Source organism: Abramis brama, assembly GCF_963993115.1.
Source record: "Abramis brama genome assembly, chromosome: 3".
NCBI lineage: Eukaryota > Metazoa > Chordata > Actinopteri > Cypriniformes > Leuciscidae > Abramis > Abramis brama.
Window position 1 is genome coordinate 5,609,362 of NC_139965.1, and position 117,714 is coordinate 5,727,075.

A 117,714-nucleotide genomic window follows, 5' to 3' on the forward strand; every position below is an offset into this window, starting at 1 on the left:
TATAAATCCTAAATGAAAACTCAGAACTTCACAAAAATTGGTGAGCATATGTGACATAACATCATTAACAAGCATGCCAAATTTTATGGAGATCGGACTATAGGTGGCGCTATAACTGTTAAAAAGCTTTAAAACCATATATTTCCTATGGTACATTGCCTGTATTGGCTGTAAATGGTCTTTTCCATCTATTATGTCAGTGGTTACATGCTTGCTAAATAAAACCTGATAACTTTTGATGTTTTTGTGCTTAAAAACCCTTAAAGGCCTTAATAGCTTGAACCCCGATAAATGCTGCTTGCAGCTTTAATTATTATTATTATTATTATTATTATTATTATTTTCCCCTAAAACGCATCGTGCAGACCAAACCGTAAGAGCTGGAACCTTGAAACTTGGCCAAATGGTAGTCCTCAATTTGGGGAGAACCTATCAAAGTATGACCCCGATTGGCCCATAGGTGGCGCTATAGCAACCAAAAGCGCGAAACTGCTCATAACTAGTAGACCGTATGACGTAGACTCAAGTGTCTTATATCATTGGAAAGCTGGACGCCTGACGAACAAAACGTATATCTTCGATTTCATTTCCGCCATGATAGATTTTCCGCCATTTTGAATTTTGTCAAAAACATACTTTTGCGAACTAGTCCTAGGTTTTTCGCCCGATCGGAACCAAACCAGTGCAGAAATGTTCTCTAGTGTCTGATTATCAAAAACTATCGAAAAAAAGTTGAAATTTCGACTCACGGACGGTAAGGGGCGCCAAAACGTACGTTGTGGGAGGGGCCTATTTTACTAAAATGGCTATAACTCCAGAAGTAAATGAGGTATCTTCACCAAACTTGGTACACATGTGTAAGAGGTCAATCTGAGGTCACAGTAAAAAAACCGCGGCAATTGGCCACATGGTGGCGCTATAACAAGAAAAAAACATAAAACAGGCTATAACCACCTGACCATTAGTCCGATTGACTTGAAAATTGGCATGCAGTGTCTTGGTCCAAGGTGCCATGTATGTGTATGAGGACATTGGCGTATCTCGAAAAAGATGGCCGCCATCGGCCAATGAAGTTTGAGCACCTATTAGACAAGGTTAACGGAGGCCGATCGGAACGAAACTCGATGGGCATGTTCGACTCAAGGCCATAGAGGTCTGTAACAATTTTGAAAGAAATCGGCCACTAGTTGGCGCTAACGAGTTTTACAGCTCTGTAATCACGTGGTGTTACAAATATCCACACAATATGCATATCATTTGATAGATCTCCTCATCCTGAACAACTTTGCCTCAAGGACCATTGCTGTCAATCAAACCGTTCATTAAATATTTGCAAACATGTTAAAAACCTACTTTTGCGAACTAGTCCTAGGTTTTTCGCACGATTGGAACCAGACCAGTCTAGGACAATTCTCTGGACGCTCTAGATCAAAAACTATCAAAAAAAAGTTGAACTTTTGCATTTGGATGGCTGTAATAGGGTCATTTATAAAATGGGCGTAGCAAAATACACTAAAAAGCCTATAAATCCTAAATGAAAACTCAGAACTTCACAAAAATTGGTGAGCATATGTGACATAACATCATTAACAAGCATGCCAAATTTTATGGAGATCGGACTATAGGTGGCGCTATAACTGTTAAAAAGCTTTAAAACCATATATTTCCTATGGTACATTGCCTGTATTGGCTGTAAATGGTCTTTTCCATCTATTATGTCAGTGGTTACATGCTTGCTAAATAAAACCTGATAACTTTTGATGTTTTTGTGCTTAAAAACCCTTAAAGGCCTTAATAGCTTGAACCCCGATAAATGCTGCTTGCAGCTTTAATTACTTATTGTAATGTTATTAATTTGTTTATTTCAGACCACACATATACACACTAATAAAAAGTAAAGATGAGAAGATTGTGAATCCTGTAATGTGTTTGATTGACAGCCTGAGATGAGCACAATCACCTAATCAGCACATTAGTCAAAACTCCTTTACAGTACCGCTTGGCAATTGATCATTCGGTGAAGGTCTAATTACATGTGCATCCCACAGACATGCGATTTCATCCAATTTGTCCTGCAATAAAAAAATATATAATTTAGCCAAGGCGTAGTCGACAGGCCGAGGTGGAGTGATGAGCTCTGATACTGGAGACCAGAAGACCAGAGGCAGATCCACACAACTGAGTGAGTTAGAGAAGTCAAGGGCTGAAGGGAACCAGTAGAGTCAAATAGCACGACGAAGGAGATTATACTCAAATAAGCTTTATTTAATAATACAAGATCACTCAAAACACAGAAATACATATAAGAGACGACATCCAGACTTAACACTGAAGTTAACGAGAACCGAAACACTGAAACACAGGGATATTAATCCAAGGAACAAACAAAGGGAACTAGAAGAACACATTCAGAATCTGATAATCAATGATTAACCATAGCAACAAACTAGAGAGTGAATGAGTAACCAAATGAACTAATATATGAACAAGAGCAAACAGAGTGAAAACCAAACCAAACCAGAACATGAGAGAATATACATGTTACACACAAAAAGCTTTATATATATATACACACACACACACACACATATATATATATATTATACTGTGCTTATTATTTATTAAACCTTCATTTTACATTTAAGGTCATAGCCAGTGAAATATAGCAAAAAATAAGTGACAAATGATTGGTAAAACAAAATTAGAGTGCCATAATTAACGCAAAAACAATTAAGAATACAGTCGAGTCTTACGGAAATTATTATCTTATTATCTACAGTATGTGTAGTAAGTGTATAAATAAGACATTAATATGAAGTATGAAGAATTCAAGATTACCATTGGAATCCTTTAGATACAGGTTTGACTTTAATTGATTTACCCACAAATCTCTAAAAACAAATATAAAACACACACTGTTAAATTCTTATTTAACTAATAGTAATCAATAAAAGCTAAACATTATAAATACTGTGTATATATATATATATATATATATATATATATATATATATATATACATATATATATATATATCAGCTGTGATTCGTAGGCAATCACACCCATGCTGATATAGAGCCATATCGCACCGCTACTCATGTGATATTGCGTTTATACAACAGTCAATGCATTTTTGCGTTTACAACCTTGTTTCAGTCCCTTTCAACATAAAAGTCTTTGCTTCTGACTCAAACATCTAATGGTGTAATAATGTAACTTTCACTTAAGTCTAAATCACAATCAATACCAAATACGGCATGTTATTAATATTATTTATTGAAAAATAATAGGTAAATAAAAAATAATAGCCATTATAAAAGTTTAAGTAGTTTGTACAATAGTAAATAAACAAGCAAACATTTCAGTCAAAAGTACAAAAGCAGCGCTAGTTATAGTACAGGATTACAGTTAAAAATATAAAGCTATAAATCTTAACTTTTCCCTTTGCCAAATCAATTTGCTCTGGAACAAGTAATGGATTAATTCGACCAAAGATTGTCCACTTGATATATGCAAAATACCTCATGTTTAAACACTTATCTACATAAAAGCCAGAGGCAAATTCCCGAAGGACTGGCGGAGATTAAGCTGTTCTTGCGGGTACATGAGCGCTGAACTACATCACCTGATCATCCGTGTTGTGTTTTTTGGCTTTCTTTGCTGACGGTCAGGAGCTCACATCTCCGAAAACGTCTAAACAAATTGTCTATATTTGCTGTTTATATTTGTGAAATATACGGTGAAATGGTTCCAGTGCTGATACTGGTAGAATATTGCATGGCTGGAAAAGGCTTTCAGCCAATCAGAATCGATTGGATTCTTGAATTACACTCTTGAATTCTGGTTGATTATGAGCAACATATTACATATAAAAAAAAAAAATAAAAAAAAAATTATATATATATATATATATATATATATATATATATATATATATATATATATATATATATGAGTGAGTGATTCCTTCACTCATGCTTATGGATAAATCAGTAAGATGTTGCATGAGTCTCTAACTGGAATCATATCTATATCTTTAAACTATTTAAATCATTGTCTATTTCTCTGTCTTTTGCCAATTTATATTTTTTTAATTCCTCTCTTGTTTTTTTTATTTCCTTCTGGACATCGCAAAGCTCATTGTGTGTTTTCCTCATGTGAGCGATGGATTTGAGGGCATTGGAATAGACCTTTTCTGGATCATCTACTTTTCCCTTTCTCATCTGGTGAATGTCTACAGAATCCATCACTATGAAGGCGACGTCAGCTATGACTAATAGTCCACCCAACACACCTGAGACTGCTTCTGCTGCCACTCGTCCAACTCTTGCAGTCCGAGTAACAATTCTGCTAACATTTGCCAACAGACCTAAATTCATGAGTTGTGCGCCACCCAAAATGTTTCTTTTGTCTACATTGCATGCCATTCGTACATTATCAACAGCCGGGTTGCCGAAAAAAACCTTGAACTTTGTAATTTTTCTCAGTATCTTTCTCAGTGTATTCAGTGGTGTGAAAATGGGTTCGCTTACAGATTCATACTTCTGCTGAATTTGTTCAAGGCTCTCTCTGAATGATTTTTGTTGTACTGTATCAGTAATGCTGGCGGCAGCACCTGTTACACCACCTGCAACTCCGACTCCAACACCAACACCAGTTACAATCAGAGAAGCTCCAAATGTGAACGGTGCCAAAATTAAACCAGCCAATGCAGTGATTCCTCCAGCTGCCCCGATCACTGAACCTGCCAGACTCCCCGCTGTGGCACTGTAATGTGCAGAATCCATCGAATCTGTTATGTTGCCCCACTCACTAACTAAACCCTCAAAGTCTTTATAGTGCTTGTCGTAGGCCTCGTCAAAGGCATTGATGGACTTCATGAAGCTTTGCTCAAGTGCTTCTGGAATTCTCTTATTTCTGTTTACTGCATCTTTCAGGAATGTTTTTGCTAGAATCTCATCAGCTGAAGGTCTCTTATGAGGGTCACAGCTGAGCATTTGTCTGATCAACTCCCTCAGTTTCTTTGAGTATCTCTTTGAGATGGGAGGGAGGGTTCCTGTCATGCTGACAGCATGTAGTGTGTGACGCTGCATGTGATTTGTCTGTGGAGCAAAAAAATCAAATAAAAATATAAGTATCTGGTTAGTGTCAGCAGGGGTTGAAGAAAAAACTGAAATAAACTCTGGTTGCTGTTACTGTGTTTGTTATGGCAAGAACAGAAAGAGAAAATGTGATCAGATGCTGTAGGCTGATTGATGACGAGAACATAATCATCATATAGAGTCTTAATTGACTGATATTATGTCTGAGTTTTATATGGGTGATATGTTATTAGTTTTGTTTTATTGGTGTGTTGGTGTTCTACAGCATGAGTCCAGCACAGTTTAATCAGAACATCTGAATACGTTTTAAAACACAAGTTACACATTTTGAATTCCTGGGAGATTTTCTCACACACAGACATCAAGATTCAGCGTATGAGTCTCAACAATGATGACATGTTTCATGGCGCAATGCATTCTGGGAGCCATGGGTGAGTTTTAAATGATTCTCGCAGAATGCTTGCGGCATTAATTCTCATGAGATCAGTAAACAAGGCTGCTTTGTGAGGAGTACAATTGTTAGTCAATAAAAAGCCAACATTATTTGATCACATTTTGTCTTGCTGTTCTCATCATAAACAGATACAACAGCCAGACAAATACTCTAATGTTAAAGAGTCAAACTGCCCAACTATAGCAAACACTGATCACCATAATGGAGGAATCAAACCAACTATTATTTTAAATAAAACATCAACATATAAACCTCTCTTAATTCTCAATACAAACTTCTGTAGATGTATGACAGAAATAAAGTCAGTCTGGTTAGTAATAAGTGAAGCAGGTAATGCTGTTCTTCCTCTCCCAAGATCTTCGGGCTGTTTACACGACTCATTTTTAAACTAAAAATGTAAAACTATTTATGCGTTTTGGCCGTTTGTTTATACGACAGCTGTGTTTCGGGAGCCTGAAAATGCAAACTTTTTGGAAGTTTTGAAAGTGGAAGTTTTTGAAAACGATCTCTGTGTAAACAGCAAAAACCCATATCTCTGAACATGATGACGTCACGCACATGCGTATTATGTGTACAGTCTATAGTGTTTCATCGCCATCTAATGGCCTGGCAGCAGAACATTTCAATTTAAATTAGCCCATGATTTACTCACCCTGAAGCCATCCTAGGTGTACACGAATATAGTCGGAGTAATATTAAAAAATTTCCTGACTTTTCCAAGCATTATAATGGGAGTGAATGGTTGTCTGTCTTTGGAAGTCCATCAAAGCGCATCTATTCATGTTTAAAGTGCTCGACACAGTTCTGCGGGTGTTAATAATGGACTATCTCCTTCTAAAGTAAAGCGATGCATTCGTGTAAGAAAAATATCCATATTTAAAACTTTATCTGCTAAAATAACTAGCTTCCAGCAGATGGCCGTACACATCGATTTACACCAAAAGAGTCACACTTGAACTTGACGCACAACGTAATAACCAAGGGGGTAATCCATCAGCCGGAAACCGAAGCTCCCCCGGGAGCCGCCATTGATTAGCGGACCATCACCTGCTGTTAGCATTCCATTGACTCCCATTCATTTTGGCGTCACTTTGACAGCGAATAACTTTACATCTGAGGCGTTTAAAGACTCCATTTGTCCATTATTTATTTCTAAACAAACACGAAAATGTATAGAAGGCTCCATTACCTTGTATCTTACGTTATGGCCCCGTAGAAGCAGTTTTTGTAAAAAATAGGCTAACGGTTGGGGGATGATTCAGATTTCTCTCGGCACAGCTACTAGAAGACAGACGGGTTGCTCACGTCACATCTACATCGTCAAGCTCAGTTTGAGTCTGCGCAGTCGCTCAGCCATCAGGAAGTGAGTGCTTCTAATTGACTTCACTTGTCTCCGTTGAATCCAATGGGGTCGCTGTGTCCATTTCTTTTACTGTATATGGTAATAACAGCAATTGACACCTCTCGTGATTCAAACAAACAGGACTGGGCAACCGCGTTCATCATTACAATAGCCACGTTTCAGCTAGTGCGTCCCAGGGCCAGTCACTTCCGGGGCTTGATCGGGCCTCGTCGGGGCTTACTCGGGGGTTTTCTGGCCTGTCGAATACCTTGGTCCAAAGCGGGCCAGCTCGGGCTAGAGGAGTGTTTACGAACAGATGCAGAGTTTACCTGAGTCTGGAGACGCCAGCGCCGGATGATTCTGTCAGCATTAAAGACTTTTAAAATAATTTACCTCAAAATTCACTTTCATGTTTGAATCCCATCTGTTTGTGATCCGATATGGATTCTGTTCACCGTATAAGGTAGAAATATTTATATGTGATGCAAAAGTCTATGCACGCTAACCATTACCATAGTAAACAAAGTCAATATGAACGCTTGAAGAAATCAGGCGTTTCAGTTTCTCTGACTGAAAATATAACTAGCCTACTGGGTGAGAGTGCTAAAGTTCCTCAGGTCGTATTTTGGGTGGCATATTTGTAGAAATTATCATTCTTTCTAAATGTGATGTAAATATACAGAAGTCCTGAACCGCAACGTTAAAAAGAAAAAAAATCCATAAAAAAAAAATTCTAGCATTTCGAGATTGAAGTCAAAATATTTAGAGAAAAAAGTATTCCGTAGAAGTTGCGTGTGTGCTTGTTTCACATTACCACACAGGCATTCATTCATGTGTGGGCGTGTGTGTGTGTGTGTGTGTGTGTAAACTGGATCTACACAAAATAATAGCTTTTTACTTTTATCTGGCCTTTCAACAAAAGGAAATTCTACAGGTCTACCAACATGGCAATAGGACGTTATAAAATATACTGCGCCGGAATAGACTTTAGCCTACAGGCGAAAACACTTTTCAGACTGGATCAAGATATCCTGCTTTATGAATGAATGAATGAATGAAGGAATAAATGAATGAGGCATTTATATAGCGTTTTCATATATCTACTGTAGGTCTACACTCAAAGCGCTTTACAATCATATCAGGGAGTCTGTCCTCAACCACCATCATTATATATATATATATATATATATATATATATATATATATATATATATATATATATATATATATATATATATAATATCTGAGGAAATCACAGGATTTGGCCAAATGATTGGATACAGAATGATGCACTTAAAATGTATCCAGAACGTATTTATGGTGAAGAGGGAGACAGTGCGGTTACTGTTAAGTGTTCTCAACCCAGATGGTGTTGCCTATAGACGGGCACGAAAACACGTCAAAAACACTGCCACATAAAGTTTGGATTGTGGTGCCGACTCTGTCGGTGCTCGTCTATAGGCAACGCCATTGTAATGCATGTTAGTAGATTAGCACCTGTAGAATTTCCTTTTGTTGAAAGTCCAGATAAAAGTAAAAGGCTACTATTTTGTCTAGATCCATGTCCGAGGCAGTTCGACTTCACAAGCGCATTTCTTTACACAGACACGACTGGATGCGCACCGTTAAGAATGCACACACACGCAACTTCTACGGAAGACTGTATTCTCATGTTTCGACTTTATTCTCAAAATGTTTCGTCTTTATTCTCTATATGTTTTGACTTTAATCTCGACATGTTTCGACTTTATTCTCGAAATATTTAGACTTTATTCCCGGTTATCATCAGCTATCTTCAATAATGCTCAATCATCACTCAATTAATCACTTAATTATCTCATTAACTCCAACACCGATTCAGTGTTACATTTATCACCCTGTAGTGCACACTGAGCAGTGTTCATTTAATCTGGGATAACCCATGTGGGACCTACATGAAAACTGATGACAAAACTGACTCTGTCCCAGTTAGATAGTCCAGGTCAAGTTCATGTGGGCTCCTCATGAGTTTGCTGGCTGGGAATCTTATTTTTAGCAAAGATAGCTTTTTTCTTTTTTTTTTTGATCACCACATAATATCATTCATATTGTTATATAAGATGTTGGTAATATCATCCAGTCCTATCATTGTTGAGAGTTTTAAATATTTATTAAATATTTATTTTTTATATTAATGTTTAATTGCAATATATTTGAAAATCAAGGAAGCCGTTTATTCAGTTACCATGAAAAAGCACTGTGCTCTGTGTTTGTAGATTATAAAGGTAATTGAAACAGACCCATCAAGTTATATTTTTGTAATTTGCATCTGTATGATTTAATACAGGACTTTTTGAAAGAGAAAAAGAAAATTACTCACCCACACATCAAGCATGCAGAGATCATGGAGCAACCATCCCAATGACCATATGCCACTAAAACAGACAATGAAAATGAAGAAGTGTACTGTACTCAGTTGATAATTGTGTGTTTTTTTTTTTTCGGTTTTTTTTTTCAACCTTCATGTAAAGACCTTAATGAAATTGCAACTTTTAACATTTTAACAACATTTTATAATGCTGAACAGACTGATATTTTATATACATTCAATTATACAAAAGCATACCTCTTGAAATTATATTTCCCCTGATAAACTTCTGGGCTGATGTAGAGATTGGCACCCACAACTGTTTTAGCATATTCATCAGCTCTGCAGAGGGAAAACAATGTAAACTCAAACCTATAAAAGTTCAAGGCTTTTGGTTTTGGCCAAGAATTTTCATTTTTATCCATCACTAGATCATATTTTTGTTATTAGTTTACCTGTCCAATGCCTTTGAGCATCCAAAATCTCCTAGATTTATGTAACCATCTTCAGTCATAAAGACATTCTACAATGACAACAGAAATCTCATAAGTCTTACAGATTTGACTTGATATGAGATTATGATTAATTAAGCTTTATCTGTGCATATACCTGAGGTTTAATATCTCTATGAATAATGTTCTTATCATAGAGATGCTGGAGAGCCAGACAAATCTGAACCAGCCAGTCAAGGATCTGCACACATGGAGAAATCCCAATGTGTGAGTGAGTGTTTTTTTTTTTTTTTTTTTTTTTTTAATAAAGTAAATATTGTTAATTGTAAAAATATAAACATTTTCTGTGATTGGTGTTAGATTATAATAATTATAAATTATATTAAAACAATAGAAGTATGTGCAATGTCCCCATTTAGACAGCTAGTGTGTGTCCACAAGGATTGTGTTTTTTTATGGGTCATATCATACTAAATCATGTTTTTAAATCAAAAAGTTTGGAATGTTTTATGTGAGGGTTGTTTAAAGGACAGATAATGGAATATACAGAATGTCTGCATAAGAAACTCACCTGTTGTTCTTCAAAAGGTTTCTGTTTTTGCATCACTTTTGAAAGATCACCTCCTTCACAATACTCCATCACAATATAAATTCGTCCGGCATCTTTATCTAAATAAATCCACATCCAGTCAGACAAAAATGTAACTCAGTGTATTAAAGAAAGCTTAATTTTCCAACATCTATACAGATGCTTTTGTAAAGCTTATTGTGTTATTCTTCATCAGTCTCTATACAGTATATGTCTGTGGTAAGTAGTTATATTATTCTTTTTTATAAACACAACAAAATGCCACATTTTTTATTTGGAATAAAAGGAAAATTAATGTGCAAAGAAAAAAAAAAAAACCTTCAAATAAATCCTTATAAGTAGCAATATATCCGAAGTTCAGAGTTTTCAAGATCTCAACTTCATTTTTGACAGTATTCAGCTCCTCCCCCTAAGAAAAAAATAAATAATAATAATTTCCATTAAAAAGTGACACTCATCTTTATTGTAAAGGAAAAGCTTTTACTTCTATGATCAATACTTGAGTAAGATTTAGTAAATGCTTACAGCTCTGCAATTCATCTGTTTGACCACATAAAGATCTCCCTCTGAGTCTTTCACAAGAAACGCTATTCCTGGAGCCCCTTGTCCAAGCTCTTCCTTTATGGTGTATCCATGTTCTGTTAGTACGTCTATAATCAAGATTTAGAATAATATCTACAAAATACTGTAAGCACTAGAGATGAAAAAAACAAAGCTTTTCCAAACGTTGAGTCTACTTTTTTTTAACCAATTTCTTCGCAGTTCTGTTGAAACACTCGAAACTGGTCAAAACTGTGTAAATGCAATGAAAACTCAGTCCAAATATGCATAAAAACGTACTCGGTTACTAACGTAACCTCGGTTCTCTCTAGAAGAGGGAACGAGTACTGCGTTTTTGTAAAAATGCTGCGGGAAAAACTCTTTTTTCACGAATACTGAAGCAAAAAATTATCCTTAATTTTCCATATATGTAAAGCGCGTTGCAGCAGTACACAGCTATGGCAAGACAGCTTGCTCGCTCATTGGCTGTTCTGCGGCAACTGCATAAGCCTATCGAGCGAGGCCTGAAGTGACGTCAGGCCAATGAGGACGCTTCGCGCCCTCCTTGTCACTTCCCGCCAAGACGGGTGTGGCTAACCTCTATAAAAGGAGCTCGAAAAGGCTGATTCACTTGATTTTCATCGCCGAAGCGAACCAGAGTGAACCGTACGCACGGCAGAGAACGCAGTACTCGTTCCCTCTTCTAGAGAGAACCGAGGTTACGTTAGTAACCGAGTACGTTCTCTTACGAGAGTTCTCTCGTACTGCGTTTTTGTAAAAACGCTGCGGGAACCCCTTGTAAAACGCCGTGCGTGCTGGGATAAAACACCGATCACTGGAAGCTAATCCAGGTATACAGTGCATAATCACCAGATAGACTCACAGAGAGTCTGGGAATAAGGGGGGGGGGGACCTTAATTCCCTATTTTGTAGCGTACGCAGACGCAAAACATGACCTCACAGAGAGAGTCTAGAGACAAAAGGGGAATCCCTCCGTCCTTATATGGCCGCGTCCGCAGACGCGAATATGACATCACACAGACAGGGTGGGGAACCTGAACTAATGTGGGAAATGTGGGTCTTACACAATTCTGCCCATAAGACAGTCGGTAGCGCGCTGCGCATGCGATTTCAGTGTTCTAGTTAGACAGCTGATTCGACTACACCGATAGTAGCTTAGCCTGCAAGGCGGGAACCTCTAGGTTGTAAAACCTAATAAATGTAGACGGCGAGGCCCAGCCTGCCGCCATACATATGTCCTGTAAGGAAATCCCGCTAGACCAAGCCCACGAAGAGGCGACGCCTCTTGTGGAGTGCGCTCTAACGCCCAACGGGCACTGGAGGCCCTTGACAGTGTAAGCCAGCGCTATGGCGTCAACTATCCATCTGGATAGGCTCTGTTTCGAAACAGCCATTCCCTTGGAACGTCCACTGAACGAGACAAAGAGCTGCTCAGTCTGTCTGAAGACAGCAGAGCGGGACACGTAAGCTCTTAAAGCCCTAATGGGGCAAAGAAAACTTGAGTCCCCTTCCTCACTTGATCCCGGCAGGGCAGACAGGGAGATAACCTGAGCCCGAAACGGCGTGTTGAGGGATTTTGGCACATAACCATGCCTAGGTTTGAGTATGACTTTAGAGTCATTAGGTCCAAACTCTAAGCACGCTGGGCTCACGGAGAGCGCGTGCAGGTCGCCTATGCGCTTCACCGAAGCGAGAGCCATCAAAAACACTGTTTTAAAAGACAAATGTTTGAGGCTAATAGATTGGATAGGCTCGAAAGGGGCACCTTTCATGGCCGCCAAAACCGTAGAAAGGTCCCACATAGGGACTGAAGGAGGTCTGGGAGGATTCAGCCTCCTAGCTCCCCTGAGGAAGCGGATGACTAAATCGTTCCTTCCTAGTGACTGACCTAGCGTTGTTCCAGAGAACGCTGCAATAGCCGCCACATAAACTTTGAGCGTGGAAGGGGATCTGCCCTTATCCAACAGCTCCAGTAGGAAGGAGAGAACCTCCGTCACCTCACAATCGAGGGGTGATAGGCCCCGAGCTGTACACCAGCCGGAGAAAACCGACCACTTCGAGGCATAAAGCCGCCTAGTCGACGGTGCTCTAGCCTGAGTGATGGTATTCATCACTCCCTCTGCGAGATCAACGGATATCCGTTGAGCGCCCACACATGAAGGGACCACAACTCCGGGTGTGGGTGCCAAATCGAGCCCCTGGCCTGCGAGAGGAGATCTTTCCTCAATGGCACTGGCCATGGAGCGATGTCTGCTAACTGCATCAGGACTGGAAACCATGCTTGGTTCTTCCAGAACGGTGCTACAAGCAGTACTGAGCATTTTGTTTCCCTGACCCGCTCTGAGAAAAAAGCCAGGCGAGTCCTCAGAGTCACCATCGGCAGAAGCTCGCAGTGAGGGCAGCCTCCGTCAGCGAGCGCTGCATGATCCTCACCCAAACAGGAGACACAGATGACATGACGGTCTCCCTCGGTGAGTGGGGCTCGGCACGAGCCGCAGGAAGGCATCTTTAGAAAGACGCAGCTCTTTTAGGGGGTGAGTGTTGCAAGGCGAACACACACACACACACACAAGAACAATAAGTAAAGGATATGGCGTCGGAAAGCGCAGCAGGTACGGCGGTAGAAGGCGGCGTTGGCCAGCGGCTTCAAGGGCTCGTCCCGCTGAAATGCTTGCCTCAGACGACGCGTGCTTCCTCGTGATCCAGCGATGCGTGAGCTTCGCTGAAGAGATGAAAATCAAGTGAATCAGCCTTTTCGAGCTCCTTTTATAGAGGTTAGCCACACCCGTCTTGGCGGGAAGTGACAAGGAGGGCGCGAAGCGCCCTCATTGGCGTGACGTCACTTCAGGCCTCGCTCGATAGGCTTATGCAGTTGCCGCAGAACAGCCAATGAGCGAGCAAGCTGTCTCGCCATAGCTGTGTACTGCTGCAACGCGCTTTACATATATGGAAAATTAAGGATAATTTTTTGCTTCAGTATTCGTGAAAAAAGAGTTTTTCCCGCAGCGTTTTTACAAAAACGCAGTACGAGAGAACTCTCGTAAGAGAACACATTTTACAAAATAATTGCACATACATATTTTCTTGAATGTGTAATCTATTAAATGCAATCTGCATAAAATACTATTAAATATTAAATTCATGATATTTTAAGGTTTAATTTGTATGAATATGATGGGCCTCTTACTAGGCTAATAGGAGACAATTAACTACTATACTTATTTATTATTTTACAAATATGTCATTAAAATGTCTTAAAACGTATACATCTGATTCAAGATCAGGTAGTAACGGTCACACTGTCACTCCAAATCAGATTTTTTGTGAACAGCGACATTGATAAAGGGCTTGCAATTAAGATTCTGTATTACAACAGAAATGGGTGGGAGAAGCCTGGGAGGACCCAGGAGGGGACCCAGACCAGAGCCAGGATGAAGGCCCATGGTGGAGTCAATGGAGGGAAGAGCCACGGTGGAGACTTGGCAGGTTTAACTTGGGGGACAATGGATCAGTAGATGTATTGACATATATTGCAATGTTCAACTTATTGCTTAATAATAATAATAATAATAGAAACAACATGAAGTGGATTAGATGCAATATTTCAGTCCCCCTTTGCTGCAGTCTACTCTCGTCTACCATTGCCATCAGATTGTGCTTTCTGATGGAGATTTGATGCTTTATGCTGCTAACATAAAACTGATGTTGCTTAAAATTATACTCACTGTTCACACTAGGAGATATGCCCAGGCCGTGGTCTGAGGCACTGCTGCAAAGTTTGTGACACTGATCCATCTTTAAGGGAAAGAAAATTATCCATCATATTTACATTTCAAATAATATTTATCAAAGCCTTTTAGTATTCAACATATAATTCAACTGAATACTAATTGGTTCTTGCAGAAGATGAAATGTGCTGCGTAACACGAGAATAAATCTCATTGGTTCTTGCTGAAGCTCAAACGTGCTGCGTAACATAAGAATGAACCTCATTGGTTCTTGCTGAAGTTCAACGTGTTGCGTAACACGAGAATGAACCTCATTGGTTCTTGCTGAAGTTCAACGTGTTGCGTAACATGAGAATGAACCTCATTGGTTCTTGCGGAAGTTCAACGTGCTGCGTAACACGAGAATGAACCTCATTGGTTCTTGCCGAAGTTCAACGTGCTGCGTAACATAAGAATGAACCTCATTGATTCTTGCCGAAGTTCAACGTGCTGCGTAACACGAGAATGAACCTCATTGGTTCTTGCGGAAGTTCAATGTGCTGCGTAACATGAGAATGAACCTCATTGATTCTTGCGGAAGTTCAATGTGCTGCGTAACATGAGAATGAACCTCATTGATTCTTGCGGAAGTTCAACGTGCTGCGTAACATAAGAATGAACCTCATTGATTCTTGCCGAAGTTCAACGTGTTGCGTAACATGAGAATGAACCTCATTGATTCTTGCGGAAGTTCAACGTGCTGCGTAACACGAGAATTAACCTCAATGATTCTTGCCGAAGTTCAACGTGCTGCGTAACACGAGAATGAACCTCATTGATTCTTGCGGAAGTTCAACGTGCTGCGTAACACGAGAATGAACCTCATTGGTTCTTGCGGAAGTTCAACGTGCTGCGTAACACGAGAATGAACCTCATTGGTTCTTGCCGAAGTTCATCGTGCTGCGTAACACGAGAATGAACCTCAATGATTCTTGCCGAAGTTCAACGTGCTGCTTAACACGAGAATGAACCTCATTGGTTCTTGCCGAAGTTCAACGTGCTACGTAACACAAGAATGAACCTCATTGGTTCTTGCGGAAGTTCAACGTGCTGCGTAACACGAGAATGAACCTCAATGATTCTTGCCGAAGTTCAACGTGCTGCTTAACACGAGAATGAACCTCATTGGTTCTTGCCGAAGTTCAACGTTCTACGTAACACAAGAATGAACCTCATTGGTTCTTGCGGAAGTTCAATGTGCTGCGTAACACGAGAATGAACCTCATTGATTCTTGCCGAAGTTCAACGTGCTACGTAACACAAGAATGAACCTCATTGGTTCTTGCGGAAGTTCAACGTGCTGCGTAACATGAGAATGAACCACATTGGTTCTTGCTGAAGCTCAAACGTGATGCGTAACACGAGAATGAACCTCATTGGTTCTTGCTGAAGCTCAAACGTGATGTGTAACACGAGAATGAACCTCATTGGTTCTTGCAGAAGTTCAACGTGCTACGTAACACGAGAGTGAACCTCATTGGTTCTTGTGGAAGCTCAAACGTGATGCGAAACACGAGAATGAACCTCATTGATTCTTGCGGAAGTTCAACGTGCTACGTAACACGAGAGTGAACCTCATTGGTTCTTGCTGAAGCTCAAACGTGATGCAAAACACGAGAATGAACCTCATTGGTTCTTGCGGAAGTTCAACGTGCTGCGTAACATGAGAATGAACCTCATTGATTCTTGCCGAAGTTCAACGTGCTGCGTAACATGAGAATGAACCTCATTGGTTCTTGCGGAAGTTCAACGTGCTGCGTAACACGAGAATGAACCTCATTGGTTCTTGCCGAAGTTCAACGTGTTGCGTAACACGAGAATGAACCTCATTGGTTCTTGCCGAAGTTCAACGTGTTGCGTAACACGAGAATGAACCTCATTGGTTCTTGCGGAAGTTCAACGTGCTGCGTAACACGAGAATGAACCTCAATGAATCTTGCGGAACTTCAACGTGCTGCGTAACACGAGAATGAACCTCATTGATTCTTGCGGAAGTTCAACGTGCTGCGTAACACGAGAATGAACCTCATTGGTTCTTGCGGAAGTTCAACGTGCTGCGTAAGTGTGTGTATTCTGTGAATTTTAAAATGCAATTTTAACCAGAAAAATCTAAAATTTATTCCCAAAATCGTGCAGGCCTTTCTCTTGATATCAGTATGTTCACTTTTTTTTTTTTTTTTCAGGGCCCAGGTGCCACTGAGGACTTCAGTGTACATGAACATGGTAAAGTGAAAATCAAACACCTTGGAAATGAAAGGTATGTACAATGTTTTTAGGAATGGCACAAAGGTCTCTGTCTTTGGATCATTGTTTTCAATAAGTGCTTTTTTGGCATTTGTTGTGTATCTTTGGACTATGTTGTGTTGTAAATAAATCCAAACAATTTAAAAGCCATTCTTTTTTAAATCTCCTCATTTACAGTATTGTGCAAGGTTGCTCAGAATGACAGGGCCTGATAGCTCCTAATAGGGCCGTTAGGGGAGGGTCTTTGTCTTTCTCAGGTGTGAAAAGCTTACATATTAAGGACCTCCGCATAAAGCTTTTTCACACAAAACACGTCATAAAATTTTCAAATCAATATATTGTCTTATCTGAATGAGCAGGGTCAGGGTGATTTTCACATAGTTTTAGAGCAAAAATTCTAGGCTACGTCATACAATTTTCAAAAGTCTTGTGAAGAAATAATCAGTATGGGTTTCATGGCCTTATTTCAGTGAGAATTTTTTTTTTGTATTTTCACAAACCACGCATAAATGTCATTATCTCAAAACTACAAACTTTTACATACATGCTGCTGATATATTATTGTAGCAGAGTTTGTGCTGAATACAGTGTAATTAGACTTTAGCCATGAAAATGTCACAAGTAACAGAAATAACCAGAAATGTCAGAGCATGTCAGAACACCTCCAGGGCCCAGAAAACAGCTCAGACCTCAGAGGGTTAAAGCCTTGCCAGTTAAACATGTCATTCGCTGCTGATGCGCCGTTCTAACATGCGCTTTTCTGAGCGCAAACACCCGACGTGCACATGCTCTAAAAGCCTGTCGAACAGCACCTGGTTACTGGACTAAGATATCTTTCGAGTCTTATATTGCGCTAATACTGTCAAATGCACACAAGGTTTACATAAACAAAGTTGGTTATGTCTAAAGCAAACAGAGAAAATTAAGAGAAAATCTGACTGCTTGTCAAATGCGTGTATATTAGACGCGTCGCGTGCAGGTCTTAAAGAGACAGTAGCCTAAGGCCGGCGACACACTGGCTGCGTGGCGTGAGCGTGGCGTTTCTGTTGCGTGTCAGCTGCGTGGCATTGGTGGTCTTTGCACACCAGAAACGTGTCTGACGCGGTGCTGCTGCTGCTAGGTGACATTATGATAAGCCTCTTTGCTGATATATTGCTAAATACAAAATAAAAGTAAAAAAAAAAACTGTCAATTTCAAAATAAACACCCTGTGCAGACTCCCAAATGTATTGCACATATATTGGCAATATATCCTTGGTAGGAGAAACCCCAAAATCAGAAAAACACGTCAGACAGGCAAATCACGTGGTCTCACGCATCCAGTCGCTCCGCTTCTGATATGCTCCCGGTGTGAGTTGGCACCGCGTGGAGGATGGAATAAAACCTTGTCGCAGCCGTAATGCGCCGCAGTCGCGTGCAGTGTAAATGAGGGGTAATAGTAAAAATGCTGCCGCATATCCTTAAAGTACGGTGGCCGAGAGAGCTCAACGCGCTGCAACTGAAGAAAACACATGCAAATAGAAAAACACCAGCAAATTAAGAAAACATCTTCATCAGTTTCACAACACATGTGTGCTCCAAATACTCACAACACAAACAAATACAGAAACGCGCTGCAAAAGTTCACAACACAACCAAATACAGAAACGCGCTGCAAAAGTACACAACACAAACAAATACAGAAACGCGCTGCAAATAGGACAGAACACAACGGAAATGTTTCCGGGGAACCCAATAAGTGACGGACCCGGCTGGGACGTGCTTACAGCGGTCTACTTTTATTATTATTTTTTTTTTTTGCAAACTATACAGAGATGACACGTTTATGACATACAACTTTGTATACAATATACAAAATGTATTTACAATATGTTCAACGTCATAATACTAAAAAGAGCAATGAGCTGAAGACTAAAATAAATAAATAAATAAAAAAAGAGAGAGAAAAAGAACACGAGGGAAAGACATGATTAATCTATACATCAGTTACATTGTACACATTTTGTCATGTTATGTTAAAATAAGTTTCATAAGAAATGTTAGAATGCAGCTAGGGTCCAAATATGAGACGGCAAGTTTTAAAGTTGAGACACTCACACACAGATATAACGCATATTTTAAAAACTTTGTTGTATAAAATGTATATTTATTTGCAACAGTTATGTTAACAGCAATAATACTATATTTCTGGTAAGAACAGCTATTCAGCTGATGGACACGCGCTGCGTTGTCATGGGAACATCCCAGGTGAAAATAATGAGGAAATTACGTTGTCTTTCGTTGCTCCCTTCATCAACATGGCACACAAGTGCCCCGCTCCCTCCAAAGTGCCCAATTCAAGGGCTCTGCCGTCTGCCCTTTTAAGAGAGTAGGGCATAGGTAAAGCCATAGACAGTATAAGGGTAAAGCTCACGAGCAATAAGCACGTCCCAGCCGTCCGTCCGTCACTTATTGGGTTCCCCGGAAACATTTTCGTTGTGTTCTGTCCTATTTGCAGCGCGTTTTTGTATTTGTTTGTGTTGTGAACTTTTGCAGCGCGTTTCTGTATTTGTTTGTGTTGTGAACTTTTGCAGCGCGTTTCTGTATTTGTTTGTGTTGTGAGTATTTGGAGCACACATGTGTTGTGAAACTGATGAAGATGTTTTCTTAATTTGCTGGTGTTTTTCTATTTGCATGTGTTTTCTTCAGTTGCAGCGCGTTGAGCTCTCTCGGCCACCGTATTAAAGAGATAGTTCACTCAAAACCAAACAGTTGCTGGTCCCCATTGACTTCCATAGTAGGAAAAAAATATACTATGGAAGTCACCGGGGTACATCAACTGTTTGGTTACCTACATTCTTCCAAATAACTTTTATTTTCAACAAAATAAAGAAACATATTCGTGTTTAAAACAACTTAGAGTAAAATGATTAAATTATCTCTTTAATGTTAATAAAACAACACAACATAAAAAAGGAAATCAATCACTGCTCTTGACTGAGAACTTTAAGTTGGTTGTGTTTTATTTTCATATTTGTTCATTTAATTACTTTCTTCAATGCTACTGTTGAATACACCTATAGCTGAAAAAATAAAATACTGTTCATTTCATTAGTATATTAAAGGGATAGTTCACTTTGAAATTAAATTTTGGTATGTTTTAGCTTACCTGAAGGGCATCCAAGATGTAGGTGTCTTTTTTTCCGCAGTAGTTTCAATTTTGATATTTTTAGGTCAAACCGTTCTTGTCTGACAGTCATATAATGCAGGTCGATGGTCCCTGTCTCAAAACACAAGCACAGAGTCCAAATTAAAACAATTCTCCATCGTCCAAATTAAACAATTCCCCATCGTAAGTACACACTGATGGCCTAAGACACGAAACGAGCGGTTTGTGTGAGAAACCGAATAGTATTTATATCGTTTTTACCTCTTATAACACAACCACGTCGAAGTGATTTGAAGTCGCGGGCGCTTCCTGCTGTGTGACGTGTGCGCAGACTGGTGCATAGATGTATATACACTAGATGTCGCATTAAAGACATTCGTTCCAATGAACTGCCGTAGCCAAGGCGAAATCTAGTATATATATCTATGCGCCAGTCTGCGCACACATCACACAGCAGGAAGCGCCCGCGACTTCAGATCACTTCGACGTGGTTGTGTTATAAGAGGTAAAAACGATAAAAATACTGTTCGGTTTCTCACACAAACCGCTCGTTTCGTGTCTTAGGCCATCAGTGTGTACTTACGATGGGGAATTGTTTAATTTGGACGATGGGGAATTGTTTTAATTTGGACTCTGTGCTTGTGTTTTGAGACAGGGACCATCGACCTGCATTATATGACTGACAGACAAGAACGGTTTGACCTAAAAATATCAAAATTGAAACTACTGCGGAAAAAAAGACACCTACATCTTGGATGCCCTTCAGGTAAGCTAAAACATACCAAAATTTAATTTCAAAGTGAACTATCCCTTTAAGCTGTGTGTGTACACTGTAAAAATGAATATGCTATATCTAATCAATAAAATTGTGGCAACAGATTACAAGCAATATTATTAATTAAATTTAACAAATTAGAATTGAGTAATAATTAATCAAATTAATTCCTTAAAAGTTAACCATTTAAAATTAGTCAAATTTACAATTAAAAAAAAAAATATATATATTTTTTATTGCCAACATTGAAGACACCTGATTATAACAAGCAGAATCACTGAAGGAGAAAACCGTAATTTTAAGTCACCATTATGGCGATCAGTGTTTGTTTTAGTTGGGCTCTTGACCTTTAATCATTGACGTTATATTTTGTTTGGCTGCTGTACCTGAGTTATAACAGCCAGATGAACAAAGAGAAAATCTGATGGTGTTGGTTGTGTTTTAACATAATCATTATTTCACAATCATTTTACCTGAATCACTGAACTCATATAGAGCCCAAATTCTGAGTTATGTTTACTTTATTAATTATAGCAGCTCTGTCCTTGTACAGCGTAATATTGTTTGCCTTTTCAATGAAATCCATATGATCAAATCAATTAAAAAAAAAAAAAACTTAAAAAAAACTTATGTAGGCACACACAGACATCAAGAATTTGCGTATGAATCTCAGCAATGGTGACAAACAGATCACCTCTGATCATAAGCTCATTATGTATTCATGCAGCAATGTATGATGGGAGCCATGAATGAGTTTTGATTGGTCGCACCCAGAATGCACTGCAACATGCTTTATAATTGTCACCATTGTTGAGATTCACAGGCTGATTATTGATGTCTGTGTCTAAAAACTAAATCAAAACAAACAAACAAAAATATATATATTTTTTTTTTTTGTATATGAGACACATTTAAGAAATCTTTGGATTACATTGTAAAAGTTCAAAATATTATGCTGTGCAAGAACAGTGCTGCTATAATTAATAAAGTAAACCTAAATTGGTAAATTAGGTTCCCCAGTAATTTGGGCTCTATATGAGTTCAGTGATTCAGGTCAAATGATTGTGAAATAATGATTATGTTAAAACATTTATTTTATTTATTTGTTTATTTAACAGGGACAATGCATGGCACTCAGCCATACCAGAATTAGCTACAAGCTAAATTTCATCTGTAGTCCCTGGGCTGGAAGAGGTAACATACAATTAATCCAACAAACACATATAAATATACCATAACACATCATCACGCAAGTAGCCTTTCAGACAACAACAAAGTTTCACATTCTTAAAAACACAATACAACAAAACAACAGAACAAATAAAGTGCAATATTAATAGACACAACAATGCAATGTTAGGATACGACAAAAAAAATGAGTTTTTTGAGTTTATGATTAATGGGTACATGATTGTATAGATTTTTATGAAGGACTAAAAATGACAGAACGAAAAATAAATAAATAAATAAATAAAAGTAGAAATAAATAAATAAATGCAGAAATAATAGTGAAAATAAATACATTTTGGTAATATAAATGGCTATTTCTGTATTTTTACATGTATTTATTTATGTATTTATGCATTTCTATATGTATTTATTTATGTATTTATATATTTATGTATTTATATATTTATTTATTTATACATTTATTTATTCCTACATTTATTTATTTCTGTATTTCCACATTTCTACATTTATTTATTTCTGTATTTCCACATTTCTACATTTATTTATTTCTGTATTTCCACATTTCTACATTTATTTTTCCCTGCGCATGTATGCTAATTTACCTATGGCTAAGCCACGCCCCCTCCACTCACTCAGACAAACATTCAACATTCGGTAACAGGCGCTATGGCAGCTGTCACAGTAGGAGACATTTCACAGGAGGCAATTGATGATTTTTTGGAGACAGAAAGATTATATATCATCTCGATGTCACCAAAAGGGCCTTAAATATGCATTGGAAGGTTATATTAATAATTTTATTGTTGAGAAGGTCGATAAGCTTCAGCTCCAGACAAAGATTTACAGTTCACAGTGTAAACGTTATAGTTTGGTGGTATTTCGCTTCAAACGCTCGCTTTATACGCGTCCTATTCGCTTTGGATTCAAAATGTTCAAAGCGTCGAACTAGACGCGGATACGCGCGAATTTGACGCTCTATTCGTGCTTGGTGTGAGCGTAGAAGAACAGGCTGCGATGTCAGATTGCAATGCTGGAGTGTGTGTGTGTCAGAGAGCGGGCGCGAACGAACAGTGGAAACATAAAAACATACTCGATTTTGTTCATACAGGACATAATTAAAACTGCAAAGTGTTTAGCCTACTTATATTTGTGTAAAACACAACATTGTGCTTTTGTCAAACTGTAAACTCTTGTCAAACTGTAACCTACAACTGTCACCCAACCAAAATCACACACACACGCTGTTTAAAAACCAAAATGACAAGAAAAAACATAAAAACGAATAAAAACTGACTAACTGCAATGCATTGCAATGGACGTGGAAGCAGAGAATGTCCTAGCTAGCTATGCGTACTGTGATTGGCTCATCGCGTTTGGGGGCGTGGCTTAGCCATAGGTAAATTAGCATACATGCGCAGGGAAAAATAAATGTAGAAATGTGGAAATACAGAAATAAATAAATGTAGGAATAAATAAATGTAAAAATAAATGCATATATAAATATATAAATAAATAAATATAGAAATACTTAAATATATAAATAAATGTATAAATACATAAATAAATACATATGGAAATGCATAAATACATAAATAAATACATGTAAAAATACAGAAATAGCCATTTATATTACCAAAATGTATTTATTTTCACTATTATTTCTGCATTTATTTATTTATTTCTACTTTTATTTATTTATTTATTTATTTTTCGTTCTGTCATTTTTAGTCCTTCATACGTATAGATTTTAGCCATAATTTTATTTTATATTTAAAACAAGTAAATGTACTGATGTCTGTAATCTCATTTGGGACTGAGTTCCAGTATTTGGAGGCTCTGATAGAGAAGGCTGATCTGCCAAACTCAGTATGTCTGTGCTGTACGGCACAGTGACCTCTACTGGTCGCCCTGGTTGTTCTCCGACTATCTGAGAGCAATGATATGAACTCCACTAATGGGGGCGCAGCCAGATTATTAATTAATCTGTACACTAAACAAACATTGGCAAAGTGCATAACATTTTCAAAAGTCAAGAGTTTGTGCTTTTGAATGATATTGCAGTAGTGATAACCTGATGGCAGTGGCGTAGGTTTGATTTTGAAATTGGTGGGGACGGGGACATCAATATAAATATATTTTAAGTTTTGATCGAAATTATTGCTAAGGATATATCAGTGTCACTGGATATTGGTAGGGACACGTCCCTAGCGTCCCTACTAAATTCTACGCCCCTGCCTGATGGCTTTTTATCTAATACTTTGAGAGTTTGTTTATATAGCGTTTGTAGTGGAGCAAGTATTGTTTGTCCGGTTTGTGACCAACTTGTGATGCAGTATGCAAAATGTGAGAAAATCATTGAGTGCATGTACAATTTGTCAGCATCTAGAGGTAACTGATTACGAAAACTGATTGTCTAAAATTTCTTAAATTAAATTTAACAGTATTACAAACCTGCTTTATATGTTTCTTAAAAGACAACTGTGAATCAAGAGTAACTCCCATATATTTAAAATGTGAAACAATCTGGATTTTTTCCCCATTTACAACGACATCTGGCTGATTTTCATTTTTCCTTATATAAAAATACATACACGCAGTTTTACTGACGTTAGGCTAAGTGTCATGCAAGACTCAGAGAGCCAGATGGCAATTTTTGCCATTGCTGCTGTTAATTTGGTTGCCACTTCATATCTGTCTCTTCCATGTGCCAGGATGACCGTGTCATCTGCATACATTTGGATGTCAACTTCAGGACATGCTAGTGGTAGGTCGTTAACATATAGACTGAATAACAAAGCATAACCAACATAACCAACACCATCAGATCACCTTTTCTCGTTGTTCACCTGGCTGTTATAACTCAGGTACAGCAGCCAAACAAAATCTAACGTCAATGATTTAAGGGTCAAGAGGCCGACTAAAACAAACACCGATCGCCATAATGGTGACTTAAATTACGGTTTTCTCCTTCAATGATTCTGCTTGTTATCATCAGGTGTCTTCAATGTTGGCAATAAAAAAAAAAAAATGTTTAAAAAAAACATTTTTGTAAATTTTACTCATTTTAAATGGTTAACTTTTAAGGAATTAATTTGATTAATTATTACTCAATTCTAATTTGTTAAATTGAATTAATAATATTGCTTGTAATCTGTTGACACAATTTTATTGATTAGCGTATTAATTTTTACAGTGTAATATGTATCTTTGTTCTTAATTTTTAATAACAAAAAAAATAATGACAAAGATTTTTATCTTCGCCACTTTGGCCTAAATGTCTGCCATTCTTTTTTATTTTATATTTTGTTACCTAAGGCTGTAATGCTCAGTCACTTGCAAAATAGTAAAACCAACATGAAAAAGAATTGTGATAAAATCTGGAATCATGATTTTCCTGAAAAAAAATCGTGATATGATATTTTTGTCATATCGCCCACCCCAGGTGTAGAAAAGTGCCTAGATGTGCTTAGATGTGTTATCATTATTGATCATTATATCACACTACAATAATTACTTAATACTTAATTTCAAATAAATTAAACATAATGAAACATTAATTTGAGTTGTAATTGTTTTATTATCTTACTTCTAGAGATTGCAGTGATGCATGACATGGTGAAAAATGACTTGAAATAATACTGAAAATAGGTTAAGATGAATGTTAAAGATGCCCCCTAAAAGCACAATAACCCATAACCTGTTACAATCATAAATTGTCCTTACCTGCAGGTTAAAGATGCTAGACGTTGTTTCAGGGTCCTCTGCGTTGTCCCAGCTCAGTCCTGGATTCGGATGCACTGGGATTTTGCTAGTATCAATATCTAAACTACAACAAAATTAAGATATTTCTAGGAAAAATCACTCCGAGACTTGTCTTAAAAGTTTTCAGAATCATCAAAAAAATGGTTTTGTTTTACTTAAAAAATTTCAGAATAATACAAAGACAACAATTCATAGATTCAAAGATAAAGATAACAGAAATGCGTGAAGGTCTTCACCCGAAATGTGGCCCCGAGAAATAGGAAACAAAGCTTTTTATATTGTTCGTTGTTATTGGGGCTGTCTTAAGATTTTGGGGCTGTCCTAAGACTTTGGGGCTGTCAGTAATTCCTTATAAGTTAAACAACTGGCCTTGAAATTGTCCAAGATTGTAACAAGTTTGCAAGAAGCAGCTACAGTATATCTTATTTTTTGTAGATTACGCTTGAAAGCTTAATATACATCTGACCGTTCCTTCACTCACAGCTGTCAAAACCACATCCTGCTTCATCCAGCTTGTTTCTGGCTCTCCTCTCTGGTTGTCAGAGGCTACAAGTCTTTTTATTTTTTAAACAATGGTAAAAGTCAGAGAAGCAGGAATCACCCTAAGACCTGCTGAGCTGTTGATTCCATTCAGAGAAATAAAGAAAAGCACAAACACTTCAGTTGCAGGGCAAGTCTGCATCATGTTTCAAACGATCCAAGCCTCTCCTGCAAATGCAACAGGGTACAAGTGTCTAAGCAATTTAGAAAAACAATAATGTAACAATAATCTTAATAATGTCCTGACTATTATTTCCAACATTTGCCGATATTCAGCTCAGCAATGTACACGCATAATGAAAGGTAAGAACAGTGTTAATAAAATAAGACTACAATCAAATCTCTTAAAAAAAAAAAAAAAAAAAAAAATCAGTAGCCTACTTGAGTGTCTTTTTCAAATAGCGTCTAAACCTGCAAGAAAAATGGTTCTTCTTGGAAAAACAGGAGATGGCAAAAGCAGCAGTGGAAATACAATTCTCAGTGAACAAAGATCCACAACTGATTGTCTTGAGGAAGTCGTCAAATCTGAGTGTTGTGAACAAGTCGTCCTGTGTCGCATGATGGTGTTGCAACCACTGCAAATTGCTATGTGGTCAAAACGGGGTGAGCCGGGCATGGACTCAATTAAAGCCTTAAACTGTCACATTGTGGGAGATAGGATTGTTACATTTTGGGCCCTGTTGTTTCACCAGTGCTAGAAATATGTAATACACAGGGCTGTACAATAACTTTTTTTGCACATAGCACTGGAGCTACAGAGGTTGAAAGTTTTGTAGCAGAGGCCTAACAGTTGTAGCACAAGTATAAAACGTCTGTTATCATCCCTGAAAACAAACAAGTAATGGAGTTCATTACTTAAAAAGGCATTGATGTTCCATAAAGGGCAAAAAAAAATAATTCACAAAACATCACAAAAATATTTTTGAGACAAACTTTTTTTTATTTGCTAAAAATGGAAGAGTGCAGAAACAGCTCTTACACCTCAACATTACACATCGAAGTAGAACAGATCTGTGGGCAGACATCACAAAAAAAACCTCTTGTTTGAAAACTGTTGCAGCACGCAAACACAGGAGGATCACCTTCTGAACTGTTAAGAGGAGGAAGATGCACATAAAGTTAAACACTGTTAACCACAACAGCTCGTGGTGAGGAAGTGACAATTGCATACGTGACTGTGTGCAGCGTGTTCAGCTAAAGTAGAAATGGTTCACATATCTGAAACCTGGAGCTAGACCACCACACTACAAGTGTGGAGATTGTGTACGTGTAAGAAAACTGCACGTACAAACTGCATTAGAGATAATCTGGTTAACCGTGGAACTGAGAATGTTGTACTATAGTCAGTTAAGTAAGTAAGTAAGTAAGTAAGTAGACTTTATTAATCCCACACCAGGGAAATCCACTTATTACAGCAGCTCCACAAAATATACTAATAAAAAATAGATACAATAAGTGCTACATAGTGTTGTTACAGCAATGTCTTGCACTGAGGGTACACCAGTCTGTTGCTGAAATGTTGATGTCGCTTACAAGCACACAGGCTACACAGCCTCCTCTGTGGTTTAAAGACTACAGAGTAAAGGAAAATTGTGATTGGTTAAACAATTCAAGCTGCGCCTTGCTATACCTGGTGTGTGTGTGTGTGTGTGTGTGTGTGTGTGTGTGTGTGTGTGTGTGTGTGTGTGTGTGTGTGTTGCTTCCTTACATAACATCACGGTGAAGAATATTGTATTTAGCTTTTAAGGTTAAGATGACTCTCACACGAATGATTCTGCTCAGCAAAGTTGCAATTTCTGTTTCACCTTTTGTCTGTAATGGCTCTTGGAGCCCCAGCCCCAGACATTGAATAGTTAGGCTGATTGGATTAGGATCTATGCTGATTGGGTCTGTTTCTCTTGAGCAAGCCAGATAACCTGCCTAACCGGTTTTCACTTGATAGAATCAAATCATCCCTACATTTGCATACTTTGTTTGAATTTGTCTCCACCTCCAAAAGTCCCTCGCCCTTGGAAGGTATATAACCTACAATGTATAATGTTTTAGTTAGACTGTTGGATGAAATTTGGAAGTCTACAGCATCACAGCGAAGTCCTCAATAAAGAAAAACTTCTGCTTGAAAGATATCCCAAAACGTCTCCTGGTTCTGCTTCGATGAAGAAATAAGTTTCCAACAACTTCCTCATCAAGACAATCAGTTGTGGGTCTTTGTTCACTGAGAATTGTATCTCCACTGCTGCTTTTGCCATCTCCTGTTTTTCCAAGAAGAACCATTTTTCTTGCAGGTTTAGACGCTATTTGAAAAAGACACTCAAGTAGGCTACTGAAAAAAAGTCGAAATACAATCTTGGGAATAAACTCATTACATTTCGAGAATAAAGTCGTTGTGTTTCGAGAAAAAATTCAAAATAATCGTGAGAATAAACTCATTAAGTTTCGAGAATGAACGCGTTAAATTTTGAGATCGATTTGAGGCCACATTCATCCTAACATCGAGCCTACTGCATGTGTTTCAGATATCGACACACGAGCGAGTGAGTGAATTTTGACTTCATGCATGTATCTTGTTGATTATTGGTGACTGTGTATACCACATGCGCTGCAATAGTGCTATATACCGTATCAATAGTTCCTAAATGGTCCAAGAACGAACCCTTTACAGACCTGGTTATAGCTCCACATTGCTTTCTTCGTATATAGCCTACACACAAATCCATTATAATGATTGTTGTAGCTTTAACGCTAGACCCATTTATTATTTATATATGTTTAAGCGAGTCACGTTTACACGACCAAGCTTTTTCTAACGTAATATCAATTTGAAAGGTCCAGGGGGAGCAGACTGCACAATTATGTCCATCATCACTGTGACAGAATTTCTACGAGGCCGCGGTATTTCAGAGGACATACTTTCACTTCTGGAGGAAGAAAAGGTATGTATATTCAACACGATTGGAACAGCTGATTAAAAATAACACATTAATATTTAGTACTTTATTGAAAAGTCAGTGTTGTTTGCCTTTCAGTGAACCCACTGTATTATAGGCCCAGATTTACTAAGCAGGGCAAATAGCGTGAGAGCGCAATTCCACAAAAGTGCCGATGGGAGTGGACAGTTCTGCGTGTGATCTACTGATGACGCACAAATTAAACAACACAGACGCAGTCGGATAATTTCAGCCCGATCTCATGAAAAACATTTTTTGGCGTAAAAATGCCATGATAAATAAATTTGTACTATTTGTACGCAATTTCATGAATTTGTGGTGATAATTTCTATACTGACCAACGCGATACCAAAAGAGCAATGCAAATTAGCTGATTTAAGGTGGTTTGAGGGTTTTTTGGCCGTTAAATAATGGCACAAACCTTAATAATTTAAATAATAATTAATTTAAGAATAATTAATTAAAAAATTCTGCTCCCATAAATGATGTGTCTGAAAGGGAAACTCCTAAAAATGCATATGCAATATGGTCAGCCGCTGTCTTTAGTAAAATATATTTTTTAACAGCAAAAGAGGATTAGCTCTGGTGCAAGCTGATAGTAAATCTGGCCCATAGTGTTTTATTTACAGTTAGTTGATGATAAATTATAGTAAATTTAAAGTAAAAAACTAAAAGTAGGTTAGTATTTTCTTATTGCATCAAAAGAAAACACAAACAATCAATAATACATTTAATGTACATTTTTGAATTTCGTAATAAAAGTGACAGAATCTGAGATTTTTTTCTATCATAACTAACCTGCTCTAGTCTGTCGGTCTCCGTGTCCTCTTTGCTTCACGATTTTTCTGTGCGTGAGAAAATGGATGTGTGGTGTGAGAGCGTGTGAAAAGTGGCAATCGCGCGAGTCTCACGGTGAATGCGTGTGAGTTGGCAGCTCTGTAGACTATAGTACAACATTCTCAGTCCCATGGTTAACCAGATTATCTCTAATGCAGTTTGTACGTGCAGCTTTCTTACACGTACACAATCTCCACACTTGAAGGGTGGTGGTCTAGCTCCACATTTCTGATCTGTGTATGCAATTGTCACTTCCTCACCACGAGCTGTTGTGGTTGACAGAGTGTTTAACTTTGTGCGCATCTTCCTCCTCTTAACAGTTCAGAAGGTGATCCTCCTGTGGTCGCGTGCGGCAACAGTTTTCAAACAAGAGGTTTTTTTAGTGATGTCTGCCCACAGATCTGTTCTACTTCGATGTGTAATGTTGAGGTGTAAGAGGTGTTATGTTTCTGCACGCTTCCATTTTTAGCAAATAAAAAAAAGTTTGTCTAAAAACAATTTTTGTGATGTTTGGTGATGTTAATTTTTTTGCCCTTTATGGAACATCAATCCCTCTTTAAGTAATGAACTCTACTTGTGCTTGTTTTCAGGGATGATAACAGACGTTTTATACTTGTGCTACAACTGTTAGGCCAACAGTGTAATAAAATAAGACTAAAATCAAATCTGTTTAATATGTATTAACATGCTATATATATATATATATATATATATATTTTTTTTTTTTTTTTTTTTTTACAGTACTCAAAACAAACTTACAAGAGTGTCTTTTTTAAAATAGCGTCTAAACCTGCAAGAAAATGGTTCTTCTTGGAAAAACAGGAGATGGCAAAAGCAGCAGTGGAGATACAATTCTCAGTGAACAAATATTCACAACTAAATCTTCACCTGAATCTTTAACAGATGAATGTAAATCAGGAGTTGCGACGGTTGGTGGAAGAACAGTCACAGTTATTGACACACCTGGAATCTTTGACACACGTCATGATGAGAAAGTCGTCAAATCTGAGATCATTAGATCCATTATTGAATGTGCTCCTGCTGTTGATGCCTTTGTCATCGTTATAAAAGTTCAAGGGTACACAGGATAGGAAACACAGATTCTGGATAAAATAGTTGAATATTGTGGAGAGGCTACCTTTAAACATGCAGTGGATTTATTCACTCATGGTGAAAATCTAGAAGGTCAAAGCATCAAGGAATTTGTGAAGAAGAGTCCAAAACTGCAGGAGCTTGTTGATAAATGTGGAGGCCGCTGTCACGTCATTGATAATACACACTGGAATGACTCTCGATTAGGCTACAGAAACAACAGGGTTCATGTGAAAAATATGCTGGAGACCATCGACAAGATGGTGAAAGAGAACGGCTGCTACACCAATGAGCTGCTGTCAAGTGTAGAGGAAGACATTCAAGACGAGTTGAATGGCATGGACACTATTATTTTGACTCCAGAGGAGAAGCGAGAGGTAGCGAAGAAGAAGGTTCATAATAAATATCTCATTAGGTTTGCAGGAGTGGCTACAGGGACTCTGGTTGGTGCTTTTATGGGCATCTGTGTCGCAGTGGCATATGTCTTGGGTTTACTGAAAGCGGCTAAAGCAATAGCCACAACTGTTACTGCTGCAAGCACATTAGCAGATAAAGCAGGAGCAACAGCAGGCGCTAGCATCAGAGCTGCAGCTGTTATAATAGGAGCTGTTGGAGGAGGAATAATTGGATATAAAGAAGCTGATTCTGTGCTTGATGCCATTAAGATGTCAGTCAAAGCTAACTATAAGAATGCAAAAGGGGTTGTTAAAAAGGCAGAACAAATGCATTCTGATGTTTATAAGAAGTATCAATAGAATTCTTTATTATGAATGAAATACAACAAACTGCTGTTGTCAATTCAATATTTTCATTTATATTTGATAGAACATTCTACCCTGTCTCACAGAGTGGCGTCTGCAGCTGTACGACTTTACGCACCGTGTACTCCGACTGAAACAATTTTCTTGCGAAAATTTGAGCAGTTATTATGTCTTGCATTATATTTCCATTGACTGACTCAGCAATGCCAATGATTAGTGAATTATCGATTCTTGTGAGCAGTTTTATTTCTCTCCAGTAAAGTAGCCAAACGCATTTGCAATAAATCTGTCTAAATCAATTTGCATTCATTCGGACCGCTCTCTCATTGCATCATTTTGAGCGATTCGATAACCAATAATGTAACAGCACTGGATGAAACAACTGATACAAAAAGCTACTTTTTGATAGTTAATTTTGAGGAAATTCAGCTACTGCTGTGTATATAAATAAGTGTCTATTCAAAAGTGTGTTTGTGTCTGTCTGAACAGGTTTTCCATTGTTTTCCTATGTGAACATGCATTAGTCTTTTTGCATTTCTTTGCTTTTTTGAAGTTTTACTGTGTTAAAATTTTTAAAATGTTACTAGAGCCACAGCAGGCCTACCTTAGTTCTGCTCATGTGTAACGTTCCTCTCACTGATCGTTTGGTCTGAGTCACAAGTTTTATAAAAGTGTGTTAAATGAATGCCAGTTATAAAACTTCTCTCACAGTTGAATGTTTAATATGAGCAAATATTGAATTTTTGAAATTCATGAAAATTTTGCATTGCACAAACAAATTGCAAATTGTATGTTTAAGACATGCTTAATATTTTTGTTACATTTCAATTAACATATTTAAGGACAAAAAAAATATTCTATTATATATTATATTCGATATTATATTTTTTAATATCAGTATATCCTCAATATTCTTCATCTTTAACAACAATGACATTTCAACACAAGTTGGACACAATTAATCATACAAACAGGGAAATCTGTTTTCCCAGAATTTTTTGCCACATATTGTATAAGGGGATTAAAGGAGAGTTATTTTGTGTATTTTTGTGCATGATTATTATCTGTTATTGTTTAATGTGGGATCTGTTATTGATTAAGCTGCATTCTTCTTAATTTGAAAAGCAATAGTGCAGTGATAGTTACACGTGATGTATGCATTTTAGTGGATTACTCATATTGTTTTTTTATTGATTTCTTCAAATTATTTGAGTTCCCTTAACTTTTTAGTGTACTCATTTTGAGTGGTCATGGTACTAAATATAGTCATTCAGATTGCTCAATTCATAAGGTATAAGGTAACATATAAGGTTTAAGGTTTATAGTTATGAAGAGATGATTTTGCTAATCCTAACCTTTCTGAGCCTGTTTGTGTTAAATTGATTTTGCGTGTGCCTGTAATTACTAGTGACTGTTTAATTTAGTTCATGTCCCAAACACATTTGTAATCGTTCTCTCTCTTTTTAGCATTGTGTTAAATAATTTGTCTTCAATAAACTCTTTGTTTTGACTGTCTCTCTGTCTCCTTCATGGTCATTATGATCTCTACTGGACCAAACTGTTCATCTTTAACATCCTCTAAAAGGTCAATAGAACAAAATTGGCTTTATAAAAAAGCAATTTTCACAACTCTATAAACCACAGCATTAAGTTAGTTTACATGAGGACATCTTTTGAAATTATGCTATGATCAAGCTCATTTGATCAAACAAGATGAAAGTTTTCAAGATACACAAACCAACTGACAACACAAATTGATCAGACTTACTGGTGATGTTTGTGCTGCTGATTTCTCACTAACATGATGTCACTTCCTGGAGGATGATGTCATTAAAGGGGCATTTCACCCATTTGAACATTGTTTTTTTATTTAAAGTGGGTCATATATGTAGTCGAAATGTAAAATAAATTTTGAATTTGGTGCCTTTGTGACCGAGAAAAGACAAAAAATAACTTCAGGACGCATTTGTATGAAAGACAACAACTCCCACAATGCACCACATTGCACAGCTCCGCAAGCCACTCCCACTAATCCAGAAAGCGCATATCTGCCTATAAGAGAAATCACTCTTCCGTCTACAAGGCTAGCTACCACCAGAGCTTGAAATTCATTTCACATTCACACAAAATGTCTAGTTAGTTGGCGAACTCATTAGTGCATTACTCCTCGTTTGTATTTCTTTCGAAAAGGTGAATTATTGCATGGTACCTGGATGTTCAGTCAGAACATATGCGGTGCGAAACTAGGATAGTTCTCAACACAAACGTCCGTGTCCTCGTCTGATTCAGAGATTTCGTCCAGGAGAAATTGTCATCGTTGAAATTCTTTGCCGCAGACGGACTCTATCTCTGTGTTCGTAGCGGTTCGTAGTTGCATAGTGAGATCACCGGCGCCACCAGTCCGCCCTAACTCGAGCCAGTCCGGGCTCCTCGTCCGCGGCAGGCAGGTCTTCTGCCTCGGCTGCTCTTCGCTATAATGCGGCTTGTAAAGGTAGCCACAAACACCTGATTCAAGCATCAGACTTCCGAAATCCTCTTCTTCTATATCATATTGAGTACTCTCCTCCGCTATTGTCATAACTTTACATCTGTCTCCACAGCGCCTGTTAGCTTAGCTTCAAACAAGATGGAGGATATTGCTTTCAGTTTCAGAGAGTAAAGTCCCACCCACTGATCTGTAATAGGTCTGTAGCGTGAGCGGGTCCCGCCCCCTGGGAAAGATGAGGAACGAGTGTCTGTAGTCTCAACAGAAATCCCCCACTCTTACACTTCCTCCGACAATAACGCAACATGACGATTTTTGCGTCATTGTAGGAGGAAGTGTAAGAGGTAAATAACGGATTTCTCCCGTATCAGGGGAAAATGAGAGAGTGTTGCACGACCATTCAATAGTATGACTGGGTTTCTAACAATGCAAAGCTTAATGCAAATGGGTGAAGTGTCCCTTTAAGGAACTAGCTTTTGTTAAAGGGGTTTTTACAAGACACTAACTGGATGGAAAGTGCTGAAAGAAAACATTCTCAAGAAAACATGTTTGATTCTAAACATATTACAGAGAGTAAAAAAAAAAAAAGAAGTATAAAAAGTTAGTGCAGCACCTAGAGACACAATAACCATGAACCTCTACTCGAACCAGAGTAGTGAAATTATTTAAAAATCATCCTTAATTTAATTTAATGGTTATATTATGGTGGTACCTGTAAAGTTACCTAATATCATTACATATACTGTATAATAATAGTGGGTTAGTTATATTATTTATAATTCAATATAAAATGGGGTTTTGTGGGTGCGTTATTGGTAAGGCAAGGCAAGGCAAGGCAAGGCAAGGCAAGTTTATTTATATAGCACTTTTCATACACAGTGGCAATTCAAAGTGCTTTACATAGAAGAAATTAAAATAATAAAAAGAAATAAGAATAATTAAAACAGTTTAGAAAAATAAAAAATAAAATACAGTACAGTACAAACAGTCGGACGAACATTGGCACAGTGCTCATTCATTAAATGCATAGCTAAACAGATGTGTTTTGAGTCTGGATTTGAAAGTCACTACTGTAGGAGCACGTCTGATCTCTTCTGGAAGCTGTTCCTGCATAATAGCTAAAAGCGGACTCGCCATGCTTAGAGTGAACCCTTGGTATTTCTAGCTGATATGATCCTAATGATCTGAGTGATCTGTTGGGTTTATATTCAGTGAGCATATCTGCAATGTATTTAGGTCCTAGGCCATTGAATGATTTATATACCAGTAATAATACTTTAAAATCAATCCTAAATTTAACTGGGAGCCAGTGTAAAGACCTGAGGACTGGTGTGATATGTTCATATTTTCTGGTTCTGCTCAGAATCCTGGCGGCAGCGTTCTGTATGAGCTGCAACTGTCTTATGGTCTTTTTGGGAAGGCCAGTGAGGAGTCCATTACAATAATCCACCCTGCTGGTGATGAAAGCATGCACAAGTTTCTCTAAGTCTTGTCTGGAAACAAAGCATCTAATTCTTGCAATATTTTTCAGATGATAGTATGCTGATTTAGTTATTGCTTTGACATGACTACTGAAACTAAGGTCTGACTCTAGTGTCACACCAAGATTCCTGACTTGATGTTTAGTTGTTTGACCCCTAGAGTGAAGGTATGCGTTCACCTTGAGAACTTCATCTTTGTTTCCAAATGCAATGACTTCAGTTTTGTCTTTGTTTAACTGAAGAAAGTTTTGACACATCCAACTGTTGACTTCATCGATGCATTGGCACAGGGAGTCAATGGGGCTGTAATCGTTAGGCGATAGGGCTAAGTAGAGCTGTGTGTCGTCTGCATAGCTGTGGTAAGCAATTTGGTTCTTTCTCATTATTTGGCTCATTGGGAGCATATACAGGTTGAACAGGAGTGGCGCAAGAATTGAGCCTTGAGGGACTCCGCATGTCATGGATGTCCACTCAGACTTATGATCTCCTATACTCACATAATAACCTCTCCCATCTAAGTATGACCTGAACCATTTTAGGACTATCCCAGAAAGCCCCACCCAGTTTTCCAGCCTGTCAAGAAGTATGTTATGATCGACAGTGTCAAATGCAGCACTGAGGTCGAGTAGTACCAGCACTGATAATTTGCCTGAATCAGTATTTAAGCGAATATCGTTTATTATCTTTATGAGCGCTGTCTCTGTGCTGTGGTGCGGTCGGAAACCAGATTGAAAATTGTCAAAGTATCCATTCGAGCATAAGAATTTGTTCAGCTGATTGAAGACAACTTTTTCAATGATCTTGCCTATGAAAGGAAGATTTGAGATCGGCCTATAGTTGCTTAATATGGTCTTATCCATATTGTTCTTTTTCAGGAGGGGCTTGACAACTGCAGTTTTCAGGGAGTTTGGAAAACTCCCAGAGAGAAGTGAGGCATTTACCACTTCTAGAAGATCTGCTTCTAAACTGTTTAACACACTTTTGAAAAATGATGTGGGAAGTGTGTCAAGAGCACAGGTTGATGTTTTAAGGTGCTGTACGGTTTCTTCCAAAATTTTGCCATCAATTTCTTTGAAGTCAGACATAGTAACTACTTTCTCAGGTGGTTTGATGGTCTGTCTAACCCCAGGGCAACTCAAAGATGTGCTGATCGCCTTTCTGATATTATTGATTTTCTCAGAGAAGAAAGAAGCAAACTCACTGCACTTGTTGTCTGAGAGCATTTCACTGGGAATCTGGCTTGGGGGGGTTTGTCAGTCTCTCTACAGTAGCAAAAAGAGTGCGTGTGTTGTTTAAATTACTGTTTATAATATTTGAGAAGAAAGTCTGTCTAGCTTTGCCTAGTTCCATAGTAAAAGCATGGATGCAGTCTTTGTAGATGTTATAATGGACTACAAGTTTTGTTTTCCGCCATATGCGCTCTACTTTTCTGCATTGTCTTTTCATATTTTGCACTGCTGTTGAGTTTCTCCAAGGTGCTTTTTGTCTGCCACTCTTCTTCCTGACTTTAACAGGAGCAATATCATCAATTACACTTTTAACTTTTGAGTTAAAGGAATCATGGAGAAAATCAACAGAGTCTGCAGATATGCTTGGTGTTAAGGATATAGCCTTCATAAATAGTACACTAGTGTTCTCATTTAAGCATCTCTTCTTGAGAGACACAGATCTAGCTTCAGTGGCAGGAGAGATCAATATATCAAAGAAAATACAGAAATGATCAGACAGTGCTACATCCTTAATAACAATCGATGAAATGTTTAGACCCTTACTGATAAGTAAATCCAGAGTGTGTCCACGATTGTGTGTGGGTCCATGAACATGCTGAGTCAGATCAAAAGTTTTTAAAACAGTATTGATTTATTTTGCCATATTGGTTTCTGCATTATCTATGTGGATGTTTAAATCTCCAGCAATGGCAAAACAGTCAAACTCTGATGTAATTGTTGATAACAGTTCTGTAAAGTCCTCAGCAAAGGCTGGAGAGTATTTTGGAGGCCTGTAAATAATGATAAGTAAAATGCGTGGAGCACCTTTTAACACAATACCCAGATATTCGAAAGACAAGTAATTCCCAAATGATTTTTGCTTACATTGATAGATATCTTTAAAAAGAGCAGCTAGACCCCCACCTCTCTTAACAGCTCTGCAGACACTCATAAAAGTAAAGTTCGGGGGGGCTGCTTCATTGAGGATTGTTGCACTGCAGCTGTCTTCTAGCCAGGTTTCATTTAGAAGCATAAAATCCAGATTGTTTGTGGTTATTAAGTCGTTGACTAGAAGTGATTTATTTTTAAGTGAGCGAATGTTAAGGAGTGCTAACTTAACAGACTTACTTTTCCCCACAGCAATATTAGTTTGACGTGTAAGAGGCACCAGATTAGTTAGGTTTGCTGTACGGCTATTGAAGGCCTTAGACTTTCTATCTTGTAATAGAACAGCAATAGAGGAAGATACAGGCACACTGGGTTCCCGTTTGTTCTGTAAACATTTGAGAAAGTTACTGTTATCAAAACGGGGACCCGACACATATCACTGAGAGCTGGTATCAGTTGTTTTTGGTTCACCTCGAGCAGATGGAGGAGGGTGTGGGCCCTGGCGTTGTGGCAGAGGCCGAAGAGCTCTCACAGGAGGGGGAGGGCGAGCTGGGCCCGCAGGCTTTGGTGGTAATGGTGCCTGTCTTTTTTTGGTTATGTGTTTTTATTGGTGTATGTGTATGACTCAGTGAGTCAAGGATCACCAGTTCTGTCCACTCAAATTCACGTTGCCGAGCTCAGGTTAGTTCCTCCAATTTACTGGGAGTAAAATTTCCTTTAGATTCAATATCAAGGGAGAAGTTTCTGGCAGAGGAAATCCATGGGTTGTATGTTTATGTACAATCCTTCCACACTGCTGGACGGCAAGGATCACTCCACATAAATAAACTGAAGATCACCAAAATCAAGCTGGGAGGCTCGCCATTTTCCATCTGGAAGAGAGAATTCAAGGAAAACCAAAAAACCTGGCCTAGATAGAAACAGGCACATAGGCCCTGTTCCAAATGGCACCCTAAGCACTCACGGTTTTCCTACAAGTCCACACTTTTGTGACGTAACCCCGCTTTGATTGTCGGGAAGAAGTCAGCTGCAGAGCTGTGTAGCTGTGTATTAAGTGTTTATCTGAGGTACTCCGTCTTTATGAGAAAGCTTCAAAAGCTAAAGTGAACTGGACTAAAAGTGAAGCTTTTTGGGAAGGTAAAGGAGAGTTTGAAAGTTACCTGGGGACCTAAAGTGGGGTAGAGAGGGACTTAAATTGTTGGGAGTTTTTTTGGGGATCAAATGTTTATCAAAAGCAAAATTGGGAGGGTCTAGTGGAGAAAGTGGGCAGCAAGTTGTCTAAATGTAAATGGTTGTTACCTAAGTTGTCCTATAGGGTACGGATTTTGGTGACCAATAATTTGGTTGCTTCTTGGTTACAGCAACCTGCTGGACTTATTGAGGAAATTCAAAGGAAACTTGTGAACTTTTTTTGCTCTGGACAACACTGGATTTGTGCTGCTGCTTTATTTCTTCCGACTCAAGAGGGAGGTCAAGGATTGATAGATATCAGATCCAGAATTATGGCTTTCTGGTTACAAGCAGCTCAAAGACTGTTATATCATACGGATGCATCATGGCTAAAGACAGCTTTTGCTCTTCTCAGGTGGGTAGGAAATCCACCCTTACATAGGATACTTTCACAAAAATTACAAATATTACCCAAGATAAATATTACCCGACGTTAAAGAGGTTGGCTGGCTTAACTAAAACATTTGACTGGAATAGAAATCACATGAAGAAAATATCAAGTTTATGATGTCTGAAATTTGTTTATTTTAGTTTTAACAATTTTCATTTACAGATAATTTGATAATCTGAAGGAAATAACAGTTTAAGCAAAAGAAAAAAGAAAAAAAACTCAGGAAAGACTTTTAAATTCAGGTCTAGCAAAATAAAATAGTGAGAAAAGAAATGTTTGCATTTGCAACATTTTCTGTTAAGATATCCAGTACCCAAAAATTAGACTAATAATTTAAAGCAAGTCATGGAGTATTTATTGATTGGTGAAACTAATCATTTCTAAACATTATGGTATTCTTGTTCATTTATTTATCATGCTGCAGTAAAGGGAATTATGTCCTTTCTCATTGTAAGTAGTCTTAATTTACATTGATTCATCTCTTGTCTTCCCTGCATTTGTTCATTGCCCACCAACGAAAAGTTTAGCCAGACCAGCTTTCAGATAACTCAGAGCATCTTTATTGGCTTCTTCAGCTACAGCAGTTCTCCTCATTTCCTCCAGCTCTCGGACCCAGTTTTCTTTCCCAGCCTCCCTCACTCTGGGGATGAAGAAGTCCAGATGCTGAAGAGTGAAGGCCGAGTCTGGCTTTAATGCGATCTGAGACAGATGCTTGATGGTCTTGTAAGCATTGAACAGAAGAATTTGCTTCTGGTCCTCAATCTCCTTCAGATTTTTCTCAAGTGAATCCATTATAACCAAAAACCTCTTGTTTTTTTCTAGAGCTTTTTCATAATCCTTATTAAATTCATCAAATTCCATCATCGTGACTGAGGATTTGACGATGTATTTCTTGTTTTCTTTGACGTGTTTGCTGTGGTGACACTTCCCTGAGCACACGGTACAGAAGCCGTTTTTCATGACTTCACATTTGCTGGGATCAGAAACCCACCAGCAGTCAAACTCATGGCAGTTTTCCTCACAGACGGTGCAGGTTGTCGCCTTCCTGCTCTTCCATGAAGCGCTTTCAATGGGAACCTTCTCTTTGACAGTCTTTTTTAGTTTAATGTTGAAGTTTTTACGTTCCTCAATCTTTTCCTTGTTTTGTTTCATTGCCTCTTGGATCTGAAGTACTTCAGACTTTTTCTGCTCTTTCTCTTGAATTCGCAGCTTTAAGTTGCAGATGGATGCTTCTAATATAATGCGCTCTATCAGGACATTTGAAGTCAACTCTAAACTTCTTCTGTTCATTCCATTCAGAAACTGAAGGAAGTCCTTCATGCCATCCATGCTTTCTTCCCAGGCATTACTTTGAGCTTTAATTTGTCGTTCATTAGTGTGACGGATGTCAGACTGCCGGTTGTTGAATAAGAAATGAACAGGTTGTTTTTTGTGGTCTCGTCTGCAGGGGATTCTTGCTTTATTAATGGCGCTGAGGACGTTTTTGGGTGGCAGACCATCAGAGTGTGTGATTAGAAACACAATATTATTCACAATGTCTTTTCCAAACAAAGACAGAATTGAACTGATAATGTAATGCTGTCTGTCTGAGAGGCGATTCTTAGACGCTTGAATCACAAAACACACGGCGTCGACTTCACGAACTCCATCACTGCTTTGAAACAACATGGATAAATTTGCAGCAACGTCCAGATCTTTTTCCAGTCCTCTAGTGTCTCCGTATCCTGGAGTATCAATGATGGTGAGAGATATGGGATTCTTTAAAGGACAGACCTCATACATGGTGATTTCAGAGGTTTGTGATTCTGATTGGTCTCTGGCTTCTTCTTCTGTGATTTCATAACACATTTCTTCCTCAAACTTCACATCTAGTAAGTAGTTGACCATGGTGTTGATGAGAGTCGTCTTGCCAGCGCCGGTTTCTCCCACCAGAAGAACAATTTTGTTTTGTTTACTGGTGTCTTTTTTCCCATAAGTCCATTTTCTCACTTTTCCATTATCATCAACCACTTTTCTTTCTGTGTGAAGACGGTATCGTTTCGGAGGACCTTGATGAATAAGAGTTGATGTACGTGGTGGAAGATTTGGCTGTCTGAAAAAGCAAGGAGGCAAATGTTTATCAAATTTTTCGCACTGAATGAATTGAACACTAGAAATACCCATCAAAATACAGACATTTAGAAAAAAAGTTGAAGGTTTTATGTCAATTAATTTGACCTAAATCACAGCAAAATCCCCAGTGTTAACCCTCTGGGGACCACAAACGCGCCCGCGCGTTTTGCTTGTTTTTTTTTTTTTAGCAATGAAAATAAACACTAAATGCTCTGTTAATTTTGATCTTTCATTTTCGTGTAATACATCAATCGATCCTGTTCAGTTTCTATTTTTTTTCTGTATACTCACAATAAAAATAAAGTGTTTTGCTTTTTGACAAATAAAGAAAAATTAACATGATGCGATTTCTGCCTTCTCTCTGTCAGTAAACTCCCATTTGAAACGCGTTCGAAAATGATCTATAACTCCGCGAAAATTCAGTCAAGCAGGCAAACAGACCCACGGGCATAAAGCTTGAGATCGCATCTTTTAAATGAAGTCATTTATATAAACAACAAATATTCTCAGCTTCTGTAATCTGTATAAAAAGAGAGCGACTCCTGTCGAGCTCATTACGACCTAATTCACAGTAATGTGACCACTCCCCGGAGAGCGCGTGCTATTCAAACGCAAATTCTGAGAACTATTTCATAGCTGTGAAACGCCCACATCAGCTGTAAACAAAGCGCGTTGCGACTCCTTGCGAGTGAGACATAGCCTACCTAATGGAGAAAAGATTCCTCAGAACAGTGCTGATGAGGAGCAATATCTCCTGAAATGAGGAGCAGATTCCGCTGAGGAGTGAGGTAGGCTGTTTTCTTTTCTCACGTGTGGAATAACGTTATGGAATAACGTTAGTGTAGGCCTATGTAAACCGCAAAAAGATGAATCGCATTTCTATAATATGACTCGCCTTTCTGTGAGATGAATGAAGGGGACATATTTGTAAAGACTGTTTAGCCTAAATATGAATCGCGCGTCTGTGTGTGAAAGAATAAACTGCTTTGCTATAGCCTACTGAGATGAGTAAAAATCGACTGGAATATGTTGAAATAAAATGTATTTGTATAAGCAACGTATTAAACTGCAAAAAAAAATACTATTTTTGTCAAAAATAAATTCATAGACTAAGATGTTAGATGTTCCAATGTTGGCTATATTCAAACTAATGAATACATATGATAAAATGTAGGCCTATAATCTTTTATTTTTTTATTTTTTTTACAAAGAAAGAGTACACTTGAAATATTGTTGAAATTGTAATTATTGTTGTAATTGTAACATTTTTAATAAAATAGCAAAACATATTTACAAGAGAGATGTAAGCGAAATCTTAAATGGTCAATATAAGTCTTCTTCTAAATACATCTTTTGTCCTTGCATTGTGGCTCAGTCAGTTTCACACCTGAGTGAATGGCTAATTATGCAGAGTGGGTGGGACATTCATAATCCAAGGTGTAAACTACTCCTCCCCCTCGCATATTGGCTTTCCAAGCAAAACCTGTTTTACACCATTTAAATCAATGTATTTTTTTTTTGTGAACGATAAAGCAAGACTATTTTTACATCATTTTGAAGCTAGAACTCAAAGGGACAACATCCATTAGTCAAAAGTCTTGTGGACACATATTTAATATGTGTTTTGTGGTCTTAATTCAGCAACTTTCATTTTAATTTTTTCCAATAACCACGCATAAACATTATTCTCTTAAAAATACAAACATCTACATACACGTTGCTCGCATATTATGGTAGCCCTGTTTGTGCTATATAGAGTGAATTTACACCTTTGCCATTAACATGTTTATAAATAACTGAAAAAAGCACAAATGTCAAGGCATGTCAGAACATCTCAAGGACCCCAAAAACAGCTTGGTCCCCAGAGGGTTAAATGAACACCCCTCAGTGTACATATGTGTCCAACTACAAGGTGTTAAAATGACACTGAGGCTACGTTTACACGTGACCGGCTATTTTCATAAACGGACATTTCACCCTCTCCATTTTCAAAAGAAAAACCATTGTGCACACCTGTCAAATTTCAGAAAAGTGTTCGTTTACACGAACCTGTGTATATATGCCGTCAAGAGCATGCCAAACCTGTAGGTGGCAGTGTAACGACAAGCTCAAGCCCACGTTAGCCAATCAGAGTCCCGAAAATAGTAACAACAGCAACAAATCATTTCCTCGTTCTCTTTTGAACAATAAGTCGCACTTTTGACGCAGGTGCAAGTTCTGTCGCATACCGTGACGTCGGCTGCCTAAAACTCAGTTTTTCTCAGTTTACATGCAAACGTGCAATCAAAGTTTTCCAAAATCTGCACTCTGGCCAGAGCTTTTAGAAAGAATCGTTTTCAGGGGTGAATTCTCCGTTTGCGTGTAAACGAAGGGCACAAACGAAGGGAAATGTTTCCGTTTTTGTACGTGTAAACGGGGCCTGAAGCAGTGTTAAAGTCAATGAGATAATTAAGTGATTAATTAAGTGAAGATTGACCATTAGTGGTGACGCTTGATGATAATGAGCAGAATCACTGAAGGAAAGAGAAACAACAAGAACAGAAAAAAGAGAAAAAAGCGGTGTGTTGGACTTGAAGTGGGACTGCACAGACCGATCTGTGAATGAATTCAAAGTACCATGAGAATGATTAGAGAGCAGATGCTTTTGAATCGCTCTTGCTGTACTTTGATGTGATAAAACGATCGGTCTGTGCTACAACTACAACTGACTTTCAGCCATTACACATTATTTCAGAGCGGTGTTCATTTAACACCATGGATTTAGCTGTGAATGGTTCCCAAACCTTTTCTTCCAACCTTTTCTTCCAAAAAATGTAAATTGTTCATATTGCTGCTGAATCTCAAGCTGTAAAATCATAGGGCTACAATCACCAAGTAACACATCAGCATATAGTCAGAGATTTAGACTCTGAATGACATCAGTGAATCAGGTCAATACATGATGATAATGTCATCATCAGAATATAACCATCATGACCAGAAGCTTGTACAATGATGGTAGTTGAACATAATCAGGGTTACAGGATTAGTTTTGAGTTTCTGTTCTTGTTGTTTCTCTTTTCTTCTGTGATTCTGCTTATTATCATCAGGTGTCACCACTAATGGTCAATCATGACTTAATCACTTAATTATCTCATTAACTTCAACGCTGCTTCAGTGTTATTTTAACACTCTGTAGTGTGGATACATGAATACTGAGTCCCTGTCCACACGAAAACAGGTATTTTCAAAACTGCAGCTTATTCTATGCGCTTTGCCAATCATCCACACGCAAACGCAGTATCCGGTCACTGAAGCCAAACCTTTTTGAAAACTCCTGCCAGGGTGAAGAATTTCAGAAACTCCTGTTGAAGTGTTGTCGTGTAGACGGTGAAACCAGAGATTTGGGCTTGTGACGTCGGAACTGGTAATAACCTTTTTTTCCAGGCTTCTGACTGGCCAACATGGCTTCACATTTTCGGTTACATTGCCACCTGTTGGTTTGACATGTTTTTGTGTATGATTTATTTATTTATTTTAAACGAAAAAGGAAAAATTCTGTTTATAAAAATACCAGTGTACATGTGGCCTAGTGCCTGAGGAGTGTTAATTTAACACTGGGGATTTTGTTGTGCAGAAGAGAAGATGTCTTTGTAAGTTAATGTTGTTAAATTTTACATTTAAGTAGTGTTTAGCATAGATCTACTCTTAACGTTAGTTTTCGTTAATATGGAAAAAATATGCATTTTCATAGTTGCAGCAACATTTTAATTCTACTTTTAAGTGCCATTGTTTAAAAATGCTTTTGTCACGGTGTGGTTCAGGCAGGTGTCGAAGAGGAGTCAAAAGTTCCAATACAAACTTTTACTTACAATATAATTCAAACAGGTACAGACAGGCAGAAGGTTCACACACACTTAATATGACTGATAACGGATTAAGATTGGCTGAACTGAAAGGAACTATATTAACACTGATTAACAGAAACCAGGTGACATAGATGATGAACTAACACAGGTGACAGAGGAACTGATAAAGGTTGTCAAGGAAACAAATGAGTGGCGGGAAAATAGAATGAAGGAAGACATGACTATGAACACACACAAACAAACACTGATACATGACAGTACTCCCCCCTCCCAGTAGGCATGTCCTCGCGCCGTAGATAGGCCAACTGCGGAGGGAGGGGGGAACTTAGGAGGACGAAGAGCAGGTGAAAGGCAGACTGAAAGCAGGAGGGACCAGGGCGGAGCAGGCTGTGCAGGCGGCCAGGGTGGAGCCAACTAGGGAGGAGCCATGGAGGAGGCAGGGCTGATGACTCCACGGGGCCGACAGACAGGGGCAGAGCAGGTGGGAGAGAAAACCAGGGTGGAGCCGGAGAGACGATGAGCCCAGGCGACACAGAGGATTCGGCGGGACATGGCAAAGCCACCGACCCTGGCGACTGAGGTGCAGGCGGGGGCACAGAAGGCTGTGGTGGAGCCGGAGTAACAGAGGACCAAGGTGGAGCTGGCGGTCTAGGCAGGACGAGACTCTGGACAGGCAGTCTCGGCGGGATGAGACTCTGGACGGGTGGTCTCGGCGGGACAAGACTCTGGAACAGGGACAGGTCTAGGAATATGGACAGTCCTTGGGGCAGGAACAGAACGGGAAACAGGTATTGGCGTGGCGGCGGCCATCCTGGCTGAGGGCTCAAGCGGTGAGGCGGTGGCCATCTTGGCTGAAGACAGGACTCAGGCATGGCGGGCATGACGTGAAGATCAGGCTGATCAGGCAGTGTTCTGGATCAAGGAACGACACTCTCCAGACACCTACTGACGGTCTCTTTCAAGTCCAATCCTGTGGTGTCTGGGAGAGCGCTATGGTGGTGGAAAGCCCCGATCCAGAACAGGGTCCTTGGGGTCTCGACGTCCAGGGCACTGGTGGCAGCAAGACACATGAAGTGCTTATAAAAGAAAAAAGGTTAGGACTCTTCTGAGCCAGGACGATTATTCTGGCGCTATCACCCATTTTGGGCGGTCGGTTCTTCTGTCACGGTGTGGTGCAGGAAGAGGAAGAGGAAGAGGAAGAGGAAGACAAGTCAAAAGTTCCAATATAAACTTTCACTTACAATATAATTCAGACAGGCAGAAGATTCACACACACTTAATAGGACTGAGAACAGACGAAGACTGGCTGAACTGAGAGGAACTAAATACTAGGGGTGGGGAAAAAAATCGATTCTTAGATGAATCGCGATTCGGGACGTGGACGATTCTGAATCGATTCACAAATGTCAAAAATCGATTTTCTAAAAAAAAAAAAAAAAATCTAATAACGTAACATTGAAGGAACGCAAAAGGCGGAACTCTGAAGCGGACGTGCAGTGCGCGGACAGTCTGTGGCGTGCACATAACAGAGACGCGCACATTAGAGGTGGGCGATACTCCAAATTTTGATATCGATCCGATACCAAGTAAATACAGGGCCAGTATCGCCGATATCGATACCGATACCGATACCAATACTTTTTAATTTTAAAAGCATGCACTTGAACTTGTATGCACTTTCCTGTGCTAGAGCAGTGTGTCATGATTTATGAGGTGAATGCAACATTAATATGGTAAATCTGAAAACGTTTTCATGACTACTAAATATTTTGTGATTTGTGCTCTCAACTCGCCTGTATTATTAGTCAGTGACTTACAAAACTACCCTAATTATAGTAAAAGTACTATTGTACATTAGCCTACTGTTCAAAAGTTTGGGGTCTGTAAGATTTTTAATTCTCTTCTGCATTTATTTGATCAAAAATACAGTAAAAACTGTAATATTACAATTTAACATAGGCTATCTGTTTTCTATGTCATACTAAACTGTAATTTATTCAATTGATCAAAGCGTAATTTTCGGCATCATTACTCCAGTTATGATGATAATTAATTTTAATATGCTGATTTACAGCTCAGAAAACATTTCTTATTATCAATGTTGAAAACAGTTTCATATTTTTTTGTGGAAACCATGATGCAGAATTATTTGATGAACCAAGTTGAAAGAACAGCATTTATATGAAGTAGATTTTTTTAACAGTGAAAAACCCTTGACTGTCACTTTTGATCAATTTAATGCATCGATCCTTGTTGAATAAAAATATTAATTTCATTAAAAAAAATCTTACTGTCCTCATCCTTTTGAACCGTTATATACACTTTTGCTTTGTTTATTTCAAAATAACTCCCGATTGTTTCTCTGTCATCTAAGCAAGGCTTCGTTTCCCAAACGTGCCTGTGAGCTCAGTGAAGCACCAGCAACGAACGCTCTCTGTGATTGATTGGTTTCGTCTTGTATCCAGATGACTAGGAGAATAATTTCTATCCTACACAATTATCCGCTAACATTCGCTTATTTTTCCACTTAGAAGCTTATTTTACGCACTGAATTGCGTGCTAAATTAATAAAAATACTGCTAAAAAAACCACACATTTGGATCGATATTTTTATGTGAGGATCGATGCTTTTCGATACCACGTCAGTATCGAAGTATCGATATTTTAGGATCGATCCGCCCACCTCTAGCGCACATAACAGACGCATGATGGCTGAGCGCCAAATCCGAACGGCACCAGAGAATGTCTTAGTTAAAAGCTAACGTATGGAACATTGGCAATTTCATTGTGATCTATTTAGTATTTTTTTGTATGAGAGCTAATTTCTGTATTGTTTAGTTTTCACATCAATATGCTGTGTAAACCGATCTGATCTGTATGCAATATGTGCAATGCCAGTCACAAAAAGTTACATTTTGACTGTAAGTTACTCTCTGCAGAATGTTCATTCACTTTCTTTGCTATTTTTGATTGTGGTATACAGCAAACATTTCAAGTCATAACTCTTTATTATTTAGTTGTGTATAAGTCAAGAGCGACTTTGTATGTTACTAATTATTCAGAATATGCATAAGTCCACAAGCATTATACGTTATGCTTCTGGTACATAATTCTATATTTTTGAACGAAAACTGTTTGTGAATTTGCTACAGCAAAATGTTTTTTTTTTGTCTGAAGGATTATATTGCTCATTGGAAATAACAAGAGGATGTTGGTTAGAAGTCTATTATTAAATGCTAGAGATTCAGAATATGCTGAAGTTTGTATTAATTTACTACAAGTATGCTGCTAGTACAGGCACACATTTATTTTCCTGTTGGTTCTCAGCAATGTTGGGACATATGCTGGCAAATGTAACCTTACAGTTGACTTGCCAAATCACTTCCATTTGTTTTATTAATACAATTAATATAGGAAGTATTGGAAGTAAGTTCGTTATGGGTCATCATAAATACTTTGCTTTAAAATTACCAAGTAAAAATATTTTTTCAATGTTTTTGATAAAAGGCACTTCCCTGAGAATTGAACTTAATAAATGTGAAAAAGACACTTTAATGTCTCCGTTTGTCATTCTGTATTGCAAAGCAGATGAGAGTAGATCATGATCAGAAACCTGATTAGAAATCATTATGAATAAAATCGAATTGTTTTGAATCGAAAATCTTTTTGAATCGAAAATCGATTTTGAATCGAATCGTGGCCTCAAGAATCGGAATCGAATCGAATCGTGAGATGGTAAAAGATTCCCACCCCTACTAAATACAAACACTGATTAACAGAAACCAGGTGACATAGATGATGATGATGAACTTACACAGGTGACACAGATGAACTGATAAATGTTGTCAAGGAAACAAATGAGTGACGGGAAAATAGAACGAAGGAAGACATGTGACTATGAACATACAAACAAACACTGACACATGACAGCTTTATTGACTGATGACTGATTTATTAAATTTTTTGGTTGAAACATTTTGACACTTAAAAATGTTGATTACATTTTAAAGCAATGAAATCAATTAAATACACCGTATTGAACTGAGTAAATGCAAGTAAAAAAAATTAGATCTGAGTAACTGCATTTGGTACAAAAAAAATGTAGAAATAATGGGGGAAACATTTAAAAAACAATATTTATGAGTAATATTAACTTTGAATTTACTCTAAACCTTTGTAAAATACTCCACACAACCACAGGTATACATGACATTGGCCTTTATTGTCTGAGTAATGCAGCACAGCATTTTTTTTTTTTACTATTTTAACATGTATACAACATTGCCTACATTTAAACTCATATAACAAACATTTTAGAAGTAAAAATTAAACATTTAAAAGTAATTGAAATGTAATCAATCAGTCTGTGTTATCCCATTTCCACGTATCAGCGCTGGTTCTTGTGCCGGAGACGGACTCACGCTCTGCGGGTGAACTTCGAACTTCAGACCGCCGTCCTGCGTTTCACTCATAGCGAAAGATGCTGCGAGCGACTGACTCCATAACCTGCCCATAAACAAACAGTGCACAGTTCTGAGGACATTTTATCATCCAAATGAATTATATTCATTATCATTAGGAATAAAGTCGTGTGTTTTATGCAAGCCATCAGTCGTTTCAATCACGCGAAAAGACAGACAAGACACTCGTTTAGCACATTGCGTTCCAGTATTTTGTTTTGCATTAAATAAAATGTTTTAAAGCACATTAAGGATTTTATAGATAAAATAAAACATTCACAAACCTGAATTTCACAGAGGAAATGCACCAATTCTGCGACACTGAGAAGAGAGAACTGTTCTGGAGACTGAAGAGAATTCAAACAGCCCGCGCTCACTCAATGGTTGAGTTGTCCTCATGTTGGAGGGTGGGGGTGGGGGTGGGGGTGGGGGAGGGGGGCATTGTTTTAATTGAGTAAACTTACTACAAGTGTGTGTTATAGATCAATCAGTAATATTTCTGGTTCTGAAACAGATCAGTTTAATTCTCCATTCTCAAATAATTTGATAAATTTCAGAAATAGACCTTAAACTAATTGTTTTGTAAAATACTATATATTTTTTTTTTAACTGTGCATTTTAGACAAAATTAACTGTTGGATTTTTAGTCAATTATTTTGGTATGTTCAACTTAAACCATCAAGTAAATTATATTCAGAGAATTTATTAAGTTAATTAAGTTAAGTAGTACTGTGTTATTTACTAATCCTCTGATTTTTTTTTTTTTTTTTTTTTTTGAGTTTAGTTGCTTTTCATTGAGAACAGATCCACGGGGTGAACTAAAAAAACCATACAATCTGTTATTTGTTCAGTAAAACATTAATGAAACATTCAAAAGATTAGGGGCTTAAGCCCCCAGATTTAATTATCTTAAATTAGATTTTTAAAAAGTACATCCTCCTGTAGAAAACAAAAACAAAAAACAAAACAATAATTTAAACTCACCTGGGATCCATGGTGCTCGCTGGACTGAAGGTGTGGACTCACGGAAGACCTTGTGCTGGAGTGTCTGTCTGAACAATCAGCTCTGACTGAAATTCTGGTTTATTTAACAAGCCTGAAGTCCCTCCCAGTCCAATGTGTCTTACGTGTCACTGTCATCTGAATAGTCTGTTATAAAATGCCAGGAACATTTAAGTATGCATGCTGTCAGAATTGTGCTCTTCATGTTAATATTAACTCATTATCTTGAAGAATAAATATAAAACAATGTTTATTACATACAGGTGGCAGGTTTGGTTCAGGAAACGTTTTCATGGGTTTGGACTTATTTGTGCATGCGTGTGTGTGTGTGTGTGTGTGTGTGTGTGTGTGCATGTAATTAAATGTAGTGTTTTATGGAAAAATGAATCAAACCCAAACCTAAACTGAAGTATTAAAACTTAAATAATTATCATTTTCAGTTCTCATTTAAACAGAAGATGAGAATATTGCTCTTCAGATTAATTTTTGCTTCTGCAAATTAATTATTTATATTCACCTTTTTCCTAATGAGCCTAATGTGTTTTAGAATATGAAACAAATCATTGTAAATCATAAGGTTGCACTACAAATAATCATCATCCAATCTGACTGAATGAGCTGAAAAATGTCCTTCATTCTATTTTTAGACTTCAAGTGAATAAAGTAACGCTTGGCATGTTAATGTGACATAAAAAAAAAAAAAAGATTGTAGTAAACTTTAATATTTACTATAGTAAACTGCAGTAAATTGTATACTGTAGTATATTATAGTACTTACTACACTACACTGTTAATGTATACTACACATGCTGTAGTATTAACTATAATGATTTGATAAACTGTAGTAAATATTGCAGTATACTTTAGTATTTTCTACAGTAAACTGTAGTAGATTATAGTATTTACTACATTTTGTTAATGTTCCATATGGTAGTGTAATAACTATAGTGAATTGATAATTGAATTACAGATACTATACTTCTGGTGTTCAGAACAATCTGATCAGGTGTTTGGACTTGAAGCGGCGCTGCTTGAAAATACCGCGATTTAAAAGCATTCTAATCGTGGTAATCTGCGGTCACACAGCGATAATTAATATATTGAATGGTTTAAATACACTGAAAAATATATGAAATAATATATTGCATTAATATATTAAAATACACTCTGATTAGGAATTGCCACGTTTCATATATTGAAAAACATGACAATGTACACTGTAAAATGTAAATGTACTTAGAAAACACAAGGAAAACAACTGTGTTAAATTTTTCAAGAATGTTTTACTCAAAGTTGTAAATGCTAATACAAACACATACAAAAGAGTGTCAGGACAATGATAGAATGTGCATTTATTTGTATTTATTATTAAACTGCTAATAATTTGTGTGCAAATATACTTAACAAAGTTAATAGACAATAAAGGAACATGCATCATATCATCAATGTTTCTTGTTCTTCTCCTGGACTGAAGCGTAAAGTGTAAACAGGCTCTACTCTTCAGCACAATGCTGACCCACAAAACTCACACAACAGAAACACTTTAAATCCACACAGAACATTAAACACTCACAGATCTCTCAAGATCTCAGCAGAGGAGGATTAAACAACAAGAACAGCATTACCAGCTTCACTTATTACTGACCAGATTTATTTTATTTCAAGATCTCAGCAGAAGTTCTGATTGAGAACTAACAGAGGTTTAGATGTTGAGGATTTATTGAAAATGGAGATCAGTGTTTGCTTTAATTTGGGCTCTTGACTCTTGACTTTTTAGTTTTAGTGTTGTTTCTAGCTGCTATCTATGGAAGCTTGTTTCCGCCACAGAATAAAACATTTTAAGAGATAATTGTGACTTTTTATCTCACAATTGCGAGTTTACATCTCACAATTCTGACTTTATTTCTCAGAATTTCGAGATATAAAGTCAGAATTGCGTGAAATAAAGTCGCAATTGCGTCTTATAAAGTCAGAATTGCGAGATATAGTCAGAATTGCGTGAAATAAAGTCGCAATTGCGTCTTATAAAGTCAGAATTCTGACTTTTTTTCTCGCAATTGCGACTTTATATCACGCAATTCTGACTTTATAATACGCAATTGCGAGATATAAAGTCAGAATTGCATGATATAAAGTCAGAATTGCGTGAAATAAAGTCGCAATTGCGTCTTATAAAGTCAGAATTGCGTGAAATAAAGTCGCAATTGCGTCTTATAAAGTCAGAATTGCGAGATATAAAGTCAGAATTGCGTGAAATAAAGTCGCAATTGCGTCTTATAAAGTCAGAATTCTGACTTTTTTTCTCGCAATTGCGACTTTATATCACGCAATTCTGACTTTATAATACGCAATTGCGAGATATAAAGTCAGAATTGCATGATATAAAGTCAGAATTGCGTGAAATAAAGTCGCAATTGCGTCTTATAAAGTCAGAATTGCGAGATATAAAGTCAGAATTGCGTGAAATAAAGTCGCAATTGCGTCTTATAAAGTCAGAATTCTGACTTTTTTTCTCGCAATTGCAACTTTATATCACGCAATTCTGACTTTATAATACGCAGTTGCGAGATATTAAGTCAGAATTGCATGATATAAAGTCTCAATTGCGTGTTTAAACTATTCTGAGGTAAAAAAAAAAAGTATTTTTTTTCCCTTAGAATTGGACTTTATATCTCACAATTCTGAGAAAATGTCAGAATTGCGAGATATAAACTCGCAATTGCGTGTTATAAAGTCAGAATTGCGTGATATAAAGTCGCAATTGCGAGAAAAAAAGTCCGAATTCTGACTTTATAACACGCAATTGCGACTATATCTCGCAATTCTGACTTTATAACACGCAATTGCGACTTTATTTCACGCAATTCTGACTTTTTACCTCGCAATTCTGACTTTATTTCTCAGAATTGCGAGATAAAAAGTCAGAATTGCGTGAAATAAACTCGCAATTGTGAGATAAAATGTCGCAATTATCATTTCAATTTTTTTATTTTGTGGCGGAAACAAGCTTCCATAGCTATCTGTCTAAAAAAAAAAAAAAAAACTAATGGTGTGAGTTGTATAAATAGGTGGCATTGGCTGCAACAGAAATATGAACATACACAAAAGGTAAAACCTGTAAAACGAGAATCCCATTATTCAAACCGAAAGCTCATCTCTATACAGTGATATAACACTAGAACATATAATTCCAAAATATTTTTAAAGTATGTCACACACCCTGTGTTTAATCCTCTATGGTATGTTGCTGTTAGTTTTTTTTTGTTGCAAACTCAGCCTTTGTTATGATATGCAGTTGTAAAGGCCTCACCTTTCTCTTAAATTCCCCAGACTCAAACACTTTTCCACACCCAGGCTAAACTGTTCTTGTTAATTAACCGTTCCATTCAGTGCAGATCCGGCCCAGCCAGTACGAATACACTTTCATTTTCCACTGTGGAGCTGATCACAGCCCAGATATCAAGTAACCATCGAAACAATGTTAAATCAATGTTAATGTGTCAACGTAACTGCATTGAATCAACATCACTTTTGCACTTGCAATTAATGTTGAAATTTCATCCAAAAACCAATGGTACTGGCATTGAATCGATGTTACAATGTGATGTTGATTCAACATCATGCTTGACTCAGAAAATGAAACACAACAAATTAATGGAAATGTTTGTGTTGTGAATTCTCTCCCTTTAAGTATTAAGTTGGCTATGTGTGTGAAGTTTAAGTTGCGTTGTAGGCAAATAACGTAGTGCAGCGTTATCAGCACGTACGGACTCAGTGTAATTGCCTATTCACTAGGCTACTCCAGTTGAGCGATCATATCGCGTACATTCATGTGCAGTGTTTATGTGCAAGAGAAAGTTTGTGACAAAGTACGTTTTCCTTTTATGTATACTGTTAATAACTCAGATTGTCACGCTGTATCCCAACTGCACTGAGTTAGACAATGTTTGTGATGTTGTTCATGTCTAGCGATCTTTCTAAGTATAATTTAATCCTGCTTAACGATAGGATTATCCCGCTAGCATCGCGGCTAGTATTGTTCATGTTTACTAAGTTATTATCTTGAAGTGCAGTTCTCTGTGGGATAATATCCTTCACTGGTTGTCATTTATTACTGCCTTTATTAATGAGACCGTCCAATTTCTATAATCCATATTTTGGTGTTTTTGTCAATTTCATTGCGTTATGCAGTTTGTTATTGCAGACTCATACTAATGTATTTCTCGATTTATATTTCATGTATCAGTGCACTTTACAGAAATGGTTATATGAGTTTGCAAACTCTTAAATTGTTGAATATATTTAGACAGTGAGTATTTATTTATGTTATATTATTTATTTCAGAAACTACCTCAAGTACACTATTATGTGTATATGGTCCCTCTTGTGCAATAAATAGCTAAACTCTATCTGATGACTCCGACTCCATCACCAGAGTTCAATAATATAATCCACCCGTTTTCAGTGGGGCAAACCCCAACAGTTTGATCGTCATTATGGTGATCGGTGTTTCCCTTAGTTGGGCAGTTTGACTATTGTTTTTTTTATGCATAAATATATAAAGTCAGGTGATATAGTTTTCATCATCAAAAAATAGAGTAATTCACTAAATTTATCCCTGACAAAAAGTGGTTATTTGTTAATAATAAATTATATTCACCAACAATATTTCTTGCCTAAGAGCACACATTCTGAATATTTATTTATTTATTTATTAAGTACAATATGGGGAAAACAAATCTTTAGACACACACAGACATCAAGAATCAGCATATGAATCTCAACAATGGTGATATTCTTCATGCTGCAATGCATGCTGAGAGCCACCATAGTATAAAACTCATGGCACCCAGCATGCATTGCAGCATGAAGCATGTCACCCTCTGTTCTTCATGTAAAGACATTGTATGGCTTCAGAACACTTGGAATGCAACATGACTTGTTTGTAATACTTTTATACTGTTTTTGCAGTATTACCTGTGACTCTTGTTACGTCCAAGGATGTATTGGTTCTCTTACGAGAGGTTCTCTCGTACTGCGTAATATCTTACGCTACGGGGAAATCTCTTTTCCGCAAGATACTGAAGCCAAAAATTATCCTTAATTTTGGAATAATGTAAAACGCGTTGCGGCAGCATGCAGACATAGGCGAGACAGCTTGTGCGCCTATTGGCTACCCTGCGGCAACTGCAGCAGCCTATCGAAAGGCCCCATCGTGCTCCAATGGGGGCGCTTCGTGCCCACTGCGTCACGTCCCGCCGAAACGGGCATGGCCTTGGGCTATAAACATAGCTTCGTCAGGCTGGTTTAGCTGATTTTTCATCTCTTCAGCGGAGCTCACGCATCGCTGGATCCTGAGAGAAGAAGCCGCGCCGTCAGAAAAAGCCTTTCAGCGGGACGAGCCTTGCATCTGAAGCCGCTGGCCGCGCCACCTTCAGCCGCCGTTCCTGCTGCGCTATCCGGCGTTATATCATTTTCTCTGCTACTGTGTTTTGTGCGTGTGTGTGTTCGCCGCCGCCACACACACTCTCATTGCACTAAAAGAGCCGGGCGTCTTTTTCAAGATGCCCTTTCCTGCCTGGGTGAGGATCGCGCAGCTCTCGCGCTCGCTGATGGCGGCTGCCCTCACTGCGAGCTACTGCCTATGGCGACTCTGAGGACTCGCCTGGCATCCTTCTCTGAGACTGCACCTCCGCCCGCCGTGGTACCGCGCCGTAAAGGCGCCGTGCTCAAGGTCCCAGAACCTCCCCCAACCCGCAAAAGCTCGCCGGTTCGCCCGCCTGCTTCACCCGCTTCACTATAGTCTCTTCCTGATGGACAGCGGCCGCCGTCTGCCGCCGCTTCCGTCGTGGATATCGACCAAGAAGCCGCGTCTGTGGGGGATGATACCTGCTCTCCCTCTGTTTGAGCCGCGCAAACTGCGCCGTTCACAGAGAGGTCAGGAGCGGACGGTCCCGGGGCTAGTTTTCTTTACGTTACAAGAAAGCTACCCCGCCCTTACACCTGTTCACGCGTCACTCACCGGCGAAAGAAGAAAAGAGTGTTTTAGTCCCGTCGAGGCCGGACTAACCTCCATTTCTCACACATTTCTCAGTCCCCTCTGAAGTTCAGGCGACTGGAAATGTCAATATTCCAGTAAACGAGCCTGTTATATACACGCACGCCTGCAAACAAACGCCGTCACAAGACGTGTTGACACTCTCTTATATGCTCGCGCTAACTGAAAGCTTATGTGTTCCCCCCTGTGGCTCAGTGGCGGAATCTTAGGCTTTCGTGCCCGAGACCCGTGTTCGAATCCCGGGTCTGCCAGCAGATAAAATTATGCCGTCAAGGCTTTCGCTCTGTCAAGTTCCCTTAAAAGGCGACTGCAGATGTGTATTTTGCAGCCAACGAGCTCGTTGTACAACCCGCTCGCCTGCACCCAAACACCGTTTCTAAAAACAAGGCCTCAAAGTCTTCCTAGCCCGCCTAGGAAAGCGACAGTGTTCAAGTCCCGCTGCGGCCAGACTTTCACCAAAACTTCCCGCTCGTTCAGTTCCAGAAAATGCGACTGTTCCAGTGTATTTAGCAGAAAACAAGCCGGTACTACAGCCCGTTTGCCTGCACACAAACGCCGTCTTTACGGTGACCCAGATAAATCTCATAAAGAGTGTATTTTCTGGTATTCCGGCCATGGCCGATGGTGTTATGAGTGTAGTAAAATGCCCACAGCCCAGTGCTCATTCCTACACACAAGCACAGCCCGCCACACAGGGCTCGCACACATAAAATCGACTCATGTCGATTGTGCATTAAACATAGTGAATGTGCCCACGACCCAGTGCCCACAAACACTACACACTGCATGGCCACTGGTATTCCGGCCATGGCCGATGGTGTTATGAGTGTAGTAAAAATGCCCACTGCCCAGTGCTCATTCCTACACACAGACACAGCCCGTCCCACAGGGCTCGCACACATAAAATCGACTCAGGTCGATTGCGCATTAAATGTAGTGAATGTGCCCACGACCCAGTGCCCACAAACACTACACACTGCATGTCTCTCGGTTTCTGTAAAAACGAAACCAACACACATACAGTCAGCTTAGGCCGACGGTGTTTTTACTGTAGTAAATGTGCCCGCTGTTCTGCGCCCACATTCACTCACAGACATGACAAGCCCCACGGGGCTCCCCCCCGCTCGCTCTCTCTCAGCTATCCGCCGTAAGAGAGTCGAGCCCCCCCGCCTCGAACGCTGCAAGCACGGCATCTATGTTACAGCATACCAAAGCTCCCTGGCCGCCACTAGGTCACGGCCAGAGCCCAGATCTCATTCAACCCCTAGCTATTCATGCAAATGCGTGGGCAAAGCTTCCCGGGGTATCAGAATGGGTGCTGAACATTATAGAAAGAGGCTATTCACTACAGTTCGCTCAACGCCCCCGCCGGTGCGCGGCGCAAATCGAAACCACAGTGGAAAAGGAAGTAGCACATCTACTTCGAGCCGAAATTGCGAAACTGTTGAGCAAAGGGGCCATAGAGCCTTTATCTCAAGCTCAGAGCGAAGGGGGTCTGTACAGCAGACCGAAAAAAGACGGGGGTCTCAGACCCATTCTAGATCTAAGACGGCTGAACAAAGTGCTTTTAAAACGCCGGTTCAGCATGCTCACAACCAGGAAAATCCTCTCGCAAATTCGCCTAGGGGACTGGTTTGTGTCAATAGATCTGAAGGACGCGTATTTTCAGATACAAATAGCGTCACGTCACAGGCGATTTTTGAGATTCGCCTTCGAGGGCCAGGCATATCAATACACAGTCCTACCGTTTGGCCTGTCCCTAGCACCCCGTACATTCACGATGTGCATGGACACGGCCCTCGCTCCCCTGAAACTTCGGGGAATGCGAGTTTTGAAGTACTTGGAGGATTGGCTGGTTCTAGCTCAGTCTCATTCAGAGCTCATAGAACACAGGACCATATTACTCAAGCATCTCGAGGATCTGGGTCTCAAAGTCAATTGGGCGAAAAGTTCACTGTCTCCCAGTCAGAGAACATCTTTTCTGGGCACAGAACTGGACTCGCTGTCTATGACAGCTCAGCTATCGCCACAGCGCAGACTGGATATTCAGCGCATGACGGAAACCTTTCGCTGCAGCACTATAGTCCCGCTCAGAAAGTTTCAAAAGATGCTAGGTCTCATGGCCTCAGCATCGTCAGTACTTCAGTTGGGTCTGCTTCGCATGCGCCCACTGCAGTTCTGGCTAAAAGCGCGAGTGCCGCGCCGAGCGTGGGCCTCCGGTCTTTTTCGCCTCAAGGTCGATCAGAAATGTGTCTCAGCTCTGAAACCCTGGAGAGTGATCGACTGGTACCAGTCAGGTGTAAGCCTGGGGACTTCCTCGAGTGTGAAGGTGGTGTCTACGGACGCCTCCACCTCGGGGTGGGGAGCGCTGCTCGAGGGCAGTCCGTTCTTTGGCCAGTGGTCAGAACGGGAAAAGCTTCTACACATAAACTGCTTGGAAATGATGGAAGTCGACAACGCGCTGAAGCGTTTTTGTCCCCAGATAGCAGGACACCACGTCTTGGTCCGTTTGGACAACATGTCAGTGGTGGCCTATATAAATCGCCAGGGAGGTATCAGGTCCCGAAACCTTTACAGGCTGACGGAACGCCTCCTGGTCTGGGCTCAGCACAATCTGCGCTCGCTGAGAGCAGCGCACGTGCCTGGCCACCTGAATGTGGGACCAGACAGACTGTCCAGGAACAATGTTCCAGCAGGAGAATGGTCTCTACATCTGCAGACAGTCCAGCTGCTGTGGGAAACATTCGGCAGAGTGGAAGTAGACCTGTTTGCGTCTCAAGAAAACGCTCACTGTCCGAGATTTTTCTCCAAGAGCAAGGATGCGCTGGCCCACATCTGGCCCCACTGCCCGCTCTATGCTTTTCCCCCCGTCGCCAGGCTTGGTTCCCAGTTCTGATGCAGCTGACAAGCACTGCCCCATGGCCGATACCAGTGAGAAGGGACCTCCTCTCTCAAGCCAAGGGCTCGATCTGGCATCCTCGCCCGGAGCTTTGGTCCCTGCATGCGTGGGCCATCAACGGGTACCCGCTGACCTCCCGGAGGGAGTGTTAAACACGATCACGCAGGCTAGGGCCCCCCTCTACGAGACGGCTCTATTCCTCAAAGTGGTCTGTGTTCTCTAGCTGGTGCACAGCCGGTGGCATATCACCCCCAAATTGTGGGGTGACGGAGGTTCTCTCCTTCCTGCAAGAGCTACTGGATAAGGGCAGAACCCCATCCACGCTCAAAGTTTACGTGGCGGCTATAGCAGCGTTCACTGAACCAACGCTTGGCCAGTCACTTGGAAGGAACAATCTGGTCATTTGCTTCCTTAGAGGAGCTAAGAGGTTAAAACCTCCCAGACCTCCCTCAGTTCCCATATGGGACCTTTCTACGGTCTTGGAGGCCATGAAAGGTGCCCCATTCGAGCCGGTCCAATCAATAGATATCAAACACCTGTCTTTCAAGACAGTGTTTCTTCTGGCTCTTGCTTCAGTAAAGCGTATAGGGGACTTACAAGCGCTCTCAGTGAGCGCGACATGTATGGAGTTTGAGCCAAATGACTCGAAAGTCATACTCAAACCGAGGCACGGGTACGTTCCTAAATCCCTCAACACACCGTTCAGGTCTCAGGTGATTTCCCTGTCAGCCCTGCCGGTCTCTAACGAGGAGAAGGACACCAGCTTCCTTTGCCCGGTCAGGGCATTAAGGGCTTATGTTTCTCGCTCGTCTGTCTTCAGACAGACAGAGCAGCTCTTTGTCTCATTCAACGGACGTTCTAAGGGACTAGCCATGTCGAAACAGAGTCTATCCAGATGGATAGTTGATACTATAGCGCTGGCTTACGCCTCAAAGGCCTTGCAGTGCCCGTTAGGTGTCAGAGTGCATTCCACAAGAGGCATGGCCTCGTAGTGGGCTTGGTCTAGTGGGATTGCCTTGCAAGATATCTGTATGGCGGCAGGCTGGGCCTCCCCGTCTACATTTATAAGGTTTTATAACCTAGAGGTTCCCGCTTTGCAGGCTAAGCTGCTTTCGGTCTAATAAATTGGTGATGTCTGCCCCGATGCTTTTCGGCCCAGAATACTGAAACTGCTTGAGCAAACGCTCGCTGATCGATCACGCAGCTCTATGGGCAGTGTGTAAGACCCACAATATTCATCAGACCAGGCCGAGTTTGCTCGGCCTGGCTGTGTGGAACACTATCAGCATAATTGCTCCTTATGGGATGCTGTTTATTACAGGAACGATGCTATTCTAGCCCCTCTTCCTGGACTCTCTGTGAGTTCCTGATGATCATGTACTATATGAGCCCCGGGCACTTGCCCTTGGGACTTTGGTATTGGATCTCAGCATGCACGGCGTTTTACACTGTGTTCCCCATAGCGTAAGATATTACGCAGTACGAGAGAACCTCTCGTAAGAGAACATACTCGGTTAGTAACGTAACCTCGGTTCTCTCTAGAAGAGGGAACGAGTACTGCGTATCTTTGCCGTGCCTGCAGCACGCTCTGGTTCGCTCCAGCGATGAAAAACCAGCTAAACCAGCCTGACGAAGCTATGTTTATAGCCCAAGGCCACGCCCGTTTCAGCGCAGAAGTGGGCACGATGGGGCCTTTCGATAGGCTGCTGAAGTTGCCGCAGGGCAGCCAATAGGCGTGTGAGCTGTCTTGCCTATGTCTGCATGCTGCCGCAACGTGTTTTACATTATTCCAAAATTAAGGATAATTTTGGGCTTCAGTATCTCGCGGAAAAGAGATTTCCCCGTAGCGTAAGATATTACACAGTACTCGTTCCCTCTTCTAGAGAGAACCGAGGTTACGTTAGTAACCGAGTACGTTTTCTCTTGTGCAGATGTTTAAGGTCATTGCTGTGTATTTTTGTGCATTGCTGCTTCTCTGTTTTCTCTCATGCCAATGCTCTTCAGGTGCTGACTGTAGACACCTGCACCTCATTTACTGATGGTCATCTGGCACACCTTTCATTGGTTCCTGCAAGAAGACCAGCAATAAAAGCACACAGCGAGCAGAGAGATCTGGAGGTTTTTCTCTCCTCATGTGGACGACTTCTCTTCTGCCCCAGATAATTTACCAATGTTGGTTTTCTTTGTTTTCCTTTGTAAATCAGTTAATATTGACTGTTAATTGAATTGAAGGTATTGGATTGGAATGTTTTTTTGTTGTTGTTGTTGTTGTTGTTGTTTTTTTGCCAAGAACATGCTCTGGTATACCTTTTTGCTCACAGTTCATGGTGTGAAATTTTAGTTATTTGGAAACCTGTAGGGAGTTGGGTGCCATTTTCTTTCTTATTTATCTCTTTCTCCTGTTTTTATGAGTGAGACAGGGAAGTTTTCTTTTTGTTATAGGTAATTTAGAAGATTAAAATTTAGTTAGAACCTTTTAGTTTATAATTTTGGCCTTGCCCCCTCCTGAAGCTTTTGGGTGCTTTCACACCTACCTCATTTAGTTCGGTTGAATCGCACTAGAGTTCATTTTCCCCATTGGTGCGGTTGGTTTGGGCAGGTGAGAATGCGGCAATTGCACTCGGGTGCGCACCAAACGCGGACCAAACAAGCCTCTTCGAGGAGGTCTCGGTACGCTTTCAAACGAACTCTGGAGCGGTTCTGTTGGAGCCATTATGTTAATTTGTATTTTTTCTTTGTGACACTAGAGGGCGTATTAGTATTTGAGTATATTTAAGGTGATGATGAGTTACAGGTGCGGAGATTGAAGGTCAAACAAACTTTTTGACCGTGCCGTGTTTGAGAGTCATGTTTGTACAAGACTGTGCTCATACCAAAACAGTTTGTTAGCAATAAGTTGACTATAATTTTTGTTTGTTTTATTTTGTTATTTGCAATGCCAAAATGGACAATAAATGGATTTGGCATATCCGAATATTAAGAAGGTATGGACAATGAATATTTTATTCCTCAAGACAAAACACGCGTCAGAAACAGACTAAGCAATCTGCGTCCCTACAGTTTAAGTCAAAAAGTTTGACCGAATGAGCCTGGATGAGCCTTACAGCGATTGAAGCAGATCGATTTGGACGGCTACAGGAAAAGTCAGCTGATCTGATGTTGGATGATGCTCATTCATGACGGTTTCGTTTGATGGATTTATTGTGGATTATTGCTTGGATTGACCGCGGATTTCGAAGGACAACAAACCCGCACGTGCAAGAGAAAACAGCGCACACGAACGCCAAAGTCTTCAGCCTTCAGCATATGTGGAACTGAGGTATGAAAGCGCTTTCAATTGAGCTCGGGTTGAATGGCCATATATAAAACAGTGTGCACACAAACAAACAAATCCAATGCGCATTGGTGGTAAAAAACAAAGATTTGAACTGTTTGTGAAACGAAGAACTGAACTGTTTGTGAAATGCTTGTGTTTGCCCGTGTTTATAGTCTTTGATGTTTTGGTTGTAAAATATGCAGTAAGTAAAGGTTTAAAATGGCGGATGAAAATGAGTTTCGTGGTTCTGAAATCTAGCAAAATGGGGCTCAGACTCAGAAAGCAGAGGGTGAAAATGTTGAATTGTCTGTACGAAAACGAGAGGTTAAGCTTACTGCAAAAGGGTTAATGGCAAAACTCGATATTTTACAGAAACAAAGAAAGTCAAAATTTGACAAAGCATCCCAAATGAAAAAGACAATACAAGAGTTAATGGGTAATAGAGAATATGAAAATGAGGTCAAAGGTATGTTTGAAAAGTTTGAAACGCAATGCAAAGAAGCAAAAGAGGCACACGAGTCTTTGATTGTTTTATTGCCTGATGAAGAGAAAGACCGGCATGAAACATGGTTCAAAGCAAAAATGATATGGGTTGTGGAATTCAGCACTGTGGTATATAAATGGTTGGAGAAGCTACATGAGGAATGTGAGCATGCTGCCAGCGAAATTGAACCCAATGATAGCATTTCAAATGTTGAAACGCGGGTTAGCGGTCGCACTTCAAGCCACAAAAGTAGCCGTCACAGTTCGCGCTCCAGCAAATCTAATGCCTCTGTGCATCATGCGCGCATTCAGCTTGAAGCAGAAAAAGCCGCTCTTGTCGCTCAAGCTGAGTCTTTACAAGTTAAGCATGATATTGAGCAACAGTTGGAAATGTTACAGAAGCGTAAGGAACGAACCGATATTGATGCAAAAATCGCCGCATCCAATGCAAAGATATCTGTGCTCAGGACTTATGAACAACAAGCAAACAGCATCGCAACAGATGGGATGGAATCCTATGTCAGCAAACAGGCAAAACGAGCAACTGCATCTCTTCATCCAGATGTTGAGAGACCAGCAAGGTCTATTTTGCAAAGCAGCGTAGGTGCTACCTCACCACCAACATCTCATTTACAGCAACCTGCATCTTCAAGACCCAGAATAGATGATAGAAGATCTGATTTCACACCGAGTATGCTTCATAAACATCAAGAAATAACAGAGTTGTTAATTCAGCAGCAAAAGTCTCAACATTTACCACCACGTGAGATTCCAGTGTTTGAAGGGGATCCATTGCAATTCAGTTTGTTCACTAAAGCTTTTAAACATTGTGTGGAGGAAAAAACAAATAACAAGGGTGATTGTTTGTATTTCCTTGAAAGATACACAAGAGGACGCCCAAGAGAAATTGTTCGTAGCTGTATGAATATGGCACCTGAAAGAGGTTATGATACAGCTAAAACTATGCTTAAACAGCAGTTTGGAGAAAATTATTTTGTTTCTGCTGCATATATGGAGAAGGTGCTTGGATGGCCCATGATCAGGTATGAAGATCCCACAGCTCTTCAAGATTATGCACTCTTTTTACGTGGGTGTTGCAATGCTATGGCAGATCTAGAGTACATGCAAGAACTGGACATGCCAACAAACATGCGAACAGTAATTCTAAAGCTTCCATTTAAACTCAGAGAAAAGTGGAGAACAGCTGCATGTGATATCATGGAAAGACAGAAAAGAAAAGCCAAATTTAGTGATGTTGTCAACGTCATTGAATACCAAGTTAAAATCATTTCTGATCCAATATTTGGGTCCATTCAACATGTAGAGATGAAGACAACTGGTAAACCGAAGGATGCCTACAAATGGAAGTCACAATCCCAGTCAAAGCCAAAATTAAAAGGGGATAGTTTTGCTACCAATGTTACCAACGTTAACAAACCCATTGTTGGTAAAATCCAAAGGGTAAATGCTGAACATCCAATTAGGCAATTCAAGAGTAACTCCACCACTTGTTTGTTTTGTTCACAAGGTCATTCTTTGGATGAATGTAAAGAGTTTGAGAAGAAGAAACTTAGGGAAAAAGTCAACTTTATAAAGGAAAAAGTCTGTTTTGGTTGCTTACATGTTGGCCACATGAGCAAAGAATGTAAAAGGCGCTTAACTTGCAAAGTGTGCAACCAGAAACATCCCAGTGTTCTTCACATTCATTTCAAAGAGCTCAAGGTTGATAAAGCTGTCAACACAAACTATGAACATTATGTAGAACCAACTATCAACAACATGCTGGTACCTGCCCAAACATGTGGTCATATAGGGGCCGGGAGTGGCAGTGGTATCTTACCTATCCTTCCAGTCCAAGTAAAGTCTGCAAGGGGCAACCAAGTTGTTCAGACCTATGCATTTCTGGACACAGGCAGTACCTCTACTTTTTGTTCAGAAAGTTTGATGAGGAAGCTGCACCTGAATGGACGGAAGACAAAAATTTGTTTGCTTACTATGAGTCCCAAAACAACAGTCTCAAGCTATGTGGTAAACAACTTGGAGATTTCAAGTCTTGATGGTAATACTTTTTATGAATTACCAGACGTGTACACACAGAAACAAATGCCTGTAAACCAAACTAACATGGTCAATCAGGAAAACCTAACCAAGTGGCCATATCTTCATGGTATTCACATTCCACGCATTCAAGCTGAAGTGGAGTTGTTGATAGGTACCAACGCCTCCAAATTACTTGAACCGTGGGAAGTAGTAAATAGTCAGGGAGATTGTCCCTATGCCATACGAACCCTATTGGGGTGGGTCGTCAATGGTTCTCTATGCAGTTATCAAAATGAACAACATACTGCTAGAGTAAATAGGATCTCTGTTGAAACCTTGGAGTTGCTATTGGAAAAGCAATACCAGCATGATTTCAATGAAAAAATGTCAGAGGACAAAGAAGAAATGTCCAGAGAGGAGGCAAAGTTCATGGAAATCATGGAGAAATCTGTGAGCTTCAAAGATGGACATTATAGTTTGAAGCTACCTTTCAAAAACAAAGATGTTGTTATGTCTAACAATCTTAACATTGCCAAACAGCGTCTTGTGGGGATAAAAAGAAAGTTTGAAAGGAATGTAAAATTTCAACAAGAATATACAGACTTTGTCAACGATATGATTATCCAAGGCTATGCAGAGAAAGTACCAGAGCATCATTTGGATCGATGTGATGGTAAAGTTTGGTACATTCCTCATCATGGTGTGTACCACCCTCGTAAAGCCAAGTTACGAGTGGTATTTGACTGTGGAGCAAAATACCAAGGCACATCTTTAACCCTCAGAGGTCGGAGATCACGCCGGCGTGATCTGCTCGCTTTTTTCCTTATGAGTTGAATTGAGACCCCAAATACTCTTTTGACTTTGATTTTACAAAACAAGTTTCATACATCAATCGATTCTGTTAAATGTGTATTATTTTTGTGTATACTCACAATAAAAACAAAGTGTTGTGCTTTTTGCCAAATAAAGAAAAATAAATACGAAGCGAGTTCTGCCAGTAAAGTCCATTCTGAAACGCGTCCGAAAATGAGCAATAACTCAGTGAATACTCAGTCAAACAGGCATACAGACACACAGGCATGAAGCTTGAATTATCTTCTTTTAAATGAAGTAATTTATATAAAAAACAAATATTCTCATCTTGTGAAATCTGTATTAAAAGAGAGCGATTCCAGTCGACCTCATTAGAGCTAATTCAAATGTAATGTGACTCCGCCCACGGAGAGCGCGCGCTATTCAAACGCAAATGGCTGAGGTAATCCGCGCAATCCTGTGAACGCCCCCATATCAGCTCGAGAAAACCAAAACACAAGTTTATTCAGAACATTACTTGTTTACAACGTCTCGCAGCGCTGTGAGGAATAATGAGGAATACGAGCTGAGGAATACTAGTAAGTTTTTCCTTCTCGGGTTTCTGTTTATGAATGAATGAACGGCATAGATGCGCGCTGTTTACCACAGCTGGCAAAAAACAATATTACGTGACAGTTCTCCATTATGGACGCGAGCGCTCTAAAAAAAAAAGCACTACACGACTTGCAAACTTTCACAGAGACCTCAAAACAGAAAGTACAAATCCTTTCTTTAAAACGAATTTCGTTTTGTATCAATTGTATCTTAATTTTAATAATTTTTTCATTAACAAATTTCCTGGATTTAAAGTAAATATAGGCTAGCAATCACAACATAAGGTGCTTGAACTGTGTGAATGAATGATGTTTTAGCAAACTGTATTGCTATACTGAGATGAGTAAAAATCGACTGAAATATGTTGAAATAAAATGTAGGCTATTTGTATAAGCAACGTATTAAACTGCAAATTAACAATATGCCCTAATATTTCATGAAAACAACGTTACACAGTCAGGCGAAATATGAAAGACAACATCTTGTTGACTAGATTTGGGTACAGTTTTTACTGTAGAGTATACTGCCACGTCAAATAAGCTTTTGTTTAGCAATTTCTATATATAAATTACTATTTTTGTCAAAAATAAGTCATCAACTAAGATGTTAGCTGTTCCAATGTTGACTAAATTCAAACTAATGAATGCATAGATAAAATGTAGGCCTATAATCATTTTTTTTTTACAAAGAAAGAGTACACTTGAAATATTGTTGAAATTGTAATTGTTGTAATTGTAACCTTTTTAATAAAATAGCAAAACATATTTACAAGATATAGATGTAAGCAAAATCTTAAATGGTCAATATAAGTCTTCTTCTAAATATATCTTTTGTCCTTGCATTGTGGCTCAGTCAGTTTCACACCTGAGTGAATGGCTCATCATTATGCAGAGTGGGTGGGACATTGTATTTCTCAGGTGTAAACCACTCCTCGTTCACGCCCCCCTCGCATATTGGCTTTCCAAGCAAAACCTGTTTTACATCAATTTAAATCAATGTATGGTTTTATGTGAACGATAAAGCAAGACTATTTTCACATAATTTTGAAGAAAAAATTCTAGGCGAGGACATCCACTAGTCAAAAGTCTTATTGACACATATTTACTATGTGTTTTGTGGCCTTATTTCAGAAATTTTAGTTTTTAGTTTTTTCAATATCCATGCATAAACATTATTCTCTCAAAAATGAAAACATGTACATACACGTGGCTCACATATTATTGTAGCCCTGTTTGTGCTATATAGAGTGAATTTACACCTTTGCCATTAATATGTTTATAAGCAACTGAAAAAAGCACAAATGTCAGGGCATGTCAGAACATCTCAAGGGCCCCAAAAACAGCCCAGACCCCAGAGGGTTAAACGATCAACTACTACAAGGCCCAAACCTCACAAGTTCTTTAATTGGAGTTCTTCTGAGGTTCAGACAGGAACTTGTTGCTTTCATGACTGACATTAGAGCAATGTTTTACCAAGTCAAAGTGAGAGAGGAAGACAAATACTTTCTTCACTTCCTGTGGTGGACAGGTGGAGATGTTACCCAGGATGTTGCTGTCTTCCGAATGACTGTTCATTTATTTGGAGCAGTTTCATCCCCGAGTTGCGCATGTTTCTCTCTCAGGAGAACTGCAAAAGACAATCAACACTGCTTTAATGAAGAGGTAATTGACACTGTGTATAAGAACTTCTACATGGATGATTGCTTAAAAAGCTTATCTACAGAGTATGAAGCAATCCAGATGGTCAAAGACCTGACCACTCTATGTCAAAAAGGAGGCTTCCATCTAACACAATGGGTCAGTAATAGCCGTAAAGTCTTACAGTCCATTGTAGAAAGAGAGAGATCAAAGAATCTAACTGAGCTCAACTTGGATCGAGACCAACTACCAGTGGAAAGGGCCTTAGGACTTCAATGGTGCGTACAGACAGACACCTTCAATTTCAGAACTGTTTGCAAAGAAAGAATGCCAACTAGACGTGGAATATTGTCAGTGATCAGTTCAGTGTATGATCCTTTAGGATATCTTGCACCACTGACACTTCCAGTCAAACTCATCCTCCAGGAGTTGTGCAGAACAAACTACAACTGGGATGATGAGATTCCTAAAGTTCTTGAACAAAGGTGGGTAAAATGGATTACTGATTTGGATCAGTTAAGCACTTTCAATGTTGACCGATGTTTGAAACCATGTGATTTTGGACAGCCGGTTAGCGCCCAATTACACCATTTTTCAGACGCCAGTGGAAGTGGATATGGATCTGTGACCTACTTGAGGCTACAGAATTGTAACAATGCTGTTCACGTTTCCTTTCTGCTTGGCAAAGCCAGGGTGGCACCCTTAAAACCAGTGACTGTTCCTCGTTTGGAGCTGACTGCTGCAGTCCTAGCAATTTGCATTGACAAAATGCTCAGAGAACAACTTCAGCTTCAACTAGAAAGTTCTTGTTTTTGGACTGATAGCACATCTGTCCTGAAGTATATAAGGAATGAAAATAAGAGATTCCGTACCTTCGTGGCAAATAGGATTTCTGCCATCAGAGAAGCTTCAGATGTGTCACAGTGGAGGTATATTCATACTTCACAAAACCCTGCAGATGATGCACAAAACCCTGCAGATGAATGACTGTACAACAGCTCGCAACCAACAAGAGATGGTTAAATGGACCAAATATTCTAAGAGAACCAGTTTCAAAATGGTCAAATGACAACATTGATTCCAACATTGTTGATGATGATCCAGAACTTAAGAAAGAGCAGCTCTCAACAAATGTTGTAAATATTGAAGATACCAATAATGCAACCCATAGGCTGATCAATTACTTTTCTGATTGGAAAAGACTCAAGACTGCAGTTGCATGGATGCTGAAAGTAAAGAAAGTTCTGCATGAAGTAAGTTGCCGAAGAAAACAATTGATGACAACTTTAAAGGATTCCAATGCGTTAGAACAGAGGTTACAACAAATCAAAGCTTAATTTGGAGGAAAGTGCTTGTCTCCAGACGACCTTTCGGAGGCGGAAAAGGCTATTATCCAGTTCTGTCAATGGGAAAGATTCAGCGAAGAAATTTCATCACTGAAATCTGGAAGATCTGAAATCAGAAAACACAGTGCTATTCACAAATGAAGCCCCATTCTAGAAGATGGATTGCTGAGAATCGGTGGCAGGTTATGCAAAGCTGCTATGCCTGAAGAAAGGAAACATCCAGTTATTTTATCTAAAGATCAGCATATTTCCAAACTGATTCTTACGCATATTCATGTAAAGAGTGGCCATAGTGGAAGAAACCATATGCTGTCTATATTAAGAAAAAAATACTGGATTACTCAAGCCAATGCAACAGCCAGAAAGATTATTTCAAGCTGTACTTTCTGCAAACGACACAAAGGTAAGCTAGGAGAGCAAAAAATGTCTGACTTACCCGAAGAAAGAGTAACTGCAGATCTACCTCCTTTTTCAAATGTAGGAGTAGATTACTTTGGCCCAATTGATGTAAAAAGAGGTCGAACTTGTGTGAAACGCTATGGCGTAATTTTTACATGCATGGCTAGTAGGGCAGTTCATTTGGAGGTGGCATACTCATTGGACACTGATTCTTGCATAAATGCTTTGCGACGATTCATATGTAGAAGAGGACAAGTAAGTCATATGAGGTCCGACAATGGAACAAATTTTACTAGCTCAGAAAAGGAATTGAAAAGAGCACTGGCAGAGTTAAATCAAAATAAAATCACAAAGGTTTTAGCGCACAAAGGAATTAAATGTTTTAATCCACCTACAGCGTCACATCATGGTGGCGCATGGGAGCGCATCATCAGAATGGTAAGAAAGGTGTTGTCCTCCGTTCTGAATCAACAAATGCTGGATGATGAGGGATTACACACTGTTCTGTGTGAAGCCGAGGCAATTCTCAATGATCGACCCATCACCAAAGTCTCCGAAGGTCCAAATGATCTTGAAGCACTTACCCCCAATCATCTGCTTACAATGAAGAGAAAACCAATCTATCCTCCTGGTCTTTTTGAGAAATCAGATCAGTATGTAAGAAGAAGGTGGAAACAAGTACAATACATTTCAGATCTTTTTTGGAAAAGATGGATAAAAGAGTACTTGCCTTTATTACAGGAAAGACAAAAATGGACCAAAGAGAGACGTAATCTTAGGCCTGGTGATATTGTACTCATTGCAGATTCTACAGCCCCACGCAATTCTTGGACTCTTGGAAGAGTACTAGAGACTTTTCCAGATAAAAAGGGTTTGGTTAGATCTGTACGAGTTCAAACCAAAACAAACACAATAGTAAGACCAGTAACAAAACTTTGCCTTTTATTAGAAATGAAAAAAAATGGTAAGAGTAATTATTATTTAAAATGTATTGATGTATATGGACTGTTTGATGGCTCCTTATGTAATGTATGATTGATGCCCCCTACGTCATTAACAATTAGGGGCCGGTATGTTGGAGCCATTATGTTAATTTGTATTTTTTCTTTGTGACACTAGAGGGCGTATTAGTATTTGAGTATATTTAAGGTGATGATGAGTTACAGGTGCGGAGATTGAAGGTCAAACAAACTTTTTGACCGTGCCGTGTTTGAGAGTCATGTTTGTACAAGACTGTGCTCATACCAAAACAGTTTGTTAGCAATAAGTTGACTATAATTTTTGTTTGTTTTATTTTGTTATTTGCAATGCCAAAATGGACAATAAATGGATTTGGCATATCCGAATATTAAGAAGGTATGGACAATGAATATTTTATTCCTCAAGACAAAACACGCGTCAGAAACAGACTAAGCAATCTGCGTCCCTACAGGTTCGTTTGTGGTGAGAACATGATCCGACCTCAAACAGAACCAACTGCCAAAGAACTGCGCATTTTTGGACTAAACCAGTTGCCGTAGTCAGCTGTGCTGTGCATTATGGGATGAGGAGAAATGTTTGTTGACAGTTTGCACTTCAAGCATGGCAGCTCGCGGACAAACTTGGAGTTTTGAGGAGGTGCGGAGCCTGATAGAAATTATTAATGTTATTTTCGAGCCGCATCCTCACTTCATTCTCAAATATTATTGTTTGTCTAAAGTGGTGTAGACAAACTATATAATAAAATATGACCAGGGATACATTCAGCCCACGCAGTCGTCTTTTCATAGTAAACAGCGGCGTGTTGTCTGCCGGATTTTCCACCTCTTTGTTTACTTCCGGGAGTTCTGTTGGAATTTTCCCGCACGTTAATTCTGACCAATCGAAGTGCAGTTATAGAAGTGCATTCAAGACACATCTGGCCAACGAGTGATGTGGATGTTGTCACATGACTGCATTTTGGTTCGTTTTATCAACTCAAAAACTGATCCGGACCAGAGCGATCAGTGTGGTGTGAAAAGGAACCAAAACACCTGAAAAATACTACAGAGTATCATTTTTCACCCTTGGTCCGTACCAAATGAACCGAACTACAGATGTGAAAGCACCCTTTGTTTCTGTTACTGAATGAAAGCTTTAGCATAAAGTTCTGCCAGGAAGACTTAATTGGTGCGTCACTTGACCTTTTATCTATCCAATCACATTCCAACACTTGTGGTATAAAAGATCGGTACTTACTCATGTTTGAGTTCGCAGATGCTGACGCTCCAATTCGCCACCATCCTCCCCACCACCTCCAAGTCAAATCCTTCCCTCCATCCTCCCCACCACCACCAGGATGGTCCCTTCCATACCTCACAGGGGGTCGGCTGCGCCCCTGCCTTGGTCTTCAGGCAGGATATGCAGAGTCCGGACCCTCAGATTGCGAGCTACGGACGGGGCCTACGCCAAAGAATCTTATTGCTTGCTTGGTTGTTAATAAATGGATAATTGTCACAGTATTTATTCTCTGAGTCTTTCTGGTAGAATTATAGTGAACTACCACATTCAGCTGAGCACAATTTGTTAATCAGAATTTCTTGTAAGTTAATAGTAGTTACTAGAGTGTTAATAGCGTGTTGCTCATTTGTTCCTGTGTAGTTATTCATTAACAAAGTAATAGTATTCTAAAGTGTTACCAAATCAACATCATGTATAAAGTGTTTATGTGATGTTCTCTCAAATTTTCCAGTTGTATTGTCAATTGACAAAATGAGTGAATGCGACTAGAGAAAGATAACTGCAGAAGTGGAGGAAGTGAGTGAAAAGTCTATTTAGAATTGCCCTGCCACAAACTTTTTTTTTTCTTTTTTTTTTTTTTGCTTGCCAAAATGGCACTTAAATGTACAATATGTAAAAAAAAATTCCGCCGCTAGGGGTCGCTAACCTCTTACAATAACAAAGGCGTAGTTTGATGACGCAACACTCTCATGGAGCTCTCGGAATCTCGAAAACACCGCGCTGATATTGATTCTCATTTTAGTTCTCCTTTTTTATCCAAAGTCTGCTTGCCATGGTCCATAATGTTTGAACGAAACAACAACAGCATGCAGATAGACATTACGAACTACACAGTTGTCCACGTCTGTCGCCTTGGTTACTATCAGAGGGCTCTGGTTACTATGGCAGTACGAGTGGAAACCAGGGAGAATGCGGATATGACGCCATTGACAGCGATAAAACGGAAATAAAGAAACTGTCCGTGTCTTCGAATTAAATTACAAATTTCTCCTGGTTTGAAAGTTGTTGGAAACAGTCAGGATAATGTAAGTACACAACTAAAAAATATATATAACATAGATATAGTGATTTTTGCCATTTTTAAAGCAAAAAAACTACATATTGTACCTTTAAACCAATCAATTAATCTTAACTTGGGTAAACAAGGCATATTATGTGAATAGTACAGATTACTAGATTTTTACAATTAAGATAACACATTAAGTAAAGTTAACTAAAAAGTGTTAGTTAAAATCACTGTTGGATTTTACAGTGTAGAAGTGGGGTTAGCTGCTCCGAAATATAATTTATTAAATAAAACAATTTAGAACAAAGCTGTGTAGATAGAATCTCTCATGTAATACAAAACACAGATATGAACTTTTATCAATTGACCTTTCGACAAGAGACACCCCTCTTAGTTGTCCAACAAGCTATGCCACTTTTACGCCACACATCATGTCAAAAATACATAGCGGAGCAAAGAGGACACTGACAACGCGCTGACAGACAAGACAGAACAGGTTTCTTTAGGTATGAAACAAAAGTCTCATGGTTTCATGTTGCTTTTAAGAAATTTGAAAAATAAATACTGTTTAGTGGCTCTTTAATGTGTGTTGACAGATCGCTGTATCGCCTCATTTCAAGCAGCACATGAACCGATCATCTCTTCTAGTTTTAGCATGAAATAAACATGAATGAACATTAAGGTGTGTTGTTTCAACTGAGGAAAGACATCAATTCACACCATTTTTCAAGTTCAAGTCCACTGATGTTAATCTACCAACTCTACGGTCTGGTTAGTTTGTCCAACAAAAATGGCAGGAATCGTGTTATGATTGGCCAGATCGTCTGTAAATCAAACTACACTGAATAAAAACAGTAAGAAAAATGTAATGCCTTGCCCGCGTGGAAGAGGTGAACACGGTTCACGGTTCAGGCGTGGTACACATGTGGTGTGATCACTAACCGCGCCGGAGCACAGAACAGCTGCTATTCGTGTGCACTACTGTCATCATTACGACAGAAAATATCCTCTATTACTACCTGGACAGAACACTTTTCAATTATTTCAATGAATTCGAGTATATTTAGCTGTAGGCTATAACAGGTCTGGTGCATCTTATTGATGAACAGAAATTGTAGTTTGTGAGTAAAGCTGTAAATTCCTCCATCAATGTCAGCTGCCTCCATAATAATCTTCTGATACGTGCAGCACAATCCAGAGAAAATCACTGTGCTCGTGCCTAGTGTGACCCTGAGTACCCCTTAGTTCTAAAATACTTACAGTATAAATAATTTGTTAATTATCCTTGTTGTTATCCCTTTATTACCAAAACTTGTATTGTTCCCTTATACTTACATGTAAGTAGCCTACTTTTTACCTAAAGTTACACTGTTACGCTGTAAATTCTTCTGTAATCTAAAGCGTTACCAAACAATTTTATTTTATTTTATTTTATTTTAGGATTTGAGATGTTATAGTCATGTTTTTAATTATATTAAAATCAATAAAACAATAATACTTTAATAAATAACATATTTGTACATCACTGGAGGCACAGATCTGCACGTCCCTGAAATGTAATTCCTAACAAGCCCAATATGCCCAATATTTTGAGTAAATTCATTACCTCAAAGTAAATAAATTTGAACGAATCAAAATATTTAAGTATGAAATATCAGAAAATTTAAAAGTATGTCACACACCCTCTCCCTGTTTTATCCTCCAATCTTCTTAGGTATGCTGATGTTTTTAGAACAGTATAAGCCTTTGTTTCTTCTGTTACACCCACAATTCTAAAGGTGTCACCTTGCTCCCAGATCGCTCACAGACTATGTCAAAACAAACAAATTATGTAACAAATTATTACTTTCTGTTCTGAAATGGGTCACCAAAAGATCGACAACATCCATAATCAACTAGCCCATAGCACCCCCTACCCAACCTCTGGACCTCCACCACCCTCCCCTCCATCCCACTCTCTCTCTTCATTCACTCCAATCACTCCACCACCCTCCCCTCCATCCCACTCTCTCTCTTCATTCACTCCAATCACTGAAACAGAAGTATCTACCATAATCTCCAGCATGAAGTCCTCAACCTCTCCACTTGATCCTATCCCCACATTTCTTACCAAGGTTTGCCTCCCCTCACTTGCCCTGAGAGTGGACGCACGGCTTTCTCGTGTTGATCGACGTTGTCAACCTAACCGTCCTTCTGGAGGAACCGAGGGACAGCGTTCCGGAGGCGGGGACATGTTTGGACTGTCGCCCAACCCTCCGGGGTGGGCGCCCCGGAGGCAGATGAAGGCATGGTTGCCCAGGACAAGAAGCCTCCAGGGCGGAGCTGGCTGCTCTGGGAACCAGGGTAGAGCAGGCTGTGGGCGTGGCCACGGCGGAGCTGTCGGACCCTCGGGCGTCCATGGCGGAGAAGACCCTTCAGGCAGCCATGGCGGTGAAGACCCTTTGGGTGGCCTGGCTCTGGCTCTTGCTCGAAGACTGGCTCTGGCTCCTGCTCGACAGGGCAGCCGACCCCCCGACTCGGAACAAGACTCGGAACTAGACTCGGAACTGGACTCGGAACTGGATCTGACCTCTCTGGGCCAACAACTGTCTCAGTCTCGGCGGGCATGACGCAAACTGCCTTGGCTTCGGCAGATCTGACGTGAAGTGCGGGCTCGGCTGGACTCGGAACTGGACTCGGAACTGGATCTGGCCTCTCTGGGCCAACAACTGTCTCAGTCTCGGCGGGCATGACGCGAACTGCCTTGGCTTCGGCAGATCTGACGTGAAGTGCGGGCTCGGCTGGACTCGGAACTGGATCTGGCCTCTCTGGGCCAACAACTGTCTCAGGCTCGGCGGGCATGACGCAAACTGCCTTGGCTTCGGCAGATCTGGCGTGAAGTGCGGGCTCGGCTGGACTCGGAACTGGATCTGACCTCTCTAGGCCAACAACTGGCTCAGGCTCGGCGGGTGTGACGCTCTCAATCTCAGGCGTGGCAGGCATGACGCGAACTGCCTTAGCTTCGGCAGATCGTGAAGTGCAAGCGCGGCTGGACTGGCGTGAAGTGCAGGCTCGGCTGGACTGGCGTGAAGTGCAGGCTCGGCTGGACGGGCATGATGCAACAGATCGCGGCTATCCCGAGCCAAAGCCGCAATCTGTCCAGCGAGCTCCCAGCTCATGATGTGGTCGGTCGTTCTGTCAGGGTTTTGCAGGTTGAAGACGAGGAGACAGGATTTCAATACATCTGGTTTATTCCCAAACACAGATTACACGAACACTCAACACTATCCATGACAATACAACAACCGACAAAGACTGAAGGAACACACAGGGCTTAAATACACAAGGAAACAGATCAGGGGAATGAGACATAGCTGGGGCAAAACAAACAAGATAACTAAATGAGGTGATTAACAAGGCACAGGTGAGACAGGTGAATTGAAGACAATGACAACACAGTCCAAACATGAACGGAAACGTGACACATATGTCACTTCAAATGTTTCCATTCATTATGACGTTATGAAATGAGATTGGAGTAAAAACATAAAGCCTAATATGAGTGCGTTTTGCTTTTCAAACTCACAGCGCGTTATTTACTGAAGCGATCGAGCCGCTCCAAACTATGAAACATTATTGTTACCATATACATATCTACGTTTGAGCAGATATCCACAAACACAGTATTTAACAGTGAACACGTCTAAACATTATAATATTCAGCATATATCTAGCAACAGTTCAACTGCAATGTGAAGTTTATGCAACAATAACATTAACTAATATAATTCAGAATACATTTCTTACATTACATCTTTCTTGTCTTCAAATCGCGTTCTTCTTCTGAGGTAAATCCAATATAAGCTGACTAAGCTCACAGCGTGTCTTCCAAACTCGACGAAAAGCAGAGACTGATGAAGTTTGGTGCTTTGTTTTTGAGGTAATGAGCGCGTTCGCGTTCCTTCATGTGGAGATTTGCATGTCAATCTCTTTTGCGCACGTGGGCGTGGTCACATTAAAACTAATAAGCAAGCGTTTGAGAAACTGGACATCTTGTTGGTTTTATACAAATTAGATCATTTAAAAGTACACACTTACATTCTTATAAAGATATATGGCTCATAAATGTGTGACAAGTATTCGCTGAGTTTTGTTTTGTTTCAGTTTATAGACGTGCTCAAGAAAAAAAAGTTCACCGAGATGGAGAGGCAGAAAGCACGCCCTGTTTATTTTCTTTATTTTACAAAAGCACAATGTTTTTGTCAATGTTTTGATTGTAAGTGGACACATACAGAAGTAGACATATCACAGATTCTTTTTTCATATTTCTTTTTTCTGTATGACCATAAATGATGGAGTAATTTAAGTTTATTGTGCTACTATGTGAAGAAAATCCAGCAAAACGCGCCGGCGCGTTTGCCGACCAAAGAGGGATAAGGTATGCAGGTCTCCTAATAGGCCTACCACTTCTTGAATTGTGGTCCGTGGTTGAGGCAGGTTGTTCCAATTTCGTTTCGACTAGCTTGATATTTTCAAAGGCTTGTTTCTGATTCTCAGACCACTCCCATAGATAAAAGTTTGGTGAGTGTTGAGGCATGACAAATTTGGCAAGGTAATTGACCATGCCCAGAAAATGTTGTACCTCTTTTACATCAATGGGTCTGGGCATCTGTTTAATGGCTGACACTTTTCCTGGGTCTACCTTTACCCCTTCTGAAGTGAGTAGGTGTCCTATGTAGGGAACTTCCTTTTGGAATCCTTCTGGATTCAATTTCACATTGCATTTTATGCACCTGTCCAGCAGCATCCTCATATTATTGTCATGATCTTGTATTGCCTCCTCATTATTTTCTCCTTTCCCCATTATCAGTATATCATCTGCAATGGCTTTAACACCTGAGATACCTCCCATCACCTTTCTTTTGAAAAATGTCTGGTGCTGGACTAATTCCCTTTGGCATTTGTAGCCACCGATAACTTCCCACAGGTGTGGCAAATGTTGTGAGAAAACTGGATTTTTCCTCTAATTACAAAATCCATTTTTCACATCACAGACTGAAAAGATTCACGCTCCATTCAAATCAGGGAGTACATCCTCAATTGTGGGTAATGGATAATGGTTTCTCTTGAGCGCTTTGTTGAGGGGCTTTGGATCAATACACACACGCAGCTCTCCGGGGGTTTTTGAACTATGACCATGCTGCTAATCCAGTCTGTGCTTCTATCAACAGGTGCTATGAGGCCTCGCCTTTGCAAGTCTGCAAGCTTTTTTTTTTTGAGGGGTTCATAGATAGCTGTGGGAACTCTTTTGGGTATTTTCACTGGTTCTATCTGCTCATCTATTTCCAATTTGAGCTTTCCTTCAAATGTTCCGTCTCCTTCAAAGACATCTGCAAAGTCCCAATTTATTTGTTCTGCAGTCCACTGCTTTAACTCCTCTTCACTGCTTTCATCTACAGCCATGATGTTTTGATGAATCACATTAATGTCCCATGTCCCGCATACGATTCTGTCTATTATGAGGGAGTCTGTGATCACCCCAAAATTGCATGTTGTCTCATTTTTCTTGGGATCACAAAATCCATCCAACTTTGATATCACCTTTGTCAATAAATATCACTCCACGTTCATTCTACGCCTGGGTCCTCCCTTCTCTGAATTATTATTTGACCATTGCAGTGTGCATAGAAAGAATTTGTCCGCTCTACTCCTGAGCACAAGTCAGTGTTTTCAGGCAGGTTTTTTGTGATAATTTTTATTTCCTTTCGCTGTGCATGCTCTTTTATTGTATATGAGAGTGTAAACAGCTTAATAACCCTTTTATTTAAATGCTTAATTTATGTCCCGTAGGCCGGCCCGTTGCATTACGATTGCAAGCAGTATCGATAATGTAAAAAACGTTACATGCAGTCAAATATCCCAGTGTGTATGCTGTCTTCTCACCAATATGCTTGTTCTGCTTTGTGGAATTTTGTCACGTGTAATAGCGCACATTTATTTAGCTTAACGTTAGAGCGAGCTGCCAAGTAAAGTTGCTACTTACATGTTTCAAATGATAAGCCATATTTTAGGTAGTAGCGGGAAGTTCGGATAATTTTACTGATTTGGATTTTTTAATCTCAGACGAAATGTTACATGTTAAATTCCCGAATACATCTAGTACTTACACAAACGTTGATCACATTTGGAATAAAAAATAAAACTATAGGCTAATGCAACCAAGGCTGATATTGAGAAACAGAAATTATTAATTAATTGCTTAGCAGGGTCTTCAGGCTATGCAGTCTGTTAGTTCAGCTCTCGTGTCTTCGGGTTAGAGTCGTTAATTCCGTCATCATTGTCTGATCTGGGCCGTGACAGCCCCATATGCAATGCACTATGCAGGTGTCACCGGGTGAAAAAGAGGGAACTATGAGAGTGGAACGAATTGCCCGGGGGAGAGACTTCCGGTGTGGCACCAGGCCGGTTCCGGTGACATGACACAGTACCAGAAACAGAAATGATTAGTTCTTCACTCGAGTCTTCAGGTCTGAGTCCTTTGTTCTTTTGTCATGTGACCGCTTCCCGTCTCGCAACACATACAGTACAACATTACATTTGTATTATTGACTGTATATTGTATCCCACATAGCATACATATCCGGGCCTCATCTGGGCCAACTATGGCACATATGCTCAGATCTGGCAGCGGCAAAAGTCATATGGGCCGTATCTGGCCCACAACTCACACTAAAATCAGTGTGAGTTGTGGTTTGCTGTGTGTTGCCCAGATGTGGCCCATGTGACCTTTGCCGCTGCCAGAACTGAGCCATATGTGCCATAGTTGGATAGGTTGAGTCATCACCGTCATTCCATGCAGTATGTGGTCCAGAAGAATTTGGGAGATGTGGGCCACAACTGGGCCAGATGTCATTTGCTCTCTGGGATTATATTTAGGAATTATCATAAAATTACCAAAAGATATGCGAAATTAACATTTATGTTATACCACTATGTCCCTTCTGACCAATCTTTTTTTTTTTTTTTACAAATATTAGACTAATATGTCCAGTCTTCATAGGAAAATCATTTATAATACAACAAAACTAAACAAAAAAAAAACAAAAAACAAAAAATAACTATGCCCTTGATTGTAAAGAAGGTTGTGAATTATTAACTAATTTCTATATCCAAAATGGCTGTCACATCTTGTGACAAAAGAACGAAGGTCTCAGACCCGAAGACTTGCGAGGTGAACGCCTCGGTTACGACTGTAACCTCGGTTCCCTGAAGAGGGAACGAGCGTTGCGTCGAGAATGACGCTATGGGGAACGCTTTGCGTGATGACGTCTTGAAGCACATGTCAAATCAGTCCAATGGTGTGGCGGAACGTCAGAGGCGGGTGACGTCACGTACCAGGAAGCTATAAAAGCCGGCCCGAAACAGAAAACGAAAGCTTCGTAAAGTCTGAAGTCGTGCTGACAGGCATGAAGGAGATATGGCAAGGCGACGCAACGCTCGTTCCCTCTTCAGGGAACCGAGGTTACAGTCGTAACCGAGGCGTTCCCTTTCAAGGGAACTCGCGTTGCGTCGAGAATGACGCTATGGGGAACGTCTATACCAACGCCTCCATAGCTACAAATGTCTGTCCTGTGTGAAATCTTGTAGAGCAGCACTAGGATGACAAAACATGAGACCCTGGAGCAGAGTCTAGATCCAAAGAGTAGAACCTGACGAAAGTGTGCGGTGAGGACCACCCTGCCGCATCACAAACGTCCTGTAAAGACACTCCTGAAATAAGGGCCTTAGAGGCCGCCATACTCCTCGTAGAGTGCGACCGGACAGCCAAAGGAGAAGGCTGCCCAGCCGCCTCATAAGCAAGTGAGATAGCCTCAACCACCCACTTGCTCATTCTTTGCTTAGACACTAAGCCTCCCTTGTTAGGGGACCCAAAGCACACAAATAATTGATCACTTTTACGCCACAGGGCAGCTCTGTGGACATACGCGTCTAACGCCCACACAGGGCAAAGCAAATTATTAGCCTCCTGGTCAGCATTTTGAAAGGGAGGAGGACAGAAGGCCTGCAGAACAATAGGTCTGACCACATTAGTGGGGACCTTGGGGATATAACCCGGTCTTGGATGAAGAAACGCTTTAACCATACCCGGAGCAAACTCTAAGCATGACGGAGCAACCGACAATGCTTGAAGATCCCCTATCCTCTTGAGAGAAGAAATAGCGAGAAGGAAAAGAGCTTTCAGAGTTAAAAACTTCTCAGGAACCTCCTCAATGGGCTCAAAGGGGGCCAGGGAAAGGCCTTGCAGCGCAACGGACAAATCCCAAGGTGGCACCCTAGAGCGAACTGCAGGCCTCAGCCTCCAAGTGCCACGAAGGAAACGAGATACCAAGGGGTCTTTCCCCACAGACATTCCACCCAAAGGAATGTGGTAAGCACCTATGGCCGCCACATAAACCTTTAAGGTGGACGGGGTCAGACCTGCAGTGAACCGGTCCTGCAGGAACTCCAGCACTGTACCAATTGGGCAGTTAACTGGGTCCAACCGACGGTCACTACACCAAGAAGTGAAGACTCTCCACTTCAGGGCATAAAGTTTCCTCGTGGAGGGAGCTCTGGACTGTAGAATGGTCTCAACAACCTCAGTTGAGAGACCTGACTCTATGAGCTGGGCCCCCTCAGAGGCCAAGCCCACAGGTTCCACAGTTCTGGGCGGGGGTGAAATATCGAGCACTCCACCTGGGACAGAAGGTCCCTCCTGACGGGTAGCTCCAGAGGAGGCCCGTCGAGGAGCGACACAAGATCGGGAAACCATACTCTGCCCGGCCAGCGCGGGGCTATAAGGAGCAGGCAAACCCGGTCCCTGCGAACTCTCTCCAGAACTCCCGGGAGCAGAGCAACTGGGGGAAAGGCGTACAGACGTAGCCTCGGCCACGCCTGTACCATAGCATCCAGTCCCAGAGGAGCTGGATGCGTGAGGGCGAACCAAAGTGGACAGTGAGACGTCTCTCGAGACGCAAACAGATCCACTTGAGCTTGGCCAAACTCCCTCCATATGAGCTCCACCACCTCGGGGTGGAGCCTCCATTCCCCGGGCCTCGGCCCCTGTCTCGACAGAGTGTCTGCTCCTATATTCTGGACCCCGGGGATGTAAGCTGCCCTGAGTGACAGTAACTTCCCCTGGGACCACAAGAGGATATGGCGTGCCAAGTTGGATAACGGGCGCGAGCGCAAACCCCCTTGGTGGTTGATATAGGCGACTACCGACGTGTTGTCCGTGTGTACTAACACATGGTGTCCCCTGAGATCTGTGATAAAGCTCCTCAGAGCCCGGAAGACAGCTAACATCTCTAGGCGATTGATATGCCAGGAACGATGATGGTCTTCCCACAGACCTTGAGATGAGCGACCCTCCAGGATCGCTCCCCAACCCGTGAGGGAAGCATCCGTCGTTAGCAGTTTGCGACGACAAGGAGCTCCCAACACTGGGCCCTGGGACAGGAACCAAGGTTTCTTCCACATAACCAGGGCACGTAAGCATCGCCGCGTGACCTTGATTGTGCGAAATGGGTTGCCCCTCGGGGAAAACCCCCTGGTCCTGAGCCACCACTGCAGGGGCCTCATGTGCAGTAGTCCAAAAGGTATCACGTTGGAAGCTGCTGCCATGAGACCCAACAGTCTCTGAAACTGTTTGACAGTGAGTAGCTGGCCTAGCTTTACACTTTTCACAGCTGCAAGGATGGACTCTATACGTGGCGGTGACAGGCGCGCCTGCATCGACACTGAATCCCAAACTACGCCTAGAAAAGTGGTCCTCTGGAGTGGAGAAAGCACACTCTTCTTGGCGTTCAGCCGTAACCCCAGCTCTTTCATATGGGCGAGAACAACATCTCGATGTTGAACCGCCATCTGCTGCGACTGAGCTAAAATCAACCAATCGTCGATGTAGTTCATTATGCAAATGCCCTGGAGGCGCAGCGGCGCCAGAGCTGCATCCACGCATTTCGTGAAAGTGCGGGGTGATAAAGCTAGACCGAATGGAAGAACTCGATATTGGTATGCTTTGCCCCCGAAAGCAAACCTCAGGAACTTCCAATGACACGGACGGATGGAAATATGGAAATACGCGTCCTTGAGATCTATCGTGACAAACCAGTCCTCGGACCTGATCTGTGGCACGATTTGTCTCAACGTTAACATTTTGAACTTGAGTTGCATGACTGACTCGTTCAGAACTCGAAGATCTAAAATGGGACGCAATCCCCCGTCCTTTTTTGGAACAATGAAATACCGACTGTAAAACCCGGTTTCCCTGTTGGAGGGAGGTACATATTCTATGGCCCCTTTCTCTAACAGAGTGTTTACTTCCTGTTCCAGAACCTGCTCGGGGGCCACCACTGTGGGTAGGACCCCCATAAACCGAGGTGGGCGTTTCTTGAATTGTATCTGATACCCTTTTTCCACGGTCTGCAGGACCCAACGAGAAACATTTGACAGTAGCTTCCACGCTGTCAAAGATTCTACTAGAGGTACCAGCCTCTCGAGACTGGTTTCTGGATTTTGTTGTTGTTGAGTAGTCAGTTCGTCGCCCTGTAACGGCGCACCGGCAGGGAACAACCGAACAGACTGCTCTAACACCCTCCTCGGAGGGGGCGGGCATCCCGAGGCCACTACGTTTCCGGGTGGTCCTTGAGATATGTGCTCGCCGGAGACCGCTGCGCCCTGTAACACCGGAGGCGGCAGGGTTGGCAGAACGGCCCCCTGAGGGTACCGAAGAGAGACGGGCACCGTAAAAAGAGGTGTTGACCGCTCTACTTCGGGGGGGGCTACCCTCATTTGTCCTGAGCCCTCGGACGTCAGGACTTTTTCCCAGCAGCCTTCTTGGCAATAATAACGGTCCGCAGATCCGTCTTACCCCTCGAAGACTGCTGGGTTTGAGAGCGCCCTCCGTGTCCCCGTGATTTTTGTGGGGGAGCACGGGAGGACACGCTCTGTTTTTGAGTGGCACGATGTTCAGCGCTCTTTTTAGATGAGTGAGGCTGCTCCCGCTCAGCAGCCTCATGGAAAGAACGGCGGGGGAGAAGTTTTTGAAGTGCAGCTGCCTGCTTGGAAGCCTCTTGCGATTTAGCAACTGCACTATTTACAGCATCACCAAATAAACCTGATGTGGAAATAGGAGCATCCAACAGAAGATGTTTTTCTTTGTCCTTGATTTCGCTCAGATTGAGCCACAGATGCCTCTCAGTGGCCACCAGGGCTGCCATAGAGCGGCCGATGGATTTAGCCGTCTCCTTGGTGGCCCTGAGAGACAAATCTGTGGCCCTACGCAATTCAGAAACTGTATCAGCAGCAATTCCCCCGCCCTCATCTAAATCACCCAATAATTCTGCCTGGTAAGCTTGCATAAGAGACATTGTGTGAAGACACGCTGCAGCTTGACCAGCGGCTGAATAAGCTTTATTAATCAGTGAAGATGTGAATCTGACTGGCTTGGTGGGTAATACAGGAGCCTTCAGGGAAGATGCCGTTGCTGGAGAGAGATAGCTCGCAAGCGTCTCCTCCACCTTCGGCATCTCCCCATAACCATGTTCTTTATATTGGGAAATAGAGGAATAGTGTGATGTTTGTGCACTGTAAACTCTATATGACACGGGCTTCCCCCACGATCTCGACACCTCGGTGTGGAGATCGGGGAAGAACGGAAGGCTTCTGCGCTGAGGCTGTGCGCGAGATGGCAGGAAGCGTTCGTCGAGCTTACTTTTCGAGCGAACGTCCTGCCTATCTTCTGGCCACTCAATACATAATCTTTCCACAGCTCTAGTTACAACATCGAGTAATTCCTCGAACGCATGAGACTGAGGTGGCGAATCCTCAGACTCAGCGTCAACACTAACAACGTCCAACTCCTCGGAGCTGGACAATTGCAGTATTGGTGCCTCCACCGGGGGGGAAGAAACCGCAACGCGTGCTTCCACACCCTGATGAGAGGCACTGGATCTGTCAGAAGGAGGCTGAGATAAGGCAGAGCCCGTCTCAACATCCACTGACAGATCCATTTGCGAACCCCAGGTCTGAGATCGCCGCCGAGCCTCAGCCGCGGCGGGACCCGAGCCCTGGGGAACGTGGTCGGGATTGAACCGAGCCAAGCGGGATCGGAGCGTACGCAATGGAAGCGCACAGCAATGCACACAGTCACCACCCTCGAGTGCTGACTGGGCATGCTCCTCTCCCAAACAAACAACACAAAGAGTGTGAGTATCACCTCCCGTTATATAACGCGGGCAAGGATGAACACACACTCTAAACTGCTGCTTGCTCGCCATACTGAATATATATATAGACAGACAACACCAAATAACAAGGACAGATTCAACACAGAGCGCGACTGAAGACTCAGAAAGCTTTCATTTTCTGTTTCGGGCCGGCTTTTATAGCTTCCTGGTACGTGACGTCACCTGCCTCTGACGTTCCGCCACACCATTGGACTGATTTGACATGTGCTTCAAGACGTCATCACGCAAAGCGTTCCCCATAGCGTCATTCTCGACGCAACGCGAGTTCCCTTGAAAGGGAACTAATCATTTCTGTTTTCGGTACAGAGCCTATGGGATTTTGCGCATGCAAGGTCAACACTAAATGAACGAATCAATCTCTTAGACAACACATTGTTCCCAGGTCATATTAAGGATTCGTTCAAAATGATTGAATCGTTCATGAATGACACATCACAAGGTCGATAGATGATAGGTGAACATTTTGATTTCCTGTCTGACACCCGCCATTAACATTCTGTCCCTCTTCAGAAGAGGTGCCACTCGCGAAGTCTTGCTGTAAGAGAGTGAAACCTGACCGCTGAACACTGAGGGCCCTGTCATACACCCGGTCCAATGCAGCGCCAACCGCCAGGCAAGTGTTTTTTTCCAGTTGCAGCTTTACGCAGTTTTCATTTTCACCCTCTGCACCACGTTGTTTAAATAGAAAATGCATTTGTGCCCATTTGTGCACCCATGGGCTGCTGGTCTGAAAACCAGGTGTGTTCAGGTGCATTGATGGAGCGATGCTATTTTGAGGAACTGAAATAGAATGAGCCATTGAGCAACTGAAACCTGGTCTAAAGTCAATGGCGCAGTGTATATATATATATATATATATATATATATATATATATATATATATATACACACACACACACAGTGGGGAGAACAAGTATTTGATACACTGCCGATTTTGCAGGTTTTCCCACTTACAAAGAATGTAGAAGTCTGTAATTTTTACATTTCACATTGTATGATTTTTAAGTAATTAATTTGCATTTTATTGCATGACATAATTATTTGATACATCAGACAAGCAGAACTTAATATTTGGTACAGAAACCTTTGTTTGCAATTACAGAGATCATACGTTTCCTGTAGTTCTTGACCAGGTTTGCACACACTGCAGCAGGGATTTTGGCCCACTCCTCCATACAGACGGTCATTGGCAAACTTCAGACGGGCCTGGACATGCGCTGGCTTGAGCAGCGGGACCTTGCATGCGCTGCAGGATTTTAATCCATGACGGCGTAGTGTGTTACTAATGGTTTTCTTTGAGACTGTGGTCCCAGCTCTATTCAGGTCATTGACCAGGTCCTGCCGTGTAGTTCTGGGCTGATCCCTCACCTTCCTCATGATCATTGATGCCCCACGAGGTGAGATCTTGCATGGTGCCCTAGACTGAGGGAGATTGACCATCATCTTGAACTTCTTCCATTTTCTAATAATTGCGCCAACAGTTGTTGCCTTCTCATCAAGCTGCTTGCCTATTGTCCTTTAGCCCATCCCAGCCTTGTGCAGGTCTACAATTTTATCCCTGATGTCCTTACACAGCTCTCTGGTCTTGGCCATTGTGGAGAGGTTGGAGTCTGTTTGATTGAGTGTGTGGATAGGTGTCTTTTATACAGGTAACGAGTTCAAACAGGTGCAGTTAATACAGGTAATGAGTGGAGAACAGGAGGGCTTCTTAAAGAAAAACTAACAGGTCTGTGAGAGGCGGAATTCTTACTGGTTGGTAAGTGATCAAATACGTATGTCATGCAATAAAATGCAAATTAATTACTTAAAAATCATACAATGTGATTTTCTGGATTTTTGGACTTCTACATGCTTTGTAAGTGGGAAAACCTGCAAAATCGGCAGTGTATCAAATACTTGTTCTCCCCACTGTGTATATATATATATATATATATATATATATATAATTATTATTATTATTATTATTATTAAAGCCCTTTTTTTTTTTTTTTTTTTTTTAAGCCCGTTAGTAATTAGGGGTGCAAATCGGACAGTTCATCACGATACGATACAATATTGATTCTCTCAGCCAACTAAACAATATTTCCTGATACCTCAAAAAATTCCACAATATTATGATTCGATTCATGGCTATAGCGTTTGATTTATCGATATTTAGATAGTATGTGCCAAGTTTACACAACCAGTTAGGTTTATTAACTCACATGCGTTTAATTAAACTCTTTGAAATTTGCACACCCTCTCCCAATTGGGACATTTACAACAGAAGAGTTAATTTGCAAAAACAGATAACTCCGTTCTTGTTCATTTTCATAAATCATGTTTTTGTATTATTATTGTGCATTCCAAGTAATATCAATCAAACTGCAGCCATGTTGTTTTTATTAAGTTATAATAACTCAAAAAAAGACGTTTTTTTTAGCAAAAACAGATAACTCCAACAATTTTTTTTTTTTTTTTTTTTTTTTTTGCAAAAGCAGATAAATCCACATTTCATGTTTCAGAGTTAAACAAAACTGTACATTTCTTGTCTATTACCACCCACTGCTACTTATACCAATGACAGAAATAATAGCTTAATATGTAGGAGAGCGTTGCTATAGAGAGTGACGATATTGTATTGCAATATGTAGCACTTCAAAGCCAATACCAAATCAAATCTAGTTAGCACATCATTTTTAATTGAAAAGGTTTAATGACAAAATATGGTTATGCTTACATTTAAAATAGTTACAAAATGGATGTATGAGATGATGATGACTTATACCATTAACTGTACCCACCGTATGTAAAATGTATCCTGAGAGATAGATAGTTAGAGAGAGAGAGAGAGAGAGAGAGGCTTTAGAAAAGAGAAGAAAGACCCAAACCAAAGAAGGGCAAGAGCATAAAAGAGCCAGAGCAACCGTTACAATCTTCTTTTACCTTTTACCAATCTTCTCCTTGACTAAAACCCAAATGTGAGACATACAAACTGACCAATCAGATTACAACTTCCCCCATCGTACTAAAGGTGTGACAATTCATGGATGTGACATTTTCTGTTAAAACTATGATCCAGTTCCCCAAAATATTACAGTTATTATAACAGTTAATGAACTAACATTGTATTGGAGTTGCTTGTCTTTTAAATAAGCACTAATAGATGAAACTATGATTAAAATAAATGTCTTATTTTAAGATCTACAGAACATGCATTGATTTCTCACTGTAAGCAATCTCCTTCATTTTCATTGATTCATCTCTTGTTGTCTTTGCATTTGTTCACTGCACCAAGGAACAGTTTTGTCAGACCAGCTTTCAGATAACTCAGAGCATTTTCATTTGCTTCTTCAGATTCAGCGGTTCTCCTCATTTCCTCCAGCTCTCTGACCCAGTCTTTTTTCCCAGCCTCCCTCACTCTGGGGATGAAGAAATCCAGATGCTGAAGAGTGAAGGCCGAGTCTGGCTTTAATGCGATCTGAGACAGATGTTTGATGGTCTTGTAAGCATTGAATAGAAGAATTTGCTTTTGGTCCTCAAGCTCCTTCAGATCTTTGTCAAGATCATCCATTACAACTGAAAACCTTTTAGTTTGAGCTTTTTCATAATCCTTTTTTATTTTATCAAATTCCATCACAACGTTTGAGGTGCTGATGACATATTTCTTGTCTTCTTTGACGTGTTTGCTGTGGTGGCACTTCCCTGTGCACACGGTACAGTAACCGTTATTCATGACTTCACATTTACTGGGATCAGAAACCCACCAGCAGCCAAACTCATGGCAGTTTTCCTCACAGACAGTGCAGGTCATCGCCTTCCTGTGCTTCCATGAAGCGCTTTCAATGGGAACCTTCTCTTTGACAGTTTTTTTGACCCTAATGCTAAAGTTTGTATGCCTCTCAATCTTGTCCTTGTTTTGTCTCATTGCCTCCTGGATCAGAATTTTTTCAGATTTCTTCGACTCTTTCTCTTGAACTCGCAGCTGTAAGTTGCAGATAAGCGCTTCAAATTGAATGCGCTCTATCAGGACATTTGAAGTCAACTCCAAACTTTTTCTGTTTTTTTCTTCCAAAGACTGAAGGAATTGCTTTGTCTCTTCCATGCTGTTTTCCCAGGCTTCTCTTTGAGCTTTGAGGTAACGTTTCTCATTGTGCTGGGCTTCAGCCTGCCGGTTGTTGAATAAGAAATGAACAGGTTGGCCGCTGTGGTCTCGTCTGCAGGGGATTCTAGCTTTATCAATGGCGCTGAGGACGTTTTGGGCTGGCAGACCATCAGAGTGTGTGATTAAAAACACAATGTTGTTCACAATGTCTTTTCCAAACAATGACAGAACTGAACTGATAATGTAATGCTGTCTGTCTGAGAGGCGATTCTTAGATGCTTGAATCACAAAACACACGGCGTCAATCTCACGAACTCCATCATTGCTCTGAAACAGAGCGGATAAATTCTCAGCAACTTCCAGATCCTTTTCCAGTCCTCTAGTGTCTCCGTAGCCTGGAGTATCAATGATGGTGAGAGATACAGGATTCTCTACAGAAAAGACCTCATACATGGTGATTTCAGAGGTTTGTGATTCTGATTGGTCTCTGGCTTCTTCTTCTGTGATTTCATACCATATTTCATCTTCAAACTTCACTCCCAGTAAGTAGTTGACCATGGTGTTGATGAGAGTCGTCTTGCCAGCGCCGGTTTCTCCCACCAGCAGAACAATTTTGTTTTGTTTCTTTGTTTCTTTTTTCCCATAAGTCCATTTTCTGACTTTCCCATCATCATCAAGCACTTTTCTTTCTGTGCCTAGATGAAATCGTTTTGGAGGACCTTGATTAATAAGAGTTGGTCCGCTTGGTAGAAGTCTCGTCTGTCTGTAAAATATGTCAAATGTTTCTCAGAATATTTATATAGCTAAAATTTTAGACTAGTAGTATACGTCAATATAACGACATAATGTTAGATACATCTTTAACTTGAACATATTAATGTAAAGAAACAATATTTTGGGAAAACAATCAAAATACAGATAATATTTTAAAAAATATATTCGTCTTTACCACAAGGTCAGTAGTCTTTTCATGGCATGCTGTCATGCAACTAGGACTGGGCGGAATGACTGTATATATATCGTGGCGGCAGTATAAAATGTCTATCGTTATAGATTTTGCTATACTGTGTATATTGCATGTAAATATATTGTATGTAAATATATATACTTAGCACAGCACTATTAACAGTGATGAAAAGCATTAATGAGATAATAGAGTGACCTAATTAATGTTAAAAATTGTTTAGTAATAAGTCATGAAATAGTAATATGCCCAATAAGTTATGAAAAAGAATGTGCCAATGTAATTGGGATCACCTTGACAGACCAATCTACTTTGAGTGTATTAAAACGAGCCAATGCACATTGGCATGCGATAATTGCTCATAAATTCATCAGCTGCTCTGCTTGCAGCGTGCGCATATAATGAGCAGCAGGTGCGTCACATATATGATTTATGCTGAGGAGCCGAGACGTGTTCGGCCATACAGCGATGGTCAGCAACTGTGGCGACGGGACGTAACTGTCAGTATTTTGCTTGTCATGTTGTGTTTTGGCCTCTAGAGGTCCTCATGGTGCCCTCATGCCCAGCTTACTCAGCTTGTAATTAAAGTTATTAGGTTTACATGTGTCTTGTTCTGCCGTGTGTAATTAAGTGACTCTGTCTCATAGCTTCTTTGCTTGGTGTTTATTTGTTCTGAAGCCAGTTGCCTGAGTAGGTGTTCTCTAACTCTGAGACTTTGTATTTTCTTTTGCCTGTGGATTTTTTCCTTATCAGGGTTTTTTTTTTTTTTTTTGTGTGTGTGGACTTTCTCCTCTGGAGGTTTTTGCTTTAAGATTTTTTGAATCTTTTGAATATTTTCTGGAATACCCTTTTTGGACTTGTTTTGTTTGAGAACTACTTTTTGCTGTTTTTTTTTTGCTCCAGCTGTGGACTATTGCTTGAACTCTTATTAAAAGACTTTCTGCATCTCAAGTTCTCCATAGTGTGTCTTACTGTTGGGTTCACCATCTTCCAGTGGCTCAAGGTTTGAGAGTCTGACTCTCACACCAGAGACCCGAGTTCAAGTCCTGGTTCTGACAGTAACGTCTCTGGTTCCCTCCTTCAGGGAACGAGGGTTACATACGTAACCGAGACGTTCCCTTGCAGTCAGTCACGTTTAACGTTACGTCAACATGTCGGCGTAATTGTGATCCCTATGGAAAACACCACGGTTGCTGCCACATCCAGTGCCCTACGCTAGACTCTCAGACTGCATAGAGGGAGTTCAGCTGCTGTTCCGTTATACACCACACAGTGGAACTATTGGATAGCACTGGGAAAGCGTGCCTTTCCAGAGGAGAGAGAAGCTGCGGAAGCCACATCCTGCCAGAAGGGAGATAACATGTGGAGAATACACATATGGACTGGCCGGTTAGGGGCAGTGCAACATATGGAATGTCACTGGGGTGGCTCCAGCCTGAGAAGGGGGAGACTACACCGGACAGTGACGGCAGAGCGGACTCTGCCCAGGGAAAAAATACACGTATGGGACCCATCCTAGCACAAGTTACATTAACATACGAGTACCAGGGCTGGCGTCAGACGCTCCGCCACGTCTGACTGCCGAGGGGTGTGGAGGAACTGTACTGGAGCAAAAAGTGCATGTATCCGCTCCATGTGGAGGGAGTGGCGCAGCAAGCTGACACTACAGCTGGAACTTCGGTGTTACTGGATGGTTGAAGCGAGCACACAGGAAGAAAACCGGCTGTACACGTAGGCTATAAACCCAGCGAACGTGTTATGTGTCACCCAGTCCGCAGCTCTACAGATATCCATGCGCCAGCAGGCCACTAGGAAGAGGCAACACTCCTAGTGGAGTGGGCTCTCAACCCGAGCGGGCAAAGCACGCCTTGGGACTCATACGCCAAGGGGATGGCATCCACTATCAAGTGGGGCATCCTCTGCTTGGAGACAGCCTTTCCCTTCTGCTGGCATTGTAACAGACGAAGAGTTGGTCTTCAGTCCTGAGGCTTTGCGTTCTGTCCACGTATAGGCGCAGAGTGTGAACGGGACAGAGAAAAGCCAGGGCTGGGTCTGCCTCCTCCAAAGGCAGCACATGCAGGTTCACCACCTGGTCTGCGAAAGGAGTGGTAGGAACCTTGGGCACGTATCCGGGCTGGATTCTCAGGATCACGTGAGAGTTATTCGGGCTGGATTCTAGGCACGATTTGTAGACCGAAAATGCATGCAGGTCCCCTACCGTCTTGATGGAGGTTAATGCAACCATGGAGGCTAATGCAACCAGGAGTACTGTCTCCCAAGACAGAATTTTTAACTCTGCTTTTGGAAAGGGCTCGACAGGTGGTCTCTGAAGTGGCGAAAGACCAGAAACAAGCCCAAGAGGGTATCGAGAGGGGCGAGGCAGATTAAGTCTCAGGTCGTGCCTTGCCAGTGACTTACCTCAATGTGCCGCGGCAACATACACTTTAAGGGTGGAGGGAGACAGCCTTCGCTCCAACCCATCTTGCAGGAAGGAAAGCACTGCCCTGATCGAGCAAATTCGGGGGTTCTTCTGGTGAGAAGAACATCATTCAACGAACAGGTTCCACTTCAATGCATAGAGGCGCCTCGTAGAGGGGGCTCTAACGGAAGTGATGGTGTCAATTACCGCCTAGAGTAGGTCACCTAGAACCTCAGCCTCCCGTCCAGGGACCAGGCATGGAGTTTCCATAGATCTGGACGTGGGTGCCATAGGGTGTCCCGTCTCTGAGAGAGCAGGTCCTCACTCAGAGGGATTGGCCAGGGAGGGGCTGTTGCGAGGAGCACTAGTTTGGGGAACCAGGTCCGGTTGGGCATGTATCAGATACCAGACTGAGGGGTAGCCCACCAGTGACTCAGGGAGCACATCGGGGCAAGCTTTTGGTTACCTCAGCCTGTTTCTGAACTGCGGAGAACCGCTGGGCACAGTCGGGCAAAAATGTCGCCAAAAGGCCACCTTGTGAGATGGGACCATTGAGAAAGTGAACATTGGTGATGTCTCGCACCTCTGCTGCGGAGAACCGCTGGACACAGTCGGGCAACAATGTCGCCAAAAGGCCACCTTGTGAGATGGGACCATCGAGAAAGTGAACTTTGGTGATGTCTCGCACCTCTGCAAGGCTTAGCCATACTCAGGTGTACTCCATTTTTTGAGTTCCAGGCTATGCAAAGTTAATTACATTTTAATTGAGAGTCTGTCTATTCTATTCTAAATGTCTGGAAGGTGTGCATTAAACACAGTTCCAGTCAGTTAAATCACTGTTTTATTTTAATCCACAGCCTTTAGTGAAGCACATACACACACAACTTACACACTAGGGCTGGGCAATAAAACGATAATTATCGCAATATATTTTTTCTCGATAAAACGATATCAAGAGTTCGATAATTGTTCGATAATGTTTATGCGCCAAAAGCGGAACAAAACTCATTTGAACCGCACGCCACACAGACCATTTATCCCCTCGGCTCAAAGTCCAAATGGCAGCGCAAGCTCACTAGAGCAGATGCGTTTACTCTGATCGGTCTCGTCATGAGATCCAGTGAGAAGCGCTTGAATTCAGCGAAGAACACAATGTCTCAGTGATTTAAACCAGTTTAAAGGCAGATGAAACAGCGCTGACAATCAGGAGAAACACTGATACAGTCAGAAGACTTTTCTGTCTACAAATTCCCATCATTTACCATGGATTTACTTTAACGTTAGCCTAGTAATATTAACTGCACCATGAAATGTGGGATATACACATCAAATTGTATTATATTATTAATGTAGACCATGTAATAAATGAATTATGGAATATAATTACAGTATTTATGCTACTGTTTTTGATACAAATACCATAGAAACCATAAAGTTACATTTTACCATGATAGTGAGGTGCTATATGCCTGGTTTTATCTGTGGTTATCATGATCTAAATGCATGATACTGGATGACCAATGGTTAATTTTAATAAAACTCAAATACATTTTAGCAAATAAAAATGAGGTTGTTACATTTGTTAATGTAAACAGATGTTACTGTTTTTGTTAATGAACATAAATTTAACATAGTAAATCTGCATCCTAACTCAAGCTAAAACTACTGTCAACTCACTGTCAAAGATGCGTTTCGAGACAAAACATGTCATAATAATATTGTAGCCTGCACTTTAAACTGTGCTGAACATATGTGAACAAGACTTGAAACAAAATTAACGCTCTGGTTTCTATAACTTTCACTTAAGAGCAAAAATCTGCCTTTAAACTTGAAAGAAATAAAGATTTGACATTTATTGTGATAATTATCGATATCGACTGATATAAAACAATTAGCGTGATAATTTTTTTTGGCCATAATGCCCAGCCCTATTGCACTCAAAGATTGAAGATCGTACAGCATACACACATTTAATATGCACAAACATAACATTGTCAACACTGCCCTGCCTCTTCAATTGATAAAATAGCTTCACTACTGAATTAATCTCACAGATTCACTAGATGCTGCATAGACACATGTAATTCACACACATATCTCTCTCAATAATTAATAAAAATAAACGTAATCTTACAGCACTACTTTATCTCCGTCTGATTTAAAACGGGCAGAATGCTAGATCTAACGAACTGTATCTGACAAAAATAACCGTAATTTTTACCCTGCTGCGGCAAACGTTAATAACAGCTTTAACAAGTGCTGGCAAATGACTGTGGTATAAGTGGGATAATTCAAGGATAATGTGCATTATTACATGATTTTAATGCAGTGGCAAAAATCAGGTGGTTTTGCTTCCATGTTGTGCATTAAAATCTAGCAGTGCGCACCTAGCAGTGGATTACCCCTTACAGTACATACTCATCCTGTATAAAGCACATCAATTTCAACTCACTCGAAACTCATGGTAATCACAGGACTGAATGTGTCGACCTCACAGATGACCTTCACTGTCACTCTCCAGTCTGCTTACAGCAAAGCAATTCATTAGTTTATTGGTAAAACACTGCATTTAAAAAAAAAAAAAAAAACTAAAAAACACTATTATATTTCATTTTATATTAAACACTGAGAGCTATCTTGCTATTAAATGTAAAAAATAAATGAATAATTGTACACACCAGCCTTTGTGTCGAGTGTCTGGTTGAACTAAGAGCTTTGACGTACTGATCTAACAAGCCTAACTGGCTTAAGTCCCTCCCAACCAAATGCATCTTCAGTGTAATTTTTTTTTTTTTTTTGACTTTTTTTTAATTATTATTATTGCTTATTTTGGAAGGTTGATAGGTGACATGAGTACAACATTATTATAAAAACAGGGTTACATACAGTTACTTACTGTTGATCATGAAATAAAATGCAGTACAAGACAAAACACAAAGTGGTTATCTATTCATTTTGAGAACATAAATCACCCGACACAAACCTGAATCTCAGCAATACTAAGATAAACTTTGAGTATGCAGCACAAATGTTTGACTCAGCCTCAATTTCTAGAAAAAAAATACATCTATCTGTGCTGAACCTCTCTTTCATCACAATGTTGTTTTTGATATCCAAAAATACTTTTAATGTCAACTTACTAATGTCAACTTTAAGTCTATTTACTAGGGATGCATCGATGTGAAAAGTTTGGCCGATACGATAATCAATAATCCTTTACAACTAATATATTGGCAGATTAATCTAAATAATAAAATATATATATATATATATACTTTGATAGCCTGCATACAAATACAAAAGGCTCACCATTAAAAGCCATGTCACAAACACTTCACGATAAATAAAACATATACAATACAGTAACATTCAAACATACATTTGAACCAGTGTAAGATTTCTTAACATTTACAATAAATTTTACACTCCTATGGACAACTTTCTTCATTAAAAAATGGTAACACTTTATAATAAGGTATCATTTTGCTAGCATTAGTTCTGTCATGACAACTCAAGTCTTGAGTATGACAATGTTGTTTGGTTTTGGTGGAATAGATCTGCTATGCTGCTGCTGCTGCTATTGTTACAGAATCAGACTGTACCAAGACAGAGATTAGTCAATCAGGAAGTTTATTTGGACAACAACTGAGCGGGTGCAGGAAGCAGATGAGTTGGAAGTGCAATGATGAATTGGAGAGTGTGGTGCTTGCAGTAAATGGAATGTATCTTCTTACAGGAATGTTGATGGATTGATGAAGGCGTGGAAGGATGGAAAGTAGGATCGCTGGAGACTTTGGAGACACAGAGGGAATCACACGGAGGAGAATGGAGACAAGACGCTGAACATGGTTACAATCAAGTTACCCGATACTATTTTCTGCCCGACATACTATAATTATCAAGAGGACCAGCTGTTAACAATCTGTCCACACAGATTGCGTGACTTTGCCAATTCCGGTGGATTTTTTTTTTTTTTTCTGTGACTAAGCAACTAATAATATTTTAGTCGTCTAAGCCTCTAATCATCAACTAACGTTTGGTCAATTATTAGGGGATAGCCCTACTAAACTAACATTTGATCTAATATTATAAAACAGAGTTTGACTAATTTTTAGTGTGACCACAATATATGAGAACGGCATGTCAGTATTTTTTAATTATACTCTTTACATATTTGAAAAATAAATGAAAAACTTCCTCCCCTTGAAGAGTTTCTTCACTTGAAGTTCTTGTGTTGATATTCACTGAGGACTTTTACGGTTATACACATTCATGTCCAATTAAAAACCTGTTGGTACAGCTAGAGGTGGAGAAAAGGGGAAGTAAAAAGCCATATATTGTACATACATGCATAACCACATATTTGCATTTAATATTTCAATTTGCACATTTAAGTTCTTCAATTAAAAGGCAATGAAAAACTACTTCTTCACAGCTTGTGACACTGAAAATATTGAAATGAAAACATGCCCTTACAGCTGACTTGTGACAACAGAACACAACATAAGATTAAACAGTAACATTGTATAAAATGTGAAGTCAAGAAACAAAGAAACAACAAAGTACAGGATGCACACTTATTGTAGGGGGCTATTAAGAAGTCAAAACAGATTATTAGATTTTCCAAATATATTAATTGTTTTATTAGATAGTAACATGCATTAATAAAATGAATTGCTAAATTTGGTTCCCTTTCAGTCGCTCATGTTCGACGTAACGTTGACGTGACGACGTAATTGGGATCACTTCAGGGAGCCCTATACACTTTCGAGTGTCTACAGAATTAGCCAATGAACGCTGGTGTGCGTGAATCATAACGCACATATCGTCTTTCACTTCAAAGCCGAGCTTCTGTTTGTCTTCCGAAATCTACAGACTGCTACTGTGTTGGAGATTCCTTCAAGACTCTCTCTCTTCAGTGTTGGTGTGACGGCGCGATCAGCGAGTGGCCGCGAACTTAAGCTCACACAACTGCTGTTTTTATAGCAAGCTTATTTCTGTGTTGGTACCGGTGGGCGTTTCCCTGCTAGTGTTTACAGCACTGCTGTACACTGCAGCCATTCCCTGGGTGCTTCAGCAATGTGAGAGTATAGCGGAAATAGAATATTTCGTCTTTTCTTTCTTTTTCTTCTTTACAAAAGAGCAACACAAGTGAACCCTGCGTCCTTTTCAGGATGTCATTCCGCTTGTGCGTTTCTGGGTGCGGTCATTTCCTGGTGCCAGCAGATGGCCACAATAGTTGTCTCTCGTGTTTGGGCATTCAGCATGCTGAGGCAGCTTTTGTGGATAGTTCATGTTCCCACTGTGGGAATATGACTATGGCCGCGTTAAGACTGAGACTCGCTTACCTCAAGGGAGGTGCAGTCCCCTCGCCTATGATCTGCCCCGCAGAATAGACCTACTTCGGCGCTTAGCCAGGGTGATCACCGTAAGGGTTACCGTGAGGGCTTCCCCGCCGAGACAATCTCCAGCAGCCAAGGGGTATGTGGAGCGTGCAGTCGCTATCAACATGACAGCGTGCCTCACTGACGCCCATGCCCAGTCAGTGTTGAACTGCATGAGGTTGACGCAGGACAGCGGCACCACTGAAACTGTTTCGGAGGCTCCCAGAGCATATGGCATCTGCAGCCGCGGTAATGCCGCTCGGATTGCTTCATATGAGGCATCTCCAACACTGGCTCCACGATCAAGTCCCGAGATGGACGTGGCAGAGCGGCTCGTGCCAGGTCCAAGTGACCCCGCACTGTTGCCAAACTCTCAGCTTGTGGTCGGACCCTTCGTTCCTGCGGGCAGGTGTTTCCCTAGAACAAGTGTCCAGGCATTCTGTGGTCTCACGGATGCCTCTGACACCGGGTGGGGGGCCACGTACAACGGGCATGCAGTTTCAGGTCTGTGGACGGTGCCTCAACTGCATTGGCATATCAACTGCCGCGAGTTGTTAGCAGTACGTATTGCGCTGAGCCGCTTCAAATCGCCGCTACTAGGCAAGCATGTACTGGTCCATACGGACAGCACTGTGACCGTTGCGTACATCAACCATCAAGGTGGTCTACGCTGCATGTCACAACTCACCCGCCATCTCCTCCTCTGGAGTCAGAAGCATCTGAGGTCGCTTTGTGCCGTTTACATTCTTTCGCCTGCTCAACCATGCAGCCGACCGATGAGCTCTCACGGCAGCAGGTGCTACCGGGAGAATGGCGACTCCACCCCCAGGTGGCCCAGCTGAATTGGAGGCGCTTCGGGACAGCACAGATAGATCTGTTTGCCGCCCCGGACACGTCTCACTGCTGTTCTATTCCCTGACGGAGGGGACCCTCGGCACGGATGCTCTGGAACACAGCTGGCCCCGGAAGCTGGCCTACGCAAGTATGCTTTTCCCATAGTGAGCCTTCTTGCACAGACCTTGTGCAAAGTCAGGGAGGACGAGGAGCAGGTCTTGCTAGTTGCACCGTTTCGGCCCAACCGGACCTGGTTCCCGGAACTAGTGCTCCTCGCAACAGCCCAACAGCCCCAAGCAGTAGTTGACACCATCACTTCCGCTCTGCTTCCTGTTTATACCCACGGTGCGGGGCGGGGTGTGTGACGCGATTCACGCACGCCAATGTTCATTGGCTCGTTCTGTAGACACTTGAAGTTGATAGGGCTCCCTGAAGTGATCCCAATTACGTTGTCACGTCGACGTTACGTCTCCCGTTCCCTCCATCAGGGAACGAGGGTTACATTAGTAACCGAGACGTTTCTTGCAGTCTTTGAAGGATAGTATCTTTCACTTCTACATATTTACTTGCGCCTTCCTGGAATGACACCAAACTGGTGAAACCTATGTGACAAACGTTTTCACACAGGCAACTCAACCTGTCTAAGGTCAAATGTTAATACTAAATAACTCCTGCTTTGTGATACAAACTTAAATTTAAAAAAGACCGTAAACTTAAAGTTGATATTAATACAAAATAAGTTAACACTATTTTGGAAATCCCTATTCTGGAGGAAATCATGGAGTTTTATGACACTTTTTGCCTTAATGTCTGTCATTTTGTAAAGTTAATTTTAATGTAATGTGGCTCAAACATTGAAATTATTTTCTCATGTATCTGCTATAAATGAACAAGTTATAACTGTGTCAATTAATGTCAGTCAAAAAGAGTGCTGTACAACCAACCCGACTGCCGCTGAGAGTAAAACATTATAGAAAATAATTATTTTGTTCTTATTTACAATTATTTTAACTCATTCCCTCAAATTCTGAAGCACATTGCTGTAATAATAGAGAACAAATTCCGAAAGGTTTTTAAGTCTGTCACACACCCTCTGCTAATTCTATCCTCTAAGGTATGTTACTGGTTTTCACCACAAGCAGTCTTGCAATTAAAAGCACCTCACCCCACACAAACATGCACAAACACACACACACACACACACACACACACACACACACACACACACACACTCACACACACACACACACACACACACAATGTCAAAGCAAACAAAGTCTGTGAGTAACTACTTGTCACTTTATGTTATGAAATGGGACTCCAAAAGGCAAAGGCTGCATATGTTCTTAGAGAGCTAATTCAGTTTGAGTCAATCAACATCATCAGTTCTTCTCAATACTGAAACTGATGCATAATATATATACATATACAGTGGAGAAAATAATTATTTGATCCCATGATGATTTTGTAAGCTTGCACACTTACAAATAAATTAAGGGTCTATATATTTTTATGGTAGGTTTATTTTAGCGGATAGAGACAGAATATCAAAAAAAAAAAAAAAACACATATTATATAAAGGTTATAAATTGATTAGCATTTGATCAAGTTTAATAAGTATTTGATCCCCTACAACCAGCAATAATTCTGCCTCCCACAGATTGGTTATGTGCCCATGTGGAACATAGATTAGTCCTGTCACTTTAAGAAAGTACACCTAATGTCAGCTTGTTATGTGTATAAAAGACACCTGTCCACAGAATCTGTATCTTCCATTCCAACCTCTCCACCACTGTAAGGACACTAGCTCAAATAAAGGGAATATTAATAATTAATCAGGGATATGATTAACGTATCGCATACAGGTTAAATCACCCGGAAAGGGAATACTTTTGCCAAGGTATCTGTATAGAGGGATAATTAAATACAACGGATTATAATCAATTATCAATACAGGTAGGCAAAAACAGATCAATCGTATATATCAATAATTAATCACAACAAATTATAATTAACCATTAATATACCAATAGTCTAGAATAGATCAATTCTCAGGATAACCCTTAATGGAATTAATTTGTTATTGAATAATCTGTTCGTCCAGTGAACGGATCGCACGATCTTTCATCAACTCTCAAGAAAAGTTATCCGGTAACACTTTAGAATAATGGTCCGTAGTTAACAAGTAGCTATGCAGGAAGTAATAGGTAGTACTGCATTAACACCGAACTTAATACTATTAACTAATATGGAAGCAATATTAACTAAGCAGTAAGTAATATCTAATTTAGTACAAAGGTAGTTCCTTGGTAGGTATTTGATTATTACTAAAGAAATGTATCCTCACTGAGAACTACTTGTGAACTAAGAAAGAATAACCAATTAATTAATAATCACAAAAGTAACGTGTCTAAAAAGTGAACAATTGTGGGGTTTTTTTTTTTACTCTTAACATGGTCATAACATTTCAGAAGCTTGTGCCTCAAATGGGTTCATAGTGGAAACCAGTTTATGAATATTATATTTCCCCAAATACATTAGCTACAGGTTGAGATTGTGACTACTACTCTTGCCAAAGGATGGACGCATGTTTTCTGTTTATTTCAAACTTAAACATAGAATAATACTAATAATGATAATTTGTTTAAAATTTTAAATAATTAGGAAGTGATGCTGACACTCATGATTGGATTAGTTCACTATTATGAGCTCTATTGAGTGTCAGTTCAATATGTCTCAGACTCCAAAGACCTACCTTTATGTTACAGTAGCCGCCAGAGGAGGACTTCTCTTTAGGATATGAATATAAACATTGATGTTCTCTTGTCAAAAACAATTTGCATCCTTAATGAAGAAATTGGCTGCATTTATGTTGCGATAATCGCAAAACCACATCTTCCAGATTACGTTTGTTAGAATATTACTAGTGCCTGTACAGTATGTGTTAAATATAAAATTAAATAACTTGTATTACTTGTGAAAAACATGCTAACTCCTCACTAATTACTCAAGCGTTACCTTGTTATCCCGCAGGAACTACTAGTGATGTGGCCCATTATTTTAAAGTGAAAAACATGATAAATTTCAAAATTTAATAATTAAAATTTAAAATTCATTAAAATTCATAAATAATTAAAAACTATCAACTTTCTGTTATTCCTACAGTTACATAAGCACTAGCAGTAACAAGTGTCATAAGCACATTTAATGACAGATGATCCTATCAGACAATGTCCTTATTCATTGTTTGTGTGTGTGTGTGTGTGTGTGTGTGTGTGTAGAGAGAGAGAGAGAGAGGGCCTACATTAATCTTATTGAATCATATAAGCTCATTTTATATTTTAATTGTCACACTTTAATGGGACTGAATTTATTTAATGAACAAATCAAACACAAACATGTAAGGTTTTTATTTGTACACATAACACTGAAACTATGGAGTGTGTTGTGGTTGCTTCATCTGCCAGAGCTTCTAACACAGGCTTCTGGCTGCTTTATTTTAAATAAGCACCAGATGGCGCTGTTCTAGACACTCTCGAAGCTTTGAATCTTTTCCCGGAACAGTCAGGGGAACGCTTCAGTGATTCATGAGGCTTCATTTACCCATCCCTAGTATATACAACAGAATAATGGCAGTAAACAATGAAAGAGAATGAGAATGAGAGAGTGAGAGGAATAGAGAGAGATCACAGAATGATCACAGTATGGCAAAATCACAGACAACGTAACCTTTGAGAGACAACAAGAAATCACATCACCCTAAGCAGGGGCAAACAATCTTAACGCATTAAATGATCGATACAGTTGATACTTGCATATGGTTCTTTTATGTTGCTGAGGAAAGAAGGCGCGTGTCGGTTTTTCAGAGCTGGGCGTGCTCTCTCGTTTCTTCTGGGGCTCGCAGAGTCGCCGGTAGTTTAAAAGTCCATTGAAAGTGAAGTTACCAAAAAAAATAATTCAGGCTAAGTTCATTTCCCTTGTAATTGGAAATGAACGAAGGAGAATATGAAAAACAAAGACAAAAGACTAAAACTGAAGCTAAAAAGAAAACCGAAGTGAAGAAAACCGAAGAATAACTGAAGTGAGTAACTGAAGTGAAGTGAAACTAAATGTTTCGTTGCTCTTAAGGAAATCCTCGTTCAAGCCTCCTTTCGCGTGAATGACAAATCACCTTCAGAGATTTTCGAGCGGGAAGATTTCCTTTGTCCTGTCGGGACGGTTCATCTGCATAAGTTATGACGGCATTTGGAATTCGTCATTTCTACTCCAGAAAGATGGTACACACCGAATAATACATTTTACTGTAATCTCCAATATATGAGTAGCTCAGTCAGACCGAGACGGTTAACGAGATACCAAGAATGGCAGGTAAAGAAGGTGGAAATACAAAGTTATATTCGTATGCATGAATATGAGCACTTATAGTTCACTCCTTCAACTAAAAAATCATAAACTAAGCTAATATGAACTGGGAAACACACAGGATTATATCGTCTACATTTGACATGCTTATATTCTAAGTTTAATGTTCAAAGTTCGTGTATATGTGTTTGTGAGTGTGGAGTGGCATTCCGGAGGTCTTCTGGGGCCACCTGGAGTTCTTCCTCACAGAGAGAGAGATTGAGAACAGATAACGGATCTCTTTGAACTGCAAGCGAGGGGCTTGGCGATGGTTCTGCCCAACTTCATTCGGCAACAAAAGTGTCAAAAGAGATCAATTCAGTCCAGACCCATCGACGCCAAGCTGGTGATTTAGCGTGGATGAGCCACAGGTTGAGAGCATTAAGAACCTTAGCAAAAATGTGTTCATTGTGTGCAGAAAGAAAGAATGAAAGAATCATGATTCTTGTCCATCCGCTACACCACCATGGGCAAGACCAAAGAGCTTTCAAAGGACATCAGGGACAAGATTGTAGACCTGCACAAGGCTGGAATGGGCTACAAGACCATCAGCAAGAAGTTTGGTGAAAAGGAGACTGTTGGTGCCATTATTCGGAAATGGAAGAAATACAAAATAACCATCAATCGGCCTCTGTCTGGAGCTCCATGCAAGATCTCGCCTCATGGGGTAAGGATGATCATGAGAAAGGTGAGGGATCAGCCCAGAACTACACGGGAGGAGCTTGTTAATGATCTCAAGGCAGTTGGGACCACAATCACCAAGCAAACCATTGGTAACTCACTACTCTTTTACCTGGCATTCATATAGAACATTTTATTTATATTATTCAAATCAGTTAATTGATTATTAGGCTGCATAGATTAGGTCAACCAGTACCAGGGACACTTCCCATTACACCTGATGTAGTCGTTACATCATAAGAAGAATGGAATCTACGCTAATGTTAGTCTTTTTGTTTATTCCGAGGTTTACTGAAATCAGGCGGATCCGGGCCGTATACAGATCAGATGGTGGACCTGGGCCTGGACCCATCCACGACGCATCCCTGAAGTGCCAGCCTCATCAGCCCTGAGAAGGCCTCATCAACATGACAGCCATCAGCACTGATCATCAACAAAGTTGTCTCCATACTGGCGTGATGACTCCGTCTTTCCAACCAGATGGAACTGGATAATATTCTGAATGTTCTGATCCAATCTGACTTTTGACCTGTAATGATGCCTGAATCATAATCATACACTGTTCACTCGTTGGCCAGAGGAGAACTGGCCCCTGACTGAGCCTGGTTTCTCACAAGGTTTTTTTTTTTTTTTCTCAATTCTGTCACCTGATGGAGTTTTGGTTCCTTGCCACTGTTGCCTTGGCTTTTGGCTTGCTTAGTTGGGGACATTTAATATTCAACAATATTACTGACAGAGGTGGGTAGAGTATCCAAAAACTGTACTCAAGTAAAAGTACAAGTACTTATAGAAATATTTATTCAAAGTAAAAGTAATAATTTTAACAGTTACTATTACTATAGAGTAAAAAGTATACAATGAAAAAACTACTCAAGTAGCTAGTTACTAGTTACTTCGGATCATATATAGGCATATATATATATATAACACGATATTATTTAGATTTTTTTATTTTATTTAAATTACTATTATTATCATAATTAGATAGGCTATCTTTGCAACAAAAACAGAAGAGACAAGCATTATTTCTGCCATCTGTAGCCCGAAAATCATTGCCTGTCCTTTGGTTTGTATAATAGTAACTTACACAACTACATTTGGATTATTAGACAATGTCGAAATAAAGTGACTCTGCAGAGTTTTGCATTCACATTACTGCACACACATTACCGCGGGATGGCAATGACAATGGTAGCTTATTTAATGTATAAATTGATGTATATGTCCAAAAAAATGGTAATGTCATACTTTGTTGTAGTGCTACCATGGCGTAATTATCTGTTTGGTTGTAAAATGTATTACCTGAATGAAATGAAATCGAATGTATCGTCCTGTGGAATCATTCATTCACAGACAGCTTACGAAGATGTTCAACTCAAAGATCTTCATCGCTGGCAAAAATATGATGCATTTGCAGATTTGCTTTCACTTGACTGTACTGTAGGTCCACGGCCACTTCATCTAACGCTCTTGATGTTCTTAAATCTTCCTGTTACGACTCTGAGTTGAAAAGAATGTGAATTGAAAGCGCTTCAGACGAATCAGTGCGTGCAGGAACTGAACAGATCATTCAAACTGATTCGCAAACCGATTTATATATATTGTTTTTTTGGTGATTTTCCTTTATTGTGGCAGGACAGTAGAGATATGACAGGAAACGAGGTGGGAGAGAGACAGGGGATGGGATCGGGAAAGGTCCACGAGCCGCGACTTGAACTTGGGCCGCCCGAGCGCAAAGGCGCTACATGTCGGCGCACTGACCACGAGGCCATTGGCGCCGACAAGCAAACCGATTTAGACAGATCTGCCAACTTGTTTGATGATGTCTTTGAACAGAATCGACTCAAAAGAGTGATTCATTTGTGAATTGAGCATCGCTCATGCCCAGAAAAAAGATACAGCGTGCTTGGAATAAACTACGCATTTAACAACATGTATTGCATTAAAATAAAGTAACGTCTCGGTTACTAATGTAACCCTCGTTCCCTGAAGGAGGGAACGGGAGACGTAACGTCGACGTGACAACGTAATTGGGATCACTTCAGGGAGCCCTATCAACTTTGAGTGTCTACAGAACGAGACAATGAACATTGGCGTGCGTGAATCGCTTCACACACCCCGCCCCGCTATCCAGTGGGCCATCCTCTGCTTGGAGACAGCCTTTCCCTTCTGCTGGCCTCCGTAACAGACAAAGAGCTGATCTGAGGTCCTGAGGCTTTGCGTTCTGTCCACGTACATACACAGAGCACGAACGGGACAGAGAAAAGCCAGCGCTGGGTCTGCCTCCTCCGAACCTTGGGCACGTATCCGGGCCAGGGTCTCAGGATCACGTGAGAGTTATCCGGGCCGAATTCTAGGCACGATTCGTTGACCGAAAATGCATGCAGGTCCCTACTAGGGATGTCCCGATCCGATCCACGGCATCGGTATCGTGCCGATACTGGCCCAGAATGCTAGATCGGATATCGGAGGGGAGAAAAAAAAAAAATCCGATACCTATGATCCGATTGCCATCTATTCCTGATGTAGTCCAAGCTCTTTGCAATGGTCACTTCAAGCTGTTGGGGCGCGGTCGCGTCCGGTAGTACAGACACGCACCACATCCACTGATTATAATTCAATGGGTAAGAACTATTCTCTTTAATCACGTCACACCGCTCACGTCGTGTAGACACAGTGGCATACTAATCACTTTCACACCAAATATACTTTTTTAAAATAAACACCAGAGACCGCTTAGACAAATGTTTCACGTGCACAGAACACTAACCTAACATATTAATATAAATCATAAATGTTTAAGCACCACGCTATCACGCCAGAAAACTACTGCAGCTCTGTATGTAATTGGCAAAAATGTTCCGTTCGACTTTTCTGAAATTTGCAGTCTAAGAATTCAGAACAAAAAAATCAGCTGTTTGATTCAATTTTGTTAAATAACACTTTTCTATAATACAAATTTACACAATTCAAATAATTTTGTCATATAAGCTCCATATTAAAACTTTTTTTTTTTTTTTTTTTTTGTCCAAGCATTTTTATTTCGCTGCATCATTAGCCTACTAAATTACCATCAAAACTCCAACTACAAATTGATAATGCAAACCTTAATACTTTATACTGTTTCCAAACCTTAAACAGTATAAAGTCTCTACTTCTGAAACAACAGCAGCTCAAATGTACTGAATTTTTTGGCAACTATTTGGAGCTTCTTTCTTTTCTTGCTGAAAACAACACTGACTTACATTACCACCTGTCCACTAACAAAGTGTTTTGTGGGATGTCAGGAAAAATAAAAAACAACCTGATCAATGCTATTGCTGAAGTAATGGGAGAGGAGATAAAAGGGGAGATTAATAAAGCACCCTTTGTCGCTGTTATGGTGGACGAGAGGACAGATGTGAGTAATGAACATTACTGCTCTTATTGTCAGTTTCTTGGAGGAATATGAATGTCTAGATAAGTTGTGGCAGTGTTTTGATGGCGCACCGGTCATGTCATTTGAACTAAATGGGGTGCAGGCTAAAATTAAGGAGAGGGCACCGATGGCCTTATTCATACACTGCTATGGACATCAACTGGATTTAGTACTGACTCAAGGGGCCACAAAGCTTAAAGAATGTAAGATCTTTTTTGCCCACCTAAATGGCCTATAGCTGTATTTTTCAACTACTGGACAGAATTTGCCAGCGGCGTCTTCCTCGTGTGGCACCGGCGTGGTGGCAGTGCACATCAAGATTGGTCAGTATAGTTTTTGAGAAGAGAGTTGCTATAAAGGAGCTGTTTCACCACATACTAGAACATCATGATGAGTATGACGAGGACTCTGTGCGATGTGCTGATGCATTTAATGCTTGTCTGGATGATTTTGAGTGTTGTTTTTTGCTTCACACATTTAATGGGATTTTTTAATATTCAGATGTGCTTTTTGCAATACTACAGAACAAAACATTGGATGTACAATTCTGTCTGACAAGGATGAAGGAGTTTTGTGACATTTGTGATAGTGAGTTGGAGAGGGGCCAATTTGGTCAGATCTATGACGCCACTGTGCGCATCACAGGCGCTCGGAGCGCACGGAGAGGGCCAGCACAAAGATACATTTGTGCGTACTACCACCAACTCCACAACAATGTTCTGGACAACATTCTTTGCCAGATACGGAATAGATTTCAAGACCATGAAAAATGTATGTTTCTCTCCCTCCTCGACCCCCAGCAGTTTCAAATATACCAGAAAAAATTCCCGCATACAGCCTTCTCCAGCTTGAGTCACGTAATACTGTTCAATCTGTCCCAGCTAAAAAACGAACTGACTGTAATGTATGTCATGACTGATTTTGAAGGCAAAACCATTACGGAACAAAAATATATGGGAATATACTGCAAAATATAATACAATATATTACATAATACATTTCCATATGTAAAGACCACCCATTGGCCCAATGACGGAGTCCAACAGTCTGGGTGAAGGGATAATGCATGTATGCGCTCCAAGTTCACTTAATTTATTAGAATTTAGTTTCAATATTACTTTAGCTCTACGCTTAATCTGACTCCAATTTGAAATGATAATCAAATTTAGACTGTGTTTCTTATTAGAAAATAATCATAAATATTGATTCTGAATTAATTTAGATCTTTGATTATTCTGGGTATCCCATATTTTCAGTTATTCATTCATTAAAAGACATTACACAAGACAGAAAATCATTCACACAATGTTCTGGGATGCATGTTCATTTATAGATCAGTTCGTCGATAAATTAATGCAGGAAAGTCTGTTTTAATGTCTGTAGGTCTTTCCTATGGCCGAGGTACTGACCACATGACCACATTTTTCACAGCAATAAACAGCTTATCTGCTCGTCGCCCTGGCGGCTGAAACCTTTCCTGCTCTCTTGTCTCTTTTGGGGGGATGTTTCATTCCTAAGAGTGGGCTTTTGAAGCTTATTTGTTAAATGTAACAAATGGTTATGTGTCTGATTGTCTCAGTTGTTACACATCCGAAGGACTTTTTTTTTTTTTTTTTAACAGTATAGTGTCCCCGTCACTACACTGGGGCATTAGAACCCACACAGACCACAGGGTGAGCGCCCCCTGCTGGCCTCTCTAACACCTCTTCCAGCAGGAGCCTGGTTTTCCCAGGAGGTCTCCCATCCAGATAATGACCAGGCTCAACCCTGTTTAGCTTCGGTGAGCAACCAGTCTTGGGCTACCGGGTGATATTTGTTTTACGATCAATTCGCTCCTGAAAATACTCTCAACACTATTGTTGATCCTGCAGCTGTAGAGGATGATGATGATGATGATGATGATGATAAACCAGTAGTGCTGGGATTTACAGACATGATCATGTCAACATTCACAACTTCCTCCACAAAACACAAACCACAGATCAGATTTCCACTGTGAGTAACATGTAAAAACATGAGTAACAAGCTTCATAAAGAATAATCATTATTATAATTACTATATAGTTTTACCCAATGCCTCTCTTTTAGTTTCTTAATCAAGCCTAACAAAAAAATTAATAATAATAATTAAGTCAAATTAAATTATTAAGTTAAATCATTAAATTATTTAACAAAGTAATTTGATTAGTCTGATCAGAGGCAAGTTGTTGTGAAGAGGCAGAGATCCATTTGCAGCTTTATTTAAGAATGGTCAAGACAGGCAGGGTGAACAACGGCAAACAGGGCAATGCAGAAAAGGCAGAGACAAACCAGGTTGACATGCAAAGGGTCGAGGCAGGCATCAAGAATCAGAGGTCAATAAACAATCCAGGTCAGGGCAGGCAGAAGTTGATCAGCAACTGTAAACAGTCCAAGGTCAAAAACAGAACTCAAACACTGGAAATAATGCTTAGTCTTGATTTACCGTGGCCATCATTTCTTCACACTGAATGGATGTGTGGAAGTGGTTTATATGTGTGTGTGTGAATGAGGTGCAGGTGTGTTGTGCAATCAGTCATAGGTAAGAGGCATGATGGGAAATGGAGTTCGGTGAGTGAGGTTAATATTCCCTCCGGTGGTGAAGAGGAGGCGGTGCGGGAGCCTGCTCTGTTACACAAGTATTGCTGGTTCAACTCTTTCTGAGTGTTTATTGAGTGAGTTATAAACTGCTGTCAAATACATTTATTGTCTTTGTCCCAGAGTGTATTTAAAGGGAAACTGTCAACAAAGAATTTGAATGATGAAATGCTTTCAAATGATTTAATTACAGACACTAAATATATAAAGATTTATTATTCAATTATGACTGCAACTTTAAGACATTGTTTTTTAATAGATGATGGTTTACAAATGTGAAAAACCAAGAAAAACACCTCTAATAAACACTTAATAATTTCAACAGTTATTCATTTATACAGAACATTTGATACAGAATAAAACTATGTTATGTAATTACTCAAACAAGCGAACAAGAACAAGCAACAGTATCATTGTCAAGCTTTCACTAACAGACTAACAACACAAGGTTATGACAAATATAAAGCTTAGATAAAGAAGAACGAACAGACATTGTAGACATTTAAAGTCTACAAATGTAATATTGAAGTAAATGTTTTTGACTATGTTGTATATATTTTAGGCTGTTATGGTTTTTTGATTAGTTTTTTATTTAATGTTTTAATATTGTGCACCTGCCCGGGGACTCCAGATGGAAAATAGCTTTTGCTAACTCTGGTACAAAACATCTTTTCGTAAGATTAATGTATTTTGTACATTGTCCCTGACAAATAAACTAATAAAATAAATAAATAAATAACAATATTTTCAAACCATGTTAAAGGACAAATAAATGCTGACAGAACATTCAAACATGTGGACAGAATTAACTCTTTAATATCAGATTGAAGTTTCTTCCTCTGTTACGACAAACTGACTCTGGTCTTCAGCAGATGAAACTGAAATACACATAAATCATTGATTCAGTGAGAGAGAGAGAGAGAGAGAGAGAGAGAGAGAGAGAGAGAGAGAGAGAGAGAGAGAGAGAGAGAGAGAGAGAGAGGGAGAGGGAGAGGGGAGAGAGGAGAGAGAGAGCGTGAGAGAGAGAGAGAGAGAGAGAGAGAGAGAGAGAGAGCGTGAGATAGAGAGAGAGAGAGAGAGTGTGAGATAGAGAGAGAGAGAGGGAGAGAGGGAGAGGGGAGAGAGGAGAGAGAGAGAGAGAGAGGGAGAGGGGAGAGAGGAGAGAGAGGAGAGAGAGAGCGTGAGATAGAGAGAGAGAGCGTGAGATAGAGAGAGAGAGAGAGGGAGAGGGGAGAGAGTGAGTGAGAGCGTGAGAGAGCGAGAGAGAGAGAGAGAGAGCGTGAGATAGAGAGAGAGAGGGAGAGGGGAGAGAGAGTGAGTGAGAGCGTGAGAGCGTGAGAGAGAGAGAGAGAGAGAGAGAGAGAGAGAGAGAGCGTGAGAGAGAGAGAGAGAGAGCGTGAGATAGAGAGAGAGAGGGAGAGGGGAGAGAGAGTGAGTGAGAGCATGAGAGAGGAGAGAGAGAGAGAGAGAGAGAGAGAGAGAGAGAGAGAGAGAGCGTGAGAGAGAGAGCGTGAGATAGAGAGAGAGAGGGAGAGGGGAGAGAGTGAGTGAGAGCGTGAGATAGAGAGACGTTTGAATCTATTTATTTATACAATTTTTTTTTTTTTTTTTTTTTTTCACAATTGAACAAACACATGTCACAAAATCACGACATATATCAAAAAACTCCAAAAATAAATAAAAATACAATAAAAATACAAGAATATATTGCTACACAACATATCTAAAAAATTACCTACCAACATATTCAACAATTTAGAATTAGGTCTTCCTCATTATCTATAGAACACAAGACTTCACTTAAACCCCATGTTTCCATAAAAACAACCAGATTTTTAGTCAATTTAAAAAAAAACAAATTCCGCTCTGATCCTTGAAGTCACAAACCCTCTTAACATTCTCTCTGGGTCAACTAAAGCATCTTCTTTTATCATTCTTTTCCTTGTTACCCATATTGCCATTTTAGTCTCCGCTATTAAAAAATGTATTATGCCTATTCTTCTCTTTTTATAAACCTTATACTTCAGTCCATAAATGAAAACAGTGTCAGTAAACTCTTCGCCTAATTCTTCAATCCAGGTTTTTAATGTCTGAAAAACCCCTCTCAGTCTAGAACAATATAAAAACAGATGATCAGTTGATTCTTCTAAATCACAGAAAGGACATTTCTTTTCTACAGTGGGATCAATATGCGCCACGTGTCTGTTTGTAGCTACTGCCCAATGTATAATTCTCCATTGCAGGTCTGCAGTTCGTTTTTCAATGGGAGATTTATACAATGACCTCCAGCATCTTCTAGGAGAAGAGTTTGGCCCTAGCACTTCTGTCCACTTTGTTTCTCTGCAGTTCTTCAGAACTGACTGATGAGCGACTTTAACGCAATTCAGATACAAACTTTTCTTCGAAGCCTCTTTAAAACCATGTATCTCTGGAGTCTTAAAAGTGAGGATTGATTCCTCGTGGTTCTTCTTCCACACGAACTGAAACAGGAAGATCAGGAAAATTCTCCTCTTCCTCCTCTTCATTCAAAATCCCTTCTCCTGGGTTCCGATGATAGGCATAAGGAAGAGATGAAAAAAATCACATCCATTACATGTTTCATAAATCTGACGGACTTGATTCCTGTCAGATCACTCATTTCCTCTGCACTTTTCCACCCGTCATGATGCTTTAAATCCTTTATCCTAGTGCATCCAGCTCTTGCCATTGTTTTCTGAAGGCTTTTTGAATTAAGCCTGAAGTAAGGGATTATGAAAAAGAGGTTATTATCCAGAATTCAGAGTCAGACCAGTTCCTTTCCACTTGCAAATTTGATGTCCATGTTTTCAGCATCGTTTTATAAAAAGCAGAAGTGTCTTTTAAGTCCATTTCTGTCAGATTCATTAAAAACAACTGTAGATCGTATTTAAAAACATCAACTTTGTGTAACAGGGCTTTAGCAGTATCAGTCCAGCACCTCTTTGAATACAGCAACTTCTGTGCCGCTTGCAGCCTGAAGGTTTTGATTCTGCTTTTAATGTCTATTAACCCTTGTCCACCTTCATTCACTGGCAGGAAAAGTACGGCAGCATAAGTCCAATGTTGTCCAGTCCAGAAGAAATCCACCAATCTTTTCTGCAGTTCCTGAATGATGTCATCTGGCGGGTCCAAGACGTTCATTTTGTGCCACAGTGCCGAAGCTGCTAGATTGTTGGTCACCAAAACTCTTCCCCTATAGGATAGCTGTGGTAGCACCCACGACCACTTAGACAACCGGCTACACATCTTCGCCACCATTCCTTCCCAATTTTTTGTCTTAAATGTTTCAGTCCCTAAATAAACCCCTAAACATTTAAAGCCATCTTTACTCCATTTAACGCCACCTGGGAGCACTGGTGGATTTTTACTTTGTCCACAAAAGAAACCTTCACACTTTTCCCAGTTCACTCTGGCTGTTGACGCATTTTCATAAATTTTCAGTGTTTCCATTAAAACAGACACATCTCGTTCATTCTTAATAAAAATTGTAACATCGTCAGCATATGCAACAAGCTTAATAGGCTTCTCAACTGTAATCCCTTGGAGTGTTTTCCTTAACTTGCAAAGAAGGGGTTCAATGGCCAATGAATACAACATCCCTGAAAGCGGGCATCCTTGTCTGATCCCTCTCAGCACTGCAACAGGCCGACTGAGCCCACCACCCACTTTCAACATAACAGAAGCATCCTTGTACAGCATTTGAATCCATGAAATGAAACTCTGACCAACACCAAAAGCTTCAAGCGTTTTAAACAAGTAAAAATGGCTAACTCGGTCAAACGCTTTCTCCTGGTCAATTGCGAGAATGCCAACATTTTCACTGTTCAAATTTGTAATGTCTATTATGTCTCTTACAAGAAACAGATTGTCCATTATTGTTCGATTAGGAATACAATATGTTTGATATTCGTTGACCATATATTCTAAAAAAGGTTTCAATCTATTAGCAAGACACTTTGCCAAAATTTTGTAATCTGTACATAACACAGCCACAGGTCTCCAATTTTTTAACATACCAAGATCACCTTTTTTGGGTAATAGAGATAAAACTGCTCGTTTACAACTAGTAGGCAATTCATGTTTTTGATAACAATAATTAAAAACTTCATAAAAATCGTCTTTCAGTTGGTCCCAGAAATGTTTATAGAACTCAGACGGCAGTCCATCGATACCAGGTGCTTTTCCAGTTGAGAGTTTCTGAACAGCTTCAGACAGTTCTTTTAACTGAAGGCCAGAGTCCAGCTGTTTACTCTGTTCATCAGAAAGAGTCAATAAGTCTTTATGTAATTCCTCAATGCATCCCTTATCACATTGTCCTTCTGCAAATAACTCTTTGTAAAAGTCCAAAGCAATTTTTCTCATTTCATTTGGATCTGAAATCACATTCCCATTTAAATCTTTCAAATGCAACATCATTTTTTTTTCTCTTTCTTTCTTCTCAAGATTAAACAAGTAATAAAAACTCGTTGAGTGTTTTAGCGCAATTTTCTGACCTCATGGGATCACAACACTAAGAGATAGTAAATCTTTTCCTGGATTTTTTTTGTGCGTTCCCGAGATTAGACCTTCCTTAACATAATGCCGAAAACCCGAAGTCTCTAGGTGGTCTGGTTGAGGAGTAGATAGAAGTGCAAGATTGGTGCGCACAGACAGAACAGAAATCATGAGTTAACAATCGCAATTTTGTCCGGTGGAAAATTGCGCTAAAAAGATGGAACTAGGTGCATCCATTTCTCTCACAAATGCGAAGCGAGCTCTAATTAAAGCCCCCTTTGCTTTCTCATGAAATAAAGAAGCTAAAACTCTTTTCTTTTCTTCCAGCTTTCCAACTGTCTCAACATCACCAACAATTAATTCACTTTCAATCTGTTTTATCTCTTTTTCTAATTCAGAAACAGTTTTTTTGATCCTACCATTTGTGCTATATATATAATTTTGACAAAATATTATAATTTGTGCTTTTCCTATATCCCACCACTGAACAATATCCTCATAATTACTTTTCTGTTTTTTCCACTCCATCCAAAACACATTAAACTTTTCACAAAAAAGCACATCTTGTAGCAATTTCACATTAAAATGCCAGTAATAGCTATGACTTTGTGACTTTCTTACATTTATATCAATTAAACATAAATGGTGATCAGAAAACCCATTAGGACAAATTGTAGATTTTAAAATTCTATTACTTTTACTTGTATTAACATAGAATCGGTCTAATCTGGCAGTACTAATATGATCATGAGAAACCTTTACCCACATATACTGCTTAACTGTAGGGTGTTGCTGTCTCCATACATCAACTAAATTAGAATTACTAATAACATCCTGTAAACATTTGGCAGAAGAGGGGTGAGGTTCTTCCCCATCTCTGTCTAAAGTAAAGTTTTCTGTACAGTTCCAATCACCCCCTAAGATCAACCATGCATTTTCATCACAGCTTTGTTTTAAAAAATTAAATAATTTTTTAAAACCGTGTATCCTCTCCGCTCCATTATTTGATGCATAAATGTTAATAAAAACAAAAACCAACCCATTTATACTTCCTTGAACAGCCAAAATTCTTCCTCTTTCTATTTCATTAACAGACACATTAGTTATATCAATCGTCTTTGAAAATAAAATAGCAACTCCTCCACTAACATTTGTACCATGACTCATATATAAATCGCTTCTCCACCCCATTTTCCAATCCACTTCAATTTTCACATCACTATGCGTCTCTTGAACAAATGTTACATCAATATTTTTATTTTGTATATATTCATTTAAACATGCTCTTTTCCTACAATCTCTTCCCCCATTGATATTAATAGATCCTATTCTAAGGCTCTCCATGAAAAAAGAGGTAAGAAAAAGGGAAGAAAGTGAAAACAAGACAAAAAGGGATAGATAGTTCACCAATTGTGCTTCCTTCATAAGTCAACTATAAAGAAATTAAAATAACTTTTTCATTTCTTAAGTTTGTTACCATTTTTTTCAATCTGAATCTCTTTCTTCTACTTAGCTCTTCATAACCGACAGCCTTTTGTATTTTAATCACTGAAGCTAAAAACTTTTTCACATCAGGAAAAAAATATTTTACTTCGACTTTTCTTCCAAATGTTTCATCAAGGAAATCATTTATCTCTTTTACAGTATACAACTCATTCTCATCATAATTGGAGGGAATATCTGACATTTCAGAAATACAATCATCATCAGCCATCTCTTCATTCACATCAATGCTTTCAGAGAGCTGAGACAAGGGTATATCGAGTCGATTCTCAACAGTGTCTAATTCAACCAAACTTTCAAGAAGAGATTTTTTCGCGTCACTAGTCCCTGCCTCTTCACAACTCCTCTTCTTTTTTTTCCCTTTTTTCTTCCCTGATTCCTTTTCAGCCGATTCCTTTGGGCCTATGTTTTCAGTAGTGCTACGTTCGTTTTGTTCATGAGTGTTCAATTCACTTTGTTCTTTATCGGTTTCATTTGTCTCAGTTTCTTTACTTTTATCCGCATTCTCCGCTTCACCCTCGACCGCCTGTTCACTTTCATTAGTTTTATTAGTATTGTCCTCGGCTTGTGTTTTTTGCGGGCAATCCATTTTTTTATGCCCAACATTACCGCACTTGAAACATTTCAAATGATTGGTATTCGCATAGATCATATACGATTTGTCTTCATGTTTAACCCGAAACGAGATGTCTAACGTCGGCGATTCTAAAACCATAAAACACTGCCGCCTAAAAGACAGCACATGTTTTAAAGTTTCCATTT

At 40.1% G+C, this 117,714-nt stretch overlaps 3 protein-coding genes and 1 pseudogene across 4 annotated transcripts; 1 reads left to right on the plus strand and 3 right to left on the minus strand.

Moving 5' to 3' along the window:
• Positions 1 to 3,965: 3,965 nt before the first annotated feature.
• LOC311080072 (uncharacterized protein) lies at positions 3,966 to 25,983 on the minus strand. Its single transcript, XM_084109835.1, has 10 exons — positions 25,696 to 25,983; positions 14,573 to 14,642; positions 10,812 to 10,936; positions 10,605 to 10,695; positions 10,269 to 10,366; positions 9,855 to 9,938; positions 9,701 to 9,768; positions 9,504 to 9,587; positions 9,258 to 9,312; positions 3,966 to 5,102 (listed from the first exon to the last, which is right to left on the minus strand). The coding sequence occupies exons 2-10, from the start codon at positions 14,640 to 14,642 to the stop codon at positions 4,029 to 4,031; spliced, it is 1,749 nt and encodes a 582-aa protein (XP_083965961.1). The 5' UTR covers positions 25,696 to 25,983; the 3' UTR covers positions 3,966 to 4,028.
• Positions 25,984 to 30,859: 4,876 nt separating this feature from the next.
• Positions 30,860 to 31,906, plus strand: LOC311079871 (GTPase IMAP family member 7-like; annotated as a pseudogene). Its single transcript has one exon. The product of its transcript is annotated as a GTPase IMAP family member 7-like (transcript).
• A 7,808-nt stretch (positions 31,907 to 39,714) lies between these two features.
• LOC311079162 (uncharacterized protein) lies at positions 39,715 to 51,077 on the minus strand. The gene is made up of 2 exons (XM_084108368.1): positions 51,000 to 51,077; positions 39,715 to 41,687 (listed from the first exon to the last, which is right to left on the minus strand). Exons 1-2 carry the CDS (start codon positions 51,008 to 51,010, stop codon positions 40,097 to 40,099), a joined length of 1,602 nt encoding a protein of 533 aa, XP_083964494.1. The 5' UTR covers positions 51,011 to 51,077; the 3' UTR covers positions 39,715 to 40,096.
• Positions 51,078 to 88,508: 37,431 nt separating this feature from the next.
• On the minus strand, positions 88,509 to 91,040 carry LOC311079841 (uncharacterized protein). Its single transcript, XM_084109571.1, has one exon. The coding sequence runs from the start codon at positions 90,776 to 90,778 to the stop codon at positions 89,375 to 89,377; it is 1,404 nt and encodes a 467-aa protein (XP_083965697.1). The 5' UTR covers positions 90,779 to 91,040; the 3' UTR covers positions 88,509 to 89,374.
• Between the last annotated feature and the right edge of the window lie 26,674 nt (positions 91,041 to 117,714).

Coding starts and splice junctions, on each gene's coding strand:
- LOC311080072 (XM_084109835.1), bottom strand. CDS start 14,642: ATGGATCAGTGTCACAAACTTTGCAGCAGTGCCTCAGACCACGGCCTG. Junction 9,939..10,268: donor AACCTTTTGAAGAACAACAG/GTGAGTTTCTTA, acceptor CCATGTGTGCAG/ATCCTTGACTGGCTGGTTCA. Junction 9,313..9,503: donor GGGAAATATAATTTCAAGAG/GTATGCTTTTGT, acceptor TGTCTGTTTTAG/TGGCATATGGTCATTGGGAT.
- LOC311079841 (XM_084109571.1), bottom strand. CDS start 90,778: ATGGTCAACTACTTACTGGGAGTGAAGTTTGAAGATGAAATATGGTAT.